Raw genomic sequence first — 144,179 nt, forward strand, 5'->3', positions numbered from 1 at the left:
GCAGTGCTCCTGACAGTGACCATAAGAGGAGGATCTCTGTGTATATGATATTCCCTCATTACCTTGTAGAGCAGTGCTCCTTACAGTGACCATAAGAGGAGGAGCTCTGTGTATATGATATTGCCTCATTATCTTGTAGAGCAGTGCTCCTGACAGTGGTCATAAGAGGAGTATCTCTGTGTGTATATGATATTCCCTCATTACCTTGTAGAGCAGTGCTCCTGACAGTGACCATAAGAGGAGGAGCTCTGTGTATATGATATTCCCTCATTTCCTTGTAGAGCAGTGCTCCTGACAGTGACCATAAGAGGAGGAGCTCTGTGTATATGATATTCCCTCATTAGCATGTAGAGCAGTGCTCCTTACAGTGACTGTAAGAGGAGGAGCTTTGCGTATATGATATTCCCTCATTAGCATGTATATCTGTGCTCCTGACAGTGACCATAAGAGGAGGAGATTTGCGTATATGATATTCTTTCATTAGCATGGAGAGCAGTGCTCCTGACAGTGACCATAAGAGTAGGAACTCTGTGTATATGATATTCCCTCAATAGCATGTAGAGCAGTGCTCCTTACAGTTACCATAAGAGGAGCTTTGTGTATATGATATTCCCTCATTAGCATGTAGAGCAGTTCTCCTGACAGTGACCATAAGAGAAGGAGCTTTGTGTATATGATATTCCCTCATTAGCATGTAGAGCAGTGCTCCTGACAGTGACCATAGGAGGGGGTGCTCTGTGTATATGATATTCCCTCATTACCTTGCAGAGCAGTGCTCCTGACAGTGATCATAAGAGGAGGAGCTCTGTGTATATGATATTCCCTCATTACCTTGTAGAGCAGTGCTCCTAACAGTGAATATAAGAGGGGGAGCTCTGTGTATATGATATTCCCTCATTACCTTGTAGAGCAGTGCTCCTGACAGTGACCATAAGAGGAGGAGCTCTGTGTATATGATATTCCCTCATTACCTTGTAGAGCAGTGCTCCTGACAGTGATCATAAGAGGGGGAGCTCTGTGTATATGATTTTCCCTCATTACCTTGTAGAGCAGTGCTCCTGACAGTGATCATAAGAGGGGGAGCTCTGTGTATATGATATTCCCTCATTACCTTGTAGAGCAGTGCTCCTGACAGTGACCATAAGAGGAGGAGCTCTGTGTATAGGATATTCCCTCTTTACCTTGTAGAGCAGTGCTCCTGATAGTGATCATAAGAGAAGGAGCTCTGTGTGTATATGATATTCCCTCATTACCATGTAGAGCAGTGCTCCTGATAGTGACCATAGGAGGAGGAGCTTTGCGTATATATTCCCTCATTAGCATGTAGAGCAGTGCTCCTGACAGTGACCATAAGAGGTTGAGCTTTGCGTATATGATATTCCCTCATTAACATGTATACCAGTGCTCCTGACAGTGACCATAAGAGGAGGAGCTTTGCGTATATGATATTCTTTCATAAGCATGGAGAGCAGTGCTCCTGACAGTGACCATAAAAGTAGGAACTCTGTGTATATGATATTCCCTCAATAGCATGTAGAGCAGTGCTCCTTACAGTTACCATAAGATGAGCTTTGTGTATATGATATTCCCTCATTAGCATGTAGAGCAGTGCTCCTGACAGTGACCATAAGAAAAGGAGCTTTGTGTATATGATATTCCCTCATTAGCATGTAGAGCAGTGCTCCTGACAGTGACCATAAGAGGAGAAGCTCTGTGTATATGATATTCCCTCATTACCTTGTAGAGCAGTGCTCCTGACAGTGATCATAAGAGGAGGAGCTCTGTGTATATGATATTCTCTCATTACCTTGTAGAGCAGTGCTCCTAACAGTGACCATAAGAGGAGGAGCTCTGTGTATATGATATTCCCTCATTACCTTGAGGAGCAGTGCTCCTGACAGTGACCATAAGAGGAGGAGCTATGTGTGTATGATATTCCCTCATTACCTTGTAGAGCAGTGCTCCTGACAGTGACCATAAGAGGAGGAGCTCTGTGTGTATGATATTCCCTCATTACCTTGTAGAGCATTGCTCTTGACAGTGACCATAAGAGGAGGAGCTTTGTATATATGACATTCCCTCATGACCTTGCAGAGTAGTGCACCTGACAGTGAGCATAAGAGGAGGAGCTCTGTGTTTATGATATTCCCTCATTACCTCGTAGAGCAGTGCTCCTGAAAGTGATCTTAAGAGGAGGAGCTCTGTGTGTATATGATATTCCCTCATTACCTTGTAGAGCAGTGCTCCTGACAGTGACCTTAAGAGGAGGAGCTCTGTGTATATGATATTCCCTCATTTCCTTGTAGAGCAGTGCTCCTTACAGTGACCATAAGAGGAGGAGCTCTGTGTGTATGATATTGCCTCATTACCTTGTAGAGCAGTGCTCCTGACAGTGGTCATAAGAGGTGTAGCTCTGTGTGTATATGATATTCCCTCATTACTTTGTAGAGCAGTGCTCCTGACAGTGACCATAAGAGGAGGAGCTCTGTGTATATGATATTCCCTCATTTCCTTGTAGAGCAGTGCTCCTGACAGTGACCATAAGAGGAAGAGCTCTGTGTATATGATATTCCCTCATTACCTTGTAGAGCAGTGCTCCTGATAGTGACCATAGAAGGAGGAGCTTTGCGTATATGATTTTCCCTCATTAGCATGTAGAGCAGTGCTCCTTACAGTGACCATAAGAGATGGAGCTTTGCGTATATGATATTCCCTCATTAGCATGTATAGCAGTGCTCCTGACAGTGACCATAAGAGGAGGAGCTTTGCGTATATGATATTCTTTCATTAGCATGGAGAGCAGTGCTCCTGACAGTGACCATAAGAGTAGGAACTCTGTGTATATGATATTCCCTCAATAGCATGTAGAGCAGTGCTCCTTACAGTTACCTAAAGAGGAGCTTTGTGTATATGATATTCCCTCATTAGCATGTAGAGCAGTGCTCCTGACAGTGACCATAAGAGAAGGAGCTTTGTGTATATGATATTCCCTCATTAGCATGTAGAGCAGTGCTCCTGACAGTGACCATAAGAGGGGCTGCTCTTTGTATGATATATTCCCTCATTACCTTGCAGAGCAGTGCTCCTTACAGTGATCATAAGAGGAGGAGCACTGTGTATATGATATTCCCTCATTACCTCGTAGAGCAGTGCTCCTGACAGTGATCTTAAGAGGAGGAGCTCTGTGTATATGATATTCCATCATTACCTTGTAGAGCAGTGCTCCTGACAGTGACCATAAGAGGAGGAGCTATGTGTGTATGATATTCCCTCATTGCCTTGTAGAGCAGTGCTCCTGACAGTGACCATAAGAGGAGGAGCTCTGTGTGTATGATATTCCCTCATTACCTTTTAGAGCAGTGCTCCTGACAGTGACCATAAGAGGAGGAGCTCTGTATATATGACATTGCCTCATGACCTTGTAGAGCAGTGCACCTGACAGTGACCATAACAGGAGGAGCTCTGTGTTTATGATATTCCCTCATTACCTTGTAGAGCAGTGCTCCTGACAGTGACCATAAGAGGAGGAGCTCTGTGTATGTGATATTCCCTCATTACGTTGTAGAGCAGTGCTCCTGACAGTGAGCATAAGAGGAGGAGCTCTGTGTATATGATATTCCCTCATTACCTTGTAGAGCAGTGCTCCTTACAGTGACCATAAGAGGAGGAGCTCTGTGTGTATGATATTGCCTCATTACCTTGTAGAGCAGTGCTCCTGACAGTGGTCATAAGAGGAGTATCTCTGTGTGTATATGATATTCCCTCATTACCTTGTAGAGCAGTGCTCCTGACAGTGACCATAAGAGGAGGAGCTCTGTGTATATGATATTCCCTCATTTCCTTGTAGAGCAGTGCTCGTGACAGTGACCATAAGAGCAGGAGCTCTGTGTATATGATATTCCCTCATTACCATGTAGAGCAGTGCTCCTGATAGTGACCATAGGAGGAGAAGCTTTGCGTATATATTCCCTCATTAGCATGAAGAGCAGTGCTCCTGACAGTGACCATAAGAGGAGGAGCTTTGCGTATATGATATTCCCTCTTTAGCATGTATACCAGTGCTCCTGACAGTGACCATAAGAGGAGCTTTGCGTATATGATATTCCCTCAATAGCATGTAGAGCAGTGCTCCTTACAGTTACCATAAGAGGAGCTTTGTGTATATGATATTCCCTCATTAGCATGTAGAGCAGTGCTCCTGACAGTGACCATAAGAGAAGGAGCTTTGTGTATATGATATTCCCTCATTAGCATGTAGAGCAGTGCTCCTGACAGTGACCATAAGAGGAGGAGCTCTGTGTATATGATATTCCCTCATTACCTTGAGGAGCAGTGCTCCTGACAGTGACCAAAAGAGGAGGAGCTATGTGTGTATGATATTCCCTCATTACCTTGAGGAGCAGTGCTCCTGACAGTGACCATAAGAGGAGGAGCTCTGTGTGTATGATATTCCCTCATTACCTTGTAGAGCAGTGCTCCTGACAGTGACCATAAGAGGAGGAGCTCTGTATATATGACATTCCCTCATGACCTTGTAGAGCAGTGCACCTGACAGTGACCATAAGAGGAGGAGCTCTGTATTTATGATATTCCCTCATTACCTTGTAGAGCAGTGCTGCTGACAGTGACCATAAGAGGAGGAGCTCTGTGTATGTGATTTTCCCTCATTACCTTGTAGAGCAGTGCTCCTGACAGTGACCATAAGAGGAGGAGCTCTGTGTATGTGATTTTCCCTCATTACCTTGTAGAGCAGTGCTCCTCACAGTGGTCATAAGAGGAGTAGCTCTGTGTGTATATAATATTCCCTCATTACCTTGTAGAGCAGTGCTCCTGACAGTGACCATAAGAGGAGGAGCTCTGTGTATATGATATTCCCTCATTTCCTTGTAGAGCAGTGCTCCTGACAGTGACCATAAGAGGAGGAGCTCTGTGTATATGATATTCCCTCATTACCTTGTAGAGCAGTGCTCCTGAGAGTGACCATAGGAGGAGGAGCTTTGCGTATATGATATTCCCTCATTAGCATGTAGAGCAGTGCTCCTGACAGTGACCATAAGAGGAGGAGCTCTGTGTGTATGATTTTGCTTCATTACCTTGTAGAGCAGTGCTCCTGACAGTGGTCATAAGAGGATGAACTCTGTGTGTATGATATTCCCTCATTACCTTGTAGAGCAGTGCTCCTGATTGTGATCATAAGAGGAGGAGCTCTGTGTGTATATGATATTCCCTCATTACCTTGTAGAGCAGTGCTCCTGACAGTGACCATAAGAGGAGGAGCTCTGTGTATATGATATTCCCTCATTTCCTTGTAGAGCAGTGCTCGTGACAGTGACCATAAGAGCAGGAGCTCTGTGTATATGATATTCCCTCATTACCATGTAGAGCAGTGCTCCTGATAGTGACCATAGGAGGAGGAGCTTTGCGTATTTATTCCCTCATTAGCATGAAGAGCAGTGCTCCTGACAGTGACCATAAGAGGAGGAGCTTTGCGTATATGATATTCCCTCTTTAGCATGTATACCAGTGCTCCTCACAGTGACCATAAGAGGAGGAGCTTTGCGTATATGATATTCCCTCAATAGCATGTAGAGCAGTGCTCCTTACAGTTACCATAAGAGGAGCTTTGTGTATATGATATTCCCTCATTAGCATGTAGAGCAGTGCTCCTGACAATGACCATAAGAGAAGGAGCTTTGTGTATATGATATTCCCTCATTAGCATGTAGAGCAGTGCTCCTGACAGTGACCATAAGAGGAGGAGCTCTGTGTATATGATATTCCCTCATTACCTTGAGGAGCAGTGCTCCTGACAGTGACCAAAAGAGGAGGAGCTATGTGTGTATGATATTCCCTCATTACCTTGAGGAGCAGTGCTCCTGACAGTGACCATAAGAGGAGGAGCTCTGTGTGTATGATATTCCCTCATTACCTTGTAGAGCAGTGCTCCTGACAGTGACCATAAGAGGAGGAGCTCTGTATATATGACATTCCCTCATGACCTTGTAGAGCAGTGCACCTGACAGTGACCATAAGAGGAGGAGCTCTGTATTTATGATATTCCCTCATTACCTTATAGAGCAGTGCTCCTGACAGTGACCATAAGAGGAGGAGCTCTGTGTATGTGATTTTCCCTCATTAACTTGTAGAGCAGTGCTCCTGACAGTGACCATAAGAGGAGGAGCTCTATGTATATGATATTCCTTCATTACCTTGTAGAGCAGTGCTCCTTACAGTGACCATAAGAGGAGGAGCTCTGTGTGTATGATATTGCCTCATTACCTTGTAGAGCAGTGCTCCTCACAGTGGTCATAAGAGGAGTAGCTCTGTGTGTATATGATATTCCCTCATTAACTTGTAGAGCAGTGCTGCTGACAGTGACCATAAGAGGAGGAGCTCTGTGTATATGATATTCCCTCATTTCCTTGTAGAGCAGTGCTCCTGACAGTGACCATAAGAGGAGGAGCTCTGTGTATATGATATTCCCTCATTACCTTGTAGAGCAGTGCTCCTGAGAGTGACCATAGGAGGAGGAGCTTTGCGTATATGATATTCCCTCATTAGCATGTAGAGCAGTGCTCCTGACAGTGACCATAAGAGGAGGAGCTCTGTGTGTATGATTTTGCTTCATTACCTTGTAGAGCAGTGCTCCTGACAGTGGTCATAAGAGGATGAGCTCTGTGTGTATGATATTCCCTCATTACCTCGTAGAGCAGTGCTCCTGAAAGTGATCTTAAGAGGAGGAGCTCTGTGTGTATATGATATTCCCTCATTACCTTGTAGAGCAGTGCTCCTGACAGTGACCTTAAGAGGAGGAGCTCTGTGTATATGATATTCCCTCATTTCCTTGTAGAGCAGTGCTCCTTACAGTGACCATAAGAGGAGGAGCTCTGTGTGTATGATATTGCCTCATTACCTTGTAGAGCAGTGCTCCTGACAGTGGTCATAAGAGGTGTAGCTCTGTGTGTATATGATATTCCCTCATTACTTTGTAGAGCAGTGCTCCTGACAGTGACCATAAGAGGAGGAGCTCTGTGTATATGATATTCCCTCATTTCCTTGTAGAGCAGTGCTCCTGACAGTGACCATAAGAGGAAGAGCTCTGTGTATATGATATTCCCTCATTACCTTGTAGAGCAGTGCTCCTGATAGTGACCATAGAAGGAGGAGCTTTGCGTATATGATTTTCCCTCATTAGCATGTAGAGCAGTGCTCCTTACAGTGACCATAAGAGATGGAGCTTTGCGTATATGATATTCCCTCATTAGCATGTATAGCAGTGCTCCTGACAGTGACCATAAGAGGAGGAGCTTTGCGTATATGATATTCTTTCATTAGCATGGAGAGCAGTGCTCCTGACAGTGACCATAAGAGTAGGAACTCTGTGTATATGATATTCCCTCAATAGCATGTAGAGCAGTGCTCCTTACAGTTACCTAAAGAGGAGCTTTGTGTATATGATATTCCCTCATTAGCATGTAGAGCAGTGCTCCTGACAGTGACCATAAGAGAAGGAGCTTTGTGTATATGATATTCCCTCATTAGCATGTAGAGCATTGCTCCTGACAGTGACCATAAGAGGGGCTGCTCTTTGTATGATATATTCCCTCATTACCTTGCAGAGCAGTGCTCCTTACAGTGATCATAAGAGGAGGAGCACTGTGTATATGATATTCCCTCATTACCTCGTAGAGCAGTGCTCCTGACAGTGATCTTAAGAGGAGGAGCTCTGTGTATATGATATTCCATCATTACCTTGTAGAGCAGTGCTCCTGACAGTGACCATAAGAGGAGGAGCTATGTGTGTATGATATTCCCTCATTGCCTTGTAGAGCAGTGCTCCTGACAGTGACCATAAGAGGAGGAGCTCTGTGTGTATGATATTCCCTGATTACCTTTTAGAGCAGTGCTCCTGACAGTGACCATAAGAGGAGGAGCTCTGTATATATGACATTGCCTCATGACCTTGTAGAGCAGTGCACCTGACAGTGACCATAACAGGAGGAGCTCTGTGTTTATGATATTCCCTCATTACCTTGTAGAGCAGTGCTCCTGACAGTGACCATAAGAGGAGGAGCTCTGTGTATGTGATATTCCCTCATTACGTTGTAGAGCAGTGCTCCTGACAGTGAGCATAAGAGGAGGAGCTCTGTGTATATGATATTCCCTCATTACCTTGTAGAGCAGTGCTCCTTACAGTGACCATAAGAGGAGGAGCTCTGTGTGTATGATATTGCCTCATTACCTTGTAGAGCAGTGCTCCTGACAGTGGTCATAAGAGGAGTATCTCTGTGTGTATATGATATTCCCTCATTACCTTGTAGAGCAGTGCTCCTGACAGTGACCATAAGAGGAGGAGCTCTGTGTATATGATATTCCCTCATTTCCTTGTAGAGCAGTGCTCGTGACAGTGACCATAAGAGCAGGAGCTCTGTGTATATGATATTCCCTCATTACCATGTAGAGCAGTGCTCCTGATAGTGACCATAGGAGGAGAAGCTTTGCGTATATATTCCCTCATTAGCATGAAGAGCAGTGCTCCTGACAGTGACCATAAGAGGAGGAGCTTTGCGTATATGATATTCCCTCTTTAGCATGTATACCAGTGCTCCTGACAGTGACCATAAGAGGAGCTTTGCGTATATGATATTCCCTCAATAGCATGTAGAGCAGTGCTCCTTACAGTTACCATAAGAGGAGCTTTGTGTATATGATATTCCCTCATTAGCATGTAGAGCAGTGCTCCTGACAGTGACCATAAGAGAAGGAGCTTTGTGTATATGATATTCCCTCATTAGCATGTAGAGCAGTGCTCCTGACAGTGACCATAAGAGGAGGAGCTCTGTGTATATGATATTCCCTCATTACCTTGAGGAGCAGTGCTCCTGACAGTGACCAAAAGAGGAGGAGCTATGTGTGTATGATATTCCCTCATTACCTTGAGGAGCAGTGCTCCTGACAGTGACCATAAGAGGAGGAGCTCTGTGTGTATGATATTCCCTCATTACCTTGTAGAGCAGTGCTCCTGACAGTGACCATAAGAGGAGGAGCTCTGTATATATGACATTCCCTCATGACCTTGTAGAGCAGTGCACCTGACAGTGACCATAAGAGGAGGAGCTCTGTATTTATGATATTCCCTCATTACCTTGTAGAGCAGTGCTCCTGACAGTGACCATAAGAGGAGGAGCTCTGTGTATGTGATTTTCCCTCATTACCTTGTAGAGCAATGCTCCTGACAGTGACCATAAGAGGAGGAGCTCTGTGTATGTGATTTTCCCTCATTACCTTGTAGAGCAGTGCTCCTCACAGTGGTCATAAGAGGAGTAGCTCTGTGTGTATATGATATTCCCTCATTACCTTGTAGAGCAGTGCTCCTGACAGTGACCATAAGAGGAGGAGCTCTGTGTATATGATATTCCCTCATTTCCTTGTAGAGCAGTGCTCCTGACAGTGACCATAAGAGGAGGAGCTCTGTGTATATGATATTCCTTCATTACCTTGTAGAGCAGTGCTCCTGAGAGTGACCATAGGAGGAGGAGCTTTGCGTATATGATATTCCCTCATTAGCATGTAGAGCAGTGCTCCTGACAGTGACCATAAGAGGAGGAGCTCTGTGTGTATGATTTTGCTTCATTACCTTGTAGAGCAGTGCTCCTGACAGTGGTCATAAGAGGATGAGCTCTGTGTGTATGATATTCCCTCATTACCTCGTAGAGCAGTGCTCCTGAATGTGATCTTAAGAGGAGGAGCTCTGTGTGTATATGATATTCCCTCATTACCTTGTAGAGCAGTGCTCCTGACAGTGACCTTAAGAGGAGGAGCTCTGTGTATATGATATTCCCTCATTTCCTTGTAGAGCAGTGCTCCTTACAGTGACCATAAGAGGAGGAGCTCTGTGTGTATGATATTGCCTCATTACCTTGTAGAGCAGTGCTCCTGACAGTGGTCATAAGAGGTGTAGCTCTGTGTGTATATGATATTCCCTCATTACCTTGTAGAGCAGTGCTCCTTACAGTGACCATAAGAGGAGGAGCTCTGTGTATATGATATTCCCTCATTTCCCTGTAGAGCAGTGCTCCTGACAGTGACCATAAGAGGAGGAGCTCTGTGTATATGATATTTCCTTATTACCTTGTAGAGCAGTGCTCCTGATAGTGACCATAGGAGGAGGAGCTTTGCGTATATGATTTTCCCTCATTAGCATGTAGAGCAGTGCTCCTTACAGTGACCATAAGAGAAGGAGCTTTGCGTATATGATATTCCCTCATTAGCATGTATAGCAGTGCTCCTGACAGTGACCATAAGAGGAGGAGCTTTGCATATATGATATTCTTTCATTAGCATGGAGAGCAGTGCTCCTGACAGTGACCATAAGAGTAGGAACTCTGTGTATATGATATTCCCTCAATAGCATGTAGAGCAGTGCTCCTTACAGTTACCTAAAGAGGAGCTTTGTGTATATGATATTCCCTCATTAGCATGTAGAGCAGTGCTCCTGACAGTGACCATAAGAGAAGGAGCTTTGTGTATATGATATTCCCTCACTAGCATGTAGAGCAGTGCTCATGACAGTGACCATAAGAGGGGCTGCTCTGTGTATGAGATATTCCCTCATTACCTTGCAGAGCAGTGCTCCTTACAGTAATCATAAGAGGAGGAGCACTGTGTATATGATATTCCCTCATTACCTCGTAGAGCAGTGCTCCTGACAGTGATCTTAAGAGGAGGAGCTCTGTTTATATGATATTCCATCATTACCTTGTAGAGCACTGCTCCTGACAGTGACCATAAGAGGAGGAGCTATGTGTGTATGATATTCCCTCATTGCCTTGTAGAGCTGTGCTCCTGACAGTGACCATAAGAGGAGGAGCTCTGTGTGTATGATATTCCCTCATTACCTTTTAGAGCAGTGCTCCTGACAGTGACCATAAGAGGAGGAGCTCTGTATATATGACATTGCCTCATGACCTTGTAGAGCAGTGCACCTGACAGTGACCATAACAGGAGGAGCTCTGTGTTTATGATATACCCTCATTACCTTGTAGAGCAGTGCTCCTGACAGTGACCATAAGAGGAGGAGCTCTGTGTATGTGATATTCCCTCATTACCTTGTAGAGCAGTGCTCCTGACAGTGACCATAAGAGGAGGATCTCTGTGTATATGATATTCCCTCATTACCTTGTAGAGCAGTGCTCCTTACAGTGACCATAAGAGGAGGAGCTCTGTGTATATGATATTGCCTCATTATCTTGTAGAGCAGTGCTCCTGACAGTGGTCATAAGAGGAGTATCTCTGTGTGTATATGATATTCCCTCATTACCTTGTAGAGCAGTGCTCCTGACAGTGACCATAAGAGGAGGAGCTCTGTGTATATGATATTCCCTCATTTCCTTGTAGAGCAGTGCTCCTGACAGTGACCATAAGAGGAGGAGCTCTGTGTATATGATATTCCCTCATTAGCATGTAGAGCAGTGCTCCTTACAGTGACTGTAAGAGGAGGAGCTTTGCGTATATGATATTCCCTCATTAGCATGTATATCTGTGCTCCTGACAGTGACCATAAGAGGAGGAGATTTGCGTATATGATATTCTTTCATTAGCATGGAGAGCAGTGCTCCTGACAGTGACCATAAGAGTAGGAACTCTGTGTATATGATATTCCCTCAATAGCATGTAGAGCAGTGCTCCTTACAGTTACCATAAGAGGAGCTTTGTGTATATGATATTCCCTCATTAGCATGTAGAGCAGTTCTCCTGACAGTGACCATAAGAGAAGGAGCTTTGTGTATATGATATTCCCTCATTAGCATGTAGAGCAGTGCTCCTGACAGTGACCATAGGAGGGGGTGCTCTGTGTATATGATATTCCCTCATTACCTTGCAGAGCAGTGCTCCTGACAGTGATCATAAGAGGAGGAGCTCTGTGTATATGATATTCCCTCATTACCTTGTAGAGCAGTGCTCCTAACAGTGAATATAAGAGGGGGAGCTCTGTGTATATGATATTCCCTCATTACCTTGTAGAGCAGTGCTCCTGACAGTGACCATAAGAGGAGGAGCTCTGTGTATATGATATTCCCTCATTACCTTGTAGAGCAGTGCTCCTGACAGTGATCATAAGAGGGGGAGCTCTGTGTATATGATTTTCCCTCATTACCTTGTAGAGCAGTGCTCCTGACAGTGATCATAAGAGGGGGAGCTCTGTGTATATGATATTCCCTCATTACCTTGTAGAGCAGTGCTCCTGACAGTGACCATAAGAGGAGGAGCTCTGTGTATAGGATATTCCCTCTTTACCTTGTAGAGCAGTGCTCCTGATAGTGATCATAAGAGAAGGAGCTCTGTGTGTATATGATATTCCCTCATTACCATGTAGAGCAGTGCTCCTGATAGTGACCATAGGAGGAGGAGCTTTGCGTATATATTCCCTCATTAGCATGTAGAGCAGTGCTCCTGACAGTGACCATAAGAGGTTGAGCTTTGCGTATATGATATTCCCTCATTAACATGTATACCAGTGCTCCTGACAGTGACCATAAGAGGAGGAGCTTTGCGTATATGATATTCTTTCATAAGCATGGAGAGCAGTGCTCCTGACAGTGACCATAAAAGTAGGAACTCTGTGTATATGATATTCCCTCAATAGCATGTAGAGCAGTGCTCCTTACAGTTACCATAAGATGAGCTTTGTGTATATGATATTCCCTCATTAGCATGTAGAGCAGTGCTCCTGACAGTGACCATAAGAAAAGGAGCTTTGTGTATATGATATTCCCTCATTAGCATGTAGAGCAGTGCTCCTGACAGTGACCATAAGAGGAGAAGCTCTGTGTATATGATATTCCCTCATTACCTTGTAGAGCAGTGCTCCTGACAGTGATCATAAGAGGAGGAGCTCTGTGTATATGATATTCTCTCATTACCTTGTAGAGCAGTGCTCCTAACAGTGACCATAAGAGGAGGAGCTCTGTGTATATGATATTCCCTCATTACCTTGAGGAGCAGTGCTCCTGACAGTGACCATAAGAGGAGGAGCTATGTGTGTATGATATTCCCTCATTACCTTGTAGAGCAGTGCTCCTGACAGTGACCATAAGAGGAGGAGCTCTGTGTGTATGATATTCCCTCATTACCTTGTAGAGCATTGCTCTTGACAGTGACCATAAGAGGAGGAGCTTTGTATATATGACATTCCCTCATGACCTTGCAGAGTAGTGCACCTGACAGTGAGCATAAGAGGAGGAGCTCTGTGTTTATGATATTCCCTCATTACCTCGTAGAGCAGTGCTCCTGAAAGTGATCTTAAGAGGAGGAGCTCTGTGTGTATATGATATTCCCTCATTACCTTGTAGAGCAGTGCTCCTGACAGTGACCTTAAGAGGAGGAGCTCTGTGTATATGATATTCCCTCATTTCCTTGTAGAGCAGTGCTCCTTACAGTGACCATAAGAGGAGGAGCTCTGTGTGTATGATATTGCCTCATTACCTTGTAGAGCAGTGCTCCTGACAGTGGTCATAAGAGGTGTAGCTCTGTGTGTATATGATGTTCCCTCATTACTTTGTAGAGCAGTGCTCCTGACAGTGACCATAAGAGGAGGAGCTCTGTGTATATGATATTCCCTCATTTCCTTGTAGAGCAGTGCTCCTGACAGTGACCATAAGAGGAAGAGCTCTGTGTATATGATATTCCCTCATTACCTTGTAGAGCAGTGCTCCTGATAGTGACCATAGAAGGAGGAGCTTTGCGTATATGATTTTCCCTCATTAGCATGTAGAGCAGTGCTCCTTACAGTGACCATAAGAGATGGAGCTTTGCGTATATGATATTCCCTCATTAGCATGTATAGCAGTGCTCCTGACAGTGACCATAAGAGGAGGAGCTTTGCGTATATGATATTCTTTCATTAGCATGGAGAGCAGTGCTCCTGACAGTGACCATAAGAGTAGGAACTCTGTGTATATGATATTCCCTCAATAGCATGTAGAGCAGTGCTCCTTACAGTTACCTAAAGAGGAGCTTTGTGTATATGATATTCCCTCATTAGCATGTAGAGCAGTGCTCCTGACAGTGACCATAAGAGAAGGAGCTTTGTGTATATGATATTCCCTCATTAGCATGTAGAGCAGTGCTCCTGACAGTGACCATAAGAGGGGCTGCTCTTTGTATGATATATTCCCTCATTACCTTGCAGAGCAGTGCTCCTTACAGTGATCATAAGAGGAGGAGCACTGTGTATATGATATTCCCTCATTACCTCGTAGAGCAGTGCTCCTGACAGTGATCTTAAGAGGAGGAGCTCTGTGTATATGATATTCCATCATTACCTTGTAGAGCAGTGCTCCTGACAGTGACCATAAGAGGAGGAGCTATGTGTGTATGATATTCCCTCATTGCCTTGTAGAGCAGTGCTCCTGACAGTGACCATAAGAGGAGGAGCTCTGTGTGTATGATATTCCCTCATTACCTTTTAGAGCAGTGCTCCTGACAGTGACCATAAGAGGAGGAGCTCTGTATATATGACATTGCCTCATGACCTTGTAGAGCAGTGCACCTGACAGTGACCATAACAGGAGGAGCTCTGTGTTTATGATATTCCCTCATTACCTTGTAGAGCAGTGCTCCTGACAGTGACCATAAGAGGAGGAGCTCTGTGTATGTGATATTCCCTCATTACGTTGTAGAGCAGTGCTCCTGACAGTGAGCATAAGAGGAGGAGCTCTGTGTATATGATATTCCCTCATTACCTTGTAGAGCAGTGCTCCTTACAGTGACCATAAGAGGAGGAGCTCTGTGTGTATGATATTGCCTCATTACCTTGTAGAGCAGTGCTCCTGACAGTGGTCATAAGAGGAGTATCTCTGTGTGTATATGATATTCCCTCATTACCTTGTAGAGCAGTGCTCCTGACAGTGACCATAAGAGGAGGAGCTCTGTGTATATGATATTCCCTCATTTCCTTGTAGAGCAGTGCTCGTGACAGTGACCATAAGAGCAGGAGCTCTGTGTATATGATATTCCCTCATTACCATGTAGAGCAGTGCTCCTGATAGTGACCATAGGAGGAGAAGCTTTGCGTATATATTCCCTCATTAGCATGAAGAGCAGTGCTCCTGACAGTGACCATAAGAGGAGGAGCTTTGCGTATATGATATTCCCTCTTTAGCATGTATACCAGTGCTCCTGACAGTGACCATAAGAGGAGCTTTGCGTATATGATATTCCCTCAATAGCATGTAGAGCAGTGCTCCTTACAGTTACCATAAGAGGAGCTTTGTGTATATGATATTCCCTCATTAGCATGTAGAGCAGTGCTCCTGACAGTGACCATAAGAGAAGGAGCTTTGTGTATATGATATTCCCTCATTAGCATGTAGAGCAGTGCTCCTGACAGTGACCATAAGAGGAGGAGCTCTGTGTATATGATATTCCCTCATTACCTTGAGGAGCAGTGCTCCTGACAGTGACCAAAAGAGGAGGAGCTATGTGTGTATGATATTCCCTCATTACCTTGAGGAGCAGTGCTCCTGACAGTGACCATAAGAGGAGGAGCTCTGTGTGTATGATATTCCCTCATTACCTTGTAGAGCAGTGCTCCTGACAGTGACCATAAGAGGAGGAGCTCTGTATATATGACATTCCCTCATGACCTTGTAGAGCAGTGCACCTGACAGTGACCATAAGAGGAGGAGCTCTGTATTTATGATATTCCCTCATTACCTTGTAGAGCAGTGCTGCTGACAGTGACCATAAGAGGAGGAGCTCTGTGTATGTGATTTTCCCTCATTACCTTGTAGAGCAGTGCTCCTGACAGTGACCATAAGAGGAGGAGCTCTGTGTATGTGATTTTCCCTCATTACCTTGTAGAGCAGTGCTCCTCACAGTGGTCATAAGAGGAGTAGCTCTGTGTGTATATAATATTCCCTCATTACCTTGTAGAGCAGTGCTCCTGACAGTGACCATAAGAGGAGGAGCTCTGTGTATATGATATTCCCTCATTTCCTTGTAGAGCAGTGCTCCTGACAGTGACCATAAGAGGAGGAGCTCTGTGTATATGATATTCCCTCATTACCTTGTAGAGCAGTGCTCCTGAGAGTGACCATAGGAGGAGGAGCTTTGCGTATATGATATTCCCTCATTAGCATGTAGAGCAGTGCTCCTGACAGTGACCATAAGAGGAGGAGCTCTGTGTGTATGATTTTGCTTCATTACCTTGTAGAGCAGTGCTCCTGACAGTGGTCATAAGAGGATGAGCTCTGTGTGTATGATATTCCCTCATTACCTCGTAGAGCAGTGCTCCTGAATGTGATCTTAAGAGGAGGAGCTCTGTGTGTATATGATATTCCCTCATTACCTTGTAGAGCAGTGCTCCTGACAGTGACCTTAAGAGGAGGAGCTCTGTGTATATGATATTCCCTCATTTCCTTGTAGAGCAGTGCTCCTGACAGTGACCATAAGAGGAGGAGCTCTGTGTATATGATATTCCCTCATTTCCCTGTAGAGCAGTGCTCCTGACAGTGACCATAAGAGGAGGAGCTCTGTGTATATGATATTTCCTTATTACCTTGTAGAGCAGTGCTCCTGATAGTGACCATAGGAGGAGGAGCTTTGCGTATATGATTTTCCCTCATTAGCATGTAGAGCAGTGCTCCTTACAGTGACCATAAGAGAAGGAGCTTTGCGTATATGATATTCCCTCATTAGCATGTATAGCAGTGCTCCTGACAGTGACCATAAGAGGAGGAGCTTTGCATATATGATATTCTTTCATTAGCATGGAGAGCAGTGCTCCTGACAGTGACCATAAGAGTAGGAACTCTGTGTATATGATATTCCCTCAATAGCATGTAGAGCAGTGCTCCTTACAGTTACCTAAAGAGGAGCTTTGTGTATATGATATTCCCTCATTAGCATGTAGAGCAGTGCTCCTGACAGTGACCATAAGAGAAGGAGCTTTGTGTATATGATATTCCCTCACTAGCATGTAGAGCAGTGCTCATGACAGTGACCATAAGAGGGGCTGCTCTGTGTATGAGATATTCCCTCATTACCTTGCAGAGCAGTGCTCCTTACAGTAATCATAAGAGGAGGAGCACTGTGTATATGATATTCCCTCATTACCTCGTAGAGCAGTGCTCCTGACAGTGATCTTAAGAGGAGGAGCTCTGTTTATATGATATTCCATCATTACCTTGTAGAGCACTGCTCCTGACAGTGACCATAAGAGGAGGAGCTATGTGTGTATGATATTCCCTCATTGCCTTGTAGAGCAGTGCTCCTGACAGTGACCATAAGAGGAGGAGCTCTGTGTGTATGATATTCCCTCATTACCTTTTAGAGCAGTGCTCCTGACAGTGACCATAAGAGGAGGAGCTCTGTATATATGACATTGCCTCATGACCTTGTAGAGCAGTGCACCTGACAGTGACCATAACAGGAGGAGCTCTGTGTTTATGATATACCCTCATTACCTTGTAGAGCAGTGCTCCTGACAGTGACCATAAGAGGAGGAGCTCTGTGTATGTGATATTCCCTCATTACCTTGTAGAGCAGTGCTCCTGACAGTGACCATAAGAGGAGGATCTCTGTGTATATGATATTCCCTCATTACCTTGTAGAGCAGTGCTCCTTACAGTGACCATAAGAGGAGGAGCTCTGTGTATATGATATTGCCTCATTATCTTGTAGAGCAGTGCTCCTGACAGTGGTCATAAGAGGAGTATCTCTGTGTGTATATGATATTCCCTCATTACCTTGTAGAGCAGTGCTCCTGACAGTGACCATAAGAGGAGGAGCTCTGTGTATATGATATTCCCTCATTTCCTTGTAGAGCAGTGCTCCTGACAGTGACCATAAGAGGAGGAGCTCTGTGTATATGATATTCCCTCATTATCTTGCAGAGCAGTGCTCCTGATAGTGACCATAGGAGGAGGAGCTTTGCGTATATGATATTCCCTCATTAGCATGTAGAGCAGTGCTCCTTACAGTGACTGTAAGAGGAGGAGCTTTGCGTATATGATATTCCCTCATTAGCATGTATATCTGTGCTCCTGACAGTGACCATAAGAGGAGGAGATTTGCGTATATGATATTCTTTCATTAGCATGGAGAGCAGTGCTCCTGACAGTGACCATAAGAGTAGGAACTCTGTGTATATGATATTCCCTCAATAGCATGTAGAGCAGTGCTCCTTACAGTTACCATAAGAGGAGCTTTGTGTATATGATATTCCCTCATTAGCATGTAGAGCAGTTCTCCTGACAGTGACCATAAGAGAAGGAGCTTTGTGTATATGATATTCCCTCATTAGCATGTAGAGCAGTGCTCCTGACAGTGACCATAGGAGGGGGTGCTCTGTGTATATGATATTCCCTCATTACCTTGCAGAGCAGTGCTCCTGACAGTGATCATAAGAGGAGGAGCTCTGTGTATATGATATTCCCTCATTACCTTGTAGAGCAGTGCTCCTAACAGTGAATATAAGAGGGGGAGCTCTGTGTATATGATATTCCCTCATTACCTTGTAGAGCAGTGCTCCTGACAGTGACCATAAGAGGAGGAGCTCTGTGTATATGATATTCCCTCATTACCTTGTAGAGCAGTGCTCCTGACAGTGATCATAAGAGGGGGAGTTCTGTGTATATGATTTTCCCTCATTACCTTGTAGAGCAGTGCTCCTGACAGTGATCATAAGAGGGGGAGCTCTGTGTATATGATATTCCCTCATTACCTTGTAGAGCAGTGCTCCTGACAGTGACCATAAGAGGAGGAGCTCTGTGTATAGGATATTCCCTCTTTACCTTGTAGAGCAGTGCTCCTGATAGTGATCATAAGAGAAGGAGCTCTGTGTGTATATGATATTCCCTCATTACCATGTAGAGCAGTGCTCCTGATAGTGACCATAGGAGGAGGAGCTTTGCGTATATATTCCCTCATTAGCATGTAGAGCAGTGCTCCTGACAGTGACCATAAGAGGTTGAGCTTTGCGTATATGATATTCCCTCATTAACATGTATACCAGTGCTCCTGACAGTGACCATAAGAGGAGGAGCTTTGCGTATATGATATTCTTTCATAAGCATGGAGAGCAGTGCTCCTGACAGTGACCATAAAAGTAGGAACTCTGTGTATATGATATTCCCTCAATAGCATGTAGAGCAGTGCTCCTTACAGTTACCATAAGAGGAGCTTTGTGTATATGATATTCCCTCATTAGCATGTAGAGCAGTGCTCCTGACAGTGACCATAAGAAAAGGAGCTTTGTGTATATGATATTCCCTCATTAGCATGTAGAGCAGTGCTCCTGACAGTGACCATAAGAGGAGAAGCTCTGTGTATATGATATTCCCTCATTACCTTGTAGAGCAGTGCTCCTGACAGTGATCATAAGAGGAGGAGCTCTGTGTATATGATATTCTCTCATTACCTTGTAGAGCAGTGCTCCTAACAGTGACCATAAGAGGAGGAGCTCTGTGTATATGATATTCCCTCATTACCTTGAGGAGCAGTGCTCCTGACAGTGACCATAAGAGGAGGAGCTATGTGTGTATGATATTCCCTCATTACCTTGTAGAGCAGTGCTCCTGACAGTGACCATAAGAGGAGGAGCTCTGTGTGTATGATATTCCCTCATTACCTTGTAGAGCATTGCTCTTGACAGTGACCATAAGAGGAGGAGCTTTGTATATATGACATTCCCTCATGACCTTGCAGAGTAGTGCACCTGACAGTGAGCATAAGAGGAGGAGCTCTGTGTTTATGATATTCCCTCATTACCTTGTAGAGCAGTGCTCCTGACAGTGACCATAAGAGGAGGAGCTCTGTGTATGTGATATTCCCTCATTACCTTGTAGAGCAGTGCTCCTGACAGTGACCATAAGAGGAGGAGCTCTGTGTATATGATATTCCCTCATTACCTTGTAGAGCAGTGCTCCTTACAGAGACCATAAGAGGAGGAGCTCTGTGTGTATGATATTGCCTCATTACCTTGTAGAGCAGTGCTCCTGACAGTGGTCATAAGAGGAGTAGCTATGTGTGTATATGATATTCCCTCATTACCTTGTAGAGCAGTGCTCCTGACAGTGACCATAAGAGGAGGAGCTCTGTGTATATGATATTCCCTCATTTCCTTGTAGAGCAGTGCTCCTGACAGTGACCATAAGAGGAGGAGCTCTGTGTATATGATATTCCCTCATTACCTTGTAGAGCAGTGCTCCTGACAGTGATCATAAGAGGGGGAGCTCTGTGTATATGATATTCCCTCATTACCTTGTAGAGCAGTGCTCCTGACAGTGACCATAAGAGGAGGAGCTCTGTGTATAGGATATTCCTTTTTTACCTTGTAGAGCTTTGCTCCTGACAGTGATCAAAAGTGGAGGAGCTCTGTGTGTATATGATATTCCCTCATTACCTTGTAGAGCAGTGCTCCTGACAGTGACCATAAGAGGAGGAGCTCTGTGTATATGATATTCCCTCATTTCCTTGTAGAGCAGTGCTCCTTACAGTGACCATAAGAGGAGGAGCTCTGTGTGTATGATATTGCCTCATTACCTTGTAGAGCAGTGCACCTGACAGTGACCATAAGAGGAGGAGCTCTGTGTGTATGATATTGCCTCATTACCTTGTAGAGCAGTGCACCTGACAGTGACCATAAGAGGAGGAGCTCTGTGTATATGATATTCCCTCATTACCTTGTAGAGCTGTGCTCCTTACAGTGACCATTAGAGGAGGAGCTCTGTGTGTATGATATTGCCACATTACCTTGTAGAGCAGTGCTCCTGACAGTGGTCATAAGAGGAGTAGCTCTGTGTGTATATGATATTCCCTCATTACCTTGTAGAGCAGTGCTCCTGACAGTGACCATAAGAGGAGGAGCTCTGTGTGTATGATATTCCCTCATTACCTTGTAGAGCATTGCTCTTGACAGTGACCATAAGAGGAGGAGCTTTGTATATATGACATTCCCTCATGACCTTGCAGAGTAGTGCACCTGACAGTGAGCATAAGAGGAGGAGCTCTGTGTTTATGATATTCCCTCATTACCTTGTAGAGCAGTGCTCCTGACAGTGACCATAAGAGGAGGAGCTCTGTGTATGTGATATTCCCTCATTACCTTGTAGAGCAGTGCTCCTGACAGTGACCATAAGAGGAGGAGCTCTGTGTATATGATATTCCCTCATTACCTTGTAGAGCAGTGCTCCTTACAGAGACCATAAGAGGAGGAGCTCTGTGTGTATGATATTGCCTCATTACCTTGTAGAGCAGTGCTCCTGACAGTGGTCATAAGAGGAGTAGCTATGTGTGTATATGATATTCCCTCATTACCTTGTAGAGCAGTGCTCCTGACAGTGACCATAAGAGGAGGAGCTCTGTGTATATGATATTCCCTCATTTCCTTGTAGAGCAGTGCTCCTGACAGTGACCATAAGAGGAGGAGCTCTGTGTATATGATATTCCCTCATTACCTTGTAGAGCAGTGCTCCTGACAGTGATCATAAGAGGGGGAGCTCTGTGTATATGATATTCCCTCATTACCTTGTAGAGCAGTGCTCCTGACAGTGACCATAAGAGGAGGAGCTCTGTGTATAGGATATTCCTTTTTTACCTTGTAGAGCTTTGCTCCTGACAGTGATCAAAAGTGGAGGAGCTCTGTGTGTATATGATATTCCCTCATTACCTTGTAGAGCAGTGCTCCTGACAGTGACCATAAGAGGAGGAGCTCTGTGTATATGATATTCCCTCATTTCCTTGTAGAGCAGTGCTCCTTACAGTGACCATAAGAGGAGGAGCTCTGTGTGTATGATATTGCCTCATTACCTTGTAGAGCAGTGCACCTGACAGTGACCATAAGAGGAGGAGCTCTGTGTGTATGATATTGCCTCATTACCTTGTAGAGCAGTGCACCTGACAGTGACCATAAGAGGAGGAGCTCTGTGTATATGATATTCCCTCATTACCTTGTAGAGCTGTGCTCCTTACAGTGACCATTAGAGGAGGAGCTCTGTGTGTATGATATTGCCACATTACCTTGTAGAGCAGTGCTCCTGACAGTGGTCATAAGAGGAGTAGCTCTGTGTGTATATGATATTCCCTCATTACCTTGTAGAGCAGAGCTCCTGACAGTGACCATAAGAGGAGGAGCTCTGTGTATATGATATTCCCTCAATTCCTTGTAAAGCAGTGCTCCTGACAGTGACCATAAGAGGAGGAGCTCTGTGTATATGATATTCCCTCATTATCTTGCAGAGCAGTGCTCCTGATAGTGACCATAGGAGGAGGAGCTTTGCGTATATGATATTCCCTCATTAGCATGTAGAGCAGTGCTCCTTACAGTGACCATAAGAGGAGGAGCTTTGCGTATATGATATTCCCTCATTAGCATGTATATCAGTGCTCCTGACAGTGACCATAAGAGGAGGAGCTTTGCATATATGATATTCTTTCATTAGCATGGAGAGCAGTGCTCCTGACAGTGACCATAAGAGTAGGAACTCTGTGTATATGATATTCCCTCAATAGCATGTAGAGCAGTGCTCCTTACAGTTACCATAAGAGGAGCTTTGTGTATATGATTTTCCCTCATTAGCATGTAGAGCAGTGCTCCTGACAGTGACCATAAGAGAAGGAGCTTTGTGTATATGATATTCCCTCATTAGCATGTAGAGCAGTGCTCCTGACAGTGACCATAGGAGGGGGTGCTCTGTGTATATGATATTCCCTCATTACCTTGCAGAGCAGTGCTCCTGACAGTGATCATAAGAGGAGGAGCTCTGTGTATATGATATTCCCTCATTACCTTGTAGAGCAGTGCTCCTAACAGTGAATATAAGAGGGGGAGCTCTGTGTATATGATATTCCCTCATTACCTTGTAGAGCAGTGCTCCTGACAGTGACCATAAGAGGAGGAGCTCTGTGTATATGATATTCCCTCATTACCTTGTAGAGCAGTGCTCCTGACAGTGATCATAAGAGGGGGAGTTCTGTGTATATGATTTTCCCTCATTACCTTGTAGAGCAGTGCTACTGACAGTGATCATAAGAGGGGGAGCTCTGTGTATATGATATTCCCTCATTACCTTGTAGAGCAGTGCTCCTGACAGTGGCCATAAGAGGAGGAGCTCTGTTTATAGGATATTCCCTTTTTACCTTGTAGAGCAGTGCTCCTGACAGTGATCATAAGAGGAGGAGCTCTGTGTATATGATATTCCCTCATTACCTTGTAGAGCAGTGCTCCTGACAGTGACCATAAGAGGAGGAGCTCTGTGTATATGATATTCCCTCATTACCTTGTAGAGCAGTGCTCCTGACAGTGACCATAAGAGGAGGAGCTCTGTGTGTATGATATTCCCTCATTACCTTGTAGAGCAGTGCTCCTGAAAGTGACCATAAGAGGAGGAGCTCTCTATATATGACATTCCCTCATGACCTTGTAGAGCAGTGCACCTGACAGTGACCATAAGGGGAGGAGCTCTGTGTTTATGATATTCCCTCATTACCTTGTAGAGCAGTGCTCCTGACAGTGACCATAAGAGGAGGAGCTCTGTTTATATGATATTCCCTCATTACCTTGTAGAGCAGTGCTCATGACAGTGACCATAAGAGGAGGAGCTCTGTGTATATGATATTCCCTCATTACCTTGTAGAGCAGTGCTCCTTACAGTGACCATAAGAAGAGGAGCTCTGTGTGTATGATTTTGCTTCATTATCTTGTAGAGCAGTGCTCCTGACAGTGGTCATAAGAGGATGAGCTCTGTGTGTATGATATTCCCTCATTACCTTGTAGAGCAGTGGTCCTGATAGTGATCATAAGAGGAGGAGCTCTGTGTGTATATGATATTCCCTCATTACCATGTAGAGCAGTGCTCCTGATAGTGACCATAGGAGGAGGAGCTTTGCGTATATATTCCCTCATTAGCATGTAGAGCAGTGCTCCTGACAGTGACCATAAGAGGTTGAGCTTTGCGTATATGATATTCCCTCATTAGCATGTATACCAGTGTTCCTGACAGTGACCATAAGAGGAGGAGCTTTGCGTATATGATATTCTTTCATAAGCATGGAGAGCAGTGCTCCTGACAGTGACCATAAGAGAAGGAGCTTTGTGTATATGATATTCCCTCATTAGCATGTAGAGCAGTGCTCCTGACAGTGACCATAAGAGGAGAAGCTCTGTGTATATGATATTCCCTCATTACCTTGTAGAGCAGTGCTCCTGACAGTGATCATAAGAGGAGGAGCTCTGTGTATATGATATTCTCTCATTACCTTGTAGAGCAGTGCTCCTGACAGTGACCATAAGAGGAGGAGCTCTGTGTATATGATATTCCCTCATTACCTTGAGGAGCAGTGCTCCTGACAGTGACCATAAGAGGAGGAGCTATGTGTGTATGATATTCCCTCATTACCTTGTAGAGCAGTGCTCCTGACAGTGACCATAAGAGGAGGAGCTCTGTGTGTATGATATTCCTTCATTACCTTGTAGAGCATTGCTCTTGACAGTGACCATAAGAGGAGGAGCTCTGTATATATGACATTCCCTCATGACCTTGTAGAGCAGTGCACCTGACAGTGACCATAAGAGGAGCAGCTCTGTGTTTATGATATTCCCTCATTACCTTGTAGAGCAGTGCTCCTGACAGTGACCATAAGAGGAGGAGCTCTGTGTATGTGATATTCCCTCATTACCTTGTAGAGCAGTGCTCCTGACAGTGACCATAAGAGGAGGAGCTCTGTGTATATGATATTCCCTCATTACCTTGTAGAGCAGTGCTCCTTACAGTGACCATAAGAGGAGGAGCTCTGTGTGTATGATATTGCCTCATTACCTTGTAGAGCAGTGCTCCTGACAGTGGTCATAAGAGGAGTAGCTCTGTATGTATATGATATTCCCTCATTACCTTGTAGAGCAGTGCTCCTGACAGTGACCATAAGAGGAGGAGCTCTGTGTATATGACATTCCCTCATTTCCTTGTAGAGCAGTGCTCCTGACAGTGACCATAAGAGGAGGAGCTCTGTGTATATGATATTCCCTCATTACCTTGTAGAGCAGTGCTCCTGACAGTGATCATAAGAGGGGGAGCTCTGTGTATATGATTTTCCCTCATTACCTTGTAGAGCAGTGCTCCTGACAGTGATCATAAGAGGGGGAGCTCTGTGTATATGATATTCCCTCATTACCTTGTAGAGCAGTGCTCCTGACAGTGACCATAAGAGGAGGAGCTCTGTGTATAGGATATTCCCTTTTTACCTTGTAGAGCTTTGCTCCTGACAGTGATCAAAAGTGGAGGAGCTCTGTGTGTATATGATATTCCCTCATTACCTTGTAGAGCAGTGCTCCTGACAGTGACCATAAGAGGAGGAGCTCTGTGTATATGATATTCCCTCATTTCCTTGTAGAGCAATGCTCCTTACAGTGACCATAAGAGGAGGAGCTCTGTGTGTATGATATTGCCTCATTACCTTGTAGAGCAGTGCTCCTGACAGTGGTCATAAGAGGAGTAGCTCTGTGTGTATATGATATTCCCTCATTACCTTGTAGAGCAGTGCTCCTGACAGTGACCATAAGAGGAGCTCTGTGTATATGATATTCCCTTATTTCCTTGTAGAGCAGTGCTCCTGACAGTGACCATAAGAGGAGGAGCTCTGTGTATATGATATTCCCTCATTACCTTGTAGAGCAGTGCTCCTGATAGTGACCATAAGAGGAGGAGCTCTGTGTATATGATATTCCCTCATTAGCATGTATAGCAGTGCTCCTGACAGTGACCATAAAGGAGGAGCGTTGCGTATATGATATTCTTTCATTAGCATGGAGAGCATTGCTCCTGACAGTGACCATAAGAGTAGGAACTCTGTGTATATGATATTCCCTCATTAGCATGTATAGCAGTGCTCCTGACAGTGACCATAAGAGGAGGAGCTTTGCGTATATGATATTCTTTCATTAGCATGGAGAGCAGTGCTCCTGACAGTGACCATAAGAGTAGGAACTCTGTGTATATGATATTCCCTCAATAGCATGTAGAGCAGTGCTCCTTACAGTTACCTAAAGAGGAGCTTTGTGTATATGATATTCCCTCATTAGCATGTAGAGCAGTGCTCCTGACAGTGACCATAAGAGAAGGAGCTTTGTGTATATGATATTCCCTCATTAGCATGTAGAGCAGTGCTCCTGACAGTGACCATAAGAGGGGCTGCTCTTTGTATGATATATTCCCTCATTACCTTGCAGAGCAGTGCTCCTTACAGTGATCATAAGAGGAGGAGCACTGTGTATATGATATTCCCTCATTACCTCGTAGAGCAGTGCTCCTGACAGTGATCTTAAGAGGAGGAGCTCTGTGTATATGATATTCCATCATTACCTTGTAGAGCAGTGCTCCTGACAGTGACCATAAGAGGAGGAGCTATGTGTGTATGATATTCCCTCATTGCCTTGTAGAGCAGTGCTCCTGACAGTGACCATAAGAGGAGGAGCTCTGTGTATATGATATTCCCTCATTACCTTGTAGAGCAGTGCTCCTAACAGTGAATATAAGAGGGGGAGCTCTGTGTATATGATATTCCCTCATTAGCTTGTAGAGCAGTGCTCCTGACAGTGACCATAAGAGGAGGAGCTCTGTGTATATGATATTCCCTCATTACCTTGTAGAGCAGTGCTTCTGACAGTGATAATAAGAGGGGGAGCTCTGTGTTTATGATTTTCCCTCATTACCTTGTAGAGCAGTGCTCCTGACAGTGACCATAAGAAGGGGAGCTCTGTGTATATGATATTACCTCATTACCTTGTAGAGCAGTCCTTCTGACAGTGATCATAAGAGGAGGAGCTTTGTGTATAGGATATTCCCTTTTTACCTTGTAGAGCAGTCCTTCTGACAGTGATCATAAGAGGAGGAGGTCTGTGTATATGATATTCCCTCATTACCTTGTAGAGCAGTGCTCCTGACAGTGACCATAAGAGGAGGAGCTCTGTGTATATGATATTCCCTCATTACCTTGTAGAGCAGTGCTCCTGACAGTGACCATAAGAGGAGGAGCTCTGTGTGTATGATATTCCCTCATTACCTTGTAGAGCAGTGCTCCTGAAAGGGACCATAAGAGGAGGAGCTCTGTATATATGACATTCTCTCATGACCTTGTAGAGCAGTGCACCTTACAGTGACCATAAGGGGAGGAGCTCTGTGTTTATGATATTCCCTCATTACCTTGTAGAGCAGTGCTCATGACAGTGACCATAAGAGGAGGAGCTCTGTGTATATGATATTCCCTCATTACCTTGTAGAGCAGTGCTCCTTACAGTGACCATAAGAAGAGGAGCTCTGTGTGTATGATTTTGCTTCATTACCTTGTAGAGCAGTGCTCCTGACAGTGGTCATAAGAGGATGAACTCTGTGTGTATGATATTCCCTCATTACCTTGTAGAGCAGTGCTCCTGATTGTGATCATAAGAGGAGGAGCTCTGTGTGTATATGATATTCCCTCATTACCTTGTAGAGCAGTCCTTCTGACAGTGATCATAAGAGGAGGAGCTCTGTGTATAGGATATTCCCTTTTTACCTTGTAGAGCAGTCCTTCTGACAGTGATCATAAGAGGAGGAGGTCTGTGTATATGATATTCCCTCATTACCTTGTAGAGCAGTGCTCCTGACAGTGACCATAAGAGGAGGAGCTCTGTATATATGACATTCCCTTATGACCTTGTAGAGCAGAGCACCTGACAGTGACCATAAGAGGAGGAGCTCTGTATTTATGATATTCCCTCATTACCTTGTAGAGCAGTGCTCCTGACAGTGACCATAAGAGGAGGAGCTCTGTGTATGTGATTTTCCCTCATTAACTTGTAGAGCAGTGCTCCTGACAGTGACCATAAGAGGAGGAGCTCTATGTATATGATATTCCTTCATTACCTTGTAGAGCAGTGCTCCTTACAGTGACCATAAGAGGAGGAGCTCTGTGTGTATGATATTGCCTCATTACCTTGTAGAGCAGTGCTCCTCACAGTGGTCATAAGAGGAGTAGCTCTGTGTGTATATGATATTCCCTCATTACCTTGTAGAGCAGTGCTGCTCACAGTGACCATAAGAGGAGGAGCTCTGTGTATATGATATTCCCTCATTACCTTGTAGAGCAGTGCTCCTGAGAGTGACCATAGGAGGAGGAGCTTTGCGTATATGATATTCCCTCATTAGCATGTAGAGCAGTGCTCCTGACAGTGACCATAAGAGGAGGAGCTCTGTGTGTATGATTTTGCTTCATTACCTTGTAGAGCAGTGCTCCTGACAGTGGTCATAAGAGGATGAGCTCTGTGTGTATGATATTCCTTCATTACCTCGTAGAGCAGTGCTCCTGAAAGTGATCTTAAGAGGAGGAGCTCTGTGTGTATATGATATTCCCTCATTACCTTGTAGAGCAGTGCTCCTGACAGTGACCTTAAGAGGAGGAGCTCTGTGTATATGATATTCCCTCATTTCCTTGTAGAGCAGTGCTCCTTACAGTGACCATAAGAGGAGGAGCTCTGTGTGTATGATACTGCCTCATTACCTTGTAGAGCAGTGCTCGTGACAGTGGTCATAAGAGGTGTAGCTCTGTGTGTATATGATATTCCCTCATTACCTTGTTGAGCAGTGCTCCTGACAGTGACCATAAGAGGAGGAGCTCTGTGTATATGATATTCCCTCATTTCCTTGTAGAGCAGTGCTCCTGACAGTGAATATAAGAGGGGGAGCTCTGTGTATATGATATTCCCTCATTAGCTTGTAGAGCAGTGCTCCTGACAGTGACCATAAGAGGAGGAGCTCTGTGTATATGATATTCCCTCATTACCTTGTAGAGCAGTGCTTCTGACAGTGATCATAAGAGGGGGAGCTCTGTGTTTATGATTTTCCCTCATTACCTTGTAGAGCAGTGCTCCTGACAGTGACCATAAGAAGGGGAGCTCTGTGTATATGATATTACCTCATTACCTTGTAGAGCAGTCCTTCTGACAGTGATCATAAGAGGAGGAGCTTTGTGTATAGGATATTCCCTTTTTACCTTGTAGAGCAGTCCTTCTGACAGTGATCATAAGAGGAGGAGGTCTGTGTATATGATATTCCCTCATTACCTTGTAGAGCAGTGCTCCTGACAGTGACCATAAGAGGAGGAGCTCTGTGTATATGATATTCCCTCATTACCTTGTAGAGCAGTGCTCCTGACAGTGACCATAAGAGGAGGAGCTCTGTGTGTATGATATTCCCTCATTACCTTGTAGAGCAGTGCTCCTGAAAGGGACCATAAGAGGAGGAGCTCTGTATATATGACATTCTCTCATGACCTTGTAGAGCAGTGCACCTTACAGTGACCATAAGGGGAGGAGCTCTGTGTTTATGATATTCCCTCATTACCTTGTAGAGCAGTGCTCATGACAGTGACCATAAGAGGAGGAGCTCTGTGTATATGATATTCCCTCATTACCTTGTAGAGCAGTGCTCCTTACAGTGACCATAAGAAGAGGAGCTCTGTGTGTATGATTTTGCTTCATTACCTTGTAGAGCAGTGCTCCTGACAGTGGTCATAAGAGGATGAACTCTGTGTGTATGATATTCCCTCATTACCTTGTAGAGCAGTGCTCCTGATTGTGATCATAAGAGGAGGAGCTCTGTGTGTATATGATATTCCCTCATTACCTTGTAGAGCAGTCCTTCTGACAGTGATCATAAGAGGAGGAGCTCTGTGTATAGGATATTCCCTTTTTACCTTGTAGAGCAGTCCTTCTGACAGTGATCATAAGAGGAGGAGGTCTGTGTATATGATATTCCCTCATTACCTTGTAGAGCAGTGCTCCTGACAGTGACCATAAGAGGGGGAGCTCTGTGTATATGATATTCCCTCATTACCTTGTAGAGCAGTGCTCCTGACAGTGACCATAAGAGGAGGAGCTCTGTGTGTATGATATTCCCTCATTACCTTGTAGAGCAGTGCTCCTGAAAGGGACCATAAGAGGAGGAGCTCTGTATATATGACATTCTCTCATGACCTTGTAGAGCAGTGCACCTTACAGTGACCATAAGGGGAGGAGCTCTGTGTTTATGATATTCCCTCATTACCTTGTAGAGCAGTGCTCATGACAGTGACCATAAGAGGAGGAGCTCTGTGTATTTGATATTCCCTCATTACCTTGTAGAGCAGTGCTCCTTACAGTGACCATAAGAAGAGGAGCTCTGTGTGTATGATTTTGCTTCATTACCTTGTAGAGCAGTGCTCCTGACAGTGGTCATAAGAGGATGAACTCTGTGTGTATGATATTCCCTCATTACCTTGTAGAGCAGTGCTCCTGATTGTGATCATAAGAGGAGGAGCTCTGTGTGTATATGATATTCCCTCATTACCTTGTAGAGCGGTGCTCCTGACAGTGACCATAAGAGGAGGAGCTCTGTGTATATGATATTCCCTCATTTCCTTGTAGAGCAGTGCTCGTGACAGTGACCATAAGAGCAGGAGCTCTGTGTATATGATATTCCCTCATTACCATATAGAGCAGTGCTCCTGATAGTGACCATAGGAGGAGGAGCTTTGCGTATTTATTCCCTCATTAGCATGAAGAGCAGTGCTCCTGACAGTGACCATAAGAGGAGGAGCTTTGCGTATATGATATTCCCTCTTTAGCATGTATACCAGTGCTCCTGACAGTGACCATAAGAGGAGGAGCTTTGCGTATATGATATTCCCTCAATAGCATGTAGAGCAGTGCTCCTTACAGTTACCATAAGAGGAGCTTTGTGTATATGATATTCCCTCATTAGCATGTAGAGCAGTGCTCCTGACAGTGACCATAAGAGAAGGAGCTTTGTGTATATGATATTCCCTCATTAGCATGTAGAGCAGTGCTCCTGACAGTGACCATAAGAGGAGGAGCTCTGTGTATATGATATTCCCTCATTACCTTGAGGAGCAGTGCTCCTGACAGTGACCAAAAGAGGAGGAGCTATGTGTGTATGATATTCCCTCATTACCTTGAGGAGCAGTGCTCCTGACAGTGACCATAAGAGGAGGAGCTCTGTGTGTATGATATTCCCTCATTACCTTGTAGAGCAGTGCTCCTGACAGTGACCATAAGAGGAGGAGCTCTGTATATATGACATTCCCTCATGACCTAGTAGAGCAGAGCACCTGACAGTGACCATAAGAGGAGGAGCTCTGTATTTATGATATTCCCTCATTACCTTGTAGAGCAGTGCTCCTGACAGTGACCATAAGAGGAGGAGCTCTGTGTATGTGATTTTCCCTCATTAACTTGTAGAGCAGTGCTCCTGACAGTGACCATAAGAGGAGGAGCTCTATGTATATGATATTCCTTCATTACCTTGTAGAGCAGTGCTCCTTACAGTGACCATAAGAGGAGGAGCTCTGTGTGTATGATATTGCCTCATTACCTTGTAGAGCAGTGCTCCTCACAGTGGTCATAAGAGGAGTAGCTCTGTGTGTATATGATATTCCCTCATTACCTTGTAGAGCAGTGCTGCTCACAGTGACCATAAGAGGAGGAGCTCTGTGTATATGATATTCCCTCATTACCTTGTAGAGCAGTGCTCCTGAGAGTGACCATAGGAGGAGGAGCTTTGCGTATATGATATTCCCTCATTAGCATGTAGAGCAGTGCTCCTGACAGTGACCATAAGAGGAGGAGCTCTGTGTGTATGATTTTGCTTCATTACCTTGTAGAGCAGTGCTCCTGACAGTGGTCATAAGAGGATGAGCTCTGTGTGTATGATATTCCTTCATTACCTCGTAGAGCAGTGCTCCTGAAAGTGATCTTAAGAGGAGGAGCTCTGTGTGTATATGATATTCCCTCATTACCTTGTAGAGCAGTGCTCCTGACAGTGACCTTAAGAGGAGGAGCTCTGTGTATATGATATTCCCTCATTTCCTTGTAGAGCAGTGCTCCTTACAGTGACCATAAGAGGAGGAGCTCTGTGTGTATGATACTGCCTCATTACCTTGTAGAGCAGTGCTCCTGACAGTGGTCATAAGAGGTGTAGCTCTGTGTGTATATGATATTCCCTCATTACCTTGTTGAGCAGTGCTCCTGACAGTGACCATAAGAGGAGGAGCTCTGTGTATATGATATTCCCTCATTTCCTTGTAGAGCAGTGCTCCTGACAGTGACCATAAGAGGAAGAGCTCTGTGTATATGATATTCCCTCATTACCTTGTAGAGCAGTGCTCCTGATAGTGACCATAGGAGGAGGAGCTTTGCGTATATGATTTTCCCTCATTAGCATGTAGAGCAGTGCTCCTTACAGTGACCATAAGAGAAGTAGCTTTGCGTATATGATATTCCCTCATTAGCATGTATAGCAGTGCTCCTGACAGTGACCATAAGAGGAGGAGCTTTGCGTATATGATATTCTTTCATTAGCATGGAGAGCAGTGCTCCTGACAGTGACCATAAGAGTAGGAACTCTGTGTATATGATATTCCCTCAATAGCATGTAGAGCAGTGCTCCTTACAGTTACCTAAAGAGGAGCTTTGTGTATATGATATTCCCTCATTAGCATGTAGAGCAGTGCTCCTGACAGTGACCATAAGAGAAGGAGCTTTGTGTATATGATATTCCCTCATTAGCATGTAGAGCAGTGCTCCTGACAGTGACCATAAGAGGGGCTGCTCTTTGTATGATATATTCCCTCATTACCTTGCAGAGCAGTGCTCCTTACAGTGATCATAAGAGGAGGAGCACTGTGTATATGATATTCCCTCATTACCTCGTAGAGCAGTGCTCCTGACAGTGATCTTAAGAGGAGGAGCTCTGTGTATATGATATTCCATCATTACCTTGTAGAGCAGTGCTCCTGACAGTGACCATAAGAGGAGGAGCTATGTGTGTATGATATTCCCTCATTGCCTTGTAGAGCAGTGCTCCTGACAGTGACCATAAGAGGAGGAGCTCTGTGTGTATGATATTCCCTCATTACATTTAGAGCAGTGCTCCTGACAGTGACCATAAGAGGAGGAGCTCTGTATATATGACATTGCCTCATGACCTTGTAGAGCAGTGCACCTGACAGTGACCATAACAGGAGGAGCTCTGTGTTTATGATATTCCCTCATTACCTTGTAGAGCAGTGCTCCTGACAGTGACCATAAGAGGAGGAGCTCTGTGTATGTGATATTCCCTCATTACCTTGTAGAGCAGTGCTCCTGACAGTGACCATAAGAGGAGGAGCTCTGTGTATATGATATTCCCTCATTACCTTGTAGAGCAGTGCTCCTTACAGTGACCATAAGAGGAGGAGCTCTGTGTATATGATATTTCCTCATTAGCTTGTAGAGCAGTGCTCCTGACAGTGGTCATAAGAGGAGTATCTCTGTGTGTATATGATATTCCCTCATTTCCTTGTAGAGCAGTGCTCGTGACAGTGACCATAAGAGCAGGAGCTCTGTGTATATGATATTCCCTCATTACCATGTAGAGCAGTGCTCCTGATAGTGACCATAGGAGGAGGAGCTTTGCGTATATATTCCCTCATTAGCATGAAGAGCAGTGCTCCTGACAGTGACCATAAGAGGAGGAGCTTTGCGTATATGATATTCCCTCTTTAGCATGTATACCAGTGCTCCTGACAGTGACCATAAGAGGAGCTTTGCGTATATGATATTCCCTCAATAGCATGTAGAGCAGTGCTCCTTACAGTTACCATAAGAGGAGCTTTGTGTATATGATATTCCCTCATTAGCATGTAGAGCAGTGCTCCTGACAGTGACCATAAGAGAAGGAGCTTTGTGTATATGATATTCCCTCATTAGCATGTAGAGCAGTGCTCCTGACAGTGACCATAAGAGTAGGAGCTCTGTGTATATGATATTCCCTCATTACCTTGAGGAGCAGTGCTCCTGACAGTGACCAAAAGAGGAGGAGCTATGTGTGTATGATATTCCCTCATTACCTTGAGGAGCAGTGCTCCTGACAGTGACCATAAGAGGAGGAGCTCTGTGTGTATGATATTCCCTCATTACCTTGTAGAGCAGTGCTCCTGACAGTGACCATAAGAGGAGGAGCTCTGTATATATGACATTCCCTCATGACCTTGTAGAGCAGTGCACCTGACAGTGACCATAAGAGGAGGAGCTCTGTATTTATGATATTCCCTCATTACCTTGTAGAGCAGTGCTCCTGACAGTGACCATAAGAGGTGGAGCTCTGTGTATGTGATTTTCCCTCATTAGCATGTAGAGCAGTGCTCCTGACAGTGACCATAAGAGAAGGAGCTTTGTGTATATGATATTCCCTCATTAGCATGTAGAGCAGTGCTCTTGACAGTGACCATAAGAGGAGGAGCTCTGTGTATATGATATTCCCTCATTACCTTGAGGAGCAGTGCTCCTGACAGTGACCAAAAGAGGAGGAGCTATGTGTGTATGATATTCCCTCATTACCTTGAGGAGCAGTGCTCCTGACAGTGACCATAAGAGGAGGAGCTCTGTGTGTATGATATTCCCTCATTACCTTGTAGAGCAGTGCTCCTGACAGTGACCATAAGAGGAGGAGCTCTGTATATATGATATTCCCTCATTACCTTGTAGAGCAGTGCTCCTGAGAGTGACCATAGGAGGAGGAGCTTTGCGTATATGATATTCCCTCATTAGCATGTAGAGCAGTGCTCCTGACAGTGACCATAAGAGGAGGAGCTCTGTGTGTATGATTTTGCTTCATTACCTTGTAGAGCAGTGCTCCTGACAGTGGTCATAAGAGGATGAGCTCTGTGTGTATGATGTTCCCTCATTACCTCGTAGAGCAGTGCTCCTGAAAGTGATCTTAAGAGGAGGAGCTCTGTGTGTATATGATATTCCCTCATTACCTTGTAGAGCAGTGCTCCTGACAGTGACCTTAAGAGGAGGAGCTCTGTGTATATGATATTCCCTCATTTCCTTGTAGAGCAGTGCTCCTTACAGTGACCATAAGAGGAGGAGCTCTGTGTGTATGATATTGCCTCATTACCTTGTAGAGCAGTGCTCCTGACAGTGGTCATAAGAGGTGTAGCTCTGTGTGTATATGATATTCCCTCATTACCTTGTAGAGCAGTGCTCCTTACAGTGACCATAAGAGGAGGAGCTCTGTGTATATGATATTCCCTCATTTCCTTGTAGAGCAGTGCTCCTGACAGTGACCATAAGAGGAGGAGCTCTGTGTATATGATATTTCCTCATTACCTTGTAGTGCAGTGCTCCTGATAGTGACCATAGGAGGAGGAGCTTTGCGTATATGATTTTCCCTCATTAGCATGTAGAGCAGTGCTCCTTACAGGGACCATAAGAGAAGGAGCTTTGCGTATATGATATTCCCTCATTAGCATGTATAGCAGTGCTCCTGACAGTGACCATAAGAGGAGGAGCTTTGCGTATATGATATTCTTTCATTAGCATGGAGAGCAGTGCTCCTGACAGTGACCATAAGAGTAGGAACTCTGTGTATATGATATTCCCTCAATAGCATGTAGAGCAGTGCTCCTTACAGTTACCTAAAGAGGAGCTTTGTGTATATGATATTCCCTCATTAGCATGTAGAGCAGTGCTCCTGACAGTGACCATAAGAGAAGGAGCTTTGTGTATATGATATTCCCTCACTAGCATGTAGAGCAGTGCTCCTGACAGTGACCATAAGAGGAGGAGCTCTGTGTATATGATATTCCCTCATTACCTTGTAGAGCAGTGCTCCTGAGAGTGACCATAGGAGGAGGAGCTTTGCGTATATGATATTCCCTCATTAGCATGTAGAGCAGTGCTCCTGACAGTGACCATAAGAGGAGGAGCTCTGTGTGTATGATTTTGCTTCATTACCTTGTAGAGCAGTGCTCCTGACAGTGGTCATAAGAGGATGAGCTCTGTGTGTATGATATTCCCTCATTACCTCATAGAGCAGTGCTCCTGAAAGTGATCTTAAGAGGAGGAGCTCTGTGTGTATATGATATTCCCTCATTACCTTGTAGAGCAGTGCTCCTGACAGTGACCTTAAGAGGAGGAGCTCTGTGTATATGATATTCCCTCATTTCCTTGTAGAGCAGTGCTCCTTACAGTGACCATAAGAGGAGGAGCTCTGTGTGTATGATATTGCCTCATTACCTTGTAGAGCAGTGCTCCTGACAGTGGTCATAAGAGGTGTAGCTCTGTGTGTATATGATATTCCCTCATTACCTTGTAGAGCAGTGCTCCTTACAGTGACCATAAGAGGAGGAGCTCTGTGTATATGATATTCCCTCATTTCCTTGTAGAGCAGTGCTCCTGACAGTGACCATAAGAGGAGGAGCTCTGTGTATATGATATTTCCTCATTACCTTGTAGAGCAGTGCTCCTGATAGTGACCATAGGAGGAGGAGCTTTGCGTATATGATTTTCCCTCATTAGCATGTAGAGCAGTGCTCCTTACAGTGACCATAAGAGAAGGAGCTTTGCGTATATGATATTCCCTCATTAGCATGTATAGCAGTGCTCCTGACAGTGACCATAAGAGGAGGAGCTTTGCGTATATGATATTCTTTCATTAGCATGGAGAGCAGTGCTCCTGACAGTGACCATAAGAGTAGGAACTCTGTGTATATGATATTCCCTCAATAGCATGTAGAGCAGTGCTCCTTACAGTTACCTAAAGAGGAGCTTTGTGTATATGATATTCCCTCATTAGCATGTAGAGCAGTGCTCCTGACAGTGACCATAAGAGAAGGAGCTTTGTGTATATGATATTCCCTCACTAGCATGTAGAGCAGTGCTCCTGACAGTGACCATAAGAGGGGCTGCTCTGTGTATGAGATATTCCCTCATTACCTTGCAGATCAGTGCTCCTTACAGTGATCATAAGAGGAGGAGCACTGTGTATATGATATTCACTCATTACCTCATAGAGCAGTGCTCCTGACAGTGATCTTAAGAGGAGGAGCTCTGTTTATATGATATTCCATCATTACCTTGTAGAGCAGTGCTCCTGACAGTGACCATAAGAGGAGGAGCTATGTGTGTATGATATTCCCTCATTGCCTTGTAGAGCAGTGCTCCTGACAGTGACCATAAGAGGAGGAGCTCTGTGTGTATGATATTCCCTCATTACCTTTTAGAGCAGTGCTCCTGACAGTGACCATAAGAGGAGGAGCTCTGTATATATGACATTGCCTCATGACCTTGTAGAGCAGTGCACCTGACAGTGACCATAACAGGAGGAGCTCTGTGTTTATGATATTCCCTCATTACGTTGTAGAGCAGTGCTCCTGACAGTGACCATAAGAGTAGGAACTCTGTGTATATGATATTCCCTCAATAGCATGTAGAGCAGTGCTCCTTACAGTTACCATAAGAGGAGCTTTGTGTATATGATATTCCCTCATTAGCATGTAGAGCAGTTCTCCTGACAGTGACCATAACAGAAGGAGCTTTGTGTATATGATATTCCCTCATTAGCATGTAGAGCAGTGCTCCTGACAGTGACCATATGAGGGGGTGCTCTGTGTATATGATATTCCCTCTATACCTTGTAGAGCAGTGCTCCTACAGAAACAGACAAATCTCAGGTGCACAACTCCAAATTATTAATAATATATATAAATGCAATAAAATTTTGCAATCAATAGAGGTTTTTAGCATAATCATGGCCAAGGTTATGGGCCTACCCACCATATCCAGGTAATCTCTTTTGGGTAGGTCCCTAACATACTAGGGTTCAAATCCAGAGCGCAGGACCCTCCAAAACTGGCCCAGCCAAGCCGCCCCAGGGCACCAGCATAGTAAGAAAAGTGCAGTGTAAAGATATAGTTAGGAGCAGCTGCAGCTGCATATAAAGAATGAAAATAAAAAGGTGAAGTACATATATATTAAACACACACAGTGAAGGGTTAAAATGTGTTATAAAGGAGAATGTGTTATAATGCGGTGCCCTGAGACAGATTAACCAACGCAATGCAGGGGGACCCACACCCCAAAAATGAACCAAAGTTGCACTACAGTATATAACTTGTAGGACTTATCTAGAATTGTGCCTAATACAGTGTGCATGTACCCGAAAGAGGTTACCTGGATATGGTGGGTAGGCCCATAACCTTGGCCATGATTATGCTAAAAACCTCTATTGATTGCATAATTTTATTGCATTTAATCTGTCTCAGGGCACCTAACAGTGACCATAAGAGGAGGAGCTCTGTGTATATGATATTCCCTCATTACCTTGTAGAGCAGTGCTCCTTACAGTGACCATAAGAGGAGGAACTTTGTGTATATGATATTCCTTCATTAGCATGTAGAGCAGTGCTCCTGACAGTGACCATAAGAGGAGGAGCTCTGTGTATATGATATTCTCTCATTAGCATGTAGAGCAGTGCTCCTGACAGTGACCATAAGAGGAGGAGCTTTGTGTATATGATATTCCCTCATTAGCATGTAGAGCAGTGCACCTTACAGTGACTGTTATGCTGGGTACACATTTAACGATCTTGCAAGCAACAGGACCAGTAAGGGTCCCGGCATCGGCAATTGCATACACACTTGCCGATGTCGGGAGCGACATCGTGACATTGATGTTACACACTAGACGATAGGCCCTATATGTCATCTGATCCGGCTGGATCAGATGACATATCGTCTAGTGTGTACCGATCATTAGAGGACATTCACCTCCTCTTTACCTTGTAGAGCAGTGTAATTAAGTCTCCCAAAAGAAGCCCATAGGCTTCTTTTAGGCAACACCATGTACAGATGGCATTGGGCCTGATTCAGCAAGGACCGCAACTGCGATTATGCACGCAATCAGCCGATTATTGCGCTCTGTGCATGCATAACACTCCACTGCGATTGCAGATCCATCTCAGAGTGATTGACAGGTAGTGCCATTTGGGGGTGGTGATGGGGGGGTCAGGGAAACGCAGGCGTGTCAGTACATTTGAACGCCGTTGCAGGGGCGTGTATAAATTAGCCACTGCAATGCCATACGCAGGCTGAGTCCTCATAGGCCCTGATTCAGAGCCGCTCGTAAGCGGCCGCTCGTTCGTTCCGAGCGATGTTTGCCCAACTGCGCATGCGTACGGATCGTTATACGCATGCGCGAACCAGTCAGTGCGGTCGAAACTCATGTGCTTGCAAAATAGCGAATGCCTGATAATTTGAGTGACAGAAAGAGGCATTTGTGGGTGGTAACAGGGGAAGAGAAACCGAAAGATTGCATAAGAAAAGAGGTGTTTTAAACCTCTAGGATGGGGGCAGGCATGTTTGCAAATTACTTGTGGGAGTTAGCCTATGGCAAGCAGGGGCGGGTTTGTAACAGGAACATTATATAGTGGGATAAAAGTGTGGGCCAAAGCCTCTTTGTTCCAGATTCCTCCAGGACAGGGAAGTGCATTTTGTCAGTTGTCATTTTCCTTAATAAAACTCTCTTAGTGCTTCTCCTTCTTCTCTTCTTCTCTCCTCCTTTTCCTTATTGTATTTAGTCTCTTTTCATTTACTTCATATCATTGCTTTTACTTTTCCTTTCTGTCCTCAATCACTGTCTTTTCTGATTTCTTGTTCTGCTGGGGGTGGGTGTAGCTATGTCCTGCCTAGTAATGAGCCTCCCCAGACCCTGGTCCCTGGCTCCACAGTGCCCCCATGTTATTAGGAGCTGCAGGTGTGGTTCCCCTATTGATAGTTCTATCCCCCCTCAGGCTGCAGCAGCTTTGTGGAAGGTGTGCCAGTGCGGGGGAGGGGTGCTTCCCTTTAGTCCTTAATGCCCCTGGTCAATATTATCTTTGTGGCTGCAGTGGCCAGCACCATAGGCAAATGCAGGAGGGGTTTATGAGTGCCTTGCCTGAACCCCCCCTTAGCCCACACCATGATGACTACAATAGAAATAGCATATAATACTAAAGTTGCATGTTTTTTAGGATCCCCTCAGTGTCACAAATGAAATAACTAGCACTACAGTCCCTGTTGATCTTTTAAATGTGTCAGCCAGTAGAAAAAGTTAAAAAGCCAGTAATGAATATTGTTGTGCACCAACTAGATCTGGAAAACATGCACTGTACGGGGTGCACTGATATGGATCACCTATTGGATCAATTATTAATACTGGATAATACACCATCCAGTACATGGGGGGACCAATCTGTGCATCTATGTCCAGGACAGAGCATGGTTTCTTTTTCTGCCCTCTCCCAGATTCCCCAACTTGCTCATATGATCTGTAAAGGAGCCGGCACATGAAATAAAAAGATTCAGCTCAGACAGGATGGCCCTACTTCTACATATAATTGCTTACTGTGTTTGCTGGTCCTGTATATGCCAGAATTATATCATTCAGTACATTCGTATGATGTATTTTATAGCTGGTCTGTGCTGATTATGCCCTCTTAATGGTAGAAAACAGTTGCAGCAAACAGTGTCAGTATTATGCTGGGCATTGAGGTATCATTGGGGGTATAGAATGCTTTAGTGATGCGTTATATGACAGTAAGGGGTAATGGCTTTGACACTGCTTTATTTATGTATGGCACCTTAGATCTAGCTTTTATCTCCTTTGAATCATATTATCAGTCAATAGAGGAGATTGTATTATATACTGTATTCTGAGCATTTAACTTACAAAATAGACAGAATACATGTGCTACAGTGAATTTCTACAGGGTGCACAGCTTATTATTGCAATCACTGCCCCAAGCAGCTATCACCGGGAAGCTCCATTCTCAGCTATGCTCCTACTTCGACAAATATACATTGCTGGAGGTCACGCAGCCTTCGCATCCTGCCTATGAGGGGTACAACGCGAGCAAAGCAGCTAGTTCAGTTCGTCAGGGCTAACAGCAGGCGTCTGGGGAAAATGCTTCGCCTTTAATAATTCCACCTGTACGCAGGGACGAAAATGTCATTTTCGTCACCTCTGCTTGCGATGTGGTGGCAATCACCCAGTTGCCAAGTGTTTCAAGGGGGGTGCCCAGCAGCAGCCTGCACAGCCAGCAAAAGGCACAAGTGCTAAGTAAAGTTCCATCCCCTGTCCGTGTCACAGCGATAGCAAAATGGTTGAGTTGGTACCCGGTTCTGCAGGACGCAGAATTTTCGTTAAAAGGCTTCAGTTTTGGTTTTCGTTTACCTATTTCAGGGATGTCGACACATATTCGCCTAGAAATTTGAAGTCTGCCTTTGAATTGCCTCACATTCTTAGGGAAAAAGTGGCTGGCGAGGTTAGCGTCAGGCGCATTGCAGGGCCTTTTGCAGAACCCCCATTAGGGATCTTGTGAATTCCCCGGTGGGAGTGGTTCCCAAGAAAATTCCAGGAAAATACAGGCTCATGCAACATCTGTCTTATCCGCCAGGCTCGTCAGTAAATTTTGCCATACCAGTTGAGGTTTCCTCGGTGGTGTACCAGTCTTTTGACGATGCTTTGGATGTCATTAGGTGTTATGGTCCGGGCGCACTGATGGCTAAGATAGATGTTGAGTCAGCTTTTCGTCTACTTCCTTTGCACCCAGAGTCATTCCAGTTTATGGGTTTTTAGCTTGGACAACGGATATTGCATAGACAAATGCTTGCCTATGGGGTGTTCTGTGTCCTGTGCGTTTTTCGAGCATTTTAGCACCTTCCTACACTGGTGCGCGGAATTTATTTATTTAATTTTTGCGGTAGTCATGGAATAGCCCACTATCTCGATGACTTTCTGTGTGTCGGCCCTTCCGGTTCAGGCAGATGCAGTTATCTTTTGTTTTCTTTACGAGCGCTGTTTTTTCATTTGGAGTTCCCGTTGCTGCGGACAAAACGGAGGGCCCTTCCCCTTGTCATTCCTGGGTATCGAGATCTGTACCTCAGCGGGTTCTTGTCGCATTCCTCTCGATAAGCCTGTCAAGTTGCGTAATGCCATAGCGGAATGCACGGCTTCCAGTAGAATTACCCTGCGGCAGGCGCAATCCCTCCTGGGCCTGTAAAGTAATTCCAATGGGCAGAGCTTTTTCACGTAAATTGGAAAGGGCCACGGCTGGTGTCACTAACCGAGACATTTGCTACGTTTATCCTCAGAGATTAAGCAGGACCTCTCTGTCTGGGTCTCGTTTCTTCGGGATTTTAATGGCGTTCGGTTGTGGATGTCTCCAGCCGCTGACAATTTGCAGCTGCAGCTGTTCACCGACGCAGCAGGCACCACAGGGTTTGGATGTTACCTTGATGGCTCCTGGTGCGTTGGCCGTTGGCTGGAAGAATGGGTGGGAAAGGGTTTGACTAAGGACTTACTCCTTCTCAAACTCTTTCCCATAATGGTTTCCTTGGAAATCTGGGGGGAATGGTTACGCAATCGCAGCATCATTATCAGGTGTGACAACCTGGGCGTGGTCCATGCGATACAATCAGCAACATGCGGCTTCCCTGCTGGTTTTGCGCTTGCTAGCGCAGCTGTGCTCACATGTTTGCGCTGTAACATCATGTTTAAGGCAAGACACGTTCCTGGGGTGGAGAATGAGATAGACGATGCGTTATCACGTTTCCAGTGGGCTAGGTCCCGATCTGTGGCCCCTGGTGCTGACGTTGTGCTTTGCCCCTCTTATGTTTGGCAGGTGATCGAGCCGGCATGGAGGGCTTAGCTGAACAGTCTTTAGCCCCCTCCACGTTGCGAGCATATCGGCAGGCATGGAATGAATGGGAAGATTATTCCCGTAGCAGCAAACAGGCAGGTAAGAGTCAGCATCGTTCGATGCTTTCTTTTATTTGGAGTCTCCATTTGGCTGGCAGATCCAGGGCTTCTGTTGCGCGCTCTTTGGGGGGCATTGCATTTTATTGTAAATTGAAGGGCCAACCTGACTTTACTAAAAGTTTTCTGATTGTGAAGGCTTTAAAGGGTTGGGCACGGGTCTCCCGGCCAGTAGCTGACCTTAGGAGACCTGTGGACGCTCATCTGCTTCCGGCAGTATTAGGGGCGGTTCTCGGAGTGGCTCTTACTGCGTATGAGGCGGTCCTGATTCAAGTGGTGTTTTCAGAGGCTTTTCACGGCACCTTGAGGGTATCGGAGCTGGTGGCATCATCCAAATGGGTTGATGCCGCCATGCTCCTCTCGGATATCCTGGTCAGTGAGAGGTCTGTTCTCTGTAGGATTCGGCGGTCAAAGACCGACCAGACTGGTAGGGGTGGGTGGATCTCGTTGGGTCCATCTAGGTACGAACAGATCTGCCCCGTGGCACTAGCTATGCGGTATGAGTTATTGCGGCCGGATGTTCCTGGTTCATGACTCATGCATATGGACAGGACTCCGCTTACCAAATACCAGTTTGGTTGGTTTTTGAAGAGGTGTGTATCAGTTTTAGGCCTCCCGCCTCAAGATTTTGGTACACACTCGTTTCTGATCGGAGCCGCAACTTCGGCGGCAGCTGCGGGTTTCTCGGCATCAGAAATTAAGGCCCTAGGACGTTGGAAATCGGATAGTTATAAAGGTTACATTCGACCTAGGCGTGAAGGCCCTTTGTTTTAAAGTCATTTCACAGTCTGTTCCAGTTACGTTTATATTTTATGCTTGCCTGGTTTTTGTCTTGTCTCATGTACTGTCCTGTCTTGTCTGTTACCCCTGTCCGTCCTACTCGGGATTAGCTACTCGCCATTGCTGGCAATGGGAGTCTTGAGGGATTTTACAATTTTTACCTGAACTGACGGATTCAATTCGGCTATTCTCAATCATTTAATTAGGCCATAGTCCATCCCTCAGCAGGTTTTTATTTTACCTCTTGCCGAGTTCACCTGTTTTTTCCCAATTCCCCCCACCCATTCTTCCCCTTTGTGTCTTCTGTTTGTCAAAGCCACTTTAAATAGTAAAGTCGGCGACCAATAGAAAATTTTTCTTTTTGGCAGATACTCACTTATGTTCTATCAGATCCCACTAATACACCATAAAATTTTATTGTTTTATGACAATTACTAATTTTTTATTTACTGCTTTCCTCCACCTTTAGGATTGCTCTTTGACACGCAGGACATTTGGGTGATAGGCCACTCATATATTTTTGGGCTGCTAGGTTTATGAGTTCAGATCAAGCTCAAATTTTTGAATATTCAGCTAGGGTCCATTGGATAGTTTCCAGAGGTATGAGATGGCATTCCTTTTGTCCTAAACTGTTAGAGTATGCAAGGCTTTTTGGTAGGCCATGTATTTTGGTGGCTTATTTAAGAGGCAACGACTTAGGGCAGAGGTCTACTGTAGAATTACGAGTTGATATTGTCAATGATTTGGTGGGGTAGATTTAGTTATATGTATAGACCTGATGGAGTTCATTTAACAGAGGAGGGTTTGTCATTGTTTATTGGGGATCTTTTTGAGGAGTTGGCGTTATTGGGGTAGTACTTGGTATGGTGGCGGTGCGGCGGTTCTATAAGCAGAACCTTGCTGTGGCGGGAAAGAACGGCAGGTCGCCAGTCCGGGTGCAATTATGATTTAAGGGCGCTACCTTCGTTGACTGGTAGTTGGCTGTACCAACCTAACGGGGGGCAGTATCACCACCTAAACGGGTGGGAAGTCAAGATGGGGGTGAGCGTTACCTTTTGTTGTTGACATGATTTACATGGTTATGTGTATGCACTCTGGGCGATCTACGCCTGCTATGCCTTTTGTTGTTTGTGTGTGAGCATAGCAGATCTGGCTGATTTCTGGCCGTCCTTTCTTTGCCACCATACATCCTTAAATAAATAATAAATAAATAATAATTATTATTGCTCCAATAAATCGCCATCAAGTTATCTGCCAAATCCACGTCTCAGTGTCTTTATTTTATCTTAGTATGATAAGTGGTTTGCACACATGACAACACCTCATCCGATAGAAGGTTTAGGTGCTTGAAAACGGGGAGTGGAGATCAGAACGCAGGCGTGCTTAAAGGTCAAAACGGGCGTTTTATGGGTGTGCATAATTAAAACAGCAGCGTCATTGACTACGTCACTGGGCTATTTTATAGCCAGAACTGCTAGCAAAATTGTGGTAGCAAAAACCAACCACAAGAATAGCGAGCAGTTCATACGCTGGTCGATGTACTCGATTAATCTAATAAATAGCGGACATGACGTAGGATGCGAGCGGCCAGGGGGCGTAGTTTTCAAAAAAACGACCGCAAATTTTGTTCGCTCGTTCAGACCTAGAGGCGTGAACAGACCGCAAAGAGCGAACGGTTCATTTGAATAGCCACCCCTATTTTCGGGACGAGCGAGCGCTAATTGCGTCCGGCTCTGAATCAGGCCCATAGTGTGCGATGAGGTTAGCAATTCCTGAGTAAGGTCAGAGATTATGTAAGTGTGTGTGAGGCTGCGATGGTACTCCATGTTACCAATGGTTTCGCAGACTTGCTAAGCATTACGGATGTGCATAACGTAAGATGGGTGTCTTTATGTTGTGCTGCGACGGCATATAGATCGCAGAGGATTAGCATACTATCGCAGTGAGACTGCGTGCGTTATCGCTATTGCAATCCATACTGTGGGCCTGATTCAGACCTGCTTGCGAGCGCTGTGCGCTCGCAGGCGGGTCGATGGTGGCCCAGTGCCATGCGCATAACGGAGCCAGCTCCGTCGTGCGCATGCGCGAGACCCGGATAGTGACGGGCAAACCGTCGCTCCGGGTCTCGTACCAAAGGGGGCGTGCTGTTGATGTTGAGTGACAGCATGCCCCCTTTGGTGGGTGGGCCTGGGGCGTGGCTGCCCAGACTGAGGCGTTCCCATGGGAACACCTACCGTCTGGGGCCGGCCCCACTGACATCACAAGTGATGTCAGTGGGAGTGCTTTCGGCTCTGGTAGAGCCGAAAGCACTCTAGGGCTTGTGGCAACGAGACCCTACCACAAGGGTCTTGTCGCAAGCCCGATGGTCACGATGGTTTTGACCATCGCGAAAATCTTCCTGGCTGCTCGCTATAGCTGTGGGTGGCCAGGAGGCCGCTCTGAAAAACAAGAGGGACAGCCCTGATTCAGAGCGAGCGCTCTGTCAGAGCGTCCGGCTCTGAATCAGGCCCAATGCCTAGTGGATCAAAGCTCCAGAGAGCTTCGTTTTCTGGAGTTTGGTGCAAATGGAAAATGCAGTCAAACCTACAAATTCGGCATTGTCAGAGGTTTGACCGCATTTTTAGCACTGATGTGTTCCACCCATAGTCTGACGTTCACACATACTCTTAGCAAGAACAGAATTGAATTTTTGGATCTAATACTTAACATCATGAAACGCATTAGAGTCGGGTTTGCTGACGTTGTGGTGGTGACCTCGATCTGGTCCTGAAGCCAGGAGAGATACAGCACCCGACTATATATCTGGTGATAATTTTATCTAAGTGTTTTACACTTGGTACGAGCATTACCTGGTGGGTTTGGTTTTTGCTATTTAATCAAAAGTTTTGCTCTATGGATCGGCTCCTGGTTCAATAATTAAGGTAAAAAGAACACTCATTGTGTAAATTGATTCAACTAGTACACATACGTATAATCAATAGTATGGCCTTAGGTTATTTTTCCCACACTTGGCTCAATGTGTTACAATAGTGGACAGCATTCACAGTAATCAAAAAGAAGCACGCCCTTGTGGTCCCAAAACACGGCCGCCATGACCTTCTCCGCTGATGGACCTATGGCCAACCCTGCAAATTACTTGAGTTAGATCCCTGGGTCCCTGCACCCGAGCGTACCCATTTACACTGACAAAAATCCTGGGCGGATGAGCGGTGTAAAAGGGGTATGAGTTGGCTTCTATGATTGTATTCCCCTTCATGCCCCAGTCCAACACTAGTGACCGTACATATTAAGGCAGTGACCATACATCTTCAGGCACTGACATGTACAGGGGCATTTCTAGAGAGGAGGGGGCCCGTGTGCAGTCTCCGACATGGGCCCCCTCCTCTCCACCCGGCAGCGCACTGAGCTGTGCACGGCCAGCGCCGGAGTTATAGACTCTGGGCACTAAAGTCAGGCTTGCGCCGAGACCCTTGTAGTAGGGTCTCGTCCACCACAAGCCCCAGTGAAATTCCTGCTCTAATAGAGATGGTGATGTCAGTAGGGCCAGCCACAAACAGGTCTGAATCAGGCCCTGTGTTTGAAAAATGACAGTTAGGAGCTGATTGGTTGGTACTTTATCTCTCTCCACTTTATCCTTCTCCAAGGCTTAGTACATCTCCCACTGTGTAACATGTGCTATACTGTATAGTAATTGTATATTATGCAATAAATAAAATATGTATGGTAGACATCCCATCCCTGCCCCAGTCTATCTCCGGACAAGTTACATTTATTATATCTAGCTTGTGACAATGGAAAGGAGAATTACACACAGTGGCCCTGATTCAGAGCCGGACACTCTGAAAGAGCGCTCACTCTGAATCAGGGCATTTTTTTTTGTGTGTGCGGCCTCCTGGCCGCTCGCTTAGCTGTGGGTGCTATTGCAAGCGGCCAGGTGATGATCGTGATGGTCTCGACCATCGCGACCATCGGGGCTTGCGACAAGACCCTTGTGGTAGGGTCTCGTTCCCGCAAGCCCCAGTGAGCTTTCGGCTCTTTTAGAGCCGGAAGCTCACCCACTGACATCATTCGTGATGTCAGTGGGGACGCCCCCAAACGGCAGGCGTTCCTTCGGGACCATTTGGCCAGCCACCACCCCTGCCTGCCTCCAAAACGGGGTGAGCTGTCAATCAAAATCGACAGCTGCCCTGCTTTGGTGCGAGACCCGTAGCGACGGAGCGTCCGTCGCTAGCCGTGTCTTGCACATGCACACGTCGGAGCCGGCGCAGTGGCCAAACATCGACCCTCTCGCGAGCGCATAGCGCTTGCGAGCTGGTCTGAATCAGGCCCAGTGTACAGTCAGCCTGTAAGTACTGTAGCCACAAAGTGCTACTGTACTGTAAGGAAAGCGAACGTATCCCTAGTGGGCGAGATTTTGCCACGTTCGTGTTGAACTCATGTTACCCTAAGGTGCAGACATTACCGGAGTGTTTCTCGCTAATGATACTGTAAGTACTGAGTGCGATGTGCACCTGGACCCTACAATTAGGAAGCACACACGAGGCAGAAGCGTTTGATGTGCGATACTAATTCTAGTTTGGAAACATCAAACAGGTTTGTTTGTGCTCCCTGCTCTCAGGGTCCTGTCTGTGTCACAAACACGTTACAGGGATCTCATTTATGCAGCGGTGGTTTCCCTGATTGTACAGTATAGTGGAGCGTAGGCAGCATGCTGGGACTTGTAGTTCAGCCAATGCAGACACAGCATGCTGTCCTGACATCTATTGCATCATCTAAAGAGGTAGCCCGTGTGATTGTGGTTTTTGTTCTCTCATTACTCTGGGCGTCCGTACTCTCAGTGGGCCTCATTACAGCTGGAATTATTTCTTGTCTGAACACATGCAGAAGAATAAACGTGCAGATAAAATTTCAGAAAAGTATAATTTGCGCCAGATTTATATCAAACAACTGGGTATATTTAGGGAGGAATTCAATTAGCTGCGATAACCCATTTACACAGGTTAACGAGGGTGAATGCAACTTAATGAAGCCTTAAATTTTTGTATTTAATCAAGCCAGGCAAATTAATCCGCGTTATTGCTCCATAATGTAGATCTTTGTCCGCAGTCGCTGAACAGGTGAAAAGTTGAGACTCAATTCAGAACCGACTGCTGCAGATCCACCCAGAGCGTTCAAGGCATACTTACCTACTCTCCTGGAAGTTGTAGGTAGCCCCCCCACACCCCCGGGAGAGTGCCCCGATTTCCCGCATCCAAACAACATAAAAACATGTCATTTAGCCCTGCCCCCTCCTCGTGGCCCGCAATTCGTGGCAGTTTACCCTGATGGGGAGGGGCCTAATGACATAAGAGCCCAGCCCCGCCCCCGAAGTGGCCAGCGACTATAGAAAAAAAGTCAGCAAGTATGGTTCAAGGAATATTCCTGACAGTGATTTACTTCCTAGAGCTGGCAGTCCCGTCCCCTTGGTGCGACGTCGTGACATCACTGGTTTAGGCAGCGGCATAGATCCCTGTTCCAGTCCTGCCCACTTTTACACTGCGTAACTAGGTATCCGTTTGTCTCCCCGAGTAGTGTATTTTACTACTGTGCAATAAATCTAGTATTAGCAATCAGGAGTAGCCACACCCTTAATAGTAACTAGATAATAATGTATAATGAGGCCTCTAAACGGGTTGGGTATGAAATCCCGGCTGTCAGGATACCGCTGTTCAGAATACTGACAGCGGCATCCCGACACCCATAAGAACAGCTGGCAAGAATTTTCCCAACCTCTACCCTAACCCTCTTGCCCTTGGTGCCTAACCCCCCCTCCCCGCACCCTAAACCTAACATCCCTTCCCTGGTGCCCAAACCTAACCTCCCCCCCCCCCTAGTCCCTAAGCCTAACCTCCCCCTCCCCGTACTCTAATCCTAACCCCCTGCACCCTAAATCCTAACACTCCCTCCCCGGTGCCTAACCCCGCTACCTAACGCTAACCACCCCCTAACACCCCGACACTTACCTTCAGGATGTCGATAGTCGGGATGCTAGTACCAGGCTCCCGGCCTGTCGGGATTTCGGCGCCGGTATTTAGACCATCGGCATCCTGCACGCCGGAATTCCGACAACATACCCTCTAAACACTATATCAGAATAAGGGAAGAACTTCTTCATATACGACCAACACAATGTTGCACTCGACTTGCACATGCAACGCAAACGGGCGCACGTAGGTATGGACTATGCGGAGTCGAATCTACCATGGTGACGGAAAAGACAGAACTGGGGTGTGATGGGGCATCCTCATGTAGTTCAGTAAGGGGGTGTTCATACAGGTGCATCCTATGCAGCGCTGGGCATAAGCGAAAACGCACTTTGTTGGAGGCGTAACTTTTGTACCTAGTTTAGGACATACTTGCTGGCTGGGAGGCTCCCAAAAATCAGTTGGTACTCTCGGCCACCCGTAAAAGCGGGCAAATCTCCTGGCAGGCGACACAGCCCTCGGACGCCCCTGAACTGCTACTAACACACACCCCCGCTGCAGGGGGCCGATGACGCGATTCGTGCTGAATCGCGATATCATGGCCCAGCCCCCTGCTTCACAATGCTGGTAATCTCGACATTGTATAGCAGGGACGGGGCCCATGATCGCACGATCGCACTACCGCTCCACCCTCATTTTAGGGGTATGTCCCCCACTACGCCCCCCCCCCACCCGCTATGCCGTCCAGGCTGCCACCTCCCGAAGGGGGCATCGGGAATGTCAGGAAGTTTGGTTTAGGGCAGGTGTACGTTGTCGCTGATTGTTATAATGACCAGCAGACATATACAGCAGATGTAAATGTGGTTTAGGGCAGGTGCACGTTCTCGCTGATTGTGATAATGACCAGCAGTCATATGCAGCAGATGTAAGTGTGGTTTAGGGCAGGTGTACGTTCTCGCTGATTGTGATAATGACCAGCAGTCATATGCAGCAGATGTAAGTGTGGTTTAGGGCAGGTATACTGTACGTTGTCGCTGATTGTGATAATGACCAGCAGTCATATGCAGCAGATGTAAGTGTGGTTTAGGGCAGGTGTACGTTGTCGCTGATTGTGATAATGACCAGCAGTCATAAACAGCAGATGTAAGTGTGGTTTAGTGAAGGTGTACGTTCTCACTGATTGTGATAATGACCAGCAGTCATATGCATAGATGTAAGTGTGGTTTAGGGCAGGTATACATTCTCGCTGATTGTGATAATGACCAGCAGTCCTATGCAGCAGATGTAAGTGTGGTTTAGGGCAGGTGTACGTGCTCGTTGATTGTGATAATGACCAGCAGTCCTATGCAGCAGATGTAAGTGTGGTTTAGGGCAGGTGTACGTTGTCGCTGATTGTGATAATGACCAGCAGTCATATACAGCAGATGTAAGTGTGGTGTAGGGCAGGTGTACGTTCTCGCTGATTGTGATGATGACCAGCAGTCATATGCAGCAGATGTAAGTGTAGTTTAGGGCAGGTGTACGTTCTCGCTGATTGTGATAATGACCAGCAGTCATATGCAGCAGATGTAAGTGTGATTTAGGGCAGGTGTACATTCTCGCTGATTGTGATAATGACCAGCAGTCGTATGCAGCAGATGTAAGTGTGGTTTAGGGCAGGTGTACGTTCTTGCTGATTGTAATAATGACCAGCAGTCATATGCAGCAGATGTAAGTGTGGTTTAGGGCAGGTGTAGGTTATCGCTGATTGTGATAATGACCAGCAGTCATATGCAGCAGATGTAAGTGTGGTTTAGGGCAGGTGTACGTTCTCGCTGATTGTGATGATGACCAGCAGTCATATGCAGCAGATGTAAGTGTAGTTTAGGGCAGGTGTACCCTCTCGCTGATTGTGATAATGACCAGCAGTCGTATGCAGCAGATGTAAGTGTGATTTAGGTCAGGTGTACGTTCTCGCTGATTGTGATAATGACCAGCAGTCGTATGCAGCAGATGTAAGTGTGGTTTAGGGCAGGTGTACGTTCTTGCTGATTGTAATAATGACCAGCAGTCATATGCAGCAGATGTAAGTGTGATTTAGGTCAGGTGTACGTTCTCGCTGATTGTGATAATGACCAGCAGTCGTATGCAGCAGATGTAAGTGTGGTTTAGGGCAGGTGTACGTTCTTGCTGATTGTAATAATGACCAGCAGTCATATGCAGCAGATGTAAGTGTAGTTTAGGGCAGGTGTATGTTCTCGCTGATTGTGATAATGACCAGCAGTCATATGCAGCAGATGTAAGTGTGGTTTAGGGCAGGTGTACGTTCTCGCTGATTGTGATAATGACCAGCAGTCATATGCAGCAGATGTAAGTGTAGTTTAGGGCAGGTGTACGTTCTCGCTGATTGTGATAATGACCAGCAGTCATATGCAGCAGATGTAAGTGTAGTTTAGGGCAGGTGTACGTTCTCGCTGATTGTGATAATGACCAGCAGTCATATGCAGCAGATGTAAGTGTGATTTAGGGCAGGTGTACGTTCTTGCTGATTGTAATAATGACCAGCAGTCATATGCAGCAGATGTAAGTGTGGTTTAGGGCAGGTGTAGGTTATCGCTGATTGTGATAATGACCAGCAGTCATATGCAGCAGATGTAAGTGTGGTTTAGGGCAGGTGTACGTTCTCGCTGATTGTGATGATGACCAGCAGTCATATGCAGCAGATGTAATTGGTTTAGGGCAGGTGTACGTTCTTGCTGATTGTGATGATGACCAGCAGTCATATGCAGCAGATGTAAGTGTGGTTTAGGGCAGGTGTAGGTTATCGCTGATTGTGATGATGACCAGCAGTCATATGCAGCAGATGTAAGTGTGGTTTAGGGCAGGTGTACGTTCTCGCTGATTGTGATGATGACCAGCAGTCATATGCTGCAGATGTAAGTGTGGTTTAGGGCAGGTGTACGTTCTCGCTGATTGTGATGATGACCAGCAGTCCTATGCAGCAGATGTAAGTGTGATTGCATCTCAAAATTTGCAAAACTCAGCTTATGGGCAAATAAGTTTTTAGCGCACGTTTCTATGGAGCAATAATTTACTTCCAACTCCGCATCAGACTCAGGGCCGTGCTTTTTTGTTTTTGGACCACCCTTGTGGTAGGGTCTCGTTTATCGCAAACCCCAGAGAGCTTTCGGCTCTAACAGAGACGGAAGCTCCCCATTGACATCACTTGTGATGTCAGTGGGGCCGCCCCCAAATGGCAGGCGTTCTCATGGGAACGCCTCCGTTTGGGCAGCCACCCTCAGGCCCACCCACCAAAGGGGGCGAGCTGTCACTCAACATTGACAGCCACCCCCTTTGGGGCGAGACCCGGAGCGACGGATTGCCCGTCGCTAGCCGGGTCTCGCGCATGTGCACGACGGAGCCGGATCCGTCATGCGCATGTGCTGTGAGCCACCATCGACCCGGTTGCGAGCACTCAGCGTTTGCGACCGGGTCTGAATCAGGCCCTCAGTGTGCACAAAGGCATACACAACTGTGACCTTGTATCAGAGGGAGTGAGATCTCATCACTTTTTTGGGTGTGACCATTCCACTTTGGGAGCTTGTAACTCCCCCTGCAGACTTACCCAGCAGTTTAGAAGCACCAGGGTGCCTTGACCCTCTTTCCCTATACGCTAGCTGTAAAAGAGGCGCACACTTGCTAATGGTAGTGATCGGGACCGACCTCTGGTAGTGGGGCCATTGAAGGGGATGCAGTTATTATCCCGGCGGGCGGGTTGTCGGCAGTTGAAATACCGACGCTGCAATCCCGCCGCGCGGGCATAATTCCGACGCCGATATCCCGATGGTCATCAGGATACTGGCATCGGCATCCCGACTACCTGATTCCCGAACGTCCAGACGGCAGTTCAGTATCAAGGTAAACCGGGGATGGGGGTGGTTAGGATAAGGCACCCCCGGGGGGGGCTTAGGGCTAGGCACCCCCCCGGGAGTGTTAGTGTTAATGTGCGGGGAGGGGGGTTTAGGGTTAGGCACCCCCAGGGGGAGGTTAGGGTTAGGCACCACTAAGGGTGGGTTAAAGTTGGGGGGGGCAGGGCAGGGTTAGTATACTTACCTAGTCGCGTCGGGATCTCCTGCTGACGGGCTTCTGGAGGTTGTATTTGAACCGGCGGCTAATCCGTTGGAAGATATGTAGCTGTGCCACACTATTTTTTATGCTTCGTAAATCATTATTAATCCGGAACAGTTCTTGCAAAAATGCAGCAATCACATGACTTTTTTGTAGGGGTGAGCGGGTTCGGATTTCTGAAATCCGAACCCCCCCGATCCGAGTCCGATCCGAGTCAGGCTCGACTTTTCCCGCCTGACTCGGATCTGAAATCGAGGCAAAACGTCATCATCCCGCCTTCCGAGTCTCGCGGGTTTTGGATCCTATATAAGGTACCCGCGTCGGCGCCATTTTCTCACTCGGCTGTGGACAGTGAAGAGGGAGGGTGGGAGTTAGGGCTGGCTGGGCTGTGTAGTGTAGTGTAGTGTAGTGCTGCTGTTGTCCACTACTTCAAAGTCCATAGGGGCTGGCTGTGTTGTGCTGTGCTGCTGTTGTTAATAGGGGCTGTGTCCACTACTTCAAAGTCCATAGGGGCTGGCTGGACTGTGTTGTGCAGTCAGTTCTCCATAGGGGCTGTGTCCACTCCAAAGTCCTGTGCAGTGTCCCAGTCCTAAAGGGGTGCTGTAGTGTTGTCCAGGGGGTGCTCTGTCCATCAGGGGTGCTCCCCCCAAGTGCTAAAAAAATTATATATTTTCTGTGTTTGTGAATTGTGTGCGCAGTAGCCGCACGTGCATCAACAAAGTAATGCCAAGCGTGCGCCTGTGTCATAAGTAAAGGGCCGGCTGGCTTGACCATTAAAGGGTGCTGTAACCCCCAAAGTACACTCCAGTCCAAACCAAAAAAAAAATTATTTTCTGTGTTTGTGAATTGTGTGCGCAGTAGCCGCACGTGCATCAACAAAGTAGTGCCAAGCGTGCGCCTGTGTCATAAGTAAAGGGCCGGCTGGCTTGACCATTAAAGGGTGCTGTAACCCCCAAAGTACACTCCAGTCCAAACCCAAAAAAAAATTATTTTCTGTGTTTGTGAATTGTGTGCGCAGTAGCCGCACGTGCATCAACAAAGTAGTGCCAAGCGTGCGCCTGTGTCATAAGTAAAGGGCCGGCTGGCTTGACCGTTAAAGGGTGCTGTAACCCCCAAAGTACACTCCAGTCCAAACCAAAAAAAAAATTATTTTCTGTGTTTGTGAATTGTGTGCACTGTGGCTGCACGTGCATCAACAAAGGAGCAGCGCCAAGCGTGCGCCTGTGTCCCATAAGTAAAGAGCCGGCTGGCTCATTTCTTAAAGGGTGGTGTAACCCACAAAGTGCACTACTCTCCAGCAAAAATAAAAAAATATTTTCTGTGTTTGTGTGCGCTTTAGCCGCACGTATATATCAATATAACATAAATGGAGGACCAAACTTTCTCCGATAAAAATAAAATAGGGAAAGATCAAGAACCACTTCCTCCTAGTGCTGTTGCTGCTGCTGGGAGTTGTTCATCATCCCAGAGAGGAAGTAGGAACATCACTACTTTTACTAAACAATTGACCCTCCAACAGTCCCTAGCGACGAGGATGAAGTACGACAGCAGTCATCCTGAAGCAAAACGTATAACTGAGGCCTTGACTGCTATGTTGGTGTTAGACGTGCGTCCGGTTTCCGCCATTAGTGCAGTGGGATTTAGACAATTGATGGAGGTAGTGTGTCCCCGGTTCCAAATCCCGTCTAGATTCCACCTGCATCCTCAAAGCAGCAGCAACAAGCGTGCGTCTGTCTGTTAAAGGGTGGTGACACCCTCAAAGTGTGCTACACAAACAATTAAAATATTCTTCTTTTTTTTCTGTCTTTGTGAATTGTGTGGGCTGTAGCCGCACTTGCATCCTCAAAGCAGCAGCGACAAGCGTGCGTCTGTCTGTCTGTTAAAGGGTGGTGACACCCTCAAAGTGTGCTACACAAACAATAAAAATATTCTTCTTTTTTTTTCTGTCTTTGTGAATTGTGTGGGCTGTAGCTGCACTTGCATCCTCAAAGCAGCAGCGACAAGCGTGCGTCTGTCTGTTAAAGGGTGGTGACACCCTCAAAGTGTGCTACACAAACAATAAAAATATTGTTCTTTTTTTTCTGTCTTTGTGAAATGTGTGGGCTGTAGCCGCACCTGCATCCTTAAAGCAGCAGCGACAAGCGTGCATCTGTCTGTTAAAGGGTGGTGACACCCTCAAAGTGTGCTACACAAACAATAAAAATATTCTTCTTTTTTTTTCTGTCTTTGTGAAATGTGTGGGCTGTAGCCGCACCTGCATCCTTAAAGCAGCAGCGACAAGCGTGCGTCTGTCTGTTAAAGGGTGGTGACACCCTCAAAGTGTGCTACACAAACAATAAAAATATTGTTCTTTTTTTTTCTGTCTTTGTGAAATGTGTGGGCTGTAGCCGCACCTGCATCCTTAAAGCAGCAGCGACAAGCGTGCGTCTGTCTGTTAAAGGGTGGTGACACCCTCAAAGTGTGCTACACAAACAATAAAAATATTGTTCTTTTTTTTTCTGTCTTTGTGAATTGTGTGGGCTGTAGCCGCACTTGCATCCTCAAAGCAGCAGCGACAAGCGTGCGTCTGTCTGTTAAAGGGTGGTGACACCCTCAAAGTGTGCTACACAAACAATAAAAATATTGTTCTTTTTTTTTCTGTCTTTGTGAATTGTGTGGGCTGTAGCCGCACTTGCATCCTCAAAGCAGCAGCGACAAGCGTGCGTCGGTCTGTTAAAGGGTGGTGTAACTCTCAAAGTGCTCCAAAAAATAAAAAACTATTTTTTTAATGTGTTTGTGACTTGTGTGCGATGTAGCCGCACTTGCATCCTCAAAGCATCAGCGACAAGCGTGCGTCTGTCTGTTAAAGGGTGGTGACACCCTCAAAGTGTGCTACACAAACAATAAAAATATTCTTCTTCTTTTTTCTGTCTTTGTGTATTGTGTGGGCTGTAGCCGCACTTGCATCCTCAAAGCAGCAGCGACAAGCGTGCGTCTGTCTGTTAAAGGATTACATCGGTGACAGCATCCAAGTAGGCATGTCAGACAGTCCGTACCTGTACTGGCAGGAAAAAGAAGCAATTTGGAGGTCCCTGTACAAACTGGCTCTATTTTACCTGAGTTGCCCCCCCTCCAGTGTGTACTCCGAAAGAGTGTTTAGTGCAGCCGGGAACCTTGTCAGCGAAAGGCGTAGGAGGTTGCTTCCACAAAATGTGGAGAAGATGTTCATAAAATGAATGATCAACTCTCCCAGGGAGACCAGCCTCCAGAACGTACAGAGGGACCTGTGGTTGTGGATTCCAGCGGGGATGAATTAATACTCTGTGAGGATGAGGATGTACACAACACTGAAGAGGGTGAGGAATCGGTGGATGAGGAGGATGAGGACGACATCTTGCCTCCGTAGAGCCAGTTTGTGCAGGGACAGATTAATTGCCAGCTTGTTTTGTGGGGGCCCAAACGAACCAATCATTTCAGCCACAGTCATGTGGCAGACCCTGGCGCTGAAATGTTTGGTTTGTTAAAGTGTGCATGTCCTGTTTATACAACATAAGGGTGGGTGGGAGGGCCCAAGGACAATTCCATCTTGCACCTCTTTTTTTTCTTTGCATTATGTATAGTTTGGGGCCTAGTTTTTCAAACTGCCATCCTGTCTGCCACTGCAGTGCCACTCCTAGATGGACCACGTGTTTGTGCCGCCCACTCGTATCTCTTAGCATAGTCATCCAGCTACCTCGATGCAACCTTTTGGACATAAAAACACTATTGTGAGGTGTGAGGTGTTCAGAATAGACTGGAAATGAGTGGAAATTAAGGTTATTGAGGTTAATAATAGCATAGGAGCAGAAAAACCCACAAATTCTGTGATTTTAGCTGTTTTTATGCTTTTTTTCAAAAAAATACAGATCCAAAACACAAAACCCAGAATCCAAAACACGGAAGGGTGGTTTTGGCAAAACCAATCCAGATCCAAAACACGAAGAAAGATCCAGATCCAAAACCAAAACACAAAACACGAAAAGTGGCCGGTGCACACCCCTACTTTTTTGTTAATAGCGCAATAGATCTTAGAGAAACTCCCCTGTCGTGTTTTTTGTCATGCTATCATTCCCTTTCAAAAATAACCAGCCATGAGCGTTTTTGAAAGCGCAAAGGAGCACTGGTCCATAATCTACTTCTATCTCCTATAGATGCTTTACATATTGTACCTTTGGGAAAAGGCAATTGACAGTGACATCAGTGAAAAGCCATAGATTGCCCGGAGGACTGACATAAGAGTCGCTCTTATGGGGGGATATAGCTTTGCCCGTGGGATGTTACAGTTTGAGCACTTGTCAAAATAGTCTTCAATGTGACTATCCCTCCTCAGTTCCCCGCCCTCACAGTTATAGCAAGCTCTGGGCAGACATTAAATGTTGCCTCCATTGTACTTCCAGCGTTTTTTACAGCTGTTGTGAGTTTTGAAACAGTGTTTTTTTTATTGTTATTTAGTTGTACTTTTGCATTATACTTTTATTCAAGAAAATGATTTAGGGCTGTATTTATTAACATTATTTTTACTAAAATAAAGTGAAAAAAGGTGTTTTCACACCCTTTTCACATTATTTTAGTTTCACCTAAATTTACTAAAGGGCAATTGGAGTAGAATACGTAAAATTCTACTCCAAGCCCTAATTATCACATATTTTTAGTAAGCAGATCGCATTTCCCTATGGGAAGGAGTCCCGGGTTGTGAAGAGGGATCCTTTCAGATCACTCCTCCCCTGTTTAGGCTCCTTCCGCTGGATGTCGGGACTCCTGTGCGCATGCGTGACCTGTAGGTCACGCATGCGCACTAGCGACACTGCTTCGAAAGGAGCAGTGAAAAGATTCACTGCTCGCTGCTCGTACAGACAGCTCATTTTCGAATCAGCTGTCTCCGCGCCGGAGCAACGATGAATTGCTCCGGCATCCGCGGTGAGTTAGAATGTTAATCATCGGGGTTTGAACCCAGATAATTAACATCATGAATAGAATTAAGTGAAACTAAAATAATGTGAAAACACCCTTTTTAACTTAATTTTAGTAAAAATAATGTTAATAAAATAGAGCCCTAAATGTAGCCGACAGTCAACGCAAAGATTGCTGGTCCTAGACCCCATGAGCCGCAAGGTACTTCAGCTGTAATGAAAGTTGGTTCAAATCACTAAAGTCGTGTGATCCTGTAAATGTCAGGGGAATAGCAGATAAAGGGGCATATTTATTAACATTACTTTTACTAAAATAATGTGAAAACGGGTGTATTAACACCCTTTTCACATTATTTTAGTATCACATAAATTTATTAAAGGGCAATTGAAGTAGTTTTTGTGAAAAACGACCCCAATCCCTTCAATTCATATATTTTTAGTAAACAGATCGCATTTCCCATACTTGAAATGGGAAATGTGATCTGCACAGATTTACTAAAAAACATATTGTAAAAAAATACCGGGGGAAGCCCTGTGATAATAACGGAACATTCAGATGGCGTTATTAGGACTTTCCCCCGGTTCCCCGACTCCTGCTGAGCTCTGACAAGCAGAGCCGGGAGCTGGTGTCTGTGGTCAGCTTTGTGGTCTGAATAGAGCACAAGCTGATCACTGTAAAATATAGTTTAAAAAAAAAAACCTCTGAAACACTTACCTGCTTCCAGGGACCGGTGATCAGAGCTCCGGTGAGGACCCCTGGGGCTCTGGTCAGCTGGTCTCCTTGCTACTGCACTGTGACCCTGGTCAGCCGCTGCAGGGGGATCTCAATGGAGCACTGATCACAGAGGTAAGTGTAAGCTACGGGGGGAATCTCATGGGGGAAGTCCCGGGGAGGGGTGTCGTGCGGGGGAGGGGGGGTTGTTGTTGCAGGGACATACTGTATCACAAGCTCTGTCCCTGCATGTGACTTCTGTGATGCGGATTGTGATAATTATGCCCCTATGTCCCAAATGCCATGAAGATCAGAGCAATTACTGTGCGCTTTGGAATTAAAGATGGAACAGTTATCACAGACATAAGATGTACTATTTGTGCCAGGTCTAAGAACCAATCTGATAGCTATCAGTGCACTGGAGAAGAAGCAATACAAGGTCCCATTCCCAGGGACAGTATGTTGTGTACAGTAAAGAGGGACTGTAATTGCAATGGCAACCCGGTGCCAACAACTGTACATCCTACACCAATAGGTTCTGCCAATCGTAGCATTAAGGATCTGTTTCTGAGCTGTACAGAGCCGTTCCCGGGCGCCTGAATGTGCAAGGACTGAGACGCCCACTTTGAGCCGCTTCAGATGCTCCAATACCGGTGTTTTTAGATACCATCATCAGTGTCACCATGGAAACGTGCACCAGCCCTATGCCGGGTGCAGGGTCTTCCAATGAGCATGGTCTCTACTGTGAGCAAAAAAGCGTCTTTGTCAGAGTCGGACTGGCCCACAGGGGTACAGGGGAATTCCCCAGTGGGCCCCACAGCCTGAGGCCCCCACCCCCTCCTCTAGGGATCGTGTTCCAGACTGTCCACTGAATTGTACTGTATATTGTTACTGTATTGGAAGGTCAGTTACCTGGTGGAGCAGGACCACTGATAAACATAGGTTCTTGGTTTTCGTCTATAGAACCTACACCAATATTTGCCTAATGGTTAACCAAGTGTGGTACCCCGCAGATAGGGGAACCACACAGTGGGGCACCAGAATGCTGCTGTCATTTTTAATATAAATGATCTGAACCCAGGATGGACAGGTGTAAGAAGAATAGGTTGGAGGATTTACCCCTATTATGGGAGAAACTTGGTGCTGCCCCGTTAGACTACCCTGTGAACTATGGGGGAGCGCGAGGAAAGGATGCTACCAAGGACATTCAATAGGGAGGAGCATGCCCTGTGTGAACGGGGGTAGTGTGGAGAGACAGCGCGGGGACAAAAGGCTGCCCGTTAGTAACGGCACGAGGAGGAGAGTGGGTTATAAATAGCCGGAGGCGCGGGACTGTGGCGCAGTGGTCCGGAGTGTGAAAGGAAGCTGGGATATACGCGATTGTGCGGAGCTTACCTGCTTGTGCTGGAGGCGTCCACCGACAGTCGGGAGGCAAGAGAAGGCACCGGCTTCATCTCGGACGTGGCCTCAGTTGTAAAAGGGAGGCAGCCGGAAGTAGAGAGGCATCCCGTCAGACGGAGGCGGGTCCGGAGGCGGAGACGCGGAGACTGACAGTCCGGACAGACAGAGGCGAGTCAGGAGGCGGAGATTGGGGGACTGACGCTCATCGGAGGTGGAGTAAGACCCTTGGGGCATTAAAGAGAGAGAGAGCTTGGGATTAACGGAGAGGGGGTAAGAGACTTGGCCACAAGCACATCCCTGCACCTTCCGCACGCACTCACAGTTGGCACCCTCTTAATAAGGAAAAACTGTTCATTATAGCTCTCAGTCCCTAGGCTTAGGGTCCTGCAGTTTGTACCCCAACCACTGAAGAAGTGGGAGACAGTAAGGGCAAGGCAGAAAAGCATCCGCTGGAGGAAATTGTCTAATTGCTAATAGGCACCCCGTCCACCGCATCTAACAATAGACTAGTCCAAGGGAAGGGCCCTGCCACAAGTAAAAGGGACTGCGTCACTTTATTGTCCCCCCCCCTCAAAAGCAGACCTACGCTGCAAATTACTGTAGGGGCTCCTTTGTGGAAGAGCAATAGGAAAAGTATAGCTAGCTCACAGACTAGTGCAGCCCCACTGGAATAGTAATAACTTCCATTCAGTGCAGCTTATGGTAGGAAGACAGTGACTTTGTTTCAGTGCCCGGCAGTCGGCCAGGATACAAAATAACTAAAGAATTAATTGCAACTAGGAACAAGTTAGTTTCAGATTCCTTGCAAGTGGAGTTAGTCTGACAAGCAGGCTAAGGACAAACTTACCAATAACCCGGGCAACGCAGTGAGCACTCAGGACAATTTAGCATAGCAGAGACATTGATAGCTTCTGGCCAGAAAGATTTTAACAATTAATCTATGTATTAGCTAACCTAAAGCTGTCAATTTGTGTTTATAGAGTTTAAAATGAAGTGTAACAAAGTCGTTTATGTTGCATGCAATAACCTTTGAATCCGTAGCGGCCGCAATATACTGATCGTAGCCAGGAGGCTGGGTTCCTGTATAATAAAAATCCAATTTGTTGTTTTGTTTGGTGTGAATATACATTGTAAATGTAATTGTTGTTGGTAGATGCCACTGAAAGTGAATTTATATTTCTCTCCGTAAAAGCACGAAAGAGTTCAATTTGTTGGCTTGAAATAAAAGATTAAAACTGCATTCTCAAACTGTGGCATACTTACCTCTTCACCTCTCCGTGGAAAGGAAGAACCTATAATTCAGGTTTCCAGTTAGTGTTTATTACACAAGCAACTGTGGTGGCTGGCCACACCCCCTCTGGTGGATGTCCACACCCTTCTAGCATGGGCCCCTGTTACTGCATTCCACCGGTGGGCCCTTTGTGCCCCAGTCCGACACTGGTCTTTGTAAGAATTTCAGCGATACGTCCATGACATAAGACGCAGCATCTCCCAGCGTCTGCTTAGCCACGGCCCAGGAAAACCCAATACATATTTAATACATTTCAGACACCATGCGTCTGACTCAAAAGTGTGCAATAGGAATCAGACCTTAAGTTGCTTCCTGATTACACAAAACTGTTTTTGGTTTCCATGGGACGGCCGGCTGGTAGGTGGGACCACCAGATGAAGAAGCAGAAGATGAGTACTGCTGGGCCTGAAGTAGGAAGTAGCCCAGCCAGTAAAGAAACCATTTCCTTGCCAGAGAATAAATATCCTTTTTATCCAAACATAAGGGCTGATCCTGTGTCTTCTGCAAAGTTGTGGTACCCAAGAGTTTGCCAAGAAGAATATTGGGCAGTGCAGCATTGAATAGCACTGAAACTATTAGTAAATCCCCATCTAGCATGGATGAGCCCGGGCACATGTCCAGAAGAGCAGAATGTGGGCCTCTGGTGTGGTAAATAGGTATGCATTTAAACCCCCTCCCACCTCCCAAAAAAGTGTTTTCAATTATATAGGTCTAGCTATGGAGAGTTACAGTAGGTCAGCGGTTCTCAAACTGTGGGTCGCGACCCCAGAGTGGGTCGCGCCCATCTCAGCATGGGGTCGCAAATCTCACCCAAAGCAAGTTAAAATGCCTGGACCAGTCCCACTCCCTCGCGCCGCTGCAATGTTAATTCTCAGATGTACGCCTGCATCAGCAGTCCCCCGCCGGGTCCTCCTCCCTGCACTGTGATTGACACCGACGACCCAGAAGTCCCTCTGGTGTCATTCTGAGCATGTGCAGAGTGACATGCGCTGCTATGGGTGCTAGGAGGGATCTGATTGGTGTTAGCACTTAGGCGTTATCTGAAGATGGCGTTATCCACCACTTGGTGCATACAGTATGAGAAATGCAGTCAAAACCCTGAAAACAGCATTTTCGGGGGTTTGAACGCATTTCTCTCATTGCTGCATCCCGCCCCAGATCTTAAAAAAAAAAGAAAGAAATGTGTTACCTATAAATATATAGGGGCATTGTTCTGCGGTAACTTCCTGGGGTCCTGTAAACAAAATGTTTTGTCAGACGGGGTCCCAGTGCAAAATAGTTTGAGAACCCCTGCAGTAGATGAACAAAACCCTGATCCCCTGTCATGCAAAATCTAAAACAATTGCAATTCTTCAGAAGGCAAAGCTGGGTAAGTGCATAGCACTGATCCATTCCATGATACAGCTGTCCCTGCGTTGCCTTTTCCTAGGAAAGATCATTACCGCAGGCTCTAATGCACTTTTAGTTAACTGAGCCCATTCAGTGACTATGGGGCCTATTCGTCAACACTAAATTAACGTTTTTAAGGACATTTTCCTTAAATAATGTTATTTTAGTATTCATGAAGCCACTTAGCACAGGAGATATCTCCTTGCTAAGTCCCCCTGCGTTAATTTCCACACTCCCCATACATTAGTATATTAGTACATTAGTACATTAGTATATTAGTATGGGGATATGGAAATTGTGCTATTCATCAAATTCCGAAAATTATGAATTTTTGGAATTTGATGGAGGTACTATCCCCCACTGAGAGGTGGCGAATAGCAGGTGAGACTTACCTGCGTCCAGCTGGGCAGGTCCCCCGGCATCTTCCTCCGGCGCTCTGGTGCGTCCTCTGGCTCCGGAGGCTGGTCGGACACTGGGCCTGATTCAGAGCTTAACGCTCTGACCAGAGCGCTCGCTCTGAATCAGGGCCCTCCTCTCTGAAAATGGAGCGTCCTCTTGGACGCTCGCATAGCTGTGGGTGACCACCCACAGCATATGCGAGCGTCCATGATGATGGTCGCAATGGTCTTGACCATCACGACCATCGGGCTAGCGATGGAGACCCTGCGGTAGGGTCTCGCTGCCGCAAGCCCTGGAGTGATTTTGGCTCTATCAGAGCCAAAATCACTCCCACTGACATCACTAGTGATGTCAGTGGGGCCGGCTCCAGACGGTAGGCGTTCCCATGGGAACGCCTCCGTCTGGCAGGCATGCCCACCAAATGGGGCGTGCTGTCAATCAACCTCGAGAGGGATATCTATTTCCCGAAAAGCTGTCATCGCAAAAATGACAGCTTTTCGGAATAGATAGTTATAGGGAGGAGGAATGATGAATTCCTCCGGTAATTAGGTAGAACTCCATGCCAGCTCTAAACCTAATTACCTCCATGGAAAGTTTAGTAATGATGAATAGGCCCCTGAGCCCATTCAGTGACTATGGGGCCTATTCATCAACACTAAAATAAAGTTTTTAAGGACATTTTCCTTAAATAACGTTATTTTGGTATTCATGAACAGACTTAACACAGGAGATATCACAGATATCTCCTTGCTAAGTTCCCCTACGTTAATTTCCACACTCCCCATACATTAGTACATTAGTACATTAGTATGGGTACATTAGTACATTAGTATGGGTACATTAGTATGGGTACATTAGTACATTAGTATGGGTACATTAGTATGGGTACATTAGTACATTAGTATGGGTACATTAGTATGGGTACATTAGTACATTAGTATGGGTACATTAGTACATTAGTATGGGTACATTAGTATGGGTACATTAGTACATTAGTATGGGTACATTAGTATGGGTACATTAGTACATTAGTATGGGTACATTAGTATGGGTACATTAGTATGGGTACATTAGTACATTAGTATGGGTACATTAGTATGGGTACATTAGTACATTAGTATGGGTACATTAGTATGGGTACATTAGTACATTAGTATGGGTACATTAGTATGGGTACATTAGTACATTAGTATGGGTACATTAGTACATTAGTATGGGTACATTAGTATGGGTACATTAGTACATTAGTATGGGTACATTAGTATGGGTATATTAGTACATTAGTATGGGTACATTAGTATGGGTACATTAGTACATTAGTATGGGTACATTAGCACATTAGTATGGGTACATTAGTATGGGTACATTAGTACATTAGTATGGGTACATTAGTATGGGTACATTAGTACATTAGTATGGGTACATTAGTACATTAGTATGGGTACATTAGTACATTAGTATGGGTACATTAGTATGGGGACATTAGTACATTAGTATGGGTACATTAGTACATTAGTATGGGTACATTAGTATGGGGACATTAGTACATTAGTATGGGGATGTGGAAATTATAGTATTCATCAAATTCCGAATATTATCAATTTTCGGAATTTGATGTAGTTACTATTCGCCACTGTGAGGTGGCGAATAGCAGAATCCACTTACCTGTATCAGCGTGTGCAGGTCCCCCGACGAGTCCCTCCGGCGCTCTGCTCCGTCCTCAGGCTCCGGAGGCTGGTCTGTCATGTGGTTTCCCAGCAGAGCACAAGAAAGTTTAGAAAAAGAAAAAAAAAATTATTTTTTTTTCTAATCTGTCATATGGTCTGCTGGGAAACCACATGACAGAGCAGCAGGACAGAGCCGGAGGCTGCTGTGCGGACAGGTAAGTCGGGGGGGGGAAGGTGAGCGGAGGGGGGAGGGGGGTGGGGGAGGATCAGGGGGGGGAAGGTGAGCGGAGGGGGGAGGAGGGTGGGGGGTCACAGAGATATCACAGATATCTCCTTGCTAAGTTCCCCTACGTTAATTTCCACACTCCCCATACATTAGTACATTAGTACATTAGTATGGGTACATTAGTACATTAGTATGGGTACATTAGTATGGGTACATTAGTACATTAGTATGGGTACATTAGTATGGGTACATTAGTACATTAGTATGGGTACATTAGTATGGGTACATTAGTACATTAGTATGGGTACATTAGTACATTAGTATGGGTACATTAGTATGGGTACATTAGTACATTAGTATGGGTACATTAGTATGGGTACATTAGTACATTAGTATGGGTACATTAGTATGGGTACATTAGTATGGGTACATTAGTACATTAGTATGGGTACATTAGTACATTAGTATGGGTACATTAGTATGGGTACATTAGTACATTAGTATGGGTACATTAGTATGGGTACATTAGTACATTAGTATGGGTACATTAGTATGGGTATATTAGTACATTAGTATGGGTACATTAGTATGGGTACATTAGTACATTAGTATGGGTACATTAGCACATTAGTATGGGTACATTAGTATGGGTACATTAGTACATTAGTATGGGTACATTAGTATGGGTACATTAGTACATTAGTATGGGTACATTAGTACATTAGTATGGGTACATTAGTACATTAGTATGGGTACATTAGTATGGGGACATTAGTACATTAGTATGGGTACATTAGTACATTAGTATGGGTACATTAGTATGGGGACATTAGTACATTAGTATGGGGATGTGGAAATTATAGTATTCATCAAATTCCGAATATTATCAATTTTCGGAATTTGATGTAGTTACTATTCGCCACTGTGAGGTGGCGAATAGCAGAATCCACTTACCTGTATCAGCGTGTGCAGGTCCCCCGACGAGTCCCTCCGGCGCTCTGCTCCGTCCTCAGGCTCCGGAGGCTGGTCTGTCATGTGGTTTCCCAGCAGAGCACAAGAAAGTTTAGAAAAAGAAAAAAAAAATAATTTTTTTTTCTAATCTGTCATATGGTCTGCTGGGAAACCACATGACAGAGCAGCAGGACAGAGCCGGAGGCTGCTGTGTGGACAGGTAAGTCGGGGGGGGGAAGGTGAGCGGAGGGGGGAGGGGGGTGGGGGAGGATCAGGGGGGGGAAGGTGAGCGGAGGGGGGAGGAGGGTGGGGGGTCACAGAGATATCACAGATATCTCCTTGCTAAGTTCCCCTACGTTAATTTCCACACTCCCCATACATTAGTACATTAGTACATTAGTATGGGTACATTAGTACATTAGTATGGGTACATTAGTATGGGTACATTAGTACATTAGTATGGGTACATTAGTATGGGTACATTAGTACATTAGTATGGGTACATTAGTATGGGTACATTAGTACATTAGTATGGGTACATTAGTACATTAGTATGGGTACATTAGTATGGGTACATTAGTACATTAGTATGGGTACATTAGTATGGGTACATTAGTACATTAGTATGGGTACATTAGTATGGGTACATTAGTATGGGTACATTAGTACATTAGTATGGGTACATTAGTACATTAGTATGGGTACATTAGTATGGGTACATTAGTACATTAGTATGGGTACATTAGTATGGGTATATTAGTACATTAGTATGGGTACATTAGTATGGGTACATTAGTACATTAGTATGGGTACATTAGCACATTAGTATGGGTACATTAGTATGGGTACATTAGTACATTAGTATGGGTACATTAGTATGGGTACATTAGTACATTAGTATGGGTACATTAGTACATTAGTATGGGTACATTAGTACATTAGTATGGGTACATTAGTACATTAGTATGGGTACATTAGTATGGGGACATTAGTACATTAGTATGGGTACATTAGTACATTAGTATGGGTACATTAGTATGGGGACATTAGTACATTAGTATGGGTACATTAGTACATTAGTATGGGGATGTGGAAATTATAGTATTCATCAAATTCCGAATATTATCAATTTTCGGAATTTGATGTAGTTACTATTCGCCACTGTGAGGTGGCGAATAGCAGAATCCACTTACCTGTATCAGCGTGTGCAGGTCCCCCGACGAGTCCCTCCGGCGCTCTGCTCCGTCCTCAGGCTCCGGAGGCTGGTCTGTCATGTGGTTTCCCAGCAGAGCACAAGAAAGTTTAGAAAAAGAAAAAAAAAAATTATTTTTTTTTCTAATCTGTCATATGGTCTGCTGGGAAACCACATGACAGAGCAGCAGGACGGAGCCGGAGGCTGCTGTGCGGACAGGTAAGTCGGGGGGGGGAAGGTGAGCGGAGGGGGGAGGAGGGTGGGGGGTCGGGGGGGGTACGAAACTTAACGCATCTGTAGGCAGTGCTGCGCATGCGCTGGTTTTACAGATGTAACAGCGCATGCGCAGCACTGTTTCCAGATGCGATAAGGTAGTGTAGGCGGGAAAAGTATCTATTTCCCGAAAAGCTGTCATCGCAAAAATGACAGCTTTTCGGAATAGATACTTATGGAGAGGAGGAATGATGAATTCCACCTATAATTAGCTAGAACTCCATGAGAGTTCTAAACCTAATTATCTCCATTGAATTTTTACGTTTAATGAATAGGCCCCTGAGGGGCATATTTATCAAACTGTGCCTGCCATCGTTTTCATGGTGCGTCTAAAAACGCACCAAGCAGGATCGGCACTGCATTAGCATAAAGACGCAGCTACGACAATGAGGCAGCCACTGCCGCGTACATCTGTGAATCAGACCCTCGATGTGATCATTACACCATAACTCACAATGCGATAATGAATATGTTCTCATGCATTTACCAGTGGTGCCACGCCGGCACAGAGTTTCTGATAAAGGTCCGTCCCGGTGACGGGTTAGATGCAGAGTGACAGCAACAGGTACAGCTATCCCTTTGTTTCCGGGTACATAATTCTGTACGCAGACGTGGTCATCGCGCAGCGCACGCGCCAGTACCACCCGATGGGCAATTTAGCTCTCCCATAGAAGCCTATGGGGGCTGCTTTTGCAATCGGAAATGGAAGAACCCCCCCTTCATACATCTTGGGAATTCCTAATTTTTGGGGGATCTGCCACACGCTGAAGAGGCAGGCACCTCCGCAATGTGTAGTGGGTGATCGGTGAGTTCTCTCCTCCGGTCAGCTGGTTTCCAGGTTCCTGGTCTGTGTCATCTGGTGTGTGCTGCAAACTGAGATGCCAATTTAAAGCCCAGCTGACTGGGGTCACAGTGCAGAAGCCTCGGTCAGCTGTGCTATTTAGACCACAAAGCTGATCACAGCGGAGCAGGAGTTGGGGAACCAGGGGGGAACCCTGCTTAACACCATCTCCAGATGGCATTGTTAACGCAGGACTCACCCCCGGTATTTTTTCATAATTCCCCTTTTAAATTTCAAGCAGATCACATTTATCATTAAAAGTATGGGAAATGCAATCTGCTTATTAAACAAATGCGAATTAAAGTGCTTGGAGTTGTTTTTCACAAAAACTGCTCCAAAAGCCCTGTAATACATTTCAGTGAAACTAAAATAATGTGAAAAGGGTTTTCACTTTATTTTAGTAAAAAAAAAATTGATAAATAGAGCCCTAAAACCTTTTGCTATGATACACCTAAATATATTCTGGAACAATCAGAGGGCCTGATTCAGAGCTGGGAATAGAGAGATATCTCTCTCTCAACTGATCATCTTGGTAACACCATGCTGCAGGGGGGGCAGATTTAAAATGTGCAGAGAGATTTAGATTTGGGAGGGAGGTGTCCAAACTGACATCTAAATTGTAGAGTCATAATAAAGCTGTGCTGTATTTGTGGGCTACATATAAAAGCAGCCAGTATTTACCCCACATGCAAAAATAAAATATGTATTTACACCCCTTGCATTGCAATATGGTTTGTCCAAAACAAACAGTGAAGTGCTATCTCTCTCTATTCCTAACTCTGAATCAGGCCCAAAGATCCCAACATTAAGTGATGAGAATTTGCCTGTGTAAAATTAAAGTGTTTTAGCTGATTCAAACATAAATACACAGCTGGGTAGCGTGTTTCCAAAAAAAAGAGCTTCATCATGAAGATCAAAGAACAATGTTCCTGAACAGTGGTTACATACAGAAGTTAGCTAGAAAGGTGAAGACACGTACTTATGAAAAGTTACAAGAAAATAAATTAAAGTTGCTATGGTGAATGTAAATGTCCCTATTTTCAACACTGGCCAACGGTACAGTACAAGTTATTTTACTCTGTATATTTTACACTACTGGTGATCATCTATATAATAATCTAGAATGGTATGTCCTGAAATTGATGCGTATTTGTGGGAGAGGGTGGATTAACTGCTCACATTGCAGGGAAAGAGACGGAATGGACGGGGAAAGTGTGCGAGGGTGCGGGGGGTCCAATATACAGTACTAGTTTAATGTAAAAATAAATACAATAAATGCACGCTCAATTAATACATCATGATGGGGATTATAGATCTGCCTAATACTTACATATACCTTCCCAGATTCAAGCAGCCCATGAAGTTATATTCAAACATTTGCAGCTACTGTTTAGTAACGCAAACGTTGGCAACTACTGTTTAATAACACAAACATTGTCAACTACTGTTTAATAACACAAACGTTGGCAACTACTGTTTAATAACACAAACATTGGCAATTACTGTTTAATAACACAAACGTTGGCAGGTACTGTTTAATAACACAAACTTTTGCAATTACTGTTTAATAACACAAACGTTGGCAGTTACTGTTTAATAACACAAACGTTGGCAATTACTGTTTAATAACACAAACGTTGGCAACTACTGTTTAATAACACAAACGTTGGCAGCTACTGTTTAATAACACAAACATTGGCAACTACTGTTTAATAACACAAACGTTGGCAGTTACTGTTTAATAACACAAACGTTGGCAGCTACTGTTTAATAACACAAACATTGGCAGCTACTGCTTAATAACAAAAACGTTGGCAACTACTGTTTAATAACACAAACATTGGCAGCTACTGCTTAATAACACAAACGTTGGCAACTACTGTTTAATAACACAAACGTTGGCAGCTACTGTTTAATAACACAAACGTTGGCAGCTACTGTTTAATAACATTGTTCTGTAATATTATTGTTACTGGGACAAAAATGTGTAATGATGTGTTATATTGAGATACTGACACAATGTGTGTTTAGCAGGGGAATTACAGCCAGCTGACTGCTCAGATGGTCACAATGCTGCACAAATACAATCGCCATGTCTTTCAGTAATTAGGTATAATGAATGCCTGTCTGTCTGAGACTCCTCAGCACATTCCTGGGGCCGGGTTATATCTCATCTGTAATGCGGCCGTGCTATGTGGCTGCCGCCAGCTGAAGGCCTGTGAGTGTGTGGGACATGTGCTGCTATAGATATGAAGTCATGCGTCTCCACAGAGGCGGCTGCGCCACGCGTCTCATGCCAACAGACGTGAGGATCCATTTACAGTGAAAGGGATTCTACGACCTGGCTGCTTCAGGGCATTTACCAGGATAGGGCCAGATTGATGGAGTCGGGGAAACCCGCAGCTGCCGGCTCCGCTCACTTCCCATTGTCTTCAGTTCACAGTTGGACGTGAGCGGAAATACGCCGGTTTCCAGGAGTGTCTTTTGTACCGCACATGGAGAGGTGCAGTTCTAAACTGATAACAATGACTATTACCAGAGACAAGACCACGGATAGGGGGGAACAGATGCACTGCGTGATGCATACAAATTTGCATGTACACATTTTTTTTTCCGCGTACATCAGTGCGGAAGTGCTTGATTTCCATCCATCTCCGCAACAGGTCCAGAGTGTTAAGTGACAGTTGCAGGCAGTGGCCGCACCAACTGCCAGTGAGTCCCGGCCGGCGATGTTTGGTAGCGTTTAGGGTGGCAGTTGGTGTAGCTCCACTATTTGAATTTTGGACTGGGCTGCAGCCCCAACTCTGGAGCCGCCACTGGTTGCAGGACAACCTTATAAATGTAAGTGTTTTCCTCCAGAATATAATGTTTCATTCCTAGGGGCAGGATTGTAGCTTCATTCATTTAAGAATCTTACAGCCGAAAACAAATAAATAAAAAATTATTGCAGCAATAAATAATACTGTGCAGCTTCTCTTTCAGTTTGTGCCATCCTGACATAGGGCCTGATTCAGAGTAGGGATGAGCAGGTTCGGTTCCCTGAGAACCGAACCCACCCGAACTTCGGGGATCCGGGGCGATCCGAGCCCAAGCTCGGATCTCCCTGTCTGCCCCGGATCCCTCTCCCGAGGCAAAACCTCGAGATATGATGTCGGATCTCGAGGTTTTGCCTCGAGCGGCCATTTTAAAAAAAATGCCTTTGCCTTTAATGGGCAAAGTGCTGATTGGCTGACAGAGCCGTCTGTCACGGCTCTCAGCCAATTAGCATTATGGTGCTCATTTGCATGTAGCACGGACTCGTGAGATCCGTGCTACATGCATCTGTGTGACTGACAGTGACACAGAGCACAGATGGTCAGTGAGACCCGTCTGTGCTGCTGTGTATTTCAATGACACAGATGCACGCACGGACCAGGAGATCCGTGCTACTTGCATCTGTGTCATTGACACAGAGCACTGATGGGTCCGTGAGACCCGTCTGTGCTGCTGTGGTAAAAAAAAAAAAAAAACCTGTGTAAAAAAAGAAAAAAATGGCGTGCCCCCCCCCCCAAAAAAAAGAGCAACCAGCCCCGGGCATTAGTGACCCAGTGCTGGGTGTGCTTAAATACAGGGGACAAACGACGTAGGGGTCCCCTGTACTTAAGCACAACCAGCACCGGGCTAGTCAGAACCAGCGCTGGTTGCCAAAATACGGGGGACAAACGACGTAGGGGTCCCCCGTATTCTGCGCAACCAGCTCTGGGCTCTGATCCGGTCCTGGTTCTGGAAATACGGGGAAAAAAAATTAGTAGGGTTCCCCTGTATGTTCCAGAACCAGCACTGGACTTTTTCTAGCGGGGGGCTGATGCCACAGCCAGGGGAGCCCTTTCACCGGGCCCCCCAGCCGCAGCATCAGCCCTGACCGCTAGTCAGCCCAGGCCGGGGATCCTTGGAGAGCTGGGGACCCCCCCAATAAAGGGGTCACCCTCTCCAGGGCACCCCAGGCCCAGGCTGATAGCCCTGGGCTATCCCCGCCACCCCTGGTGGCGGTGGGTGGCAGGTTGATTGTGTGGTGTGGTGTAAATAAAGAATATCAAACATTGGCCCTCATTCAGAGCCGCTCGTTAGCGGCAGTACGCTCGTTCCGAGCGATGTTTGCACATCTGCGCATGCGTACGGTTTTTAGTACGCATGCGCGAACCAGTCAGTGCGGCCGAAAATCGTTTGTACGCTATATAGCAAGTGCCTGCTATTTTGAGTGACAGAATGAGGCGTATGTGGGTGGTAACAGGGGAAGGTGCTTGAAAATGGGGAGTGGAGAACCGAACGCAGGCGTGCTTAAAGGTCAAAACGGGCGTTTTATGGGTGTGTATATTTAAAACAGCAGCGTCAGTGACCACGTCACTTGGTTATTTTAGAGCCAGAACTGCTCGCAAATTTGTGGTAGCAAACACCAACCACAAGAATAGCGAGCAGTTCATACACTGGTCGATGTACTCGATTAATCTAATAAATAGCGGACATGACGCATGGTGCGAGCGGCCAGGGGGTGTTTTTAACAAATAAACGAGCGTATGTTTTGCTCGCTCGTTCAGACTTAGAGGTGTGAACAGACTGCAATGTGCGTACGGTTCATTTGAATAGCCACCCCTTGTTTTTAAACGAACGACCGCAAATAGCGAACGGCTCTGAATCAGGCCCATTGTCTTTACAAGTAGAACTGCAAGTCCCAGCTAGCCTGCCCCACATGCTGGTACTTGGAGAACCACAAGTACCAGCATGCAGGGCATTAAGGGCCCACTAGTATCTGTAGTTCACCTGTAAAAAAAATGTTTAAAAAAACACAGGACACACACACCGTGACAGTATAAGTTTATTAAACATGCATACACACACACACACACATGTACACATACTCACCTATGTAACATCGTCCACTTGTCCGGTAAAGTATCCATAGGGGACCTGTGAAAAAAAACATACTCACCATCTCCTATGCGAGGTTCTGTCCTCTTCGTTCCAAAGTAGGCATCCCCGGGACTTGGCAAAAAAAAAAACGAAAACGCGATCCACGAACTTAGTACCGTTCTATAGAACGGTACTTCCCGAATGAGAGCTTAGCGGCGGGGTATCACCATGGAAACCCCGCTGCTAAGCGTTCATTGGCTGAGAGAGGTCATCTCCCGTCTCTCAGCCAATGAACGGCTCCCTCCATTGTAGTCAATGGTGGGAGCCGCAAGGTTATTAAACTTTACCCTGCGGTTCCCCCGGGTTCGTGCTACATGCAAATGGGCACCATAACGCTGATTGGCTTCCTGTCTGCCACTGCAGTGCCACTCCTAGATGGGCCACGTGTTTGTGCCGCCCACTTGTGTCGCTTAGCATAGTCATCCAGCTACCTCGGTGCAACCTTTTGGCCTAAAAACAATATTGTGAGGTGTGAGGTGTTCAGAATAGAGTGGAAATGAGTGGAAATTAATGTTATTGGGGTTATTAATAGCGTAGGAACAAAAAAAGGCCCATTTTATGTGATTTTAGCGTTTTTTTTTATTTTTTAAGAAAAAATCCAGATCCAAAACACAAAACCCAGAACCCAAAACACGGAAGGGTGGTTTTGGCAAAACCAATCCAGATCCAAAACACGAAGAAAGATCCAAAACCAAAACACAAAACACGAAAAGTAGCCGGTGTACACCCCTAATTCAGAGCTGCTCGTAAGCGTCCGCTCGTTCATACTGAGCGATGTTCGCACAACTGCGCATGCGTACGGATTGTAATACGCATGCGCGAACCAGTCAGTGCGGCCAAAACTCGTTTGTACGCTAAATAGCGAATGCCTGCTAATATGAGTGACAGGAGGAGGCGTATGTGGGTGGTAACAGGGGAAGGTGCTTGAAAACGGGGAGTGGTGATCCGAACGCAGGCGTGCTTAAAGGTCAAAACGGGCGTTTTCTGGGTGTGCATAATTAATACAGCAGCGTCAGCGACCACGTCACTGGGTTATTTTTAGTCAGAACTACTCACAAAATAGCGGTTGAAAAAACCAACCACAAGAATAGCGAGCAGCTCATACGCTGGTCGATGTACTCGATTAATCAAATAAATAGCGGACATGATGTATGATGCGAGTGGCCAGGGGGGGTATTTTTCAAAATTTCGACTGCAAGTTTTGCTCGCTCGTTCAGACTTAGAGGCGTGAACAGAGACAGCAAAGTGCGAACGGTTCATTTGAATAGCCACCCCTTTTTTTAAAATGAACGACCGCAAATAGCGAGCGGCTCTGAATCAGGCCCATATTCTCTCCCATTCTAAGAGAAAGCTAAGGCCGACTCTGACCAAACTGGTGCCCTATGCAAGATTGGAGCCAGTGTTCTCCTTTACTCTCTGTGCTGATCTCTTCCCCACTGCTGGCTTGAGTCCGCTTGAACTACAAGGGGGCCCATATAAGCTCTTTGCAAGAGCCCCCTTGCTGCCAGGGTTTAGGTGTCCTGGAGTATTCTGGCTGACCCAACGTCTTCTGTCTTCCTTCAGTGCGGCATCTTGCAAGCCTCTCCCGTAGCTCTTCTTTGCTCCCCCTGTGCCATCATACTGACTTCACACCGCTCACATTAGCTAATAAAGGCCAGAGAGGGTATCCGGAGTAATTCTTCACGGCCGCTTCCAATAGGCTGCCAGTCTGTGAGCTGCGATTGGCTTACGGGTAGTACCAAATTTGAAAAGCAGCAATGGCTCCTCCATCAGTGCTGTGATATAATGCCCAGTCCCAGCCCTGACACCAGATATATCCCCAGTGGAACACAACGCTACACTCGTCCAAGCTCCAGACAGGCGGGTGGATTTGACTGAGACTCAGATACTGACTATACAATATGCTAACAGGTGAATGCCGACTTCCTGGTTTGTTGGCAGACTAAAGGTGCATGCACACACAACGATTTAGTAAATTAACAATTTTAGTAAATGATTTTCGTTCATTTTTTCAAGGGAAAAATGACCGAAAATCATTTACTAAAATCGTTTATTTACTAAATGTAATGAACGATTTTTTTGAACTACAAATGATTTTTGCCTATTCCCTTACTGAAAATCGTTGAGTTGGTCAGTCTGACTGAACTACAAACTACAAACTTGAACGCGCATGAACGATAATCGTTCATCGTTTTTACTCAGAAAGTGAACGATTTTTTCAACGATGAACGATAATCGATATCGTTTAATGATATTCGTTCAAAAAATCGTTGTGTGTGTATGCACCTTAAAGGGCCTATCCATTAGCAGATCTTTCTGAAAGACAAAGGACAAAAGATTTATCTTTTGAAAAGTCCTGGGGCTGCTGTGACAGATATCTGTCATGTACATGACAGATTTTTGCAAATGACGAACGATATTGCATGACATCATTCTGGGAGTGGAGTTTTTTTTATGTTTCTATTCATTTTCATTTAAAAAATCGTTTGTCGTTCATAGTTTACCGCGACAGATATTTCTAATATCTGTCAGCGATAAACGATAATTGACTAACATGTTGGAGAGACAAAAGACCAAATTTGTCGGCCGCGGGAGTGCGCATTTTTATCGTTCAGAGCCTATCTGTTAGCAGATAAATTGAGCGACTGAACGATAAATGGTTCATCATTCAAATTTATCTGCTAATGGATAGGCCCCTTTAGGCTGGGTACACGTTAGACGATGTATCCTCCAATATATAATTTTGAGGAGGATCGGAACGATATATCGGGCACCTCATCTGATGTGTATCCGCGATTGCGTGCTCCTGCGGGTCACATGCGATATCATGTGAGTGGTCCTGCATAGTATAAAAAAGTAAAACGCCTCCTTTCAACGACCTTCAATCACCATCAGGGGCGTAGCTACCGATCGGTGTAGGATGTGCGATTGCTATAGGTTCCCACAGAGCCTTTGGGGCCTACCTCACCCCGCACCCAGCTGACAGCAGCATTACAAAGAATGAGAGAAGTGGCTTCTGATCATGGGCATATCCAAGGGGAAGGGGGGTGGCACGGGTCAGTTTTGGCACTTTTTTTTTTTTTTCAAAGGAGTCCAGGAGCAGGCTATGTACTGTCTCCGTCAGGTTTGATAGAGACGACAGGCACTAGGACACGCCGCAGGTCTAACCTGTACCATGCACTACTACACGTGCTCTGAAACGTCATTGTCCTTACAGTAAAGATGGTCATTGTGATTCGCTGCTGCGGGGTGCTGTGAGCATATCTAGTGATTAATGGAGGTGCTGGGGGAGGGGGGTATAGAGTGGTCATTGAAGGGGTTGGGGGGTGGAGCAGGGTTGCCTACCTTTAATATTCTCTTCCCGGTATGCCCTGCACAGAGTGGATGCTTCCAGAGGCGAAGGGTTTGTACAATAAGATAGATAAATAATGGATAGCGCCACAGTGACCAAAAGGACACACAATCCAGATAATCCCAATAATATTTGAATTAATTCAATGGTCAAATGTATTAAAAATTTACATTTAAAATGAACATATAGGATGACAGCACAACAACAATACAATACAGTAAATCTGCATATACAAGGACGAATATCCTAAACTGACACCTATAAAACCTGATGAAAAAAAAGCACCAGCTGCGAGCTCTGAATCAGGGCCCTCCTACCTAAACTTGGAGCGGCCTCTTGGACGCTCGCATAGCTGTGGGTGGTAACGCGAGCGTCCATGATGATGGCGGCGATGGTCAAGACCATCGCGACCATCGGGCTTGCGACGAGACCCTGCGGTAGGGACTCGGTGACCGCAAGCCCTGGAGTGATTTTGGCTCTATCAGAGCCAAAATCACTCCCACTGACATCACTAGTGATGTCAGTGGGGCCGGCTTTTGACGGTAGGCGTTCCCTTGGGAACGCCTCCGTCTGGCAGCCACACCCCCGGCACGCCCACCAAAGGGGTGTGCTGTCAATCAACATTGACAGCATGCCCCCTTTGGTGCAAGACCTGGAGCGACGGCTTCCCCGTCGCTCCCCGGGTCTCGCGCATGCGCACGACGGAGCTCCCTCCGTCGTGCGCATGCGCACTAGGGTACCATTGACCCGCTTGCGAGCGCTCGCGAGCGGGTCTGAATCAGGCCCTCTGTTTGCAAATAGTATTACTGTGTGTCCATTAGCTCACACAACAAGAAACAAAGGCCCTCATTCAGAGCCGTACGCTCTGAGCAGAGCGCACGCTCTGAATGAGGGCCGGGCTCCATTTTCATGGAGCGTCCTCCTGGACGCTCGTATAGCTGTGGGTCACCACCCACAGGCTATACGAGCGTGCATTGTGATGGTCGCGATGGTCGAGACCATCGCGACCATCGAATTTGCGAGCCGGAGCCTGCGGTTGAGGTTTTCAACCGCAAGCTCCGGAGTGATTTTGGCTCTATCAGAGCCAAAATCACTCCCACTGACATCACTAGTGATGTCAGTGGGCCGGCTTCTGACGGGAGGCGTTCCCTTAGGAACGCCCCCGTCAGGGAGGCACGCCCCCGGCACGCCCACCAAAGAGGGCGTGCTGTCAATCAACATTGACAGCACGCCCCCTTTGATCGGACACAACGAGCGAAGGACTTTCCTTCGCTCGTCGCGTCTGGCGCATGCGCACGACGGAGCTCCCTCCGTCGTGCGCATGCTCAGTCCATAACATCGACCCACTTGCGAGCGGACAGCCGCTCGCGAGTGGGTCTGAATCAGGCCCAAAGGCCCTCATTCAGAGCCGTACGCTCTGAGCAGAGCGCACGCTCTGAATGAGGGCCGTCCTCCATAACTATGGAGCGTCCCCCTGGACGCTCGTATAGCTGTGGGTCACCACCCACAGCCTATACGAGCGTGCAGTTTGATGGCCGCGATGGTCTTGACCATCGCGACCATCGAAACTGCGTGCCGGAGCCTGCGGTTGAGGTTTTCAACCGCAAGGCCCGGAGTGATTTTGGCTCTATCAGAGCCAAAATCACTCCCACTGACATCACTAGTGATGTCAGTGGGCCGGCTTCTGACGGGAGGCGTTCCCTTGGGAACGCCCCCGTCAGGGAGGCACGCCCCCGGCACGCCCACCAAAGGGGGCGTGCTGTCAATCAACATCGACAGCACGCCCCCTTTGATCAGACACAACGAGCGAAGGACTTTCCTTCGCTCGTCGCGTCTGGCGCATGCGCACGATGGAGCTCCCGCCATCGTGCGCATGCGCAGTGCACAACATCGACCCACTTGCGAGCGGACAGCCGCTTGCGAGTGGGTCTGAATCAGGGCCAAAGTGTCCGACCCGTGTGGAAAAAGTGTCTTTTATGTGACTGAACAATGGGCCTGATTCAGAGCCGCTCGTAAGCGGCAGTACGCTCGTTCCGAGCGATGTTTGCCCAACTGCGCATGCGTTCGGATCATAATACGCATGCGCGAACCAGTCAGTGCGGTCGAAAATCATTTGTTCGCTAAATAGCGAGTGCCTGCTATTTTGAGTGACAGGGGGAGGCGTATGTGGGTGGTAACAGGGGAAGGTGTTTGAAAACGGGGAGTGGAGATCCGAACGCAGGCGTGCTTAAAGGTCAAAACGGGCGTTTTATGGCTGTGCATAATTAAAACAGCAGCGTCATTGAGCACGTCACAGGGTTATTTTATAGTCAGATCTGCTCGCAAGATTGTGGTAGCAAAAACCAACCACAAGAATAGCGAGCAGTTCATACGCTGGTCGATGTACTCGATTAATCTAATAAATAGCGGACATGACGTAGGATGCGAGCGGCCAGGGGGCGTATTTATCCAAAAACCGACCGCAAGTTTTGTTCGCTCGTTCAGACCTAGAGGCGTGAACAGACCGCAAAGAGCGAACGGTTCATTTGAATAGCCACCCCTATTTTTTGGACGAGCGAGCGCAAATAGCGTCCGGCTCTCAATCAGGCCCAATGTTCATAAATTACCAGTATAATGCAAATCCTTTAATAGTCCAGATACCTGACTATATAGGAAAAGTCAGTGTGGTCACTGATCCACATCGATCTCCGCATATATAAATTCAGTTGGATCAATCAGTGGCATAGTCCTACGTGGGCTGTATGTAGCAAATAAAGAGCACAAGATTGATATGTCCTTTAATAGCCCAACTTATTGTCTCAGTGTGGGAATGGTGAACGAATGACAGCTCACCCGATAGCTGAGTTCCGTATTCCCCATATGATGTTGAAGCGGGGATCCGTAAATGAATGTGAAGCTATTGGTCATCCTATATGTTCATGTTATATGTAAATTTTTTATACATTTGACCATTTAATTAATTCAAATATTATTGGGATTATCTGGATCGTGTGTCCTTTTGGTCTGGGACAGACACTGTGGCGCTATCCATTATTTATCTATCTTACTGATTTCAATTTCAATTAGGGTGTTGGGAGACCCCTAGGACAGCTGCCTGTTGTGTTCAACCATCGATAGGTGGGCGCCCATACCCACTTTCTATACATCTGTACAATAAGGCCTGTTATACGGCCGGATTATAGAGCAAAAGACTTTTTGGACGTCTACTAAAGTGAGAAATAAAAGCCTAACATAACCTACGCCACCCGATGTTCACTGAAATATCTTGTCCCAAGAAACAGAATTCTGCCTATTTGGGCGCAATACAAGGCGCATGAGTGTGCTAAACCCAAATCCAGGAAGAAACAAAACACCCAGATCTAAGTGGCTCTAATTTAGCTTCCCCCCCCCAGCTGCAGCCATCCTAATGCACAAATCCCAATGTATGGTCGCCTCTGGGGGGAAATCAATGTGTGCCATTGCACAATCTCATTACGCCGCAGGCCAGCTGTATTAATACGCGCAGTGTCGATGATGATTATTAGCCGTTTAAACACCAACAAAAATGCAGAATGTGGCGAATATTGATGTGAAAACGTTGCTCCTCTCCAGGTCCTGCCTCGGATTACAGCTGCGTTGTGGTGAAGGCAGAGGTTGTAAATGTTTTATATAGATGCTTAGGACTTACATGAGCCATAAAAGGCAGCACATGACCTGCAATTGACAGGTAGACGACAGGGTGGGAACCACCTAACAGTCCTATGTGTCCTGGAATTAAGATCGCCAGATGTGCGGTCACCCCAAACGAATAACCCGGCCATAAAGGTGGAAATATCCAGACACCTCTTTTTTATTTGGACTGGTTTGTAAATCTGATCTCCAGTGACACTGGGAGTAGGGTGAGAAAAGCACTGGTGTGGTGCAGGTATTGTGGTTAAAGTATGCTAATTAGCGCCAATTTACTTTATTATATATATATATATATATATATATATATATATATACTTAAACACAACCACACACATATATTTATATATACTAGTTTTATAATTTTTCCCATTCATATTGCTTAGAGCAGCGAATCAGTGCATACAGGGCCTGATTCAGTAACGATCGCAAAAAAGAGATAGCATGTACCTGGCCGCGGCGAGAATAGGCTAACGAATGCATACGCACGGCAATCGCAACTCAAGATGCAGACGCCCACATCGGGAACCATCGAACCCATATGCGCAACTGTGGGAGCCCTAACCAGCCGCAGGATTTGTGGCAGCTTCCAGTGTACATCCAGATGTACAGCTGCGTACGCCGCCGAACAAGCTTAATTATGCACGCCCCTGTAACGCCGTTCAGATGCACAGGCACGACTGCGTTCGCCCGACCACCCCCCGTCACCGCCCACAAATGGCACTTCCTGTCAATCTACAGTGGAGATCTCTCCGTGCTAATTGCATATGCCTTGCGATCCCTTACTTGATCCCAATGACTGGCTCGCGCACGTGCACTGAGACCGACACGCATGCACAGTGACTCAACATCGGCCAACTGCGAGTGAATTCTTCCTTGCCATTCTTGCTGAATCAGGCCCACAGCACACAGATATAATAAACACTCTTATATAACATTGGCTGCTGTATATGTTGCTCTTATACTTTATTTTATCGGCTCTACATGTTTATCACATTCCTAAAAAATAATAACTACAGAATTGTAAATTACTCAGTAACTTTAGTAGGAGATAAAAATATATATATGCCAAAAACAGCTAAATCAGACGTTTGTATTTGAGTCAATCAGGTGACACACAGACAATATTAGCAAAAAATCATGCAAAATATTTGTTATATTCGAAGATAAAAAGAAACATTTTGCCTCCCCAAGGCTGGCTCCACCTTAATGCAGAATTCCATAAGGACGGGCGCATTTGCGGAATATAGCCGCATAACGCTACACCATACATGTCTACCCTCACAGTTTTCACGGGAGGCTCCCGATTTTTCGGGAGGCACTTCTCTCGCATTCTGCCCACTTCCTAGAGAATTACTGCGGCGATGAGGAGTCCCCGTGTAGGGGGCGGGGCTTAATGACGCGATTCTCAGTGAATCGCGTCATTTAGCACCCCTATGTAAATTTAAGCCAAATGAGGACATTTGCCACAAAGGGGGCTAGACTTAATGAAGCAAATCCCTCAGGCCCCACCCCCCATCACAGCCCACCTGCTTCTCCTACCAAGGCTCCTCCCAGGGAGGAGAAGCCAAAGGTAGGCAACTATGCGCTACACTATATTGCTGCACAATTCTTATTATTATTCTCCTTTATTTTTTTTATGGAGCCACAAGGGTTCTGCAGCGACTTATACATGAGCAAAACAAGAACTCAGTGACTTTTTACAGACGACGCTGCTTCCGTGATCGTAACACAAATACTGTAACAAGGGCAGCAGCGACCAAACGTTAGGTGCCATTGTTCGAAGTAAAAGATATTGTAAGTAAGGGAAAGGAGAAGCACATGAGGGACCTGCTCGTGAGAGCTTACAATCTAAGGGGGAGTGGCAGACAAACAAGCGTGACACAGATGGGGTAGACAGTGAGTAAGGAGCCATGGGTAGTGGGTTAGGATGAGAGCTGGAAGGGTTTGATGAAGCAGTGGGTCTTGATAGCCCTCTTGAAGTTTAATAGAGAGGTGGAGAGTCTTATAGGGAGAGGGAGAGAGTTCCAGAGGTAGGGAGCAGCACGGGGCAGGAGTGGGAGGAAGTAATCAGTTGGCATGAGAGGCGGCGTGCATTTGTTGAGTGAAGCGGGCGGGCAGGAGAGTGAAGGGAGATGAGATCAGAGATATAAGTGGGAGAGGAATGGGTGGGGGCTTTGTAAGTGAGTGTGAGAAGCTTGAATTGGGTTCTGAAGGGGAAGGGGAGCCAGTGTAGGGCTTGTAGGAGTGTACAGTGTCGGTGATTATCAGCTATAGGGGCCCATTTATTAATGATCGCATTTTGCAATGCGATCAGGGCATGCAGTACCGCCCCTGATCGCATTGCAAAATGCGATCCTATCTGCCGGATGTATTATCCAGGACATGCAGTGAGACGGGCTCCGAAAAAAGCCCGTCCCTGCGATGTCTCCGGAGGGCAGTCGGGGCTTCTGTGCATGCGCAGTCCCCCGGACTGCACATGAGCGGCGCCCATTGCCGGCGGAGCGATCTGGCAGATCCCTCCGCCGGCTGATATGCGGTAGGTCCCCATAGGCTACAGCGGCTAATGCTATCTTTAGATAGCGTTAGCTGCTGGGGCATATATCGGGAATGCGAAGCGATACATTTTGCAGCATCGCATCCCCCATAGAAATCTATGGGGGAGGCGGCTGCCGGCTGCAATGGAGGGATCGCAGCATGTATCGGAGATGCCTGCTGCGGTCCCTCCTTCATACATCCGGGGGATACTTAGTATTTGAGGTAAACCCCCGAAAACAGGTGTTTTCGGGGAATTTACCTCAAATTCCCTTTGATAAATGGGCCCCATAGTATAATTGTTGGATTGCTGCAACACATGACACATCCCTGTCAGATTACTGAGGTGCTGCTGCAGATGAGCAGACTTTTGTGCAAATCGTATATACAGTATATAGCGTCAGAACAAGCCACTCACTAGTGATGTAAAGTTCCCGCAGAACAAGTACAAGTACGAGATTCACTGTTCAGCACCTGTATGTGCAAATATCACCTTGAACAGAATTTATAGCCTAGAACAGAGGTTCCTATCGAAACTTTTTTGAATGACGGCACCCTAGGGTATCAGCTTTGTTTTCACGGCACCCCTAAGTTATAGGGCTGTATTCAATTAGGTGCGACAATATTGACGGTGATAAATTTGGCCGTTTATCGCATGCGCAGTCCAGTTTTCAGCCAAAAAAACAGGCGAAAAACGTGTAGGTGCGATAAAGAAACAGGTGAAAATAGGAGAAAAAGTAAGGACATGTAGGTAATTACATCTGTCCCCCCAAAAAATGGCTGACGTACATCAGAAATTAATTTAGAAGTGTATTATTGGCTGTAATAAAAGTATTTAGGGTACTTAAATTGCGTCTGTTGGCGGTAATTTGCGCATTTGAAAAAATGTTGAAAAATTCCAGAAACCAATTTTTTTCCCGGGAAATACTGTTTCACGTAAATTGAGGGTACGTTAAATGGTATGCAGTAGGAAAGCCGGCGCACCTTATACCGACAGCCGGCTTCCCGACTGTCATATCCCGGCAAGGGTCTAAAGACAGGTGTCGATATGCCGACGCCTGTCATTAGACATATGCCGGGAGCCCGACGCCCGGCATCCCGATCGAAGGGACGCCGGGCGGCGAGCGCGGATAGCCGCGCAGGGGGGAGGGTTAGGTTTAGGGTTCCCGGGGGGGCCTTAGGGTTAGGCACCCTCCCGGGAGGTTAGGTTTAGGCTAGGGGAAGGGGGGTTAGCGTTAGGCACCCCCGGGGGGGACTTAGGGTTAGGCACCCCCAGGGGGACATAGGTGTAGGCGGCGGGGAAGGGGCGGTTAGGTATAGGCACTTAGAGGGGGGATTAGGGTTAGGCACTGGAGGGGAAGGTTAGGGTTAGGCACCCCTAAGGGAGGGTTAGGGTTAGGGGGTATAAATAGGTTAGTAGTATATACTTACCTGGTGACGCTGGGGATTTCCTCCTCTGCCGGGATGCCGCTGTCGGTATTCCAACCCAAATCACACTGATTCCCATTAAAATGGGTGCAAGTATATTGTCGTGTCGTAAAAGCGCACTTTTATAAACCATTACAAAAAGTCTGCTGCGACCACGTGCAATGTTTAAAACACTTGACGCATCCATTGAGCCCTCCGAAATACCAGACCCAATGCGTTAAACCCATTTTCATCGATTTTTCTTTTTTTTCACCCAAAATTTGACTGGTCGTTTTCGCCAAATTACGAAAAACTATTGGGGTAATTTATCATTTGAAGGGGAGGGGCAAAGGGTTCTGAAAAAAGTCCCCACATTTTAGGCAAAAATAGGGATTTTGCTTTTTTTTTTCACCTGGTCTGAGATGGTGAAAACTTTTCTCCTGTGTCTCACTATTGAATTATCGCGGGTGCGATAATTTACTGTGAAATCGCGGCTGCGTTAATTTACAGTGAAAAGGTAGTTAATTACTGCGGTATGTACCAAGAATATTACAAAGGATAGCTCTCCTGAGTAAAAGCTGACCTTTACGATACTGCTGGGCAGAGGGACTTGCGGATTTAACACCCAAAAGTCTGTCTGGTGTCCTGCGCATGCGCAGAAGGCCGCGGGCCGCGGGGTCTTATGGGAGGGATCCGAGCGGATCCCTTCCAAGGTGGAGCGTCCCAAAAAGAAGCTCATTGGGATGAATGCGATGCATTCCGGTGGTAAGTACATCTGCAGAAAGTGGTAAAACCCCCGAAAACTGCGTTTTCTGGGGTTTTACGGATTTTTCACGTTTAGTACATCCCGCCCAAAGTTTGTTATTGAGAAATTCTGAAAAAAATGAAGTAAAGTAGTAAAGTGAAGTAAATTGTGCTACCTGTCATCCTTAGGCTCAGTTATGTGGTGGTTGCAGTTTTGTGCTTCGGTTTGTCCACATATTCCCATTACATTGACCAGAAATAACTTGATTTGGTGCCACCAACCTGAGGCACCCCTGCAAGTGTCCCGAGGCACCCCAGGGTGCCATGGCGGACAGTTTGGGAACTGCTGACCTAGAGAATCACTCTTGCCCAGGGTAGAGATAAGCTGTTGTCCCCATAGAATTTACAGGATGGTAAAGAGCAAGCTGAAGGCCTGATACTGGTGTAGACGGCAGGGATGCGATACCATACCATTAAAATGCAAATGCAGCAGGGTGAGTATGTAAGGAATAGACAGATGCCTCTTGCGTTCCTCTGTGACCCGGGCGCTGCGTTCGAAGCCGAAGCTTCCTCAGCCTGGACGTCGCAACTGGTCAGCTGAGTCCAGGAACTCTGCGTCCAATGGCGCAAACCCTGTGCTCGGCACGCCCCCCCCCCGCCCGGTTTGTAGAATGGTGATGATCTCTGCCCCCCAAATCCGCAGGGCTCATTCTGCACATGCTCAGATCCAAATACAAGGGATTTGTACGTAAACCATCGTGTTTCTGTACAAATCCGAATCAGGTCCTACTGTACGTTAAGGTCACAGAACTCTTGAATTTCACCTGCGTTAACCCTTTTGTTAGATAGTAAAAAGCAGTGATGGAGCTTTTTCGCTAGTGTTTTACTCCGACTAAATGGCTCCTTACCATTTGATAAACAGAGGCCCCAGCAAAGAACATGTACAGTAGGATAGTGAGTATATAAGTCTTCCCAAGGGGCTTCTGGGGAACATAGGCCCTGATTTACAGCCGGACGCTCTGAAAGAGCGCTCGCTCGGAATCAGGGCGTTTTTTTTTTTTTTTTTTTGGCGCGGCCTCCTGGCCACAGCTATTGCGAGCGGCCAGGATGATGGTCGGGCTTGTGACGAGACCCTTGTGGTAGGGTCTTGTGGCCGCAAGCCCCTGAGAGCTTCTGGCTCTAATAGAGCCGGAAGCTCTCCCACTGACATCACTGGTGATGTCAGTGGGGCCGCCCACAAACGGCCGGCGTTCGCATGGGAACGCCTCCATTTGTGAAGCCACCCCCACGCCACGCCTCCAAAACGGTGCGAGCTGTCGATCAAAATCGACAGCCGTCCCCTTTTGGTGCGAGACCCGGAACGACGGAGCGCTCGTCGCTAGCCGGGTCCCGCGCACGCGTACGTTGGAGCCGGTTCTGGTGTGCGCATGCGCAGTGGCCTAACATCGACCCGCTCGCCAGCGCATAGGGCTTGCGAGAGGGTCTGAATCAGGCTCATAGAGTGAACGTCTCCTGCTATTTATTACATTGTGAGACTGACTTTATGTGCCTCACACCTCCGTAACAGCCGACCTTTCACTGATGAGCTCATAGCAGGTTGCAACTGACCTACCTGAAGGTATTTGGTGTCAGCAGGGGCTCTATAAAGCCCATGGGTGAGGAAATGACTCACAGGGCTACCAAGTGAACGGAGCCCTTAGATTCTGCTCTGAAAGGGAAGGTGCTCCGGCCGGCCATCTCTCAAGTTAATGACTGTGTAGGTGACAGTAGGAGGCAGATGACAGACCTTATGATAAATGCCATGACACAGTAATGACATCACAGAATTCCTGACATACTAATGAGCAGAAGATATGCGATCCTGGGGAGAGATAACTAAAGACCTGACCTTTCACCTCTGTGGAATTAATGTCCGCCTGGATTCCGCAAGTGGCAGTGGGGCGTCCTCCGGGCCCCCAGAGGATGCTATCACAGAATATAATCACCAACCATCAGTGTTACAGTACAGTAGGTCTATAGATGAGCAAATTTTTCACAACTATTCTGTGATATATTCACCTCCTGGCGCATTTTGCAAATTTCTCCATCAGGAATTTGGCCTTAAGGTGTCCCCCAGCCCTGTCCCAGCCCCAGCGCACAGCGGAATGGATTGATAGCCTTCGCCCGGCAGCTCTGTTCCTGGATAAAAAAAAAAAAAATTCTACCAAATGTAAATGTATAAATACATAGAATGAGGAAGCGAGAAGTTGCCGGCTCGATTCAGTGGTGGACAATTATGCGTGCGCGGCTGCGGTTTATATCGGATTTGCAGCTCGTTTCAGCATTCCTGTTCTGTAATTGCGAGCGCCGGACATTGCAAGCCCTGAGACGCCCACTTTCAATTTCCGTAGACAGAGCAAAAAACTCCACCGTTAGCGCATCATCGCGTTCACTATCAACAGTTATGACCCCCTATGGCTGGCGCAGTGTCTCCTTTCTTTAAACATGGCCTCGGTGGCTGCGGCTCTGTGTTGGAGAATGCAGCCGCACTCAATGACACGCTCGGACACTCCCATAACACGCCTATTAAATTATTTTTTTACAATCACTTCAAGCCACCTCCCTGGAATGCTCATGGCTGTCCGCCGCCAGCTCAAATGGGAACGATCGCATATGCAACAGAGATCTCTGGTTACACTCGCATGCACCATAGGGTTTTCCAGGACTTTTTACAAAATACACAGTAGCAAATTATTAGAGATGAGCGGGTTCGGATCTAAGAGAACCGGACCCACCCGAATTTGGAGGATCTGGGGCGATCTGAGCGCAGCTCGGATCTTCCTGCCTGCCCCGGACCCTGCCCTGAGGCAAAAACTTGCGACCCCTTTGTCAAGTCGCGAGGTTTTGTTTTCAGCGGGCTTAACGCTGATTGGCTGAGAGAGCCGTCTGTCACGGCTCTCAGCCAATCAGCGTTAAGCCCATTGAAAACAGCACAAAAGAAGAAAAGAAGATGGCGCCCATCTTCCCCTGCCGCCGGCACCCCCCGCTGCCGACACCAATGGCACCCCCACTGGCTGCATTCCCCGCTGCCGACATCACCGGTACCCTTCACTGAGTTGAGGACACTGCCAGCACCGCAGCACTGCCATTCCATGTACTGAGGAGGACACCGTCATCAACCCCGCTCTGCTGGCACTGCTGTCACAGTAAGTGCACTATTGGTGTATCCAACCCACACTGTATAACACAGTGTATAACACACTCTATCCATTTTGGAAATTAGAAACTGAACTGCCACATGTTAGTGCCACCCACTGTGTCACTTAGCTTAGTCAGCCAGCTAGCTAGATGCAACCTTTTGGCCTTAACTAGATGAAGCAAATAATATTGTGAGGTGGTCAAAACTGATTGGAAATGACTGGAAATAAATGTTATTGAGGTTAATTATACTGTAGGAACAAAAACAGGCCCATTTTATGTGACTTTAGCTGTTTTTATGATTTTTTAAGAAAAAATCCAGATCCAGAACCAAAACACGAAAACAAAACACGGAGGTGAGGTTTTGGCAAAACCAATCAAGATCCAAAACCAAAACACGGGGGTTGGCGCACATCTCTAGTAACTAGTGGCAGGTTATAAGAAAACACCTCTATATGGTAACTAGTGGCAGGTTATGAGAAAACATACCTCTATATAGTAACTAGTGGCAGGTTATGAGAACACCTCTATATAGTAACTAGTGGCAGGTTATGAGAAAACATACCTCTATATAGTAACTAGTGGCAGGTTATGAGAAAACATACCTCTATATAGTAACTAGTGGCAGGTTATGAGAACACCTCTATATAGTAATTAGTGGCAGGTTATGAGAAAACATACCTCTATATAGTAACTAGTGGCAGGTTATGAGAACACCTCTATATAGTAACTAGTAACGGGTTACGAGAAAACATACCTCTATATAGTAACTAATGGCAGGTTATGAGAACACCTCTATATAGTAATTAGTGGCAGGTTATGAGAAAACATACCTCTATATAGTAACTAGTGGCAGGTTATGAGAACACCTCTATATAGTAACTAGTGGCAGGTTATGAGAAAACATACCTCTATATAGTAACTAGTGGCAGGTTATGAGAAAACATACCTCTATATAGTAGGGGTGTGCACCGGCCACTTTTCGTGTTTTGTGTTTTGGTTTTGGATCTGGATCTTTCTTCGTGTTTTGGATCTGGATTGGTTTTGCCAAAACCACCCTTCCGTGTTTTGGGTTCTGGGTTTTGTGTTTTGGATCTGTATTTTTTTTTAAAAAGCATAAAAACAGCTAAAATCACAGAATTTGTAGGTTTTTCTGCTCCTATGCTATTATTAACCTCAATAACCTTAATTTCCACTCATTTCCAGTCTATTCTGAATACCTCACACCTCACAATAGTGTTTTTATGTCCAAAAGGTTGCACCGAGGTAGCTGGATGACTATGCTAAGCGACACGAGTGGGCGGCACAAACACGTGACCCATCTAGGCATGAAACTGCAGTGGCAGACAGGATGGCATTGAAAAACTAGGCCCCAAACTGTACATAATGCAAAGAAAAAAAAGAGGTGCAAGATGGAATTGTCCTTGGGCCCTCCCACCCACCCTTATGTTGTATAAACAGGACATGCACACTTTAACAAACCAATCATTTCAGCGCCAGGGTCTGCCACACAACTGTGGCTGAAATGATTGGTTCGTTTGGGCCCCCACAAAACAAGCTGGCAATTTATCTGTCCCTGCACAAACTGGCTCTACGGAGGCAAGATGTCATCCTCATCCTCCACATCCACCGATTCCTCACCCTCTTCAGTGTGTACATCCTCATCCTCACAGAGTATTAATTCGTCCCTGCAGGAACCACAGGTCCCTCTGTACGTTCTGGAGGCTGGTCTCCCTGGAAGAGTTGATAATTCATTTTATGAACATCATCTTCTCCACATTTTGTGGAAGCAACCTCCTACGCCTTTCGCTGACAAGGTTCCCGGCTGCACTAAACACTCTTTCGGAGTACACACTGGAGGGGGGGCAACTCAGGTAAAATAGAGCCAGTTTGTACAGGGACCTCCAAATTGCTTCTTTTTCATGCCAGTACAGGTACGGACTGTCTGACATGCCTACTTGGATTCTGTCACTGATGTAATCCTTTAACAGACAGACGCACGCTTGTCGCTGCTGCTTTGAGGATTCAAGTGCGGCTACAGCCCACACAATTCACAAAGACAGAAAAAAAAAATGAATATTTTTATTGTTTGTGGAGCACACTTTGAGGGTTACACCACCCTTTAACAGTCAGACGCACGCTTGTCGCTGCTGCTTTGAGGATGCAAGTGCGGCTACAGCCCACACAATTCACAAAGACAGAAAAAAGAAGAAGAATATTTTAATTGTTTGTGTAGCACACTTTGAGGGTGTCACCACCCTTTAACAGACAGACGCACGCTTGTCGCTGCTGCTTTAAGGATGCAGGTGCGGCTACAGCCCACACAATTCACAAAGACAGAAAAAAGAAGAATATTTTTATTGTTTGTGTAGCACACTTTGAGGGTGTCACCACCCTTTAACAGACAGACGCACGCTTGTCGCTGCTGCTTTGAGGATGCAAGTGCGGCTACATCGCACACAAGTCACAAACACATTAAAAAAATAGTTTTTTATTTTTTGGAGCACTTTGAGAGTTACACCACCCTTTAACAGACAGACGCACGCTTGTCGCTGCTGCTTTAAGGATGCAGGTGCGGCTACAGCCCACACATTTCACAAAGACCGAAAAAAAAAGAACAATATTTTAATTGTTTCTGTAGAACACTTTGAGGTGTCACCACCCTTTAACAGACAGACGCACGCTTGTCGCTGCTGCTTTAAGGATGCAGGTGCGGCTACAGCCCACACAATTCACAAAGACAGAAAAAAGAAGAATATTTTTATTGTTTGTGTAGCACACTTTGAGGGTGTCACCACCCTTTAACAGACAGACGCACGCTTGTCGCTGCTGCTTTGAGGATGCAAGTGCGGCTACATCGCACACAAGTCACAAACACATTAAAAAAATAGTTTTTTATTTTTTGGAGCACTTTGAGAGTTACACCACCCTTTAACAGACAGACGCACGCTTGTCGCTGCTGCTTTAAGGATGCAGGTGCGGCTACAGCCCACACATTTCACAAAGACCGAAAAAAAAAGAACAATATTTTAATTGTTTCTGTAGAACACTTTGAGGTGTAACCACCCTTTAACAGACAGACGCACGCTTGTCGCTGCTGCTTTAAGGATGCAGGTGCGGCTACAGCCCACACAATTCACATAGACAGAAAAAAAAAGAAGAATATTTTTATTGTTTGTGTAGCACACTGTGAGGGTGTCACCACCCTTTAACAGACAGATGCACGCTTGTCGCTGCTGCTTTAAGGATGCAGGTGCGGCTACAGCCCACACAATTCACAAAGACAGAAAAAAAAAGAACAATATTTTAATTGTTTGTGTAGCACACTTTGAGGGTTCACCACCCTTTAACAGACAGACGCACGCTTGTCGCTGCTGCTTTAAGGATGCAGGTGCGGCTACAGCCCACACAATTCACAAAGACAGAAAAAAGAAGAAGAATATTTTTATTGTTTGTGTAGCACACTTCGAGGGTGTCACCACCCTTTAACAGACAGACGCACGCTTGTCGCTGCTGCTTTAAAGATGCAAGTGCGGCTACATCGCACACAAGTCACAAACACATTAAAAAAATAGTTTTTTATTTTTTGGAGTACTTTGAGAGTTACACCACCCTTTAACAGACAGACGCACGCTTGTCGCTGCTGCTTTAAGGATGCAGGTGCGGCTACAGCCCACACATTTCACAAAGACCGAAAAAAAAAGAACAATATTTTAATTGTTTGTGTAGCACACTGTGAGGGTGTCACCACCCTTTAACAGACAGACGCACGCTTGTCGCTGCTGCTTTAAGGATGCAGGTGCGGCTACAGCCCACACAATTCACAAAGACAGAAAAAAAAGAACAATATTTTAATTGTTTGTGTAGCACACTTTGAGGGTGTCACCACCCTTTAACAGACAGACGCACGCTTGTCGCTGCTGCTTTGAGGATGCAAGTGCGGCTACATCGCACACAAGTCACAAACACATTAAAAAAATAGTTTTTTATTTTTTGGAGCACTTTGAGAGTTACTCCACCCTTTAACAGACAGACGCACGCTTGTCGCTGCTGCTTTAAGGATGCAGGTGCGGCTACAGCCCACACAATTCACATAGACAGAAAAAAAAAGAAGAATATTTTTATTGTTTGTGTAGCACACTGTGAGGGTGTCACCACCCTTTAACAGACAGATGCACGCTTGTCGCTGCTGCTTTAAGGATGCAGGTGCGGCTACAGCCCACACAATTCACAAAGACAGAAAAAAAAAGAACAATATTTTAATTGTTTGTGTAGCACTCTTTGAGGGTTCACCACCCTTTAACAGACAGACGCACGCTTGTCGCTGCTGCTTTAAGGATGCAGGTGCGGCTACAGCCCACACAATTCACAAAGACAGAAAAAAGAAGAAGAATATTTTTATTGTTTGTGTAGCACACTTCGAGGGTGTCACCACCCTTTAACAGACAGACGCACGCTTGTCGCTGCTGCTTTAAAGATGCAAGTGCGGCTACATCGCACACAAGTCACAAACACATTAAAAAAATAGTTTTTTATTTTTTGGAGTACTTTGAGAGTTACACCACCCTTTAACAGACAGACGCACGCTTGTCGCTGCTGCTTTAAGGATGCAGGTGCGGCTACAGCCCACACATTTCACAAAGACCGAAAAAAAAAGAACAATATTTTAATTGTTTGTGTAGCACACTGTGAGGGTGTCACCACCCTTTAACAGACAGACGCACGCTTGTCGCTGCTGCTTTGAGGATGCAGGTGGAATCTAGACGGGATTTGGAACCGAGGACACACTACCTCCATCAATTGTCTAAATCCCACTGCACTAATGTCGGATACCGGACGCACGTCTAACACCAACATAGCAGTCAAGGCCTCAGTTATACGTTTTGCTTCAGGATGACTGCTGTCGTACTTCATCCTCATCGCTAGGGACTGTTGGAGGGTCAATTGTTTAGTAAAAGTAGTGATGTTCCTACTTCCTCTCTGGGATGATGAACAACTCCCAGCAGCAGCAACAGCACTAGGAGGAAGTGGTTCTTGATCTTTCCCTATTTTATTTTTATCGGAGAAAGTTTGGTCCTCCATTTATGTTATATTGATATATATACGTGCGGCTAAAGCGCACACAAACACAGAAAATATTTTTTTATTTTTGCTGGAGAGTAGTGCACTTTGTGGGTTACACCACCCTTTAAGAAATGAGCCAGCCGGCTCTTTACTTATGGGACACAGGCGCACGCTTGGCGCTGCTCCTCTGTTGATGCACGTGCAGCCACAGTGCACACAAGTCACAAACACAGAAAATATATATTTTTTTGGTTTGGAGTGTACTTTGGGGGTTACAGAACCCTTTAACGGTCAAGCCAGCCGGCCCTTTACTTATGACACAGGCGCACGCTTGGCACTACTTTGTTGATGCACGTGCGGCTACTGCGCACACAATTCACAAACACAGAAAATAATTTTTTTTTTGGTTTGGACTGGAGTGTACTTTCGGGGGATACAGCACCCTTTAACGGTCTAGCCAGCCGGCCCTTTACTTATGACACAGGCGCACGCTTGGCACTACTTTGTTGATGCACGTGCGGCTACTGCGCACACAATTCACAAACACAGAAAATAATTTTTTTTTGGGTTTGGACTGGAGTGTACTTTCGGGGGATACAGCACCCTTTAACGGTCTAGCCAGCCGGCCCTTTACTTATGACACAGGCGCACGCTTGGCACTACTTTGTTGATGCACGTGCGGCTACTGCGCACACAATTCACAAACACAGAAAATAATTTTTTTTTTGGTTTGGACTGGAGTGTACTTTCGGGGGTTACAGCACCCTTAACGGTCAAGCCAGCCGGCCCTTTACTTATGACACAGGCGCACGCTTGGCACTACTTTGTTGATGCACGTGCGGCTACTGCGCACACAATTCACAAACACAGAAAATAATTTTTTTTTTGGTTTGGACTGGAGTGTACTTTCGGGGGTTACAGCACCCTTAACGGTCAAGCCAGCCAGCCCTTTACTTATGACACAGGCGCACGCTTGGCACTACTTTGTTGATGCACATGCGGCTTCTGCGCACACAATTCACAAACACAGAAAATAATTTTTTTTTTGGTTTGGACTGGAGTGTACTTTCGGGGGTTACAGCACCCTTAACGGTCAAGCCAGCCGGCCCTTTACTTATGACACAGGCGCACGCTTGGCACTACTTTGTTGATGAACGTGCGGCTACTGCGCACACAATTCACAAACACAGAAAATAATTTTTTTTTTGGTTTGGACTGGAGTGTACTTTGGGGGTTACAGCACCCTTTAATGGTCAAGCCAGCCGGCTCTTTACTTATGACACAGGCGCACGCTTGGCACTACTTTGTTGATGCATATGCGGCTACTGCGCACACAATTCACAAACACAGAAAATAATTTTTTTTTTGGTTTGGACTGGAGTGTACTTTCGGGGGTTACAGCACCCTTAACGGTCAAGCCAGCCGGCCCTTTACTTATGACACAGGCGCACGCTTGGCACTACTTTGTTGATGCACGTGCGGCTACTGCGCACACAATTCACAAACACAGAAAATAATTTTTTTTTTGGTTTGGACTGGAGTGTACTTTCGGGGGTTACAGCACCCTTAACGGTCAAGCCAGCCGGCCCTTTACTTATGACACAGGCGCACGCTTGGCACTACTTTGTTGATGCACGTGCGGCTACTGCGCACACAATTCACAAACACAGAAAATAATTTTTTTTTTGGTTTGGACTGGAGTGTACTTTCGGGGGTTACAGCACCCTTAACGGTCAAGCCAGCCGGCCCTTTACTTATGACACAGGCGCACGCTTGGCACTACTTTGTTGATGCACGTGCGGCTACTGCGCACACAATTCACAAACACAGAAAATATATTATTTTTTTAGCACTTGGGGGGAGCACCCCTGATGGACAGAGCACCCCCTGGACAACACTTCAGCACCCCTTTAGGACTGGGACACTGCACAGGACTTTGGAGTGGACACAGCCCCTATGGAGAACTGACTGCACAACACAGTCCAGCCAGCCCCTATGGACTTTGAAGTAGTGGACACAGCCCCTATTAACAACAGCAGCACAGCACAACACAGCCAGCCCCTATGGACTTTGAAGTAGTGGACAACAGCAGCACTACACTACACTACACTACACAGCCCTAACTCCCACCCTCCCTCTTCACTGTCCACAGCCGAGTGAGAAAATGGCGCCGACGTGTGTACCTTATATAGGATCCAAAACCCGCGAGACTCGGAAGGCGGGAAGATGACGTTTTGCCTCGATTTCAGATCCGAGTCAGGCGGGAAAAGTCGAGCCTGACTCGGATCGGACTCGGATCGGGGGGGCTCTGGGGGGTTCGGATTTCAGAAATCCGAACCCGCTCACCCCTACTATATAGTGACTAATGGCAGGTTATGAGAACACTTCTATATAGTAACTAGTGGCAGGTTATGAGAACACCTCTATATAGTAACTAGTGGCAGGTTATGAGAAAACATACCTCTATATAGTAACTAGTGGTAGGTTATGAGAATACCTCTATATAGTAACTAGTGGCAGGTTATGAGAAAACATACCTCTATATAGTGACTAATGGCAGGTTATGAGAACACTTCTATATAGTAACTAGTGGCAGGTTATGAGAACACCTCTATATAGTAATTAGTGGCAGGTTATGAGAATACCTCTATACAGTAACTAGTGGCAGGTTATGAGAAAACATAACTCTATATAGTAACTAGGGATGTGCGCCGGACAATTTTTGCCGGATTTGGATTTGGTTCTAATTCGTCGTCCGGCTTTGGATTTGGATTTGGATTTGCCAAACTGCGGTGACTGGCTTTGGATTTGGATTTGGATTTGGATTTTTTTTACAAAAATTTACAAAAAAAGCGAAAATCACATAAATTGGTCTTTTTTTTCTTCCTAGAGTATTATTAACCTCAATAACATTAATTTCCAGTCAATTTAGACCATATCACAGCTTATAATATTGTTTTCAACATTATTGGCCAAAGGTTGCAGTGAGCTGACTGGTTACTAAGCGACAAAGCAGCGGCACAACGACACAGACACCACAGTATAAAGCACATCTATGACACATTGCCACACAGCAGTGGCAGAAATGAAAAGTAGTGCACCCACCCAGTGGGTACGGCCAGCAGAGTCACAGTACTTGTTTACATAGTGGGCTACGGCTAGGGCCTGATTCACATTACACCATAAAGTAGTGTCTCTTATTTATGTTACGACACACAGTAGTGCCCCTTTTACACAATGCCCACAGTAGTGCCCCTTTTACACAATGCCCACAGTAGCGGTGTCCCTTACACAATGCCCCCAGCAGTGGTGCCCCCTATGCAGTCCCCTTAGTAGTAGGGTCCCCTATACAGTGCCCTCAGTAGTATGCCCCCCAGTAGTATGCCCCCCATTAGCATGCCACCCAGTAGTATGCCCCCCATTAGCAGGCCCCCCCAGTAGTATGCCCCCCATTAGCAGCCCCCCCAGCAGTATGCCCCCCATTAGCAGCCCCCCCAGAAGTATGGCCCCCCCAGTAGTAGGCTGCCCCAGTAGCAGGCCCCCCTCAGTAGTAGGCTGCCCCAGTAGTAGCCCCCCTGTAGTATGGCCCCCCCTGTTGTATGGCCCCTCCAGTAGTAGTAAGCCCCACCAGTAGTATGCCGTCTGTACATCATGGCAGTCACTGGGATGCTGTATGTACACTATGGCAGTCACTGGGATGCTGTCTGTACATTATGGCAGTCACTGGGATGCTGTATCTACATTATGGCAGTCACTGGGATGCTGTATGTACACTATGGCAGTCACTGGGATGCTGTATGTACACTATGGCTGTCACTGGGATGCTGTCTGTACATTATGGCAGTCACTGGGATGCTGTATGTACATTATGGCAGTCACTGGGATGCCGTCTGTACATTATGGCAGTCACAGGGATGTCATCTGTACATTATGGCAGTCACTGGGATGCCATCTGTACATTATGGCAGTCACTGGGATGCCGTATGTACACTATGGCAGTCACTGGGATGCCGTACGTACACTATGGCAGTCACTGGGATGCCGTATGTACATTATGGCAGTTACTGGGATGCCGTCTGTACATTATGGCAGTCACTGGGATGCTGTCTGTACATTATGGCAGTTACTGGGATGCTGTATGTACATTATGGCAGTCACTGGGTTGTCGTTGTACATTATGGCAGTCACTGGGATGCCGTCTGTACATTATGGCAGTCACTGGGATGCTGTCTGTACATTATGGCAGTTATTGGGATGCCGTCTGTACATTATGGCAGTCACTGGGATGCCGTCTGTACATTATGGCAGTCACTGGGATGCTGTATGTACATTATGGCAGTCACTGGGATGCCGTCTGTACATTATGGCAGTCACTGGGATGCCGTCTGTACATTATGGCAGTCACTGGGATGCCGTCTGTACATTATGGCAGTCACTGGGATGCCGTCTGTACATTATGGCAGTCACTGGGATGCCGTCTGTACATTATGGCAGTCACTGGGATGCCGTATGTACATTATGGCAGTTACTGGGATGCCGTCTGTACATTATGGCAGTCACTGGGATGCCGTCTGTACATTATGGCAGTCACTGGGATGCCGTATGTACATTATGGCAGTCACTGGGATGCCGTCTGTACATTATGGCAGTCACTGGGATGCCGCATGTACATTATGGCAGTCACTGGGATGCCGTCTGTACATTATGGCAGTCACTGGGATGCTGTATGTACATTATGGCAGTCACTGGGATGCCGTCTGTACATTATGGCAGTCACTGGGATGCTGTATGTACATTATGGCAGTCACTGGGATGCCGTCTGTACATTATGACAGTCACTGGGATGCCCTCTGTACATTATGGTAGTCACTGGGATGCCGTCTGTACATCATGGCAGTCACTGGGATGCTGTATGTACACTATGGGAGTCACTGGGATGCTGTATCTACATTATGGCAGTCATTGGGATGCTGTATGTACATTATGGCAGTCACTGGGATGCTGTATGTACATTATGGCAGTCACTGGGATGTTGTCTGTACATTATGGTAGTCACTGGGATGAGGTATCTACATTATGGCAGTCACTGGGATGCCGTTTGTACATTATTGCAGTCACTGGGATGCCATCTGTACATTATGGCAGTCACTGGGATGACGTATGTACACTATGGCAGTCACATGGATGCCGTATGTAAATTATGGCAGTGACTGGGATGCAGTCTGTACATTATGGCAGTCACTGGGATGCTGTATGTACATTATGGCAGTCACTGGGATGTTGTATGTACACTATGGCAGTCACTGGGATGCTGTCTGTACATTGTGGCAGTTACTGGGATGCCGTCTGTACATTATGGCAGTCACTTGGATGCCGTCTGTACATTATGGCAGTCACAGGGATGCCGTCTGTACATCATGGCAGTCAGTGGGATGCTGTATGTACATCATGGCAGTCACTGGGATGCTGTCTGTACATTATGACAGTCACTGGGATGCTGTATCTACATTATGGAAGTCACTGGGATGCTGTCTGTACACTATGGCAGTCACTGGGATGCTGTCTGTACATTATGGCAGTCACTGGGATGCTGTATGTACATTATGGCAGTCACTGGGATGCCGTCTGTACATTATGGCAGTCACAGGGATGTCATCTGTACATTATGGCAGTCACTGGGATGCCATCTGTACATTATGGCAGTCACTGGGATGCCGTATGTACACTATGGCAGTCACTGGGATGCCGTACGTACACTATGGCAGTCACATGGATGCCGTATGTACATTATAGCAGTTACTGGGATGCCGTCTGTACATTATGGTAGTCACTGGGATGCTGTCTGTACATTATGGCAGTTACTGGGATGCTGTATGTACATTATGGCAGTCACTGGGTTGTCGTTGTACATTATGGCAGTCACTGGGATGCCGTATGTACATTATGGCAGTCACTGGGATGCCGTCTGTACATTATGGCAGTTATTGGGATGCCGTCTGTACATTATGGCAGTCACTGGGATGCCGTCTGTACATTATGGCAGTCACTGGGATGCTGTATCTACATTATGGCAGTCACTGGGATGCCGTTTGTACATTATGGCAGTCACTGGGATGCCATCTGTACATTATGTCAGTCACTGGGATGCCATCTGTACATTATGGCAGTCACTGGGATGACGTATGTACACTATGGCAGTCACATGGATGCCGTATGTAAATTATGGCAGTGACTGGGATGCAGTCTGTACATTATGGCAGTCACTGGGATGCTGTATGTACATTATGGCAGTCACTGGGATGTTGTCTGTACATTATGGCAGTTACTGGGATGCCGTCTGTACATTATGGCAGTCACTTGGATGCCGTCTGTACATTATGGCAGTCACAGGGATGCCGTCTGTACATTATGGCAGTTAGTGGGATGCCGTCTGTACATTATGGCAGTCACAGGGATGCCGTCTGTACATTATGGCAGTCACTGGGATGCCGTCTGTACATTATGGCAGTCACTGGGATGCTGTATGTACATTATGGCAGTCACAGGGATGCTGTATGTACATTATGGTGTCACTGGGATGCTGTATGTACATTATGGCCGTCACTGGGATGCCGTCTGTACATTATGGCAGTCACTGGGATGCTGTATGTACATTATGGCAGTCACTGGGATGCTGTATGTACATTATGGCAGTCACTGGGATGCTGTATGTACATTATGGCAGTTACTGGGATGCCGTCTGTACATTATGGCAGTCACTGGGATACCGTCTGTACACTATGGCAGTCACTGGGATGCCGTCTGTACATTATGGCAGTCACAGGGATGCCGTCTGTACATTATGGCAGTCACAGGGATGTTGTATGTACACTATGGCAGTCACTGGGATGTTGTCTGTACATTATGGTAGTCACTGGGATGCCGTATGTACATTATGGCAGTCACTGGGATGCCGTATGTACATTATGGCAGTCACTGGGATGCCGTCTGTACATTATGGCAGTTATTGGGATACCGTCTGTACATTATGGCAGTCTCTGGGATGCCGTCTGTACATTATGGCAGTCACTGGGATGCCGTCTGTACATTATGGCAGTCACTGGGATGCCGTATGTACATTATGGCAGTCACTGGGATGCCGTCTGTACATTATGGCAGTCACTGGGATGCCGTCTGTACATTATGGCAGTCACTGGGATGCCGCATGTACATTATGGCAGTCACTGGGATGCCGCATGTACATTATGGCAGTCACTGGGATGCCGTCTGTACATTATGGCAGTCACTGGGATGCCGTCTGTACATTATGGCAGTCACTGGGATGCTGTATGTACATTATGGCAGTCACTGGGATGCCGTCTGTACATTATGGCAGTCACTGGGATGCCGTCTGTACATTATGGCAGTCACTGGGATGCCGTCTGTACATTATGGCAGTCACTGGGATGCCGTCTGTACATTATGGCAGTCACTGGGATGCCGTCTGTACATTATGGCAGTCACTGGGATGCCGTATGTACATTATGGCAGTCACTGGGATGCCGTCTGTACATTATGGCAGTCACTGGGATGCCGTCTGTACATTATGGCAGTCACTGGGATGCCGTATGTACATTATGGCAGTCACTGGGATGCCGTCTGTACATTATGGCAGTCACTGGGATGCCGCATGTACATTATGGCAGTCACTGGGATGCCGTCTGTACATTATGGCAGTCACAGGGATGCCGTCTGTACATTATGGCAGTCACTGGGATGCCGTCTGTACATTATGGCAGTCACTGGGATGCCGTCTGTACATTATGGCAGTCACTGGGATGCCGTCTGTACATTATGGCAGTCACTGGGATGCCGTATGTACATTATGGCAGTCACTGGGATGCCGTCTGTACATTATGGCAGTCACTGGGATGCCGTCTGTACATTATGGCAGTCACTGGGATGCCGTCTGTACATTATGGCAGTCACTGGGATGCTGTATGTACATTATGGCAGTCACTGGGATGCTGTCTGTACATTATGGCAGTCACTGGGATGCTGTATCTACATTATGGCAGTCACTGGGATGCTGTATGTACATTAGGGCAGTCACTGGGATGCTGTCTGTACATTAGGGCAGTCACTGGGATGCTGTCTGTACATTATGGCAGTCACTGGGATGCTGTATGTACATTATGGCAGTCACTGGGATGCCGTCTGTACATTATGACAGTCACTGGGATGCCCTCTGTACATTATGGTAGTCACTGGGATGCCGTCTGTACATCATGGCAGTCACTGGGATGCTGTATGTACACTATGGGAGTCACTGGGATGCTGTATCTACATTATGGCAGTCATTGGGATGCTGTATGTACATTATGGCAGTCACTGGGATGCTGTATGTACATTATGGCAGTCACTGGGATGTTGTCTGTACATTATGGTAGTCACTGGGATGAGGTATCTACATTATGGCAGTCACTGGGATGCCGTTTGTACATTATTGCAGTCACTGGGATGCCATCTGTACATTATGGCAGTCACTGGGATGACGTATGTACACTATGGCAGTCACATGGATGCCGTATGTAAATTATGGCAGTGACTGGGATGCAGTCTGTACATTATGGCAGTCACTGGGATGCTGTATGTACATTATGGCAGTCACTGGGATGTTGTATGTACACTATGGCAGTCACTGGGATGCTGTCTGTACATTGTGGCAGTTACTGGGATGCCGTCTGTACATTATGGCAGTCACTTGGATGCCGTCTGTACATTATGGCAGTCACAGGGATGCCGTCTGTACATCATGGCAGTTAGTGGGATGCCGTCTGTACATCATGGCAGTCACTGGGATGCTGTATGTACACTATGGCAGTCACTGGGATGCTGTCTGTACATTATGACAGTCACTGGGATGCTGTATCTACATTATGGAAGTCACTGGGATGCTGTCTGTACACTATGGCAGTCACTGGGATGCTGTCTGTACATTATGGCAGTCACTGGGATGCTGTATGTACATTATGGCAGTCACTGGGATGCCGTCTGTACATTATGGCAGTCACAGGGATGTCATCTGTACATTATGGCAGTCACTGGGATGCCATCTGTACATTATGGCAGTCACTGGGATGCCGTATGTACACTATGGCAGTCACTGGGATGCCGTACGTACACTATGGCAGTCACATGGATGCCGTATGTACATTATAGCTGTTACTGGGATGCCGTCTGTACATTATGGTAGTCACTGGGATGCTGTCTGTACATTATGGCAGTTACTGGGATGCTGTATGTACATTATGGCAGTCACTGGGTTGTCGTTGTACATTATGGCAGTCACTGGGATGCCGTATGTACATTATGGCAGTCACTGGGATGCCGTCTGTACATTATGGCAGTTATTGGGATGCCGTCTGTACATTATGGCAGTCACTGGGATGCCGTCTGTACATTATGGCAGTCACTGGGATGCTGTATCTACATTATGGCAGTCACTGGGATGCCGTTTGTACATTATGGCAGTCACTGGGATGCCGTCTGTACATTATGGCAGTCACAGGGATGTTGTATGTACACTATGGCAGTCACTGGGATGTTGTCTGTACATTATGGTAGTCACTGGGATGCCGTATGTACATTATGGCAGTCACTGGGATGCCGTATGTACATTATGGCAGTCACTGGGATGCCGTCTGTACATTATGGCAGTTATTGGGATACCGTCTGTACATTATGGCAGTCTCTGGGATGCCGTCTGTACATTATGGCAGTCACTGGGATGCCGTCTGTACATTATGGCAGTCACTGGGATGCCGTATGTACATTATGGCAGTCACTGGGATGCCGTCTGTACATTATGGCAGTCACTGGGATGCCGTCTGTACATTATGGCAGTCACTGGGATGCCGCATGTACATTATGGCAGTCACTGGGATGCCGCATGTACATTATGGCAGTCACTGGGATGCCGTCTGTACATTATGGCAGTCACTGGGATGCCGTCTGTACATTATGGCAGTCACTGGGATGCTGTATGTACATTATGGCAGTCACTGGGATGCCGTCTGTACATTATGGCAGTCACTGGGATGCCGTCTGTACATTATGGCAGTCACTGGGATGCCGTCTGTACATTATGGCAGTCACTGGGATGCCGTCTGTACATTATGGCAGTCACTGGGATGCCGTCTGTACATTATGGCAGTCACTGGGATGCCGTATGTACATTATGGCAGTTACTGGGATGCCGTCTGTACATTATGGCAGTCACTGGGATGCCGTCTGTACATTATGGCAGTCACTGGGATGCCGTCTGTACATTATGGCAGTCACTGGGATGCCGTCTGTACATTATGGCAGTCACTGGGATGCCGCATGTACATTATGGCAGTCACTGGGATGCCGTCTGTACATTATGGCAGTCACAGGGATGCCGTCTGTACATTATGGCAGTCACTGGGATGCCGTCTGTACATTATGGCAGTCACTGGGATGCCGTCTGTACATTATGGCAGTCACTGGGATGCCGTCTGTACATTATGGCAGTCACTGGGATGCTGTATGTACATTATGGCAGTCACTGGGATGCCGTCTGTACATTATGGCAGTCACTGGGATGCCGTCTGTACATTATGGCAGTCACTGGGATGCCGTCTGTACATTATGGCAGTCACTGGGATGCTGTATGTACATTATGGCAGTCACTGGGATGCTGTCTGTACATTATGGCAGTCACTGGGATGCTGTATCTACATTATGGCAGTCACTGGGATGCTGTATGTACATTAGGGCAGTCACTGGGATGCTGTCTGTACATTAGGGCAGTCACTGGGATGCTGTCTGTACATTATGGCAGTCACTGGGATGCTGTATGTACATTATGGCAGTCACTGGGATGCCGTCTGTACATTATGACAGTCACTGGGATGCCCTCTGTACATTATGGTAGTCACTGGGATGCCGTCTGTACATCATGGCAGTCACTGGGATGCTGTATGTACACTATGGGAGTCACTGGGATGCTGTATCTACATTATGGCAGTCATTGGGATGCTGTATGTACATTATGGCAGTCACTGGGATGCTGTATGTACATTATGGCAGTCACTGGGATGTTGTCTGTACATTATGGTAGTCACTGGGATGAGGTATCTACATTATGGCAGTCACTGGGATGCCGTTTGTACATTATTGCAGTCACTGGGATGCCATCTGTACATTATGGCAGTCACTGGGATGACGTATGTACACTATGGCAGTCACATGGATGCCGTATGTAAATTATGGCAGTGACTGGGATGCAGTCTGTACATTATGGCAGTCACTGGGATGCTGTATGTACATTATGGCAGTCACTGGGATGTTGTATGTACACTATGGCAGTCACTGGGATGCTGTCTGTACATTGTGGCAGTTACTGGGATGCCGTCTGTACATTATGGCAGTCACTTGGATGCCGTCTGTACATTATGGCAGTCACAGGGATGCCGTCTGTACATCATGGCAGTTAGTGGGATGCCGTCTGTACATCATGGCAGTCACTGGGATGCTGTATGTACACTATGGCAGTCACTGGGATGCTGTCTGTACATTATGACAGTCACTGGGATGCTGTATCTACATTATGGAAGTGACTGGGATGCTGTCTGTACACTATGGCAGTCACTGGGATGCTGTCTGTACATTATGGCAGTCACTGGGATGCTGTATGTACATTATGGCAGTCACTGGGATGCCGTCTGTACATTATGGCAGTCACAGGGATGTCATCTGTACATTATGGCAGTCACTGGGATGCCATCTGTACATTATGGCAGTCACTGGGATGCCGTATGTACACTATGGCAGTCACTGGGATGCCGTACGTACACTATGGCAGTCACATGGATGCCGTATGTACATTATAGCTGTTACTGGGATGCCGTCTGTACATTATGGTAGTCACTGGGATGCTGTCTGTACATTATGGCAGTTACTGGGATGCTGTATGTACATTATGGCAGTCACTGGGTTGTCGTTGTACATTATGGCAGTCACTGGGATGCCGTATGTACATTATGGCAGTCACTGGGATGCCGTCTGTACATTATGGCAGTTATTGGGATGCCGTCTGTACATTATGGCAGTCACTGGGATGCCGTCTGTACATTATGGCAGTCACTGGGATGCTGTATCTACATTATGGCAGTCACTGGGATGCCGTTTGTACATTATGGCAGTCACTGGGATGCCATCTGTACATTATGTCAGTCACTGGGATGCCATCTGTACATTATGGCAGTCACTGGGATGACGTATGTACACTATGGCAGTCACATGGATGCCGTATGTAAATTATGGCAGTGACTGGGATGCAGTCTGTACATTATGGCAGTCACTGGGATGCTGTATGTACATTATGGCAGTCACTGGGATGTTGTCTGTACATTATGGCAGTTACTGGGATGCCGTCTGTACATTATGGCAGTCACTTGGATGCCGTCTGTACATTATGGCAGTCACAGGGATGCCGTCTGTACATTATGGCAGTTAGTGGGATGCCGTCTGTACATTATGGCAGTCACAGGGATGCCGTCTGTACATTATGGCAGTCACTGGGATGCCGTCTGTACATTATGGCAGTCACTGGGATGCTGTATGTACATTATGGCAGTCACAGGGATGCTGTATGTACATTATGGTGTCACTGGGATGCTGTATGTACATTATGGCCGTCACTGGGATGCCGTCTGTACATTATGGCAGTCACTGGGATGCTGTATGTACATTATGGCAGTCACTGGGATGCTGTATGTACATTATGGCAGTCACTGGGATGCTGTATGTACATTATGGCAGTTACTGGGATGCCGTCTGTACATTATGGCAGTCACTGGGATACCGTCTGTACACTATGGCATTCACTGGGATGCCGTCTGTACATTATGGCAGTCACAGGGATGCCGTCTGTACATTATGGCAGTCACAGGGATGTTGTATGTACACTATGGCAGTCACTGGGATGTTGTCTGTACATTATGGTAGTCACTGGGATGCCGTATGTACATTATGGCAGTCACTGGGATGCCGTATGTACATTATGGCAGTCACTGGGATGCCGTCTGTACATTATGGCAGTTATTGGGATACCGTCTGTACATTATGGCAGTCACTGGGATGCCATCTGTACATTATGGCAGTCACTGGGATGCCGTACGTACACTATGGCAGTCACTGGGATGCCGTACGTACACTATGGCAGTCACATGGATGCCGTACGTACATTATGGCAGTTACTGGGATGCCGTCTGTACATTATGGTAGTCACTGGGATGCTGTCTGTACATTATGGCATTTACTGGGATGCTGTATGTACATTATGGCAGTCACTGGGTTGTCATTGTACATTATGGCAGTCACTGGGATGCCGTATGTACATTATGGCAGTCACTGGGATGCCGTCTGTACATTATGGCAGTCACAGGGATGTCGTCTGTACATTATGGCAGTCACTGGGATGCCGTCTGTACATTATGGCAGTCACTGGGATGCCGTACGTACACTATGGCAGTCACTGGGATGCCGTACGTACACTATGGCAGTCACATGGATGCCGTATGTACATTATGGCAGTTACTGGGATGCCGTCTGTACATTATGGTAGTCACTGGGATGCTGTCTGTACATTATGGCAGTTACTGGGATGCTGTATGTACATTATGGCAGTCACTGGGTTGTCGTATGTACATTATGGCAGTCACTGGGATGCCGTCTGTACATTATGGCAGTCACTGGGATGCCGTCTGTACATTATGGCAGTCACTGGGATGCCGTCTGTACATTATGGCAGTCACTGGGATGCCGTATGTACATTATGGCAGTCACTGGGATGCTGTCTGTACATTATGGCAGTCACTGGGATGCTGTCTGTACATTATGGCAGTTACTGGGATGCTGTATGTACATTATGGCAGTCACTGGGTTGTCGTTGTACATTATGGCAGTCACTGGGATGCCGTATGTACATTATGGCAGTCACTGGGATGCCGTCTGTACATTATGGCAGTTATTTGGATGCCGTCTGTACATTATGGCAGTCACTGGGATGCCGTCTGTACATTATGGCAGTCACTGGGATGCTGTATCTACATTATGGCAGTCACTGGGATGCCGTTTGTACATTATGGCAGTCACTGGGATGCCATCTGTACATTATGTCAGTCACTGGGATGCCATCTGTACATTATGGCAGTCACTGGGATGACGTATGTACACTATGGCAGTCACATGGATGCCGTATGTAAATTATGGCAGTGACTGGGATGCAGTCTGTACATTATGGCAGTCACTGGGATGCTGTATGTACATTATGGCAGTCACTGGGATGTTGTCTGTACATTATGGCAGTTACTGGGATGCCGTCTGTACATTATGGCAGTCACTTGGATGCCGTCTGTACATTATGGTAGTCACAGGGATGCCGTCTGTACATTATGGCAGTTAGTGGGATGCCGTCTGTACATTATGGCAGTCACAGGGATGCCGTCTGTACATTATGGCAGTCACTGGGATGCCGTCTGTACATTATGGCAGTCACTGGGATGCTGTATGTACATTATGGCAGTCACAGGGATGCTGTATGTACATTATGGTGTCACTGGGATGCTGTATGTACATTATGGCCGTCACTGGGATGCCGTCTGTACATTATGGCAGTCACTGGGATGCTGTATGTACATTATGGCAGTCACTGGGATGCTGTATGTACATTATGGCAGTCACTGGGATGCTGTATGTACATTATGGCAGTTACTGGGATGCCGTCTGTACATTATGGCAGTCACTGGGATACCGTCTGTACACTATGGCAGTCACTGGGATGCCGTCTGTACATTATGGCAGTCACAGGGATGCCGTCTGTACATTATGGCAGTCACAGGGATGTTGTATGTACACTATGGCAGTCACTGGGATGTTGTCTGTACATTATGGTAGTCACTGGGATGCCGTATGTACATTATGGCAGTCACTGGGATGCCGTATGTACATTATGGCAGTCACTGGGATGCCGTCTGTACATTATGGCAGTTATTGGGATACCGTCTGTACATTATGGCAGTCTCTGGGATGCCGTCTGTACATTATGGCAGTCACTGGGATGCCGTCTGTACATTATGGCAGTCACTGGGATGCCGTATGTACATTATGGCAGTCACTGGGATGCCGTCTGTACATGATGGCAGTCACTGGGATGCCGTCTGTACATTATGGCAGTCACTGGGATGCCGCATGTACATTATGGCAGTCACTGGGATGCCGCATGTACATTATGGCAGTCACTGGGATGCCGTCTGTACATTATGGCAGTCACTGGGATGCCGTCTGTACATTATGGCAGTCACTGGGATGCTGTATGTACATTATGGCAGTCACTGGGATGCCGTCTGTACATTATGGCAGTCACTGGGATGCCGTCTGTACATTATGGCAGTCACTGGGATGCCGTCTGTACATTATGGCAGTCACTGGGATGCCGTCTGTACATTATGGCAGTCACTGGGATGCCGTATGTACATTATGGCAGTCACTGGGATGCCGTCTGTACATTATGGCAGTCACTGGGATGCCGTCTGTACATTATGGCAGTCACTGGGATGCCGTATGTACATTATGGCAGTCACTGGGATGCCGTCTGTACATTATGGCAGTCACTGGGATGCCGCATGTACATTATGGCAGTCACTGGGATGCCGTCTGTACATTATGGCAGTCACAGGGATGCCGTCTGTACATTATGGCAGTCACTGGGATGCCGTCTGTACATTATGGCAGTCACTGGGATGCCGTCTGTACATTATGGCAGTCACTGGGATGCCGTCTGTACATTATGGCAGTCACTGGGATGCCGTATGTACATTATGGCAGTCACTGGGATGCCGTCTGTACATTATGGCAGTCACTGGGATGCCGTCTGTACATTATGGCAGTCACTGGGATGCCGTCTGTACATTATGGCAGTCACTGGGATGCTGTATGTACATTATGGCAGTCACTGGGATGCTGTCTGTACATTATGGCAGTCACTGGGATGCTGTATCTACATTATGGCAGTCACTGGGATGCTGTATGTACATTAGGGCAGTCACTGGGATGCTGTCTGTACATTAGGGCAGTCACTGGGATGCTGTCTGTACATTATGGCAGTCACTGGGATGCTGTATGTACATTATGGCAGTCACTGGGATGCCGTCTGTACATTATGACAGTCACTGGGATGCCCTCTGTACATTATGGTAGTCACTGGGATGCCGTCTGTACATCATGGCAGTCACTGGGATGCTGTATGTACACTATGGGAGTCACTGGGATGCTGTATCTACATTATGGCAGTCATTGGGATGCTGTATGTACATTATGGCAGTCACTGGGATGCTGTATGTACATTATGGCAGTCACTGGGATGTTGTCTGCACATTATGGTAGTCACTGGGATGAGGCATCTACATTATGGCAGTCACTGGGATGCCGTTTGTACATTATTGCAGTCACTGGGATGCCATCTGTACATTATGGCAGTCACTGGGATGACGTATGTACACTATGGCAGTCACATGGATGCCGTATGTAAATTATGGCAGTGACTGGGATGCAGTCTGTACATTATGGCAGTCACTGGGATGCTGTATGTACATTATGGCAGTCACTGGGATGTTGTATGTACACTATGGCAGTCACTGGGATGCCGTCTGTACATTGTGGCAGTTACTGGGATGCCGTCTGTACATTATGGCAGTCACTTGGATGCCGTCTGTACATTATGGCAGTCACAGGGATGCCGTCTGTACATCATGGCAGTTAGTGGGATGCCGTCTGTACATCATGGCAGTCACTGGGATGCTGTATGTACACTATGGCAGTCACTGGGATGCTGTCTGTACATTATGACAGTCACTGGGATGCTGTATCTACATTATGGAAGTCACTGGGATGCTGTCTGTACACTATGGCAGTCACTGGGATGCTGTCTGTACATTATGGCAGTCACTGGGATGCTGTATGTACATTATGGCAGTCACTGGGATGCCGTCTGTACATTATGGCAGTCACAGGGATGTCATCTGTACATTATGGCAGTCACTGGGATGCCATCTGTACATTATGGCAGTCACTGGGATGCCGTATGTACACTATGGCAGTCACTGGGATGCCGTACGTACACTATGGCAGTCACATGGATGCCGTATGTACATTATAGCAGTTACTGGGATGCCGTCTGTACATTATGGTAGTCACTGGGATGCTGTCTGTACATTATGGCAGTTACTGGGATGCTGTATGTACATTATGGCAGTCACTGGGTTGTCGTTGTACATTATGGCAGTCACTGGGATGCCGTATGTACATTATGGCAGTCACTGGGATGCCGTCTGTACATTATGGCAGTTATTGGGATGCCGTCTGTACATTATGGCAGTCACTGGGATGCCGTCTGTACATTATGGCAGTCACTGGGATGCTGTATCTACATTATGGCAGTCACTGGGATGCCGTTTGTACATTATGGCAGTCACTGGGATGCCATCTGTACATTATGTCAGTCACTGGGATGCCATCTGTACATTATGGCAGTCACTGGGATGACGTATGTACACTATGGCAGTCACATGGATGCCGTATGTAAATTATGGCAGTGACTGGGATGCAGTCTGTACATTATGGCAGTCACTGGGATGCTGTATGTACATTATGGCAGTCACTGGGATGTTGTCTGTACATTATGGCAGTTACTGGGATGCCGTCTGTACATTATGGCAGTCACTTGGATGCCGTCTGTACATTATGGCAGTCACAGGGATGCCGTCTGTACATTATGGCAGTTAGTGGGATGCCGTCTGTACATTATGGCAGTCACAGGGATGCCGTCTGTACATTATGGCAGTCACTGGGATGCCGTCTGTACATTATGGCAGTCACTGGGATGCTGTATGTACATTATGGCAGTCACAGGGATGCTGTATGTACATTATGGTGTCACTGGGATGCTGTATGTACATTATGGCCGTCACTGGGATGCCGTCTGTACATTATGGCAGTCACTGGGATGCTGTATGTACATTATGGCAGTCACTGGGATGCTGTATGTACATTATGGCAGTCACTGGGATGCTGTATGTACATTATGGCAGTTACTGGGATGCCGTCTGTACATTATGGCAGTCACTGGGATACCGTCTGTACACTATGGCAGTCACTGGGATGCCGTCTGTACATTATGGCAGTCACAGGGATGCCGTCTGTACATTATGGCAGTCACAGGGATGTTGTATGTACACTATGGCAGTCACTGGGATGTTGTCTGTACATTATGGTAGTCACTGGGATGCCGTATGTACATTATGGCAGTCACTGGGATGCCGTATGTACATTATGGCAGTCACTGGGATGCCGTCTGTACATTATGGCAGTTATTGGGATACCGTCTGTACATTATGGCAGTCTCTGGGATGCCGTCTGTACATTATGGCAGTCACTGGGATGCCGTCTGTACATTATGGCAGTCACTGGGATGCCGTCTGTACATTATGGCAGTCACTGGGATGCCGTCTGTACATTATGGCAGTCACTGGGATGCCGTCTGTACATTATGGCAGTCACTGGGATGCCGCATGTACATTATGGCAGTCACTGGGATGCCGCATGTACATTATGGCAGTCACTGGGATGCCGTCTGTACATTATGGCAGTCACAGGGATGCCGTCTGTACATTATGGCAGTCACTGGGATGCCGTCTGTACATTATGGCAGTCACTGGGATGCTGTATGTACATTATGGCAGTCACTGGGATGCCGTCTGTACATTATGGCAGTCACTGGGATGCCGTCTGTACATTATGGCAGTCACTGGGATGCTGTCTGTACATTAGGGCAGTCACTGGGATGCTGTCTGTACATTAGGGCAGTCACTAGGATGCTGTATGTACATTATGGCAGTCACTGGGATGCCGTCTGTACATTATGACAGTCACTGGGATGCCCTCTGTACATTATGGTAGTCACTGGGATGCCGTCTGTACATCATGGCAGTCACTGGGATGCTGTATGTACACTATGGGAGTCACTGGGATGCTGTATCTACATTATGGCAGTCACTGGGATGCTGTATGTATATTATGGCAGTCACTGGGATGCTGTATGTACATTATGGCAGTCACTGGGATGTTGTCTGTACATTATGGTAGTCACTGGGATGCTGTATCTACATTATGGCAGTCACTGGGATGCCGTTTGTACATTATGGCAGTCACTGGGATGCCATCTGTACATTATGGCAGTCACTGGGATGACGTATGTACACTATGGCAGTCACATGGATGCCGTATGTACATTATGGCAGTGACTGGGATGCAGTCTGTACATTATGGCAGTCACTGGGATGCAGTATGTACATTATGGCAGTCACTGGGATGTTGTATGTACACTATGGCAGTCACTGGGATGCTGTCTGTACATTGTGGCAGTTACTGGGATGCCGTCTGTACATTATGGCAGTCACTTGGATGCCGTCTGTACATTAAGGCAGTCACAGGGATGCCGTCTGTACATCATGGCAGTTAGTGGGATGCCGTTTGTACATCATGGCAGTCACTGGGATGCTGTATGTACACTATGGCAGTCACTGGGATGCTGTCTGTACATTATGGCAGTCACTGTGATGCTGTATCTACATTATGGCAGTCACTGGGATGCTGTCTGTACACTATGGCAGTCACTGGGATGCTGTCTGTACATTATGGCAGTCACTGGGATGCTGTATGTACATTATGGCAGTCACTGGGATGCCGTCTGTACATTATGGCAGTCACAGGGATGTCGTCTGTACATTATGGCAGTCACTGGGATGCCATCTGTACATTATGGCAGTCACTGGGATGCCGTACGTACACTATGGCAGTCACTGGGATGCCGTACGTACACTATGGCAGTCACATGGATGCCGTATGTACATTATGGCAGTTACTGGGATGCCGTCTGTACATTATGGTAGTCACTGGGATGCTGTCTGTACATTATGGCAGTTACTGGGATGCTGTATGTACATTATGGCAGTCACTGGGTTGTCATTGTACATTATGGCAGTCACTGGGATGCCGTATGTACATTATGGCAGTCACTGGGATGCCGTCTGTACATTATGGCAGTCACAGGGATGTCGTCTGTACATTATGGCAGTCACTGGGATGCCGTCTGTACATTATGGCAGTCACTAGGATGCCGTACGTACACTATGGCAGTCACTGGGATGCCGTACGTACACTATGGCAGTCACATGGATGCCGTATGTACATTATGGCAGTTACTGGGATGCCGTCTGTACATTATGGTAGTCACTGGGATGCTGTCTGTACATTATGGCAGTTACTGGGATGCTGTATGTACATTATGGCAGTCACTGGGTTGTCGTATGTACATTATGGCAGTCACTGGGATGCCGTCTGTACATTATGGCAGTCACTGGGATGCCGTCTGTACATTATGGCAGTCACTGGGATGCCGTCTGTACATTATGGCAGTCACTGGGATGCCGTATGTACATTATGGCAGTCACTGGGATGCCGTATGTACATTATGGCAGTCACTGGGATGCTGTATGTACATTATGGCAGTCACTGGGATGCTGTCTGTACATTATGGCAGTCACTGGGATGCTGTATCTACATTATGGCAGTCACTGGGATGCTGTATCTACATTATGGCAGTCACTGGGATGCTGTATGTACATTAGGGCAGTCACTGGGATGCCGTCTGTACATTAGGGCAGTCACTGGGATGCCGTATGTACATTATGGCAGTCACTGGGATGCCGTCTGTACATTATGACAGTCACTGGGATGCCCTCTGTACATCATGGTAGTCACTGGGATGCCGTCTGTACATCATGGCAGTCACTGGGATGCTGTATGTACACTATGGTAGTCACTGGGATGCTGTATCTACATTATGGCAGTCACTGGGATGCTGTATGTACATTATGGCAGTCTCTGGGATGCTGTATGTACATTATGGCAGTCACTGGGATGTTGTCTGTACATTATGGTAGTCACTGGAATGCTGTATCTACATTATGGCAGTCACTGGGATGCCGTTTGTACATTATGGCAGTCACTGGGATGCCATCTGTACATTATGGCAGTCACTGGGATGACGTATGTACATTATGGCAGTCACTGGGATGACGTATGTACACTATGGCAGTCACATGGATGCCGTATGTAAATTATGGCAGTGACTGGGATGCAGTCTGTACATTATGGCAGTCACTGGGATGCTGTATGTACATTATGGCAGTCACTGGGATGTTGTCTGTACATTATGGCAGTTACTGGGATGCCGTCTGTACATTATGGCAGTCACTTGGATGCAGTCTGTACATTATGGCAGTCACAGGGATGCCGTCTGTTCATTATGGCAGTTAGTGGGATGCCGTCTGTACATTATGGCAGTCACAGGGATGCCGTCTGTACATTATGGCAGTCACTGGGATGCTGTATGTACATTATGGCAGTCACTGGGATGCTGTCTGTACATTATGGCAGTCACTGGGATGCTGTCTGTACATTATGGCAGTCACTGGGATGCTGTATCTACATTATGGCAGTCACTGGGATGCTGTATGTACATTAGGGCAGTCACTGGGATGCTGTCTGTACATTAGGGCAGTCACTGGGATGCTGTCTGTACATTAGGGCAGTCACTGGGATGCCGTATGTACATTATGGCAGTCACTGGGATGCCGTCTGTACATTATGACAGTCACTGGGATGCCCTCTGTACATTATGGTAGTCACTGGGATGCCGTCTGTACATCATGGCAGTCACTGGGATGCTCTATGTACACTATGGTAGTCACTGGGATGCTGTATCTACATTATGGCAGTCATTGGGATGCTGTATGTACATTATGGCAGTCACTGGGATGCTGTATGTACATTATGGCAGTCACTGGGATGTTGTCTGTACATTATGGTAGTCACTGGGATGCTGTATCTACATTATGGCAGTCACTGGGATGCCGTTTGTACATTATGGCAGTCACTGGGATGCCATCTGTACATTATGGCAGTCACTGGGATGCCATCTGTACATTATGGCAGTCACTGGGATGACGTATGTACACTATGGCAGTCACATGGATGCCGTATGTAAATTATGGCAGTGACTGGGATGCAGTCTGTACATTATGGCAGTCACTGGGATGCTGTATGTACATTATGGCAGTCACTGGGATGTTGTCTGTACATTATGGCAGTTACTGGGATGCCGTCTGTACATTATGGCAGTCACTTGGATGCCGTCTGTACATTATGGCAGTCACAGGGATGCCGTCTGTACATTATGGCAGTTAGTGGGATGCCGTCTGTACATTATGGCAGTCACAGGGATGCCGTCTGTACATTATGGCAGTCACTGGGATGCCGTCTGTACATTATGGCAGTCACTGGGATGCTGTATGTACATTATGGCAGTCACAGGGATGCTGTATGTACATTATGACAGTCACTGGGATGCTGTATGTACATTATGGCCGTCACTGGGATGCCGTCTGTACATTATGGCAGTCACTGGGATGCTGTATGTACATTATGGCAGTCACTGGGATGCTGTATGTACATTATGGCAGTCACTGGGATGCTGTATGTACATTATGGCAGTTACTGGGATGCCGTCTGTACATTATGGCAGTTACTGGGATGCCATCTGTACACTATGGCAGTCACTGGGATGCCGTCTGTACATTATGGCAGTCACAGGGATGCCGTCTGTACATTATGGCAGTCACAGGGATGTTGTATGTACACTATGGCAGTCACTGGGATGTTGTCTGTACATTATGGTAGTCACTGGGATGCCGTCTGTACATTATGGTAGTCACTGGGATGCCGTCAGTGCTGTATGGTGATCAGGCGGTACAGTCTTTGCTGTATGCTGATAACTAGGATGCTGTTTAGTCTGTATTGTCACTAGTATGCTCAATTTAATGTGTGGTAGTCCCTGAAAGACCTATGGAGGCCCAATAGCAAAATTTCCAAAGGCTCCCCATGCAAATTATTTTGCAGTTTATCCATTTTGATTGTAAATGATCAATATTTGCACTATCTGCCTACTTAGCTGACATGCAGGATATAACATGGTATATAAGAAGGCTATAATTCAATAACACATTTTAGTGAGAAGACATGGAAGCACAGCCAGATAAATGGAGTAAAGCTTAATTATAAAATAATATGCAACTTAATAGTTACAAATAATTAAACAAATAATAACACACAATTCAATTAAAATGGGAATAAGACCAAAAACAGAGCGTTACATGTGCCCTGACTGTTAGTAATAAATGCTTAATCAACGTACACTATTGCATATAAATAGACACAGTAAAAAGGGGTAGCTAGGTTCATGCTGGTGTCCCAGCAAGTGTTAGGGCCCGTATTAAATATCAGATGTCTGTCAATATTGAAATCAAAATTCCAGTGAGCAGACAGGTAGCTTAGTTACAAGGTGCAGATTATTAGTAGTGTCCGAATGGTGCTCTGGGTATGGTTATAATATACTGGCTGGAAAAGTAGCGGCCCTGCTCCACACAGCAACCCACTACACTTGGAGAGGTGCTGGCTGTTAAAACAATCTGCACTATTTGCCCGGAGTCCCACACGGGGGCAGATGGCTCATCGCTGCGTACTGGATCTGTAGCTCACAGCATGTCACCAGCAGTTGTAGCAGACCAAAGCCGTAAGATGTAGCGGATTTCTGGTCTCCCCGGTGCAGTTCATTTCTGCACCGGCTGCCCGCGGATCAAATCCCAATGCCAGATTGATACTTAGCAGAGCTTGGGGCCTATTCATTAAACATTAAAAGTCTCTGGAGATAATTAGCTTTAGAACTCTCTTGGAGTTCTAGCTAATTATAGGTGGAATTCATCATTCCACATCTCCATAAGTATCTATTCCGAAAAGCTGTCATTTTAGCGATGACAGCTTTTCGGGAAATAGATACTTTTCCTGCCTACACTACCTTATCGCATCTGGAAACAGTGCTGCGCATGCGCTGTTACGTCTGTAAAACCAGCGCATGCGCAGCACTGCCTACAGATGCGTTAAGTTTCGTACCCCCCCCGACCCCCCCCCCACCCCCCTCCGCTCACCTTACCCCCTCCCCCGACTTACCTGTCCGCGCAGCAGCCTCCGGCTCCGACCTGCTGGTCTGTCATGTGGTTTCCCAGCAGACCACATGACAGATTAGAAAAAAAAAAAAATTTCTTTTTCTAAACTTTCTTGTGCTCTGCTGGGAAACCACATGACAGACCAGCCTCTGGAGCCTGAGGACGGAGCAGAGCGCGGGAGGGACTCGTCGGGGGACCTGCACACGCTGATACAGGTAAGTGGATTCTGCTATTCGCCACCTCACAGTGGCGAATAGTAACTGCATCAAATTCCGAAAATTGATAATTTTCGGAATTTGATGAATACCACAATTTCCACATCCCCATACTAATGTACTAATATCCCCATACTAATGTACTAATGTACCCATACTAATGTACTAATGTACTATTGTATGGGGAGTGTGGAAATTAACGCAGGGGAACTTAGCAAGGAGATATCTGTGATATCTCCTGTGTTAAGTCTGTTCATGAATACCAAAATAACGTTATTTAAGGAAAATGTCCATAAAAATTCTATTTTAGTGTTGATGAATAGGCCCCCTTGTACGCATAAAAAAGTCAACGCGTTTCATTTCATACGCAATGGGAACATTTTCAAGACTGGTAACAAGTTGTCCACATACTAAATTTATACCCTGCAGCAGGGCCAGACTGGCTTCTGGCAAATGTTAGAAGAGTTGATGGGATGGTCCGGACTGAAACTCTGGCCAAGCAGCTCCCCCTTCCAGTCGGGATACTGAGAGACAGGGGCATACGGAGGGGCCACGCCAATGTGATGCAAAACCACACCCCTGTGCAGCGAGGCTATGCCCCCTATTCACAAGAGCACGCATCTACGGCGCACACATAAGGATTCATGCCAGGCCTGGTCTGCTAGTTCTCCGCCCAAAGTGCTCTGATTAATTGATCTGTCGCACATGATTATACTTGTTTTGTAAGTTAAATAGTAACATAAAACAAACTAAAATAATAGAAAATAATTACATATACATCATAATAATAATAATAGTTTTTACTAATAATTGAGCCTTGAAAATAAGTATAGGTAAAGGAAAGGAAAAATACCGGTCAAACGCTACCATGTAACAAGCGCATCAATTAGGCTGAGGTTGCCAAGTAACAAGGCATCTTGAAAGGGATACAAAGGAATACAAGAACATGATTTGCCTAGCAGTATAGGTCACCTCAACCATTACCATCACTGATATCTTACATGAATGTCTCACATTTTATTTTACTTATTTTTATTATATTAAGCAGGGAGCAATGGAAAGGGGGGAGAATGTATACAGGTAGCTGATACATCATCATATATCTCTGACCATGAGATAAATTGGATAAATTAAAAAAAGATTCTGGGGTCTAGTTACTGAGGGGTCTATTTACTAAGCAGTGTTAGGAGACAGAGTGAAAAGTGATAAGGTACCAGACAATCAGCTCCTAACTGTCATTTTTCAAACACAGCCTGTGAGATGATAGTTAGGAGCTGATTGGCTGGCACCTTATCACTTTTCACTCTGTCTCCTAACACTGCTTAGTAAATACATCCCTATCTCACTAATGTTACAAAGAATAGATGGGTTGAGGGTAGTATAAATAGTTAATTGTCACAGCGATTGTGCTGATCAGCGCCATAGTAGTAGCAGTAGAGTAATCGCACTATTACATATTTTGTTGTATTGGTCATATCAGATGAATAATTTGCTTTATCCATTGTTTCTAAAGCAAAAACTGCAGACAAAATGGTGGGAGGTGTCTGACGATGTAAGGGTGACAGGCCAAAATGTGTTAAATACAGCAGTCCTTACCTGAAGATGTTTATTCAGATTCTTTTTCTGAAGATGTTGCTGTTCAGGTCCTTATTGGAAAATGTAATCCAAAATTTATCTCAGTAGTCGTTATCCAAAGTCGCCTAAATAAAGCAGGAACTACTCAGAGAGTATCAGGACCTCATTCAGAGTCGGTCGTTGCGGCCAGGGCTGCTATCAGAAATTCTGGGGCCCGGTACCAACAAAATAGGCAGGCCCCCCCCCCCGTGTATAGGTCAGAGTTGAGCGGAGCTATGGATAATGTGGGTGGAGCTATATCAGGGGTGTTGCCTCAAATGGTGGGTAAACCAGGGAAGGCTACGCATGGTGGAGGGGTCAGGGGGTGGGACGGGCCAGGGAAGACTGGACAAGGGGGGCACTGGGCTGTGATGGGTGGACTGGGGTGGCAAAGGGCAGGGAAGGCAGGTTGGACTAGGGTGGCAAAGGACAGTAGGGGAGGGGCAGAGAAGAGAGAAGACAGGAAGGCTGGCTGGACATGGGGGGTGGTTGCAGGGAAGGCTGGCTGGACTGGAGCAGGTAACACAGGCTGGCTAGGCTAGGAGGGGGGCACAGGGAAGACTTGCTGGACTGGGGAAGGGGCAAGGCAGGCTGGCTGGACTGGGGGGGCATAGGGAAGGCTAGCTGGACTGAGGGAACGCAGGCTGATGGGATTTAGCAGGCTGGCTGGACTGGGGGAGGGGCAGGGCAAGGCTGACTGAACTGAGGGGGGGTGCAGGAAAGGCTGGCTGTACTGGGGGGGGGCTGCAGGAAAGGCTGGCTGTACCGGGGGTACAGTGCAGGGAAGACTAGCTGGACAAGAGGGGAGGACACATGGCAGGGTCAGCATACCTGCTTTCTTCATTCTTTTCTCCTGAGAGAGAGGGGGCACGGCTGGCAGCTGCAAGGAGTGCACCAGGCGGCAGGCAGAGAGAACGAAAGAGCTTAATCGCTGTGGCATTCAACTATGGACTGTCACTGGAGCCGGCCACGCCACTGTAGCATTTGATCTATGGAGCCGGCCGCTAGCCAATCACAGCTCGCGGAACGGCATCTGCCGCTCCTGATTGGCTGATCAGGAGCTGCTGTTCCTGATTGGCTTGCGGAACGGCAGCCAATCAGGAGCGGCCGTTCCCGATTGGCTGCTCAGGAGTTGCTGCTCCTGATTGGCTGCCGTGGCTGGCTCCAGTCCTAGATCAGCGCCGCTGATGCCCTTTCTCCCTGCCTGCCACCCGATGCATATCTTGCCGTTGTCAGCCGGGCCCCCTCTCTCTCCGGGCCCGGTACTAGAGTACCGGCAGTCCCCCCTTATGGCGGCCCTGATTGCGGCCACACGGTCGTACGCCACCGATGTTCGCTATACTGCGCATGCGTAAAGTTCGCAATGCGCGTCCGCAAACTAGCCGCTACGATCAGAAATTTCTCTCTCCTTGAACAAAGCCAGTTCGGTAGTTTGAGTGACAGATGGAGGCGCTTGTGGGTGGTAACAAGGGAAGGTGCTTGAAAACGGGGGAGTGGAGATCAGAACGCAGGTGTGCCTAATTATGCGAACGGCATTTTATGGGAGTGCATATGGATTATGGGAGTGCATAATTAACAAAGTAGCGTCATGGTACATGTGACCTGGGAGGTTTTTACACTGACATGATCGTAGTGCTTAAGAGAGGGTATGGTGTGCATAATTAATACAGCAGCGTCATTGACCACGTCACTGAGGTTTTTTTTACTCCGAACTGCTCGCAAAATAGCGGTTGAAAAAACCAGCCACAAGAATAGTGAGCAGTTCATACGCTGTTCGATGTACTCGATTAATCTAATAAATAGCGGACATGACGTAGGATGCGAGCGGCCAGGGGGCGTATTTTTCAAAATTACAACCGCAAGTTTTGCTCGCTCGTTCAGACTTAGAGGCGTGAACAGACCGCAATTACCGAACGGTTCATTTGAATAGCCACCCCTTGTTTTAGAACGAACAACCACAAATAGCGAGCGGCTCTGAATGAGGGCCTAAGTTTATACTTTGTCAATATATATGATACAATTTGAACACTATGGGCAGGGTGTAGTGTAAGAGATAGACAGTAATTAGATAGACAATGTCTAGATCAACCCCAGATGTTAGACAGTTAATAGATCGACAGGTACAAAAGGACGATGGGTACAAAAGGTCGACACACTAAAGGTCAACATGTAAGAAGGTCGACAGGTACAAATGGTCGACAGGGTCAAAAGGTCGGCATGAAAATGATTGACACGAAAATGATTGACACAATTTTTTTATTTATTTTTTAGGGTTAGGCACTTAAGATGAGCCAGTGTCCAACGTCATTCCCTACCATCCAACGTCGTTCCCTACCATCCAAGTGGGCATGGAGGGGGAATAAATCCATGTGGCGAGCGAAGCAAGCCTGCAGCGTGGCGAGCGCAGCGAGCCCGCAAGGAGCTGAATGGTATTTACGCAAAAAAAAAAAAATCATGTGTTGACCATGTTTGTGTCAACCATTTTCATGTCGACCTTTTGACCCTGTCGACCATTTGTACCTGTCGACCTTCTTACATGTCGACCTTTAGTGTGTCGACCTTTTGTACCTGTCGTCCTTTTGTACCTGTCGATCTATTAACTGTCTAACATCTGGGGTTGATCTAGACATTGTCTATCTAATTACTGTCTATCTCTTACACTACACCCTGCCCATAGTATTCAAATTGTATCATATATACTGACAAAGTATAAACTTAGGCCCTCATTCAGAGCCGCTCGCTATTTGCGGTTGTTCGTTCTAAAACAAGGGGTGGCTATTCAAATGAACCGTTCGCTAATTGCGGTCTGTTCACGCCTCTAAGTCTGAACGAGCGAGCAAAACTTGCGGTTGTAATTTTGAAAAATACGCCCCCTGGCCGCTCGCATCCTACGTCATGTCCGCTATTTATTAGATTAATCGAGTACATCGAACAGCGTATGAACTGCTCACTATTCTTGTGGCTGGTTTTTTCAACCGCTATTTTGCGAGCAGTTCGGAGTAAAAAAAACCTCAGTGACGTGGTCAATGACGCTGCTGTATTAATTATGCACACCCATAAAACGCCCGTTTTGACCTTTAAGCACGCCTGCGATCTAATTCCACACCCCCGTTTTCAAGCACCTTCCCCTGTTACCACCCACATACGCCTCCCTCTGTCACTCAAAATAGCAGGCATTCGCTATATAGCGAACAAACGATTTTCGGCCGCACTGACTGGTTCGCGCATGCATATTAAAATCCGTACGCATGCGCAGATGTGCGAACATCGGTCAGAACGAACGAGCGGCCGCTTATGAGCGGCTCTGAATCAGGGCCTTAATCCTATATTAGCATTTTGATCATTATAACTATACTGATCGCCTGAAGTACATGATTGTTATTCTGAATTGAGTTGTCAGATATATAGCATTTGGTCCTAGCTGTACTTGATTCCTATGTCACTAACCTAAAGTCTAATAATCTAAAACAAATATCTACTATATATATTTATATATATATAAAAGAAGAAGTTTGTTTGTTTATGAATAACTTTCACATGACAAATCTTACAGTTATTTAGTATAAAAAAATGAAGATATTAGACCACGTAGAGACAACGCGAGATGCGATAAAGCAACAAAGCGACAAATCTTATATATAAAATTCATTGGTCTGTTTGTTTGTCTGTCCGGTTATGTATTCAGACACCCCTGCACCAATTGGGATGAAACCAATGCAAGGTGGTCCAGTTGTTTCCTGGCAAGGTTTTAAGGGGTTATGGTCCCTGTTGGTGTACACTGGGCAGAACTTTGACCCAGGAGCCTGTTCTGAGCCTTCAACTGGATGGATTTGGACAAAAACTTCACAAAATGGTAACATTGGATCCCAGAAGACATACTAGGGGGCTGGGGTCCCGGTTGGACCTCACAATGGAGTGCGCCATGCAGAACTGTGACCCAGGGAGCCTTTTCTGGGCCTTCCACTGGATGGATTTGGACAACATAATAAAACTTAATAACTTGAAGATTTAAACCCGGGCAACCTGTAGTTGCCACATTCTTGGCCACTTCTCTAGTCTACCTAGATCCTCAATCATTTGTCTTACCCCTCCTGGTGTGTCTACCCTGTTGCATACCTTTGTGTTATCTGCGAAAAGGCCTACTTTCCATTCAATACCATTTGCAAAGTCATGAATAAAGATATTAAAAAGCACTGGTCCAAGTACAGATCCCTGAGGTACTCCGCTGGTAACCTTTCCCTCCCGAGACTGCATTTACTACAACTCTCTGTTTCCTATCCTGCAGCCATGATCTTATCCATTCAACCATTGTAGGGGTATATTTACTAAAGGTCGATTTTAATGCCGGGATTGTCACTGATTGAATTGACCCCTATATATATTTTTGCTGATTTCCCTGACACCCTATCTCAGCTGCTCCTCATACACGGAACGACATAGGGGCTGAACTGTGAGTTACTGGGTCCTGTAATCAAATTTGTCAAATGGCCTGGTGACCCCACCCTCCTTTGTGCTCTTAGTAGAAAGGCATCCACAGTTCTTTTGAGAGCAGGAGGCCATAGGGGAAATTGGTCCATGGAGGTGGGGGATGCCCCGGATGGCTGGACCTCTAGCCGCTGTATCCCTGCTCAAGGATTTGTATGGTTTGGGTTTGGGATATGTCTTTGACCAATTACTTCTCAACCTTCAGAGTATGATAGCAGTCTTGACAAGCAGTTAGTCTTATTCACTCTCAAAGGGGTTCCTGAATTTTAAGGTGTTCTCCTGCAACCCCAGGATACCCTCCTTAAGTGAACCAGTTTTCTGTGAATCCCATGACCATAGCCCCACAATAACGGCATTTGTAGCTGGTATACAGTCAAGCAGGGCCGGTGCAAGACTTCTAGGCACCCTAGGCAAAATTTCTGCCTGCTTCCCATATATATATATATATATATCTCAAACAAGAAATAGGCACTCACCATTCAGTAGAGAATTTATATTTTACTCACAAGATTTCCATAGCCAAGTCGACGTTTCGGACCACAAAGGTCCTTTGTCAAGACAGTACAACCATAGCAAGGCTACCACCAGCAGCACCCAAGTAGCCTTGCTATGGTTGTACTGTCTTATTTGCTATACACAGGACTTCAGTGTCTCTAATGGAGCACCCCAATTATCTGTCTGGATTTATCAGTGAGTGCAGTCTTTTTGGATCTTTATATATATATATATATATATATATATATATATATACACACACACACACATACAGTGGTCGAAGTGATAATTTTGGAGTGGGGGTATGGAATATATAAGGTCATACTTATGCGCCGGAAAAGGGGAAGTGGTAACTCCGAAGGGGTGTGTCCTTAAGATGCGCCCCCTTTTCTTCAGTGTAGTGTACCATACCATAGTACCCCTAACGCACATTGGGCCTGATTCAGAGCCGCTCATAAGTGGCCGCTCGTTCGTTCCGACCGATGTTTGCACAACTGTGCATGCGTACGGATTTTAATATGCATGCACGAACCAGTCAGTGCGGCCGAAAATTGTGTGCTCGCTAAATAGCGAATGCCTGCTATTTTGAGTGACAGAATGAGGCGTTTGTGGGTGGTAACAGGGGAAGGTGCTTGAAAACGGGGAGTGGAGATCCGAACGCAGGGTCAAAACGGGCATTTTAAGGGTGTGCATAATTAACAAAGCAGCGTCATTGCCCACGTCACTTGGTTGTTTTATAGTTAGAACTGCTCGCATGATTGTGGTAGGAAAAACCAACCACAAGAATAGCGAGCAGTTCATACGCCGTCCGATGTACTCGATTAATCGAATAAATAGCGGACATGACGTATGATGCGAGCGGCCAGGGGGCGTTTTTTTCAAAATTACGTTCGCATGTTTCGTTCACTCGTTCAGACATAGAGGCGTGAAAAGACCGCAAAGAGCGAACGGTTAATTTAAATAGCCAGCCCCTTTTTCTGGACGAGCGAGCGCAAATAGCGTCCGGCTCTGAATCAGGCCCTTTATGCCACACAATAGTAGTGCCCCTTATAACACTTTATGACATGCAGTAGTAGTGCCCCTTATACATTGTGCCACAGTAATGCCCCTTATAACACATTATGCCACACAGTGACGCCCTTTACAAGTAATGCCACACAGTAATGCCCTCTACAAATTATGCCACGCAGAATTAGGTCCCCTTACGCATTATGCCCCACAGTAAAGCCCCCCTTACACGTAGCCTCTTACTACCCCATGTCCCACTAGTATCCTCTCACCTCCACATCAAGCAGTGGCTGCAGACCTCCCTCACATGTGTCAGCAGCAGCAGTTGTGGATTTGGTGCCAGGCCCAGCAGGCATCCATGGAGAGACAGTGGTGAAGCACAGCAGTTATTTTGAATCTAGCACTGTCCGCTAGCTCACAGACCGCTACATGCGCAGCAATCCAGTCTCTCCTGTATAGTCGATAGTAGGTAATTGAGCGGTAGATCGGTAAGTAGTAAGGTAGGCAGTCAGAAGGTGGACAGTAGGTAAGTAGACAATTGGTAGTAAGGTTAATAGCAGGTTGGTAGTATATAGACAGGATGTAGGTAAGTAGAGAGTAGACAGGTAAATAATAAGGTAGGTAGTAGGAAAGTAAGTAGTATGGAAGAAGACAATAGGTAGTTAGGTTTATAGCAGGTAGGTAGTATGTAAGCAAGTGGTAGGTAAGTATGTATATAGTAGACTGTAGATAAGTAGTAAGGTAGGTAGTAGATAGGTGGGCAGTTGGTAAGTACACAGTAGGTAGTTAGGTAATGGCAGGTCGGTAGTATGTAGATAGTAGGAAGGTGGATAGTTGGTAAGTAGATAGAATGTAAGTGGTATGTAGGCAGGCAGTAAGTAGAGTAGGTAGTAGGAAGGTGGGCAGTTTGTAAGTAGATAGGAGGTAGGTAGTATGTAGGCAGGAGGTAGGTAGGTAAGTAGAGAGTAGGTAGACAGGTATTTAGGAAGGTGGGCTGTTGGTAAGTAGATAGCAGATAGGTAGTATGTAGGCAGGAGGTAGGTAGGTAAGTAGAGAGGAGGCAGGAACATAGGTATGTAGGTAGTAGGCAGGCAAGCAGAAAATATGGAAGAGACAGGTAGTATCGATAGGAGGACAACGGCTCCTCTGCCTTGAAACAGCAGGAGCCTCCGAGGGACTGTAGAGAAGGAGACAGCAGCCGGGTGAAAGATGCTGGTCTCGATCCGGGTGGCAACAGGGGGAGTGGCGGAGCCAGTGAGCCGCGGGGATAGTGAGGGGAGGATACATTTTGGCACAGAGTCTACAACTAGAAATCCAGGGGAAGGCCAACAAGCCGCTCCGAGGTAAGCAGCTGCTGTGCTGCACTTCTCCTCCAGCATTTTGCCAGGGCTCCCAGGCTGACAGGTCCGCGAGCTCTAACTGGCTCACAGACCTGTCATCCTGGAATCCCTGGCAAAATGCTGGAGAAGTGCAGAGCAGCTGAAGGACCTGGCAGAGTTTGTCCTGCAGTAGTAGGTACTTGAGACCTCATTCAGAGGCGGTCGTTAGATGCAAGCGGTCGCTCTGAATGAGGGCGGCCGCTTGCATCTTGTAGTGCCGCCTCTTGGTCGATCGCTAAGCTGTGGGTTGCCACCCACAATTCTAGTGACCGACCAGGGTGATGGTCGCAATGGTCAAGACCATCGCGACCATAGGGGCTTGCAACGAGACCCTAAGGTTGGGTCTGGGCACTCATAAGCCCCAGGGAGCTTCCTGCTTTGATCGAGCAGGAAGCTCCCCACTGACATCACTGCTGATGTCAATGGGGCCGTCCCCAAACGACATGCGTTACTTCGGGAACGCCTCCTTTTGGCCGGCCACGCCCCCACGCCCCCTGCCCGCCTCCCAAATGGGGCGAGCTGTCACTCACCATTGACAGCTCACCCCCTTTGGTGCAAGAACCCTAGCGACGGAGCGCCTGTCGCTAGCCGGGTCTTGCGTATGCACACGTCGGAGCCGGCTCCAACATGCGCATGCCCAGTGGGGGAACATCGACCCGGTTGCGAGCGCTCAGTGCTTGCGACCGGGTCTGAATGACCCCCTTGGTCCGCCGAATCTCTGCACTAGGGCGGGAGGCAGCAGCGGGTGGGAGGCAGCAGCGGGAGGAGGGGGGGTACACTGGTCCCGAAATTGAGCAGGCTGGGGCCGGAGCAGCAGAGTGGGCCAGCCGATGACGCACTGACGTCACCGGCGCCGGACCCAGCAGCAGCAGTGTGTCTGCTCTTGTCTTGGTATGTGAGCCTTCTGTGGGACATGTGTGTAGATGGACGCCTGCTGCTGGGGTGGCAGGTTTCAGGGGGTCACTCAGCCGGCAGGAGAGGCACACCGATCTACCGCTCAATGCCCCGTCTTCAATGCAGTCTCAGTGGGCCGCTCCTCAAGTCCTGGCACCCTTAGGCAACTGCCTAAAGTTGCCTAATGGAAGCACCGGCCCTGCAGTCAAGGAATGGATGGGGGAGGGAGTCAAGGTTAAAGGTGAATTTTCTTATCTATATTTATTGCTTAATAATAATGTAGGGTCTCTTCATGCCACCACCTAGGTGCTGCCACTTGAGGTGAGGCGCTTACACATGGCAGAAAAAGTGCATGACTTAATATGGCCAGTAAAGTGCATGACTTAATATGGCCAGTAAAGTGCATGACTTAAAATGGCCAGTAAAGTGCATGACTTAATATAACCAGTAAAGTGCATGACTTAATATGACCAGTAAAGTGCATGACTTAATATGGCCAGTAAAGTGCATGACTTAATATAACCAGTAAAGTGCATGACTTAATATGGCCAGTAAAGTGCATGACTTAATATAACCAGTAAAGTGCATGACTTAATATAACCAGTAAAGTGCATGACTTAATATAATCAGTAAAGTGCATGACTTAATATGGCCAGTAAAGTGCATGACTTAATACAACCAGTAAAGTGCATGACTTAATATAACCAGTAAAGTGCATGACTTAATATAACCAGTAAAGTGCATGACTTAATATGGCCAGTAAAGTGCATGACTTAATATGGCCAGTAAAGTGCATGACTTAATATAACCAGTAAAGTGCATGACTTAATATAACCAGTAAAGTGCATGACTTAATATAACCAGTAAAGTGCATGACTTAATATGGCCAGTAAAGTGCATGACTTAATATGGCCAGTAAAGTGCATGATTTAATATAACCAGTAAAGTGCATGACTTAATATAACCAGTAAAGTGCATGACTTAATATGGCCAGTAAAGTGCATGACTTAATATAACCAGTAAAGTGCATGACTTAATATAACCAGTAAAGTGCATGACTTAATATGGCCAGTAAAGTGCATGACTTAATATAGCCAGTAAAGTGCATGACTTAATATAACCAGTAAAGTGCATGACTTAATATAACCAGTAAAGTGCATGACTTAATATGGCCAGTAAAGTGCATGACTTAATATAACCAGTTAAGTGCATGACTTAATATAACCAGTAAAGTGCATGACTTAATATGACCTGATGTCTGTAACTGCTGGGGCGCAAACTTTTCTTCCTGCTGATGGGAAGTGTTGGGCTGACCAAGACATCTTCCGTGCTAAATTCAGGTTATCCATAATAACGCCCCTTGTGCAAGCAAAGGCCGCGTGCACTAACCGTCGCTCGTGCAGACCATGACACAAACGCATGTACGCCTGCCAGGAGGCAGATCACTTGCAGGTACGCCAACCCTGGTCCAAAACACGCACCGATGATGATGATGAGTGCCAGCTACTTCTGATTGGCTGAGTGCATCTTGATCCCCTCCCCCCACTGTCACTATATAAATTAAGATAATGGAGGGCTGAATAATCCCGGTGGCATGTAAGTGCCAAGGTTGTGATGGAGAATTGGCATTTGGCTGTTATTGTTGGTCTCAGGCTGGGAGCGGAGGAGATTATTTTATTGATGAAATGCTGGGGAGGGTTTTGGCCTTTTGAAAAGTGAGCCTTAGGGGTCTCATTCAGATGGCGGACTCAGAAGTTGGACCATCTCCATGCTATCACCAGCCAGGGGCGCCCATCATCAGACATTTTTGAGGCCGTGTATCTTGAGCGGAACAGTGCCTTAGTATAACACATGCGGCATAGGAGTTTTTAGGGAATTTTGTGCCGTAGCAAAAAAACGCTCAACTCCTTGAACATCTGCGTTGCTCGCTGCACTGTATCAGTGTATACGTTTGTTGCATTTAAGCAGTGAGCCATTCATTCGTCCTCTCCTCCTTCTGAAGAGAAGCCCAGACTTCATTTCCTAACCTCGAAGATTTTCCCTGCCTACCCCTCATTCATTCCTACTGAGCGAGTACAATGATCCCTGTTTTCAAGCCCTGAGAACACAATCGATGCCAAATAAAGTTAATTACATCTCTGCGACAGGTCACCAGTAAATTAAACCTGGGTAATTGCATCAATATCTTTAATATCTGAGGCTATCTCCGATCTCTGAGCTGAGCTATTTAAATGATGGCGTTGTATCAGCTCGTTACCCGGCATCGTTTTTTTTTTTTTTTTCGGGTCTATTTCCTTCAATAAACATTGCAGAGTAATTGAACATAATTGTTCAGATTCTACTAGTAGGATAATTGTCTTAATATGAAACAATCGCTGGACAATCGCTGGACACTTAAATAAGTGACCAACAGTGAATAAAGGCTTTTATTAAAAGCTCGCTGCTGTAGCTGGTTTCCGTGACACAATTCAAAATAAGTTATATCAATCATATTGCCAGCTAGACCCTTCCTCTATATGCTTTTATAAAGGAGACGTCTTATTTTGCATTTCATGGAGAAGAAAGTTTGCTGAACTGTGGTAGTTTTAGGGCAACAATTCTCAATCTATTCCTCAAAACTAGACTAAGGGATACATTTCCCAAAAGTGTTTTTTTGACAATTTTCCATCGATTTTGCAAAGTGGATATTTACTAAAGTCAATAAACCTGCCTGAGGCAGGCGAGTTTGGGAGAAGCACTGCACAGGTCACTATGATCTGTGCAGGCTTTGTTAAAATGTAATTGTTACAATTAAAAAAAAAATGCGTGTGCCCACCCCTCAAATCAGTAACCAGCCCCAGACCTCTTGGCCTGGGCGGACACTGGTTAATAGGAGGAAAAAAACATTGTGAGGTTCCCCCTATTTTCCAATAACCAGCACCGGGATGCACCAGCCGAGGGGATAATGCCATAGTAAGGACACACACGGCATGGGGTCCCCCTGTTATCACATTAACCAGTTCCGGACTGGTCAGTCCAGGGCTGGAATTCCTAAGAAAGTGGGGGACACAAAAATTATATGGGGTTCCCACGCTGGACTGTTCATTGCCTCTTTCTCTCTCAACTGCGCCCTTTACACAACACATGGGGGGCGCGTACTCGGTGGCCCTGCACACCGGAACCACCCCAGCACTGTCGCTTGTCTCAGTCTCTCATGCAGATTTCCGGTCGATCTTCTCCTCACCTGCACACGGGTTTGCTATTTGGGCACCATAACCGTGGGTTTATCGCAGATACTTCTGAGGGTTCAAGCAGAAATGCCGGCTCCAGCAGCTACGGTGCCCGAACGGAGCAACAATTGAATTGCACCGTCGGACGCCCAAAACAAATAGCCACCTTTTATACAATTGCATCGCCCCCAGAGTGTCAGGTCCCTCTTCTGTGCTTCAGTGTTCCTTGTTATTAGATATGACTCCCAGTGTGCTGAACTAGAGGGGTCACAAGGGGGCGCGGGCCGCACCCGGGTGTCACCCGCCGAGGGGTGACACCAAAGTGCCGACTCCCCCTGAGTGACAGGAGCCGGGTGCTGCACTGTAGCGTTACATGCAGCACTCGTCTCCTGACACAGTGAGGGAGCCGGCACTCCGCACACAAACTGGTCCCCGGGGGCAGACCGCACCCCCCCAGTGACTAAAACGGGGGTTCAAGTCGCGAGGCCACTCCCCCCTACCTGCTAGGCCATCTCTTTTTGCCAGCGTGCACTCAGGCAGCTTTGCAATTACGATCCTTGTAGATATGGTTATGCACAGGAGGCATCACGTCCCCTGTGCAATACTTATTTGAGCTGCGTTGTTCAACGCAGCATCGGTTAATCTGCGTACCATCGGCCGCCTGCGGCGACCCTATGGGTCACTGCAGGCGGCCGATGGTATGCAGATTAACCGATGCTGCATTGAACAACACTGCTCACAGCTGGCCACCGCAGTTTAGAGGAAGAGGCCAGGGAATGGCCTCTTCCCCCCCCCCCCAACGGTGGTGATGCGCTTCCGTTTCAGGTAACTGTCTCCGCCCCCAAATGGCAGCGGACTGTCAATCACTGACAGTCTACTGCCAATTTGAAAGTGTACACGCAGACCCGTTCTGTACGTGCGCAGCTTCCCAAACGTCGGGAATCTGCGCTCCGCTGCACTGCTGAATCAGGCCCTTTGTTTGAATTAAGTCTTCTCTGTCAGGGTGAGACTATAAACATAGAGTGTGATGACAAGGGTACAGTTGACTTGTACTACAGCACCATGAACAGTCTAAGCACAGCGCTATTAGACACCACTTCATCCGGAATTAATTGGAGAGAAAGTCTATAAGCGTCGCCTTTGTAGAAAGCTTGTAACAAGTGAAGATAAAGACCGATGTCACGACTACTAAATGTGTTCCTGAGAGAATGTGGACTGGAAGATGTGTGATATGTTGATATGTTTCACTGTTTATTTGCTGCATAACCCCTTGTCTTTGGTCACAGGTGGTCTTTACTAAGGTGCTTAACCACTTGCCTGGTGTGCTCACATCAGATGCGACCATGCCAGGCTGGACTTTCCCTGACATGGTCGCGCCTGATGCGACATGTTAGAAACGGGTTGGGTATGAAATGCCGACATCCGGGAAGCCGTCTGACTAAACCCGACACCGCAAGGCCGAACACTGAAGATGCTGACTGGGGCTGGTAAGTACCCTAACCCTCAACTCTCCCCCCCTAACCCTATCCCTCCCTTAGTGGTGCCTAACGCTAACCTTCCCCCAGTGGTGCCTAACCCTAACCTTCCCCCGGGGGTTTCTAAACTTAATCCCCCCTCCTCGCACCCTAAACCTAACCCTCCCTGGGTGGTGTCTAAACCTAACTTCCTCTCCCCGCACCCTAACCTAACCCTCCCAGGGTGGAGCCTAACCCTTAGTCCACCTGGGGGTCCCTAAACCAAACCCTCCTCCCCCCCCCGCGGCTAAGCGCTAACACTGCCCGGCTTACCTTGTTTCGGGAAGCCATCTGTCTAGATTCCGGCCCCTGTGTACAAACCTAACAGCTGCAGAGAGAAGACACCTGTCAGTCCAGCCTGCCCCTGTGCACAGACCCGACAGCTGCAGAAAGAAGCCACCTGTCAGTCCAGCCTGCCCCTTTGTACAGACCCGACAGCTGCAGAGAAAAGCCACCTGTCAGTCCAGCCTGCCCCTGTGCACAGACCCGACAGCTGCAGACAGAAGCCACCTGTCAGTTCAGCCTACCCCTGTGAACAGACCCGACAGCTGCAGAGAGAAGCCACCTGTCAGTCCAGCCTGCCCCTTTGTACAGACCCGACAGCTGCAGAGAGAAGCCACCTGTCAGTCCAGCCTGCCCCTGTGAACAGACCCGACAGCTGCAGAAAGAAGCCACCTATCAATCCAGCCTGCCCCTGTGTACAGACCCGACAGCTGCAGAGAGAAGCCACCTGTCAGTCCAGCCTGCCCCTGTGTACAGACCCGACAGCTGCAGAGAGAAGCCACCTGTCAGTCCAGCCTGCCCCTGTGTACAGAGCCGACAGCTGCAGAGAAAAGCCACCTGTCAGTCCAGCCTGCTCCTGTGTACAGACCCGACAGCTGCAGAGAGAAGCCACCTGTCAGTCCAGCCTGCCCCTGTGAACAGACCCGACAGCTGCAGAAAGAAGCCACCTATCAATCCAGCCTGCCCCTGTGTACAGACCCGACAGCTGCAGAGAGAAGCCACCTGTCAGTCCAGCCTGCCCCTGTGTACAGACCCGACAGCTGCAGAGAGAAGCCACCTGTCAGTCCAGCCTGCCCCTGTGTACAGAGCCGACAGCTGCAGAGAAAAGCCACCTGTCAGTCCAGCCTGCTCCTGTGTACAGACCTGACAGCTGCAGAGAGAAGCCACCTGTCAGTCCAGCCTGCCCCTGTGTACAGACCGGACAGCTGCAGAGAGAAGCCACCTGTCAGTCCAGCCTGCCCCTGTGTACAGACCCGACAGCTGCAGAGAGAAGCCACCTGTCAGTCCAGCCTGCCCCTGTGTACAGACCCGACAGCTGCAGAGAGAAGCCACCTGTCAGTCCAGCCTGCCCCTGTGTACAGACCTGACAGCTGCAGAGAGAAGCCACCTGTCAATCCAGCCTGCCCCTGTGTACAGACCTGACAGCTGCAGAGAGAAGTTGTGATGCAGCGATGTTCCATTTATCAATGGTCTGATTTATTGGTAGTCAAAATTTAAGAAATTGATATTAATCGTGTCCAGAATTTTTTATTTTTTTTTATAAAATCGTTTTGGATACATTTTAAATGGAAGTTCTTCACCTAACTCAATCATAAAAAAATGGCAATTTCAAAATGGTTTTTGGAAGAAATATTAGCTAGTTAAGTGGTTTTAAGCAAAGTAATATTTTTTTGTGACCAGAGACAGCCCTGAGTGTTGGGAGGTGTTAAGCTGGGTACACACACTAGATGATATTGTTAGCGATTTGGCCGATTGAGAAGTATTGGAATGATATATCGTTAATGTCTTGCAGTGACTATGCACTAAATAGTGTAGTGCGCGCTCCCATGCGGTCATCAGCCTCACCGCCTGATCTTTTGTAAATGCAGTAAAATCAGACGACGACGACATGGGACGACGATCCCATGCAGCGTTATGCGGCGTCGGCTGGCATATCGGGCAGTCAGGCACCGGATCGCCCAGTATCTTTGTACTTCCCGATATGTCATCCCGTGGGCAGCCGGGTCGTGTGTCACATCGCTGGGTACACACGTCGTTTAGTGTATACCCCAGCTTTAGATGTGTTGCATGCACCACTCTGTGTGGGAGTCCCGGTGATGGTTGCTCCTCAGAAGTGAGACCAATTACCACTGTATACTACCTGTATTACAGCTGATATAGTCACCGATGTTATCCACCGTCACAACTGTGTGTGTTACCAGTGTTAATGCTGTTACCAATAAACCTGCAAGCATGGTTAAGGATCCAGGGCCTCATTCAGAGGCGGTCGTAGGATGCAAGCGGTCGCTCAGAAACAGGGCGGCCGCTTGCATCCTGAACGGCCGCCTCCATTTCGGTCGTTAGGCTGTGGGTTAACACCCACAGCTCTAACGACTGCTAAGGGAGATGGTCGCGATGGTCAAGACCATCGCGACCATCGGGGCTTATGACGAGACCCTAGGGTAGGGTCTCGTCAACCTTAAGCCCCAGGGAGCTTCCTGCTCTGTTTGTGCAGGAAGCTCCCCACTGACATCACTGATTATGTCAGTGGGGACGCCCACAAAACGGCAAGCGTTCCGAAAGGAACGCCTCCATTTGGCCGGGCACGCCCCTGCCCGCCCAGCAAACGGAGCGAGCTGTCAATCAACATCGACAGCTCGCTCCGTCTCCGCTCAGCGCTCGCGACCGACTCTGAATAAGGTCCCCAATGTGTGGACTAACCTCCATTTCACATTCCACTAGTACCTGTTGTAATCACCCAGGTAGTACACCAAAAGATTATATCAATAGCTATTTGTTACAATAGATGCACCTGCATTACTGTCAGTGATGTCACTGGTCTCTAGTGACTGCATAGGCTGTATTACCATTGATGTCACTGGTTCCTAGTGAAAATGTTAGGCTGCGCTCTCAGTGACGTCACTAGCTCACAGTGAATGAATTGTCTGCATTGTCAGTGATGTCACTGGTTTCTAGTGAATGGGTATTCACTTTTTTATGTCAGTTTCTAGTGACTGGATAGGCTGCATTCTCAGTGATATCACTGGGTGCCAGTGAAAATTCTACGCTCCTAGTAAATGTGTTGGCTGCATTGTCAGTGCTGTCACTGGTCTCTAGTGATTGGATAGGCTGCACTCTCAATGATGTCACTGGTTCCTAGTGAATTGATAGGCTGCACTCTCAGTGACATCTCTAGTCCTATTGAATGTATTGGCTGGATTGTCAGTGATGTCACTGGTTCCTTCCCAGTGAATGGACAGTACTTGCTGTGGGAGCTGGGGGTGGTCGCATGCTCACTCCACAATCACCCTACAGTTACCTGCATTCATTCTGGATCCATGTTTTGACATTTGCCTGCTTGTGCCGAGCTGGCCGTTGGCTGGGCGTGATATCCAAGACTCTGATCTGGAGTGAAGTGTGAGTTGTGGCCTGCCAGCTGTCAGATTCTGTATTTGTTGTGGGCACCGATCTGGGACCACTGGGCACTATTAGTGAGAACTGGAGCGGGTAAAACTAACGGATGATGCTTTTATTCATTGGTTGGAGCTAGGGGTGAGCGGGTTCGGATTTCTGAAATCCGAACCCCCCCGAGCCCCCCCGATCCGAGTCCGATCCGAGTCAGGCTCGACTTTTCCCGCCTGACTCGGATCTGAAATCGAGGCAAAACGTCATCATCCCGCCTTCCGAGTCTCGCGGGTTTTGGATCCTATATAAGGTACCCGCGTCGGCGCCATTTTCTCACTCGGCTGTGGACAGTGAAGAGGGAGGGTGGGAGTTAGGGCTGTGTAGTGTAGTGTAGTGTAGTGTAGTGTAGTGTAGTGCTGCTGTTGTCCACTACTTCAAAGTCCATAGGGGCTGGCTGTGTTGTGCTGTGCTGCTGTTGTTAATAGGGGCTGTGTCCACTACTTCAAAGTCCATAGGGGCTGGCTGGACTGTGTTGTGCAGTCAGTTCTCCATAGGGGCTGTGTCCACTCCAAAGTCCTGTGCAGTGTCCCAGTCCTAAAGGAGTGCTGTAGTGTTGTCCAGGGGGTGCTCTGTCCATCAGGGGTGCTCCCCCCAAGTGCTAAAAAAATAATATATTTTCTGTGTTTGTGAATTGTGTGCGCAGTAGCCGCACGTGCATCAACAAAGTAGTGCCAAGCGTGCGCCTGTGTCATAAGTAAAGGGCCGGCTGGCTTGACCGTTAAAGGGTGCTGTAACCCCCGAAAGTACACTCCAGTCCAAACCAAAAAAAAATTATTTTCTGTGTTTGTGAATTGTGTGCGCAGTAGCCGCACGTGCATCAACAAAGTAGTGCCAAGCGTGCGCCTGTGTCATAAGTAAAGGGCCGGCTGGCTTGACCGTTAAGGGTGCTGTAACCCCCGAAAGTACACTCCAGTCCAAACCAAAAAAAAAATTATTTTCTGTGTTTGTGAATTGTGTGCGCAGTAGCCGCACGTGCATCAACAAAGTAGTGCCAAGCGTGCGCCTGTGTCATAAGTAAAGGGCCGACTGGCTTGACCGTTAAGGGTGCTGTAACCCCCGAAAGTACACTCCAGTCCAAACCAAAAAAAAAATTATTTTCTGTGTTTGTGAATTGTGTGCGCAGTAGCCGCACGTGCATCAACAAAGTAGTGCCAAGCGTGCACCTGTGTCATAAGTAAAGGGCCGGCTGGCTTGACCGTTAAGGGTGCTGTAACCCCCGAAAGTACACTCCAGTCCAAACCAAAAAAAAAATTATTTTCTGTGTTTGTGAATTGTGTGCGCAGTAGCCGCACGTGCATCAACAAAGTAGTGCCAAGCGTGCGCCTGTGTCATAAGTAAAGGGCCGGCTGGCTTGACCGTTAAGGGTGCTGTAACCCCCGAAAGTACACTCCAGTCCAAACCAAAAAAAAATTATTTTCTGTGTTTGTGAATTGTGTGCGCAGTAGCCGCACGTGCATCAACAAAGTAGTGCCAAGCGTGCGCCTGTGTCATAAGTAAAGGGCCGGCTGGCTTGACCGTTAAGGGTGCTGTAACCCCCGAAAGTACACTCCAGTCCAAACCAAAAAAAAAATTATTTTCTGTGTTTGTGAATTGTGTGCGCAGTAGCCGCACGTGCATCAACAAAGTAGTGCCAAGCGTGCGCCTGTGTCATAAGTAAAGGGCCGGCTGGCTTGACCGTTAAGGGTGCTGTAACCCCCGAAAGTACACTCCAGTCCAAACCAAAAAAAAAATTATTTTCTGTGTTTGTGAATTGTGTGCGCAGTAGCCGCACGTGCATCAACAAAGTAGTGCCAAGCGTGCGCCTGTGTCATAAGTAAAGGGCCGGCTGGCTTGACCGTTAAAGGGTGCTGTAACCCCCAAAGTACACTCCAGTCCAAACCAAAAAAAAAATTATTTTCTGTGTTTGTGAATTGTGTGCGCAGTAGCCGCACGTGCATCAACAAAGTAGTGCCAAGCGTGCGCCTGTGTCATAAGTAAAGGGCCGGCTGGCTTGACCGTTAAAGGGTGCTGTAACCCCCGAAAGTACACTCCAGTCCAAACCAAAAAAAAATTATTTTCTGTGTTTGTGAATTGTGTGCGCAGTAGCCGCACGTGCATCAACAAAGTAGTGCTAAGCGTGCGCCTGTGTCATAAGTAAAGGGCCGGCTGGCTTGACCGTTAAGGGTGCTGTAACCCCCGAAAGTACACTCCAGTCCAAACCAAAAAAAAAATTATTTTCTGTGTTTGTGAATTGTGTGCGCAGTAGCCGCACGTGCATCAACAAAGTAGTGCCAAGCGTGCGCCTGTGTCATAAGTAAAGGGCCGGCTGGCTTGACCGTTAAAGGGTGCTGTAACCCACAAAGTACACTCTAGTCCAAACCCAAAAAAAAATTATTTTCTGTGTTTAGCCGCACGTATATATCAAATCGATATAACATAAATGGAGGACCAAACTTTCTCCGATAAAAATAAAATAGAGAAAGATCAAGAACCACTTCCTCCTAGTGCTGAAGCTGCTGCCACTAGTCATGACATAGACGATAACATGCCATCAACGTCGTCTGCCAAGGCCGATGCCCAATGTCATAGTAGAGGGCACATACAATCCCAAATGGCAAAGTTCAGGAAAATGACCTTGAAAAAGACATTTAAATCAGCTGAAGAGAAACGTAAACTTGCCAATATGCCATTTACGACACGGAGTGGCAAGGAACGGCTAAGGTCGATCCCTAGTATGTTCATGACTAGTGGTTCAGCTTCACATGACGATGGAAGCCCTCCTCCCACTAAAAAAATCAAAAGAGTTAAGCTGGCAAAAGCACAGCGAAGAACTGTGCTTTCTAAGAAGATATCACAAATCCCCAAGGAGAGTCCAAGTGTGGTGGTGGTTGCGATGCCTGACCTTCCCAGCACTGGACGGGAAGAGGTGGCTCTTTCCACCATTTGCACGCCCCCTGCAAGTGCTGAAAGGAGCACCCACAGTCCACTTGCTGATATGCAAATTGAAGATGTCACTGTTGAAGTACAACAGGATGAGGATACTGGTGTAGCTGGCGCTGAGGAGGAAGTTGGCGAGGAGGATTCTGATGGTGATGTGGTTTGTTTAAATCAGGCTCCGGGGGAGACAGTTGTTGTCCGTGGGATGAAAAAGCCCATCACGGTCATGCCTGGGCAGAAGACCAAACATTCCACCTCTTTGGTCTGGCAATATTTCTATCCAAATCCGGACAACAACTGTCTTGCCATATGTACCATATGTAAAGGTGAAATAAGTAGGGGTAGGGACGTCAACCACCTAGGAACATCCTCCCTTATACGGCACCTGCAGCGCGTTCATAAAAAGTTACTGTCAAGTTCAGAAACTTTGGCTAAGACCGTAAGCAGTCCAGGGACACCTAAATCCCGTTGTCCTGTTGTATCCAAGCACCTGCAAACCACACCGTCAACTCCCTCCTCATCAATTTCCTCCTTAGTTAGGATCGGAAGTAGTCCTGCAGGCCATGTCACTGGCATGACTGACTCTCCTATCCGGGATTCCTCCGGAGGATCCTGCATTGCTACGCCTACTGCTGCCGCTGCTGCTGTTGCTGCTGCTGGGAGTCGTTCATCATCCCAGAGAGGAAGTAGGAACACCACTACTTTTACTAAACAATTGACCCTCCAACAGTCCTTAGCGAGGAGGATGAAGTACGACAGCAGTCATCCTGAAGCAAAACGTATAACTGAGGCCTTGACTGCTATGTTGGTGTTAGACGTGCGTCCGGTATCCGCCATTAGTGCAGTGGGATTTAGACAATTGATGGAGGTAGTGTGTCCCCGGTTCCAAATCCCGTCTAGATTCCACTTCACTAGGCAGGCGATACCGAGACTGTACAGAAACGTCAGAAAAAGTGTCCTCAGTGTCCTGAAAAATGCCGTTGTACACAATGTCCACTTAACCACGGACATGTGGACAAGTGGAACAGGGCAGACTAAGGACTATATGACTGTGACAGCCCACTGGGTAGATGTATCACCTTACGCAGCAACAGCAGCAGCGTCACCAGTAGCAGCATCTCAGAAATGCCAGCTCGTTACAAGGCAGGCTACGCTGTGTATCACCGGTTTCAGTAAGAGGCACACCGCCGACAACCTCTTAGAGAAACTGAGGGAAATCATCGCCCAGTGGCTTACCCCACTTAGACTCTCCTGGGGATTTGTGATATCTGACAACACCACCAATATTGTGCGGGCATTACATCTGGGCAAATTCCAGCACGTCCCATGTTTTGCTCACACAATAAACTTGGTGGTGCAGAATTTTCTGAAAAGCGACAGGGGCGTGCAGGAGACGCTTTGGGTGGCCCGAAAAATTTCTGGCCACTTTCGCCATTCAGCGACTGCGTGCCGAAGACTGGAGCGCCAGCAAACACTCTTGAACCTGCCCCGCCATCACCTGAAGCAAGAGGTTGTGACGCGGTGGAACTCAACCCTCTATATGCTTCAGAGGATGGAGGAGCAGCAAAAGGCCATACAAGCCTATACATCCACCTATGACATAGGCAAAGGAGGGGGTATGCACCTGACTCAAGCGCAGTGGAGAATGATTTCCGTGTTGTGCAAGGTTCTCCAGCCCTTCGAACTTGCCACACGTGAAGTCAGTTCAGACACTGCCAGCTTGAGTCAGGTCATTCCCCTCATCAGGCTTTTGCAGAAGCAGCTGGAGAAAGTGAAGGAGGAGCTAAGACGGAGCGATTCCGCTCGGCATGTGGGACTTGTGGATGAAGCCCTTCATTCGCTTTGCCAGGATTCCAGGGTGGTCAATCTGTTGAAATCAGACCACTACGTTTTGGCCACCGTGCTCGATCCTAGGTTTAAAGCCTATGTGGTGTCTCTCTTTCCGGCCGACACAAGCCTGCAGAGGTGCAAAGACCTGCTGGTGAACACACTGTCAGCTGAAGCGGAACGTGACACGTCAACGGCTCCTTCTTCATTTTCTCCTGCAACTGGGGCTGCCAGGAAAAAACTTAGGTATCCTAAGCAACCCGCTGGCGGTGATGCAGGGCAGGCAGGACCAAGTTTGGACATCTGGTCCGGACTGAAGGACCTGGCAACAATTTCTGACATGTCTACTGTCACTGCATATGATACTGTCACCATTGACAGAATGGTGGAGGATTACATCGGTGACAGCATCCAAGTAGGCATGGCAGACAGTCCATACCTGTACTGGCAGGAAAAAGAGGCAATTTGGAGGCCCCTGTACAAACTGGCTCTATTTTACCTGAGTTGCCCCCCCTCCAGTGTGTACTCCGAAAGAGTGTTTAGTGCAGCCGGGAACCTTGTCAGCGAAAGGCGTAGGAGGTTGCTTCCACAGAATGTGGAGAAGATGATGTTCATCAAAATGAATTATCAGCTCTTCCAGGGAGACCAGCCTCCAGAAGGTACAGAGGGACCTGTGGTGGTGGATTCAAGTGGGGACGAGTTAATACTTTGTGAGGATGAGGATGTACACACTGAAGAGGGTGAGGAATCGGTGGATGAGGAGGATGAGGATGACATCTTGCCTCCATAGAGCCAGTTTGTGCAGGGACACATTAATTGCCAGCTTGTTTTGTGGGGGCCCAAACGAACCAATCATTTCAGCCACAGTTGTGTGGCAGACCCTGGCGCTGAAATGATTGGTTTGTTAAAGTGTGCATGTCCTGTTTATACAACATAAGGGTGGGTGGGAGGGCCCAAGGACAATTCCATCTTGCACCTCTTTTTTTTCTTTGCATTATGTACAGTTTGGGGCCTAGTTTTTCAAACTGCCATCCTGTCTGCCACTGCAGTTTCACGCCTAGATGGGTCACGTGTTTGTGCCGCCCACTCGTGTCGCTTAGCATAGTCATCCAGCTACCTCGGTGCAATGTTTTGGACATAAAAACACTATTGTGAGGTGTGAGGTGTTCAGAATAGACTGGAAATGAGTGGAAATTAAGGTTATTGAGGTTAATAATAGCATAGGAGCAGAAAAACCTACAAATTCTGTGATTTTAGCTGTTTTTATGCTTTTTTTAAAAAAAATACAGATCCAAAACACAAAACCCAGAACCCAAAACACGGAAGGGTGGTTTTGGCAAAACCAATCCAGATCCAAAACACGAAGAAAGATCCAGATCCAAAACCAAAACACAAAACACGAAAAGTGGCCGGTGCACACCCCTAGTTGGAGCTCACAGGAATAATGGCAGGACAGATTAAACCTAGGTAAAGGCACTGGTGGACTGCCTGAACACTGCCCAAACCAAGAACACTTGAAGATGAGTGGTGCTTTTAAGAATTGTATAATAGTTCTGTAAGAACAGGATACACACTATTACATGCGCCCTCTGCAGGTAGGGATATGTAATGGAAGCGGGATGTCTCTATACAGCACAGGTGCTGAGATGGAATCAGCCAGCTGGAATATAGCTGAAACGATGTTTGGAGATTGCACTGGTTTAGCAGACGATGGTGGCTGTTTGCAGGAATATACATAGGAGACTGTGCACGGAGAACTGGTAAGTCTGCAGGTAAGGTGGGTAAAAGAAGTTTCCAGGATAGACAGTAATAGATGAAGATTTGCAGCAAGTCTTTAGAAGAAATGCAGGCAGGAGCACACTGGCGTATGGAAGGCTACGCACCACAGGAGAGCACTGGCACAGTGACATTAGGAATCAGGAATGTAGGATACACTCAGCGAGCGACAGGCAGAAGGAAGTGGGCAGACGGAAGTGCTGACCCAGGACCAGGAGCTAGTGATGAGACAAGTTGTTCTGGCAATTTTGCTAGTGAACTTGGGTAATTTAAATAGGGCACTCTCAGAGTGGATTGGCTGGAAGGATCATGTGGAATGTCCAGGCTAGGAATAGGAGCAGAAAGATCATGTGATGAGAACCAATATGGCGGCGCCCAAGCCATGCTATATCTTAGCAAACTCTGTCATCCCCTCCAGGTGAGTGAGGAGCTGAGGGGGAGAACACTGGGAATGGTCTCAGCAGGAACATTTCTACCAGATACTAGTAGGCCCCACACATTCTCACTCCCAATTTTTCTTTATCTATCTGTTATGTGCAGATGTGTATTTATCAATACATTGTCTCCCCTTTTGCTGGGTAGACACTGGGCCTGATTCAGAGCCGCTCGTAAGCGGGCGCTCGTTCGCTCCGAGCGATGTTTGCCCAACTGCGCATGCGTACGGATCGTAATACGCATGCGTGAACCAGTCAGTGCGGCCGCTAAATAGCGAATGCCTGCTATTTTGAGTGACAGGAGGAGGCGTATGTGGGTGGTAACAGGGGAAGGTGCTTGAAAACGGGGAGTGGAGATCAGAACGCAGGCGTGCTTAAAGGTCAAAACAGGCGTTTTATGGGTGTGCATAATTAATACAGCAGCGTCATTGACCACGTCACTGGGTTATTTTATAGCCAGAACTGCTCGCAAAATTGTGGTAGCAAAAACCAACCACAAGAATAGCGAGCAGTTCATACGCTGGTCGATGTACTCGATTAATCTAATAAATAGCGGACAGGACGTAGGATGCGAGCAGCCAGGGGGCGTTTTTTTTCAAAATTACGTTTGCATGTTTTGTTCGCTCGTTCAGACCTAGAGGCGTGAACAGACCGCAAAGAGCGAACGGTTCATTTGAATAGCCACCCCTATTTTCTGGACGAGTGAGCGCTAATTGCGTCCGGCTCTGAATCAGGCCCACTGGCCGATATATTGGCCCATAAATTGATCGGCCAATATATTGTGCCCCCGTCGGCCAGTGTGTACTGACGATATGCCTGTGAACAACGTCGCTCACAGACATATCGCATTGGCTGTGCTGCACAGCCAATGGTCTGCAGACATATCTGTCCATCGGCAAGTGTGTACGGGCGATCAGCCGATCGCCCGTACACAGGGGTGCAGAGAGGGGGGGCGGCCGCGAGCAGGTACTACACAGCGAGCAGGTACCCGGGTCCGGCACAGCTCCCCATCCACAGCAGCCCAGCACACACTGCTGTGTGCTGGGCTGCACTGGGAGACTGTCCGAGGCTGCTAAAGCAGCAGCCCGAGCAGTCTCCTATGCCAAAGGGGGA

This window comes from Taudactylus pleione, unplaced genomic scaffold (genome assembly GCF_031769625.1).
Source record: "Taudactylus pleione unplaced genomic scaffold, aTauple2 ptg000965l, whole genome shotgun sequence".
NCBI lineage: Eukaryota > Metazoa > Chordata > Amphibia > Anura > Myobatrachidae > Taudactylus > Taudactylus pleione.